Below are 122,101 nucleotides of genomic sequence, written 5' to 3'. Positions count from 1 at the left end.
GCCAGAGATGCTGGGTGTGATTGATTGGAAGAACTGCTGATCTTTTTCCTTTGTCTTCCCCTATTGGTGGTGGTTGTGATCTCGTTTGACTGTATTCCCTTGTTTTGCAGGCCCCAGGACGTGCACTTTATCTACTCTGGGTGAATGTTCTTGGCCCATGGTTCTCAACCGATTCATCCTCAACTGCTCCTCCAGAACAGAATGAAAAGCGTCAAAGACGCCAGGAAAGGCGGCAGATGAAACGCTTCTGAGCACAGCCCAAGGACTCATGAAGAAATAGACAATGTGAGATCCTGTTCCTCATGTCTGAACTGATGGAGGATTTTCTATGCAAGACTTCCAGTGGTTGACAGAGGGTCCTAAAAGGAGATCATACCATCCAATACTGGCCACAATAAAGTTATCGACACGTCCGTAAGGATCTGCTCTATAAAACTGTCACATGACCTAACCCCTCAGATGGATGCTGTAAAAATAAAAACTGTTCCAAAACAGCCAATTTTTTTGGTCATAAAGTGTAATAATGAATGCGCAAAAATCCTATGTACCCAAAAAGGTACCAATAAAAACCTCAACTCTTTCGAGCCCCTGCACAAGATGATCAGCAGAAAAAATATATATATGGCGTTCAGAAAATGGACACACAAAAACAATTTATTTTTCAAAAATGCTTTATTATGAAAAACTAAAACAAAGAAAGTAGACATATGTGATATCACTGCGTCCGTAACAACCTGCTCTTATAAAAATAGCACATGATCTACCCTGTCAGATGAATCTTGTAAAATATTAAAAATAACAAAACTGTGCCAAAATAGAATTTTTTTGGGTTACCTTGCCTCACAAAAAACTTAATATAGAACAATTAAAAATCATATGTACCCAAAAATAGTACCAACAAATCTGGCACCTTATTCCCTAGTTTCCAAAATAGGGTCACTTTTTGGGAGTTTCTACTCAAAATCTGCCTTCAAAAAACCATGCAGCGCTCCTTTTCTTCTGCGCCCGTTTACGACCACATGTGGGGTGTTTCTGTAATTCGCAGAATCAGGGTAATAAATATTGAGTTTTGTTTGGCTGTTAACCCTCAATGTGTTAAAGAAAAAAAAATTATATTATGGAAAATCTGCCAGAAAAGTGAAATTTTGAAATATCATCTCCTTTTTCCTTTAATTCTTGTGGTACACCTAAAGGGTTAACAAAGTTTGTAAAATCAGTTTTGAGTAACTTGAGGGGTTTAGTTTCTACAATAAGATCATTGTGGGGCTTACATAGTGGATACCCCCATAAAAGTGACTTCAGACCTGAACTGGTCCTTAAAAAGTGGGTTTTGGAAATTTTCTTAAAAATTTTAAGAATTGCTTCTAAATTTCTAAGCCTTCCAACGTCCTAAAAAAATAAAATAAAATGACATTTCTAAAATGATTCCAACATAAAGTATACGTATGGGGAATGTTAGGTAATAAATGTTTTATGAGGAATCACTTTCTGTTTTAAAAGCAAAGAAATTTTAAGTTTTTGAATTTTTCTAAAATTTTGGTAATTTTGGGATTTTTTCATAAATAAAGGTGAAATATATTGACACAAATTTATGACTGTCATGAATTACAATGTGTCACGAGAAAACAATCTCCGAATGGCTTGGATAAATAAAAGTGTTCCAAAGCTATTACCACATAAAGTGACGCATGTCAGATTTGTAAAATTTGACCTGGACACTGGGGCATCAATGACCCTTGGTTATGAAAGGGTTAATTAGAATGAGGACTATAAGATCCTCTCTTCAGAGTGAAGACACTAGTCTTTGTCCAGGATTGTGATTTTGACCCATGTGTCTGAGAAGTCAATGAATTGCTCCATTTAGTACCTTTCTTCACTCAGAACCTATTTCCTTCACTGCGACTTTTGTAAGTACGGTGAGTCCAGGGTTAGTAGTTTTAATTAGACTTTTTTTTACGTTGATCCTTAGCCACTTCCTGACTGCCCATAGACTATAAGCTTCCAGCTTTAGAACGTCCATTCAGAGATTGGATCTGCACGCTAATTGTGCAGCTGCTGAGAGGGGGGGGGGCCCCCATAGTCAGCGACAGCAGGGCTCCCCATAGAAAAGGCAGGGACCGTTCCTCCATGTCCCTGCATTCTGGATCGCCACAGTAGAACTCAGTAGTAAATAAAAAAAGTTGATGTTAACTGTCCCTCAGAGGTCTTGTATGAGCTTATGGTGGACATAGTGTAAAACAACAAAAAAAGCTTTTCATAAACATAAAAGTTTTGCACGTAAAAAAAAGCTATTTTTTGTTATCCCCTTGCCTCCCAAAAAACATAATATGAACTGATCAAAGAGTCTTATGTACCCCAAAATAGTACCAATGGAAACATCACCTCGTCCCACAAAAAACAAGTCCACATACAAAACCATGGCTATAAGAAAATGGAAAAAAATAAATAAAGACATATTGGGTATTGCTGCGTCCGACTGGCTCTATAAAAATATCATATGATCTACCCCATCAAGTGTGTCAAAGGGTAAAAGGGGATCAGCCTGGCCAAAAGGAGTAATAAGGGAGCAGGTCACCTCCCTAATCCTCCCCCTGACTCCTCACTGTATGAGCGGACCCCGATGGTAGGACGACTCATACTCAGGATTCCTAGAAACCCGAAGTCGCCCTGATAATCCCTCACATAGGAGCAGGAGAGAGACAACCTGTTCATCCCAGTAATGGAGGAACAGGAGTCTCTATCTGAGGCCAGGCTGCAAGGAGACTTACCGTATTTTTCGCCCTATAAGACGCACTTTATAGCAGGAAAATAGCAGTGCGTCTTATGGGGCGAATGCTGCTGATTTTGCCGTATTTTCAATGATACACCCGCCGCGATGCCGCGCGGCGGGTGTATCAGCTGTGAGGGAGGAGGGGCTGGTGGCCGGCGTCTGCTTTTATAATGACAGCGGGACCCGTGCAGTGACTGTATTCTACTACACGGGCCCCGCTCACTGTATAATCGTATCTGTAATAGTTAATTATGTATATACCGGTAATCGCATAATCAACGCTACTTACAACTACAAGCGCTCGTAGGTAGCAGAGAGGAGGAGGGAGGCAGGACGGGCGGGCGGCACGTCACTCACTACGTCACGCGCCTGCGCCGCCCTTTTTATGAATGAAGCAGGCGGAGTGGGCGCATGACGTAGTGACACACGCTGCCAGCGCCAGTCCTCCCGGCCTGCCTCCTCCCTCCTCTTTGCTACCTACCGAGCGCTTGTAGTTGTAAGTAGCGCTGATTATGCGATTACCGGTATATACATAATTAACTATTACAGATACGATTATACAGTGAGCGGGGCCCGTGTAGTAGAATACAGTCACTGCAAGGGCCCCGCTGTCATTATAAAAGCAGATGCAACCCCCACCCCCTGTATTAAGGGTCATTCACTACAGGGACACTTATGGAGGGGATCTGTGGATGACACATAGCATAAGATGCTATATGTGTCATCCACAGATCCCCCCCCATAACTGTCATACACAGATCCCCATAACAGTGCCATCCAGAGACCCCAATAAGTGTCACCCACAGATCCCCCATAAGTGTCACCCACAGATCCCCCATAACAGTGCGCCATCCACAGACCACAATTAGTTCAAAACCCACCAAAAGCACACCTATTGGTTCAAAATAATTTTTTTCTTATTTTCCTCCTCAAAAACCTAGGTGCGTCTTATAGGGCGAAAAATACGGTATGCATGATATGATATTGGGCTGGGACTTCCCCCTGTTTTGGAAGTTGTGGGAGAAGAGAAACATTCCTGCAGAATCTGTGCCTTCTCCTTTTAAATAATCACTGAATCCTATTGAATCCAATGGTTTAAAGGAAGAGACCATTAAAAACAATGGTGCCGATAAGGTGCAAAATGAAGATGTCATGGTAACTGAAATGTCTGATGAAAATGTGGGGTTATGTGACGTACCGGATAATGACACTTTTCCATTGCAGGTGTTACCTGGTGAAGATGAAGCTTCCCCAACTGGGGAAAATGTGTTGGATTTAGTGGTGTCTCGGGGTAACTTTGGTAGCGAGCAATTGAGACCCCACTCTCATGAGTGCTCACGGAAATGTTACTGTGATAGATGGTGTACCACAGGTACCAGAAGCTGACCAGAAATTTCTGCATTTTGCCATGAATGGAAACCTGCTGCATCGAGTTAATAAATGCAACAATGAAATTGTGGAGCAGCTTCTGGTGCCAAAACCCTATACAGGGAGTGCAGAATTATTAGGCAAGTTGTATTTTTGAGGATTAATTTTATTATTGAACAACAACCATGTTCTCAATGAACCCAAAAAAACTCATTAATATCAAAGCTGAATATTTTTGGAAGTAGTTTTAGCTATTTTAGGGGGATATCTGTGTGTGCAGGTGACTATTACTGTGCATAATTATTAGGCAACCTAACAAAAAACAAATATACCCATTTCAATTATTTATTTTTACCAGTGAAACCAATATAACATCTCAACATTCACAAATATACATTTCTGACATTCAAAAACAAATCAGTGACCAATATAGCCACCTTTCTTTGCAAGGACACTCAAAAGCCTGCCATCCATGGATTCTGTCAGTGTTTTGATCTGTTCACCATCAACATTGCGTGCAGCAGCAACCACAGCCTCCCAGACACTGTTCAGAGAGGTGTACTGTTTTCCCTCCTTGTAAATCTCACATTTGATGATGGACCACAGGTTCTCAATGGGGTTCAGATCAGGTGAACAAGGAGGCCATGTCATTAGATTTTCTTCTTTTATACCCTTTTTTGCCAGCCACGCTGTGGAGTACTTGGACGCGTGTGATGGAGCATTGTCCTGCATGAAAATCATGTTTTTCTAGAAGGATGCAGACTTCTTCCTGTACCACTGCTTGAAGGTGTCTTCCAGAAACTGGCAGTAGGACTGGGAGTTGAGCTTGACTCCATCCTCAACCCGAAAAGGCCCCACAAGCTCATCTTTGATGATACCAGCCCAAACCAGTACTCCACCTTGCTGGCGTCTGAGTCGGACTGGAGCTCTCTGCCCTTTACCAATCCAGCCACGGGCCCATCCATCTGGCCCATCAAGACTCACTCTCATTTCATCAGTCCATAAAACCTTAGAAAAATCAGTCTTGAGATATTTCTCGGCCCAGTCTTGACGTTTCAGCTTGTGTGTCTTGTTCAGTGGTGGTCGTCTTTCAGCCTTTCTTACCTTGGCCATGTCTCTGAGTATTGCACACCTTGTGCTTTTGGGCACTCCAGTGATGTTGCAGCTCTGAAATATGGCCAAACTGGTGGCATCTTGGCAGCTGCACGCTTGACTTTTCTCAGTTCATGGGCAGTTATTTTGCGCCTTGGTTTTTCCACACGCTTCTTGCGACCCTGTTGACTATTTTGAATAAAACGCTTGATTGTTCGATGATCACGCTTCAGAAGCTTTGCAATTTTAAGAGTGCTGCATCCCTCTGCAAGATATCTCACTATTTTTGACTTTTCTGAGCCTGTCAAGTCCTTCTTTTGACCCATTTTGCCAAAGAAAAGGAAGTTGCCTAATAATTATGCACACCTAATATAGGGTGTTGATGTCATTAGACCACACCCCTTCTCATTACAGAGATGCACATCACCTAATATGCTTAATTGGTAGTAGGCTTTTGAGCCTATACAGCTTGGAGTAAGACAACATGCATAAAGAGGATGATGTGGTCAAAATACTCATTTGCCTAATAATTCTGCACGCAGTGTAGATGTATGGTACTAGATCTCGCACATAACCACGTACTTGGGGGTCATTTGGGTGTTAGCAAAACACAGGAGAGGGTACTACAAAAAAAAAATTTTATTTTATTTTTATTTTTTTAAAAGGCAAAAGTGACCAGGTGGTTTCTCTCCCTGCAAAATTTTAATTTCAAGGTTGAACATAGTCTGGGGAAATTACAGGGGAACGCAGATGCTTTGTCCAGGATACACTGCTTGTTGGCTAAAAATATCCAGACCTCCGGTCTGGAGAAGTAGATGGGGGGATATGTGGTAAGGTGAACAGAAAAGTGTATGGTAAAGTCTAGGAAGGGGTGTATATCCCACCAAGCTTCCTCAACTGGGTGAGGTAAATAAAATCCAGAAGGTTAAAATGGTCTCAGCAATGTGTAGGTTGCTGAGACAGTTTTGTTAAGTTTATGGACTGGATTTTATTGGACTGGGAGAAGGTAGGATTGGTAGAGGGACCTCCCCAGTCCACCCCATTCCGGGACAGGTTTTCCCCTAGCCTGAGGGATCCCCAACTGAAGCCAGCTGGGATCGTCAAGGGGAAATAAAGCACTGTCCAGGCTGTCAGTCTGGGGAGAGTAATGCCTGGAGAAAGTCTGGGAAGCTGGCTGCCCCGCTGGCTAGAGAAGCCGAATTCTCTGTGTTACCTGTGTTCAATAGGTGCGTTAGGAACTTCACTGTATTAGCCAGAGCCCAGACGGGCAGGTGTTTATTTTGCTTTGGTTTATGTTTTGTGGTGCTGAACCTTCACCTTCCCTAGTGTATTATAACTGGGGTTGCCTGTATTGCCAGAGTGTGATAAATAAAGCAACAATTGGACTTTACCCTGTGGTCTGCAAGAGAATCTGTCATCGCCGCCCTACCTGAGAGTGTAATCCCTTACACCACATACAGACATTTTCTCCCAGTCCGAGCATTCTCATTTTATATACTAACCTTTTATGCGGTACAGTGTCAAATGCTTTGGAGAAGTCAAGATATATGACATCCATTGATTCGCCACTGTCAAGTCTAGAACTTACCTCCTCATAGAAATGGATTAAATTAGTTTGACATGACCGATCCTTCATTAAGCCATGCTGATATGATGTTATTTGTTTGTTTTCCTTGAGATCCTCCAAGCATCTCTTAGAAAACCTTCAAACAGTTTACCCACGACAGATGTTAAACTTACCAGCCTATAGTTTCCGGGGTCTGTTTTTGCACCCTTTTTGAATATTGGCACCACATTTGCTATGTGCCAATCCTGTGAAACACTCCCTGTCAGTTTAGAGTCTGTAAATATCAGAAATAAGGGTCTGGCTATGACATTACTTAATCCTCTTAGGATACGGGGGTGTATGCCATCTGGCCCTGGCGATTTGTCTATTTTAATCTTTTTAAGTCGCTGTTGTACTTCTTCCTGGGTCAGACAGGACACTTTTTTAATGGGGAATTTACTTTTACATTCTAATTTTTATCTGACAGTTTATTTTCCTCAGTGAATACAGTGGAGAAAAAAATATTGAATAGCTTTGCTTTCTCCTCGTCGCTCTCTGCAACTTCCTCCTCATTGCTCTGTAGAGGGCCGACACCTTCAGATTTATACTTTTTACCATTTATATAATGGAAGAACATTTTAGGATTAGTTTTGCTCTTTGGCAATTAATCTCTCGGTCTCTAGTTTGGCGGCTTTTATTTGTTTTTTACATATTCTAGTTTTTTCCTTATAGTTTTTCAGTGCTTCCTCGCTACCCTCCTGTTTTAGTGATTTAAATGCTTTCGTTTTGTCATTTATTGCTTTCTTTACAGTTCTATTTATTCACATTGGTTTTTTCTTGTTCCTTAACCCTTTATTCCCATACGGTATGTACCTCTCACAATTAGATTTTAGGATGCTTTGAAAAATATCCTATTTTGTGGCTGTATTTTTATTTTTGAGGACTTTGTCCCAGTTAGTTAGGAATATGGCCTCTCTTAGTTGGCTAAAGTTAGCTTTTTTGAAGTTTTGGTATTTTTGTTCCTCCCTGTAGAAACGCTCGTTTGAAGGATAATTGGAAGGTTATTACTTTATGGTCACTATTTCCCAGGTGTCCCCCAACCTGCACATCTGTTGTTCTGTCAGGTCTATTGGTTAATACTAAGTCCAGTATGGTCGTCTCTCTAGTCGGGTCCTGAATCAGTTGGGAAATGTACCGTATTTTTTGCCCTATAAGACGCACAAAGAAAGTGGGGGGAAAATAGCACTGCGTCTTATGGTGGCGAAGGCTGCAATTTACACTGATACAGCGCGGCCGGCGTGTGTATCAGCGGGGAGGGGCTGGCATCTTGTTTTGTAATGGCAGCGGGGCCCGGTGCAGTCACTGTATTCTATTACATCAGGCCCCGCTCACTGTAGTAATCATATAGGCAATGTTAAACTGTAGAATTCCTCTCCAATCCAGCCTGTAGTACTTACTACAAACTTCCGTAGCAGGCAGGAGGCCGGGCGGGCGGGAGGCAGCAGCGTAACTCACTACGTGACGCGCCTGCTCCTCCCACTTTATGAATGGTGCAGGCGCGTGACGTAGTGAGTTACGCTGCCGCCACCTGGCCTCCTGCCTGCTATGGAAGTTAGTAGTAAGTACTACAGCCTGTATTGGAGAGGAATTCTACAGTTTAACATTGCCTATATGATTACTACAGTGAGCGGGGCCCGGTGTAATAGAATACAGTGACTGCATCCGGCCCCGCTGCCATTACAAAACAAGATGCCGACCCCCACCCCCTGTATTGGGGCATTCACTACACAGGGACACTGTTATGGGGGGGGTGAATCTGTGGATGACACATAGCATAGCATCCCCAGATGCCCCCATAACAGTGCCATCCCCAGATGCCCCCATAAGTGTCATCCACAGACCCCCATGACAGTGCGTCAACCACAGATCCCCCATAATAGTGTCATCCACAGACTACCATTATTTCAAAACCCACCAAAAGCACACCTTTTGGTTCAGAATATTTTTTTTCTTATTTTCCTCCTCAAAAACCTAGGTGTGTCTTATGGGCCAGTGCGTCTTATAGGGCGAAAAATACGGGTAATTGTCTTTGGTTATTGCCAAGAACCTGTTTCATTTATAAGATGTACAGCTTTCAGTTTCCCAGTCTATATCTGCGGAGTTCCCCCATAATAACCACCTCATTATGATCTGCCGCCTCGTCTATCTCGTTTAGTAGTAGATTTTCTGGGGACTCTGGTATATTAGGAGTTTATTATAAACCACCTATTAGTAATTTATTATTATTATTTTTGCCTCCATGTATTTCTACCCACAGTGACTCCACATGTTCATGTCCCTCACATTACATAAAGGCAGACCCCTCCCCCTCCCCCTCCCCGGTTTTGACGATCCTTTCCAAACAGACTGTAACCTTGTACATTAACTGCCCAGTCATAGCTATCATCCAGCCGTGTCTCAGTTATTCCCACTGTCATAGCTATCATCCAGCCGGGTCTCAGTTATTCCCACTGTCATAGCTATCATCCAGCCATGTCTCAGTTATTCCCACTGTGTCATAGTCCTTCTCACACATCACTAATTCCAGTTCCCCAGTTTTATTAGTCAGGCTTCTGGCACTAGTATACATACATTTGAGAGGTTTATGTATATTTTTTACCCTACACCTTTCCTTCTGAACTGTTCTAGTCCCTCCTTCCATTCCTCCCCCAGTCCCATTACCTGCCCCCGGTCTCTATCTGCATTATCTTCCCCTCCTATAATGTAATAACCCTAACCCCCCCCCCCCCCCCCCCCCCAGTCCATAGTTTAAACACTCCTCCAACCTTCTAGCCATCTTCTCCCCCAGCACAGCTGCCCCTTCCCCATTGAGGTGCAGCCCGTCCCTACGATAGAGCCTGTAGCCGATAGAGAAGTCGCCCAGTTCTCCAGGAACCCAAACCCCTCCTTCCTACACCAGTTCTGGAGCCTCTTGTTCCCCTCCCTAATCTCCCGCTGCCTTTCTTGTGTGGCTCGTGCTACCGGCAGCATTTTGGAAAATACTACCTTTTGGAGGTCCTTGCCCTAAGCTTTTGACCTAAATCCCTAAAATCATTTTTAAGGACGCTCCACCTTCCTCTAACTTTGTCATTGGTTCCAATATGGACCATGACCGCTGGGTCTTCTCCAGCCCCTCCCAGTAATCTGTCAACCTGATCCGCGATGTGTCGAACTCTAGCGCCAGGAAGACAACACACTGTTCGGCGATCCCGGTCTTTGTGACAGATCGCCCTATCTGTACCCCTAATAATGGCGTCCCCCACTACCAGCACCCGTCTACCCTGCTCTCCTGCTTACTGGAGCTGACATTCTCCTGACTGACATCCCCCTCATCTGATAACCTTGTGTCAGATCAGGGCTAGCCTCCCTGCACTCCTCCCTCTACCCCGCTTTCTAACTTTTACCCAGCTAGCTACCTCACTTTCCTCAGCCTCCTCGCTTTCACCCCCCCCCCCTCCCTCAACTACCCCAAAGAGCGCTTGCTCAGTGAGCAGAAAACTCTTTTCCAAATTGTCAAGGCTTCTCAGTGTTGAAACTCGCCCGATTAGATACTCAATTTGTGATTCCAAACGGGTAATTTGCTTACATTTTGAACAATGATATACACCCTTGAAGGGCTGTTCCAGGACTGCAGACATCAGACAAGATGTGCACTGGACTGCGCTGTCAATAATGGGGATTACACAATGAAAGCAAAAAAATACAATATAATGCAGTAATAATAAACTGATTTACTGTAGTCCCCCACTGAAGTCCCTGAATCTGAAGTCACTTAATCTAAAGTCGCACACTTATACAAACACACACAGAGAGAGAAAGACATAACAAGGAGTTAGCTATGCAACACAAAGAGTCTAGCATCTCCCCTAGTGCACAGACCGAAAGAGGTCTCCATGGAGTCGCGCCCCAGGTCAGACATATGGACAGCCCTTTGTGTAATCACAAATGTGCTTTGTATAGCTCTTAACTTTAGACCTCAGATCAGAGCTCCGCCCACTCCGCGAACACTCGCGTAGCACTATGCCGAAAAACAGCCGCACAGCACTGAGGCTTCCTATGACGTCACCTGCCAGTGCCGAACATATCGGACAGTAGTTAAGGACTCACACGTGACCGGAGGGACTCCGTGAGTGTCTGGTCTCACATAGACACCCCCTCCCGGCGCATACAGAGTGGAGGAGAAAGGAGCAGCTGCATTACACACCGAGGCTCATCTTGTAGCGTTCCTGTCCTCGCATTTGAAAAATAGGCATGTTAAAGAAAAAAGCCGCCTCTGTCTACCTCCACAGCATTGCCATGAGAATAACCTCTCTACACCTGGAAGGGACAGGAAGACACTGAGGGGTAGCCAGAGGAGGGTCAGATTCATTCTTCCTGTCCCTACCTGGTTGGAGGAGGGTCATCTCTCATGGTAAAGTCGTTGTGGAGGATGAAAGAGAAAATATTATGTACCTACATATATCTGTATCCTTATACATCATATGAGCATCCCTGATATATATATATATATATATATATACACTGTAACACTGTGTACACATATTATAGATCGTGATATATATATATATATATATATATACATATACACATACACACACACACAACTTTGTCTGGTTTTGGGGGCCATGTCTCCTATTATACAGAGGAGCACACAGAAGATCTGCTGCTCTTAACATATTTATTATCAGATGTGGACACAGACAGAAGCCAAAGTGTCCCTCTGCCAGGTGCTGGCATGTTCTGTGCTCGGTCACGGGGCCCCAGAGGGACATTCAGGCCTCTGTGGAGGTGAATTGGTAGCAGTAGTCATAATTCTTTGGACGTGGGGGGATGGCTGGAGGCTGCTCTGGGATTGGGATGTTTTCCAGGTCCAATAACCGCAACTTGAGTTCAGTATTCAGCAGGAGATCAAGGTCAGTGCGCGTCCGCTCACTGGGCATTTCTCGACCCAACAATGAATTCAGCCCATCAAGCCACAGGCAAAACTGCAGATGAATGAAAGGAAAGAAGATCAGCAAAGTACAGGAGCCATATCCAAGACCCTCCACCATAATCTGCAGGCTGCCATAGGCACTGGGACTGAAAGGTCTGCACAGTGAATCCTTGTTGAAAAGATGCTTTTTACAGATTGTGCCATTATGTGTGTGTGAGGCTTCTTGGCTGTGGGAGCTTTGTTCTCCATGAACCACTAGTCCAGGCCACAGGACCCACTAGACACAACCACAGTAGGGCCAGATCCGGGGTGTGTAGCCCTCCACTTGTATACTTGCTTAGTTTAGTAAAAGAATGTCGGAAAGGTATGAGAGGTAAACAGTGCACATTTTGTAACCCCCCCCCCCCCCCCCATTCTGCACCTAGTACTCCTATATACATCTCATGTTAACACTTGCTGCATCTCTTTATGATATAAGGGAATATCCATCACTCCACCTATAGGCGGAAAATGGATGGTCTCTGTGCAATGGGAAAAAGTTGTCTTGGCACAGAAGCAGACATTCTCTCACAGATGATTACAAGTATCCCGCAATTGCTGCATTCAGTCTATCACTCCTGATCCAACATTCATGAAAACAATAATCCTTACGTCAGTAGAAGAAGGTGCTATGAAGTTCAGGCAGCTGTCTACATCATAGCATATAGAAAATGCCTGGTCCATGAGGTCCTGCAAGAAGAGGCACAACATTCAGTATAAGCTCTGGTGCCCCTCACACCCTAATCGCAACTCACAACTCACCCTATTCTGCTTCCCAGAATTCTTCTCCTTCATGTGTGGACAATCCTTTCCCGTTAACACATATTTTATATCTGCAACTGAAACTGAAATACAGATGTAAACATCTTCAGAGCATTATAAACCGATATATACAGGCCAGATCCCACCTCCCCACATGTGACATCACCAGACATCTGATCCAACTCCATATTTTCTTTCCGTGTCCGTTCCTTTTTTTTGCGGACCGTATACGGAACCATTCATTTCTATGGGTCCCAAAAAAACGGAAGTTACTCCATGAGCATTCCGTTTCTGTATGTCAGTGTTTCCGTTCCGCAAAAAAATAGAACATGTCCTATTATTGTCCACATTGCGGACATGGATAGGACTGTTCTATTAGGGGCCAGCTGTTCCGTTCCGCAAAATACCGAATGCACACGATGTCATCCGCATTTTTTGAGGATCCGTTTTTTGCGGACCGCAAAATACATACGGTCGTGTGCATGAGGCCTTACCACATTTATATAGTTTTATGGGTTTTGTTTTTACAGTATTGCCTATGAGATAAAACTGAGCTGTTCTCTTTATTCTCCGGGTCAGTACGATTAAAGTGATACCACATTTATACTACACTGGATACAAGATGAGATACATCCTCTAGCCTGGACACAAGGTGAGATACAGTCTATAACCAGGATACAAGATGACATATGGCGTCTAGCCAGGATACAAGATGAGATACGGCCTCTAGCCTGAATACAAGATGGGATACGCCCTCTAGCCTGGATACAAGATGGGATACGGTCTGTAGCCAGGATAGAAGATGAGATATGGCCTCTAGCCTGGATACAAGATGAGATACGGCCTCTAGCCTGGATACAAGATGAGATACGGCCTCTAGCCTGGATACAAGATGGGATACATCCTCTAGCCTGGATACAAGATGGGATACGCCCTCTAGCCTGAATACAAGATAAGATACATCCTCTAGCCTGGATACAAGATGGGATACGCCCTCTAGCCTGGATACAAGATGGGATACGGTCTGTAGCCAGGATAGAAGATGAGATATGGCCTCTAGCCTGGATACAAGATGAGATACATCCTCTAGCCTAGACACAAGATGGGATACGGCCTCTAGCCTGGATACAAGATGGGATACGGTCTGTAGCCAGGATAGAAGATGAGATATGGCCTCTAGCCTGGATACAAGATGAGATACGGCCTCTAGCCTGGATACAAGATGGGATACGGCCTCTAGCCTGGATACAAGATGGGATACGGCCTCTAGCCTGGATACAAGATGGGATACGGCCTCTAGCCTGGATACAAGATGGGATACGGCCTCTAGCCTGGATACAAGATGGGATACGGCCTCTAGCCTGGATACAAGATGGGATACGGTCTGTAGCCAGGATAGAAGATGAGATATGGCCTCTAGCCTGGATACAAGATGAGATACATCCTCTAGCCTAGACACAAGATGGGATACGGCCTCTAGCCTGGATACAAGATGGGATACGGTCTGTAGCCAGGATAGAAGATGAGATATGGCCTCTAGCCTGGATACAAGATGAGATACGGCCTCTAGCCTGGATACAAGATGAGATACGGCCTCTAGCCTGGATACAAGATGGGATACATCCTCTAGCCTGGATACAAGATGGGATACGCCCTCTAGCCTGAATACAAGATAAGATACATCCTCTAGCCTGGATACAAGATGGGATACGCCCTCTAGCCTGGATACAAGATGGGATACGGTCTGTAGCCAGGATAGAAGATGAGATATGGCCTCTAGCCTGGATACAAGATGAGATACATCCTCTAGCCTAGACACAAGATGGGATACGGCCTCTAGCCTGGATACAAGATGGGATACGGTCTGTAGCCAGGATAGAAGATGAGATATGGCCTCTAGCCTGGATACAAGATGAGATACGGCCTCTAGCCTGGATACAAGATGGGATACGGCCTCTAGCCTGGATACAAGATGGGATACGGCCTCTAGCCTGGATACAAGATGGGATACGGCCTCTAGCCTGGATACAAGATGGGATACGGCCTCTAGCCTGGATACAAGATGGGATACGGCCTCTAGCCTGGATACAAGATGGGATACGGTCTGTAGCCAGGATAGAAGATGAGATATGGCCTCTAGCCTGGATACAAGATGAGATACATCCTCTAGCCTAGACACAAGATGGGATACGGCCTCTAGCCTGGATACAAGATGGGATACGGTCTGTAGCCAGGATAGAAGATGAGATATGGCCTCTAGCCTGGATACAAGATGAGATACGGCCTCTAGCCTGGATACAAGATGGGATACGGCCTCTAGCCTGGATACAAGATGGGATACGGCCTCTAGCCTGGATACAAGATGGGATACGCCCTCTAGCCTGGATACAAGATGGGATACGGTCTGTAGCCAGGATAGAAGATGAGATATGGCCTCTAGCCTGGATACAAGATGAGATACATCCTCTAGCCTAGACACAAGATGGGATACGGCCTCTAGCCTGGATACAAGATGGGATACGGTCTGTAGCCAGGATAGAAGATGAGATATGGCCTCTAGCCTGGATACAAGATGAGATACGGCCTCTAGCCTGGATACAAGATGGGATACGGCCTCTAGCCTGGATACAAGATGGGATACGGCCTCTAGCCTGGATACAAGATGGGATACGGCCTCTAGCCTGGATACAAGATGGGATACGGTCTGTAGCCAGGATAGAAGATGAGATATGGCCTCTAGGCTGGATACAAGATGAGATACGGCCTCTAGCCTGGATACAAGATGGGATACGGCCTCTAGCCTGGATACAAGATGGGATACGGCCTCTAGCCTGGATACAAGATGGGATACGGTCTGTAGCCAGGATAGAAGATGAGATATGGCCTCTAGCCTGGATACAAGATGAGAAACGGCCTCTAGCCTGGATACAAGATGGGATACGGCCTCTAGCCTGAATACAAGATAAGATACATCCTCTAGCCTGGATACAAGATGAGATACGGTCTGTAGCCAGGATAGAAGATGAGATATGGCCTCTAGCCTGGATACAAGATGAGTTTGATTGGCAATAAATGTAGCAACTGGACAGCCAAGGAAGTGCTGTAATTTGGCGGAGACATTGCTGGGAAACCCTTGCTGTGTGGAGGTCTCATCAGTTGAAGACCACTGCAGACTCTCATGCTGTTAGTTAAGAATGGGACATTGAGGTTGCAGAGAGGGCAGATCAGCAAACCTCGAAGACCAGACTCATCAGTCCATTCTGTTTGCCCTGATGTTGCAGTGTGCATCTTCTTACAGAAAGTTGCAAATGTCAGAATACATAAAGCGACAACTCGTATGTTCTACTTACTTTTCTGTGGAAGCATTTCAATGGGTGGGTTGTTGATGTTGTCTTCCAGATCTCCATAGTGCAGGACTTTGTGGTTTGGAGAGAGACGACAAAACCACAATTTATCTGAAAGAAGGATATTAATAACCCTAAGCAGCTATGGTTTATGTCAATATGAAATCACAGACACATAGGGGTACAGTAGAGCTTCATCCTCAATAGACAACCTATAATGGAGGCCTGGTACACCTATGTTCATGAGGCCTCATCTAACATAGGAGGTTATTTATTAAGAAATATACTCCACTTTTTTGCATATTTAAAGGGGTTATCCAATTTCTCAAACCATTTGGCTGTAAGGTGCCCAGAGGGGCGTTATAATCTTTCAAAGGTGCCCAGGAACGCCCCCTCTCCAGGCAAATATAATACAGTACAAATACACCCAATCCTAACTAAATAAACAAAACAAAAAAAAATAAAAACATCATGCAATCTGCAACAAAATTGCAGTCCTGAATCAATGTTCACTAATTGCGCTGCGGTCTTTGTTGTGAGGTCGGCACCTTTCACAATTAACTGAAAACCAAACAAAAAGAGAAAACCGCGCTGCTCAGAATAGGTGTAAGTTCACATTTAGGAGTAAAAAAGGAGTGTCTTTGCGATGTTATTCCTCAGTATCCTGCGTGGATTATCACAAAAGTCGATGCTCTAATCTCCTAGAGAACAGAAGAAATGGCCCAACATAGTGAAGTACTGTCAACTGAGTTTAAATACAAGGATTTATTCTACTCACAAGATCCATAAAACAACAATCATATGAAATGTGCACGTCCTCTCATCAAACGCCCGGGTTTCGCCTCCGCTTCGTCAGGTGCCCCAGTACTGCGGACTGCCTGCACCTGCGCAATGCACATCTTCAAAAGCTTCAAATGTGTCACTGGGCATGCGCCGAGCCCAGTGACGTTTGTAGTGAATTGTTAACATCAGGCTGAGGGATAATATGCGGGTCGTTGTAGGCGGAGTTACATAGCCGCAACGACGTAGCGGGGGGGGCGGCGGCCATCAGTGCCATCGGTATTTGAAAGATAATAATGCTTCCCCCCGACACCTCACAGCCTAATTTGCATAATCAAAAAGTGCATTTACTCGAAAATGAAAGCCGCGAACGCAGAATGAAGGGTACATCAAGAAATAAGGTATTTATTTATTATTATTATTTTTGTTTATTTAGTTAGGATTGGGTGTATTTGCACTGTATTATATTTGCCGGGAGAGGGGGCGTTCCTGGGCACCTTTGAAAGATTATAACGCCCCTCTGGGCACCTTACAGCCTAATTTGCATAATACAAAAAAGTGGATTTACTTGAAAATGAAAGCCACAAACGCAGAATGAAGGGTACATCAAGAAATAAGGTATTTTGTTCTAAATGGCAATAGTTGTACTTTCATATTGGTAATCCATGTGACAGATTTCCTTTACACGATGTCGCACGCTTGGCGGCAACAGGCACCAAAGACGTGTAGAGGCCTGTGCCTCTAGTTATCTTTGGCACATTCACTGCCAGGGCATGGGGATTAAGACCAGCGTATAAATTGCCGGTCTTAATAAATGACCCCAATTGTTTATAAGGCTAAAAAAAGGACTTTGTCCCTCCAGTTCAGCCTGTTATCCTGCAAATTGACTCAGAGGAAGGCAAAAAAATTAAAAATACGAGGTAGAAGCCAATGTTCCTCATTTTAGGGGGAAAAATTCCCCCTGACCCCAATAATGGAAATCAGAATAATTCCCTGGATCAACAACCTCTACAAAAAATCTATGACCTGTAATATTATTACACTCCAAAAATACATCCAGACTCCTCTATTAGTGAGTTCCATAGTCTCACTGCTCTTACAGTAAAGACTCCATAGTCTTAATGCTCTTACGGTAAAGACTCCATAGTCTCACTGCTCTTACGGTAAAGACTCCATAGTCTCACCGCTCTTACAGTAAAGAGTCCATAGTCTCACTGCTCTTACAGTAAAGAGTCCATAGTCTCACTGCTCTTACAGTAAAGAATCCTCTTCTATGTTTGTGTAGAAAACTTCTTTCCTCTACTAGACAGAGTGATCTCTGTACTGACCCCTAAAATATATACATAGTTATTAGATCTCCCCTTAATCGTCTTTTTTTCTAAAGTGAAAAACCCTAACTTCGATAATCTTTCTGGGACCTGTAGTCCGCCCATTCCAGTTATTACTTTAGTTGCCCTCCTCTGAATTCTCTCCAGCTGCCTGACAATGGTTTCTACAGCTTAGTTTGCTGTTCACAAAAATTCCTTTTCCATGTTAGTGTTACCCAGTGTTTTAACATTTAGTATATACAGGTGACGTGTAGTATGTATGAGTGACATGTATGGAATGTTGACATATACTGTCCTCTGTAGTATAATATATACAGTACAGACCAAAAGTTTGGACACACCTTCTCATTCAAAGAGTTTTCTTTATTTTCATGACTATGAAAATTGTAGATTCACACTGAAGGCTTCAAAACTATGAATTAACACATGTGGAATTATATACATAACAAACAAGTGTAAAACAACTGAAAATATGTCATATTCTAGGTTCTTCAAAGTAGCCACCTTTTGCTTTGATTACTGCTTTGCACACTCTTGGCATTCTCTTGATGAGCTTCAGGAGGTAGTCCCCTGAAATGGTTTTCACTTCACAGGTGTGCCCTGTCAGGTTTAATAAGTGGGATTTCTTGCCTTATAAATGGGGTTGGGACCATCAGTGGCGTTGAGGAGAAGTCAGGTGGATACACAGCTGATAGTCCTACTGAATAGACTGTTAGAATTTGTATTATGGCAAGAAAAAAGCAGCTAAGTAAAGAAAAACGAGTGGCCATCATTACTTTAAGAAATGAAGGTCAGTCAGTCAGCCGAAAAATTGGGAAAACTTTGAAAGTAAGGGCTATTTGACCATGAAGGAGAGTGATGGGGTGCTGCGCCAGATGACCTGGCCTCCACAGTCACCGGACCTGAACCCAATCAAGATGGTTTGGGGTGAGCTGGACCGCAGAGTGAAGGCAAAAGGGCCAACAAGTGCTAAGCATCTCTGGGAACTCCTTCAAGACTGTTGGAAGACCATTTCAGGTGACTACCTCTTGAAGCTCATCAAGAGAATGCCAAGAGTGTGCAAAGCAGTAATCAAAGCAAAAGGTGGCTACTTTGAAGAACCTAGAATATGACATATTTTCACTTGTTTGTTATGTGTATAATTCCACATGTTTTAATTCATAGTTTTGATGCCTTCATAGTCATGAAAATAAAGAAAACTCTTTGAATGAGAAGGTGTGTCCAAACTTTTGGTCTGTACTGTATATATATTATTATACTGTCCTCTGTAATATATATATATATATATATATATATATATATATATATATATATACATACATATACACACACACACACATACATACATACATATACACACACATACCATATAAAACCTGGTATGTCTGAATTGAACCTAACTGCTAAACCCAACTTTTCCAGAGTCTGATATTGTCCACCCCTCTCATCTTTCCTTCTAAAACCTGGTATGTCTGAATTGAACTTTAAATGTCTCTTTCCCTGCTGGATTTATTGAGTATTTGTTTACATTGACTATTTCACCCCTGTATCTGGTCCTCCCTTGATTAGGCCAAATGTAGCCCCCTCCCCTCGTGTTCACACCTGATTGAACACTGAGTGGTATAAATCTAAGTTCCTAGGTCTTCCAGACCTTGGTCTTTCCAAATGCAACATCTCTCAAGTGCAACTCTTAAGTGCACATACTGAATTATGTCAGAGATAAAAGGAATATAGGAAATAGCTCACCCACTCGCATCCACTATGAGGTGCTCTAGTCTAAAAGTGAAACACCCTTCACGGCTAAAAATACATAGAATATTGGAAGACTGGCACTCTCAACACATGGAGTCATAAGGTTGCAGATCACAAAATTTATTATAGATACATAAAAAGTTAAAATTAATAAAATATGCAATTCAATACACTATTAGTAAATGAACACACTCTGGTATCAGTAGTAACAAATGAATCAAGGTGATAAGTTCATTTTGTCAATGCTACAAGTCCATAAAAAATTGGCAACAAAAAAAGAAAGAGCCTCCCTTTTTGTTCCTGATAAAAAAGATCCAATATTGAAATACTTCAGTTATATTAAACTCTAGGTATGATATTCCTTTTCAAGCAGGCTATATATTTTAGCAGTTCAGAATATATCTGATAAAGCCCACTCTATAGGTATACTTCGGTGGTAATCAGTCCCTTCGGTATCTCAAGGTATATATAGTGCCAGCCCACTATACGGGCATGTCTCTGTAATAATCCGGCACTCTCAGACAATGTACCGATGACAACCCACTGTGTGGGCTTACCTTCTCCTTTCTGTCAGACAGTCGTCCAAGTGTTCTAGGAGCTGCTAGAGGCCGGCGTGCCGGCTGTTCCTTGGTCAGCGTTCCACGTGGAGTCAGAGACAAAATCGTCGCTCCAGAAGTGACGTAGCGGCACTCAAGGTTTTGTTCTTTAGTATTTTCTTCGGCCAGTTGTATAAGGCATAAGCTCCGTTCCGTCCGATCAGGGATACAGTGCACTGTTATCCCGCAGAGTATAAGGAAAATCTTCTTATAGCTGGGTCATGTATAGATCTTTATCCAGATCACTAGAAACCAAACGCGTTTCGAGGACACCTCTCCTCTTCTTCAGTGAAGAGGAGAGGTGTCCTCGAAACGCGTTTGGTTTCTAGTGATCTGGATAAAGATCTATACATGACCCAGCTATAAGAAGATTTTCCTTATACTCTGCGGGATAACAGTGCACTGTATCCCTGATCGGACGGAACGGAGCTCATGCCTTATACAACTGGCCGAAGAAAATACTAAAGAACAAAACCTCGAGTGCCGCTACGTCACTTCCGGAGCGACGATTTTGTCTCTGACTCCACGTGGAACGCTGACCAAGGAACAGCCGGCACGCCGGCCTCTAGCAGCTCCTAGAACACTTGGACGACTGTCCGACAGAAAGGAGAAGGTAAGCCCACACAGTGGGTTGTCATCGGTACATTGTCTGAGAGTGCCGGATTATTACAGAGACATGCCCGTATAGTGGGCTGGCACTATATATACCTTGAGATACCGAAGGGACTGATTACCACCGAAGTATACCTATAGAGTGGGCTTTATCAGATATATTCTGAACTGCTAAAATATATAGCCTGCTTGAAAAGGAATATCATACCTAGAGTTTAATATAACTGAAGTATTTCAATATTGGATCTTTTTTATCAGGAACAAAAAGGGAGGCTCTTTCTTTTTTTGTTGCCAATTTTTTATGGACTTGTAGCATTGACAAAATGAACTTATCACCTTGATTCATTTGTTACTACTGATACCAGAGTGTGTTCATTTACTAATAGTGTATTGAATTGCATATTTTATTAATTTTAACTTTTTATGTATCTATAATAAATTTTGTGATCTGCAACCTTATGACTCCATGTGTTGAGAGTGCCAGTCTTCCAATATTCTACATACTGAATTATACCAGAAGGGGACCACAGACATAGTTACTGCAAACAATGTTTCAATATTTAAATTTTTCATCTTACTCTTCCCACTTTTCCACAACCTCCTGAAGTATACCCACATCCATTCACCCACCGCTTGCACAAACCTGTTTGCCAATGTAAAACACTTCCTTCCCAAACACACATAGATACCTCCTGCCCTCTTATTTTCACCTATTAACACTTTCTCTGCTTCTGCTTATTGCTGGTGATATCTCTCCAAATCCAGGCCCCCCTCAGCAAATCCCCACTGTCACCTCCATGTCCCACTACAAATCTCCTTCTACAAATTTCTACAATCCCTTAAACCTAATAACCATTCCTCTGACCCCTGCTCCTTTGGTTCCTTTTGCAGGAGCATTATGGAATGCACGCTCTGTCTGTAACAAACTATCCTACATTCATGAACTTTTTATCTTTCAAAAACTTTCCTTTCTGGGTCTCGCAGAAACATGGCTGACACCCTCTGACACCTCCTCCCCTGCTGCACTCTCATTTAGTGGATTTCAATTCACTCACACACACACCCCCCCCCCCCCCTCCACACACTAGTACAACCCCGCAGGGTTTCGCTTGCTTTCTGACTCTCTACCATCTGTTTCCTCCAAGACCCAGATACTGCCACCACCCTATATAACACCACAATAAGTACAGCTCTGGACACTGTTGCCCCCCTCACACACAACAAAACCCAAAAAATCAACAGACAACCCTGGCACACCAACTTGACCAAAAAACTCAGACAAGCTTCCAGGGCTGCTGAGCGGCGATGGAAGAAATCCCACCCTAAGGATCATTTCACCGCATACAAGCAATCCCTCCTCATATTCAAATCCTCATTCGCTGATACAAAACAGGCAACTTCATCTCTCATATCTTTCCTGGCTCACAGCCCTAAACAACTTTTTAACACTTTTAACTCCTTTCTCTGTCCCCCAGCGTCCCCACCCTCTCCTCTCATCTCAGCTGAGGACTTTGCCAAATACTTCAAACAAAAGATAGTCAACATCAGAGAAAGCTTCAGTACACAGTTCCCACAGACCCTCTACACAACTGCTCGGTCCTCTTCTCCCAAAACCCTACAGAAGGAAAACTCTCCACTCTACTCTCCAGATCACATCTCGCCACCTGTGCACTTGACCCAATCCCATCCCACCTCTTCCCTAACCTCACCAGAGTGTTTATACCAGCCCTAACTCATCTCTTCAACCTATCACTAACCTCTGGTGTCTTCCCCTCTGCTTTTAAACATGCTACCATTACACCCATCCTCAAAAAGCCTTCACTTGACCCATCTTCTTTGTCCAGTTATCGCCCCATATCACTTCTTCCGTATGCCTCAAAGCTACTTGAACAACATGTCCATTCAGAACTGTCCTCTCACCTCTCCTCCTGCTCCCTCTTTGACCGCCTACAATCTGGCCTCCGACCCCACCACTCGACTGAGACTGCCCTTACCAAAGTCACCAATGACCTACTAACAGCCAAAACCAAGAAACAATACTCTATCCTCCTTCTCCTTGACCTGTCCTCTGCCTTCCCCATTACTCTGTCCTCCTTCTCCTTGACCTGTCCTCTGCCTTCGACACTGTCGACCACTCCCTTCTGTTGCAAACTCTCATCTCTTGGCATCACTGACCTGGCCCTCTCCTGGATCACATCATACCTCACAGAACGGACATTTTGTGTCTCCCACTCTTGCACCACCTCTTCGTCTCATTTCCGCTCTGTTGGTGTCCCGCAAGGCTCTGTCCTAGGACCTCTGCTCTTCTCTATCTACACTTTTGGCCTGGGACAGCTCTTAGAGTCCCATGGCTTTCAGTATCACTCCTATTCTGACGACACAAATAATCCTCTCTGGTCCAGACATCACCACCTTACTATCAAGAATCCCACAATGTCTATCTTCTATATCATCCTTCTTCGTCTTTCTAAAACTTAACATGGATAAAACAGAATTCATCTTTCCCCCATCTTGCTCAACCCCCCCCAACAGACTATCTATCACGATCAATGGCTGCACACTATCCCCGGTCAATCAAGTCTGCTGCCTTGGAGTGACCTTGGATTCTGCCCTTTCCTTCCGACCGCACATCCAAGCCCTTTCCACCACCTGCCGCCTCCAACTCGAAAACATCTCCCACATCCGCGCTTTCCTTAACCACCTCAGCTCCACTAGCTTAAAACACCCTTAATTACCAGACCACTTTTTACAATTCTGCACTACACTACTTTCACGGTTTATTGCTCGGTCATACAACTTACCACCCAAATGAATTTTACCTCCTTTTCTTCTCACTAATAGAGCTTTAATTTCATGGTATTTCATTGCTGCTGACATTTTTACTTTTTTTGATATTAATCGAAATTTACCCAAAATTTGGCAAAAAAATGACATTTTTCACTTTCAGTTGTAAATTTTTTTTTTTTTTAAATACATTTCTATATAAATTTTTCTCAAAATGTATTGTTCTACATGTCTTTGATAAAAAAAAAATGCAATAAGTGTATATTTATTGGTTTGGGTAAAAGTTATAGCGTTTACAAACTATGGTACAAAAATGTGAATTTCCGCATTTTGAAGCAGCTCTGACTTTCTGAGCACCTGACATGTTTCCTGAGGTTCTACAATGCCCAGACAGTAGAAAAACCCCACAAATGACCCCATTTCGGAAAGTAGACACCCTAAGGTATTCGCTGATGGGCATAGTGAGTTCATAGAAGTTTTTATTTTTTGTCACAAGTTAGTGGAAAATGATGATTTTTTTTCTTACAAAGTCTCATATTCCACTAACTTGTGACAAAAAAAAAAAAAAAAACTTCCATGAACTCACTATGCCCATCACAAAATACCTTGGGGTGTCTTCTTCTCAAAATGAATGAAAAATGACAAACAAAGAATTCCCTCAGAGGAGTTGATACGCCGCTATTTACCATAAATTTAAATTTTTAACTGTCACAGGGACCAGGCGTGTTTTTTGCAGCTTCTCTGACTAGTAATATTAAAACTCAATTTTATTGCAATTTTTTTTTTAAAAACAACAACATATTACTTGGGAGCATGTTTAAAACAGATTCAGGGTCGATTGCCAAATCTACTTGTACACTTCTTATGTCTCTTGTGCCTAGATATTCCTAGTGTTTTAAATCATCTGGTTGTGAATCATCTCTTATTCCAGAGAATTGTTCAAGGGCCCCCTGACTAACTCCTGCCTAAAACTCAAAACCTGTGTCCCTACATGTTTCGCCGAGCCTGTCGGCATCTTCATGGGAAACTAAACAGGTAACTGTGGGGGGCGGGGTCCGGGCTTTTAAACCCTCGGATTGCCTGGGTTGAATTCTTTGTCCAATCACCTTTTACTCTGGGTGGGCTCTCGGGATCTCTGCCAATGGGTAGGGGCTACGTGTGTGCACTGTGTCCCCGTACGTGTTGACGTCACCTCACACTCCCCTATTGTAATGTCGGGCCTCACTGGTGATGTCATATCCGGTGCGCCGCGCTTCCTTCCCGAATCGGCAGCCGCTCCTACGTCATGCGCATTGCGCCCTGCAGTCTCGCGGCACAGGTCCTCTGCGCATGCGTCCGAACTTAATGTCACCTTCAGCTGTCCAGTTTGTTTGCGCATGCGTGCGGACTTGATCTCCGACGGGATATCAACAACACTGATAGAACTACATGGATAGCCATATAAGGATGGTCTGTATTGGTACATATTTATAAATTCTATTTTAGTAGAGACCTCCCACCAGCTAATATTTGGCACTAGACTTTGGATTCCATCATATTTGTGTCCTAATACTTTAGAATATTAAGGGGACCATATTTTTAGTACCCGGGTTACTATTCTTGATAATTTTGGGATGTTCCATTAAGGTTACATTCCTTCACTAAATACTTTTTTTTGTTGTTTCTTATTCTTTATTTATTATTATATAATTATACACATATGGAACCAATTATTATTTTATTTCATTTTAATTGTGTGGGACCAATTATTATATCCACTGACTGGTGATCACTAGATCCCAAGCTTTCCCCTACAGTAATATCATATACCAAATTCCCATTTGTGAATACTAAATCTACAATGGCCTCCTTCCGGGTTGGCTCCTCCACTACTTGCTGTAGAGATAATCCCAGTAGGGAATTTAGAATATCTGTACTCCTGGCAGAACTAGCTATTTTGGTTTTCCAGTTTACATCAGGAAGATTGAAGTCTCCCATAATGATAACTTCCCCCTTCAATGTCATTTTAGCTATTTCCTCAACTAGTAGATCATCCAATTCTTTGACTTGGCTAGGTGGTCTATATATCACACCTACACGAGTTACCTTATGATTATCAAGCTGCAAGGTAACCCAAACTGACTCTAAATTGTTCTCAGACTCTGATATATCGGTGTAATCCCTTTGGCACTAGACTTTGGATTCCATCATATTTGTGTCCAAATACTTAAAATATGGTCCCCTTAATATTCTATAGTACCCGGGTTACTATTCTTGATAATTTTGGGATGTTCCATTAAGGTTACATTCCTTCACTAAATACTTTTTTTTGTTGTTTCTTTTTCTTTATTATTATTTTTTATTTATTATTATATTATTATACACATATGGAACCAATTATTATTTTATTTCATTTGAATTGGGTGGGACCAATTATTATATCCAGAGTCCTGACCAAATTAGATTTTTATTTTTAACTTTCTTCATTGACCATCCAAATTATTATAGCTATTTATCCCTAATTCATATCTGTTTTTTCCTTAGGTGCCTAAGAATCTTTCCAAAATGGGGTCACTTGTGGGGAATTTATACTGCCCTGGCATTTTAGGGGCCCTAATGCGTGAGAAGTAGTTTGAAATTCAAATGTGTAAAAAATGTCCTGTGAAATCCTAAAGGTGCTCTTTATAATTTGGGCCCCTTTGCCCACCTAGGCTGCAAAAAAGTGTCACACGTGGTATCGCCGTACTCAGGAGAAGTTGGGCAATGTGTTTTGCGGTGTATTTCTACATATACCCATGCTGGGTGAGAGAAATATCTCTGTAAAAGATAACTTTTCCCATTTTCTTTATACAAAGTTGTCATTTGACAGAGATATTTATCTCACCCAGCATGGATATATGTAAAAAGACACCCCAAAACACATAGCCCTACTTCTCCTGAGTACGGCGATCCCACATGTGTGACACTTTTTTGCAGCCTAGGTGGGCAAAGGGGCCCAAATTCTAAAGAGCACCTTTAGGATTTCACAGGGCATTTTTAACACATTTGGATTTCAAACTACTTCTCACGCATTAGGGCCCCTAAAATGCCAGGGCAGTATAAATACCCCACATGTGACACCATTTTGGAAAGAAGACACCCCAAGGTATTCCGTGAGGGGCATGGCGAGTTCCTATAAAAAAAAATTTTTGCCACAAGTTAGCGTAAATTGATTTTTTTTGTTTTTTCTCACAAAGTCTCCCTTTCCGCTAACTTGTGACAAAAAGTTCAATCTTTCATGGACTCAATATGCCCTCAGCGAATACCTTGGGGTGTCTTCTTTCCGAAATGGGGTCACTTGTGGGGTATTTATACTGCCCTGGCATTCTAGGGGCCCTAAAGCGTGAGAAGAAGTCTGGAATATAAATGTCTAAAAAATTTTACACATTTGGATTCCATGAGGGGTATGGTGAGTTCATGTGAGATTTTATTTTTTGTCACAAGTTAGTGGATTATGAGACTTTGTAAGAAAAAAATAAAATTAAAATAAATAAATCAATTTCCGCTAACTTGTGACAAAAAAAATCTTCTATGAACTCTCCATGCCCCTCAAAAGTGATCTTTTTATAGCGCCGCAGCGATTTTACGGCGTTTTTGCAGTGATCAGAAAAAAAAAAATTCTGCCACTGCGGTGGGGCGAACTGAACGCAAGTGTGCGCACAAGATCAGGCCTGATCGGGCAAACACTGCGTTTTTTGTAGAGCCTATAGAACATGTCCTATTCTTGTCCGCAATTGCGGACAAGAAAAGGCATTTTCTATATAGTTCTGGCAAAATGCGGAAAGCACATTGCCGGTGTCAGTGTTTTGCGGATCCGCGGTGTCCGTGTTTTGCGGATCCGCGGATCCGCAAAACACATACGGACGTCTGAATGGAGCCTTACAGGGGGGTGATCAATGACAGGGGGTGATCATGGAGTCTATATGGGGTCATAACCCCCCTGTAAGGCTCCATTCAGACGTCCGTATGTGTTTTGCGGATCTGTGGATCCGCGGATCCGCAAAACACATACTGATGTCTGAATGGAGCCTTACAGGGGTGTGATCAGGGAGTCTATATGGGGTGATCAACCCCCTGTAAGGCTCCATTCAGACGTTCGTATGTGTTCTGCGGATCCGCGGATCCGCAAAACACATACTGACGTCTGAATGGAGCCTTACAGGGGGGTGATCAATGACAGGGGGGTGATCAGGGAGTCTATATGGGGTGATCAGGGGTTAATAAGTGACAGGGGGGGGTGTAGTGTAGTGGTGATTGGTGCTACTTACAGAGCTGCCTTTGTCCTCTGGTGGTCGATCCAAGCAAAAGGGACCACCAGAGGACCAGGTAGCATGTATATTAGACGCTGTTATCAAAACAGCGTCTAATATACCTTTAAGGGGTTGAAAAAAAATCGCATCTACAGCCTGCCAGCGAACGATCGCAGCTGGCAGGCTACAGATCCACTAGTTTACCTTCGGTTCCTGTGTGCGCGCGTTCACAGGAAATCTCGTCTCTCGCGAGATGACGCGTCGGCGCGTGAAGGTGCCTGAATCGACCGCTTCCGGACTGCAATCCTGCGTTAGGCGGTCCAGAAGCGGTTAACTTTGAATCTCTGAAAATGCTTGTACATGCCCTCATCATCTCCCGCCTAGACTACTGCAACACTCTCCTCTGTGGCCTTCCATATAGCACTCTCGCACCCCTCCAATCTATCCTAAACTCTGCTGCCCGACTAATCCACCTCTCATCCTATTAATCCTCTGCCAATCCCTTCACTGGCTCCCCATTGCCCAGCAAATTCACTTTTAAGTACTAACAAATACATACAAGGCCGTCCATAACCTGTCCCCTCCCTACATCTTTGAGCTACTTTCCCAATACATCCCCACACACATTCTCCGATCCTCACAAGACCTCCTTCTCTCCTCTCCTCTTATCACCTCTTCCCACAATCGCCTCCAAGATTTCTCCCGCGCATCCCCCATACTCTGGAACTCGCTACCCCAACATATCAGACTCTCACCGACAGTGGAATCCTTCAAAAGAAACCTAAAAACCCACCTCTTCAGACAAGCCTTCAACCAGGGACCCTGCTGCCTCTATACCGCCATGACCAACTTCACCCGCACCTACTGTGTCCTTCTCCTATACCATGTAGATTGTAAGCCTCGCGGGCAGGGCCCTCTCTCCTTCTGTACCAGTTTGTAACTCGTTTTGTTTATGATTAGTGAAATTGTCTGTATTATGTACAGTGGGATGCAAAAGTTTAGGGGAACCTTGTTAATCGTCATGATTTTCCTGTATAAATCGCTGGTTGTTACGATAAAAAATGTCAGTTAAATATATCATATAGGAGACACACACAGTGATATCTGAGAAGTGAAATTAAGTTTATTGGATTTACAGAAAGTGTGCTATAATTGTTTAAACAGAATTAGGCAGGTGCATAAATTTGGGCACTGTTGTCATTTTATTGATTCCAAAACCTTTAGAACTAATAATTGGAACTCAAATTGGCTTGGTAAGCTCAGTGACCCCTGACCTACATACACAGGTGAATCCAATTATGAGAAAGAGTATTTAAGTGGGTCAATTGTAAGTTTCCGTCCTCTTAATTTTCTCTGAAGAGTAGCAACATGGGGGTCTCAAAACAACTCTCAAATGACCTGAAGACAAAGACTGTTCACCATCATGGTTTAGGGGGAAGGATACAGAAAGCTGTCTCAGAGATTTCAGCTTCTGTTTCCACAGTTAGGAACATATTGAGGAAATGGAAGACCACAGGCTCAGTTCAAGTTAAGGCTCGAAGTGGCAGACCAAGAAAAATCTCGGATAGACAGAAGCGACGAATGGTGAGAACAGTCAGAGTCAACCCACAGACCAGCACCAAAGACCTACAACATAATCTTGCTGCAGATGGAGTCACTGTGCATCGTTCAACCATTTGGCACACTTTACACAAGGAGATGCTGTATGCAAGAGTGATGCAGAGGAAGCCTTTTCTCCGCTTGAGGTGGGCTAAAGCACATTTGGATAAGCCAGCTTCAGTTTGGAATAAGGTGCTGTGGACTGATGAAACTAAAATTTGGCCATAACAAGGGGCGTTATGCATGGAGGAAAAAGAACACAGCATTCCAAGAAAAACACCTGCTACCTACAGTACAATATGGTGGTGGTTCCATCATGCTGTGGGGCTGTGTGGCCAGTGCAGGGACTGGGAATCTTGTCAAAGTTGAGGGACGCATGGATTCCACTCAGTATCAGCAGATTCTGGAGACCAATGTCCAGGAATCAGTGACAAAGCTGAAGCTGCGCCGGGGCTGGATCTTCCAACAAGACAACGACCCTAAACACTGCTCAAAATCCACTAAGGCATTTATGCAGAGGAACAAGTACAACGTTCTGGAATGGCCATCTCAGTCCCCAGACCTGAATATAATTGAATATCTGTGGTGTGACTTAAAGGGACACTGACAGGCCAAATCAGCATATATAGTTAGATATATGACATTACAGGTCTTATACAGTCTTTTAAAAGCATATAAGTATCCCCCCTGTCCACCTTTTAAAGAGCGAAATATAAAGTTTTATAACGTGCTTGTCCGGTCACCAATCTGCCCAAGGGGCGGCGTTTCATGTGAAAATGCGCCCCGCCAGCCTTCCAAACTGCCGTTCTGAAGCCCCGCCCAGCTCATCAATATTCACTTCGCTGGGCGGCGGCTAGAACTCTCCCCAGTCCCGATCCTGCGCATGGGCAATTCAATTGTCTATAATTAACCCCTTTGACGATGTGAGTGAGCAGCGCTCTGAAGCGCTGCTCTGAACAGTGCATGGCTGAGGCTGAGGCTGCAGCTGCCTCGAAGACGCAGGCAGGCTGTGTGTGTACGCAGGCGCGATCTAACCACGGCGGGGCGCAGAAGATCGGGCATCGTTCATGCCCAATCTTCTGCGCCCCGCCGTGGTTAGATCGCGCCTGCGTACACACACAGCCTGCCTGCGTCTTCGAGGCAGCTGCAGCCTCAGCCATGCACTGTTCAGAGCAGCGCTTCAGAGCGCTGCTCACTCACATCGTCAAAGGGGTTAATTATAGACAATTGAATTGCCCATGCGCAGGATCGGGACTGGGGAGAGTTCTAGCCGCCGCCCAGCGAAGTGAATATTGATGAGCTGGGCGGGGCTTCAGAACGGCAGTTGGGAGCGGCTGGCTGGGCGCATTTTCACATGAAACGCCGCCCCTTGGGCAGATTAGTGACCAGACAAGCAGGTTATAAAACTTTATATTTCGCTCTTTATAAGGTGGACAGGGGGGATACTTATATGCTTTTAAAAGACTGTATAAGACCTGTAATGTCATATATCTAACTATATATGCTGATTTGGCCTGTCAGTGTGCCTTTAAAGAGAGCTGTCCATGCTCGGAAGCCATCAAACCTGAATGAACTAAAGATGTTTTGTAAAGAGGAATGGTACAAAATACCTTCAACCAGAATCCAGACTCTCATTGGAACCTACAGGAAGCATTTAGAGGCTGTAATTTCTGCAAAAGGAGGCTCTACTAAATATTGATTAAATTTATTTTTTGTGGTGCCCAAATTTATGCACCTGCCTAAATTTGTTTAAACAATTATAGCACACTTTCTGTAAATCCAATAAACTTCATTTCACTTCTCAGATATCACTGTGTGTGTCTCCTATATGATATATTTAACTGACATTTTTTATCGTAACAACCAACGATTTATACAGGAAAATCATGACGATTAACAAGGTTGCCCAAACTTTCGCATCCCACTGTATGTATACCTCTTCTCGTATGTACAGTGCTATTGAATGGCGCTTTAATAATAATAATAATAATAAATACACACAGTATACTGTCCTCTGTAGTATATACACGGTATACTGTCCTCTGTAGTATATATATATATATATATATATATATATATATATACATATACATATACACAGTACAGACCAAAAGTTTGGACACACCTTCTCATTCAAAGATTTTTCTTTATTTTCATGACTATGAAAATTGTAGATTCACACTGAAGGCATCAAAACTATGAATTAACACATGTGGAATTATATACATAACAAACAAGTGTGAAACAACTGAAAATATGTCATATTCTAGGTTCTTCAAAGTAGCCACCTTTTGCTTTGATTACTGCTTTGCACACTCTTGGCATTCTCTTGATGAGCTTCAAGAGGTAGTCCCCTGAAATGGTCTTCCAACAGCCTTGAAGGAGTTCCCAGAGATGCTTAGCACTTGTTGGCCCTTTTGCCTTCACTCTGCGGTCCAGCTCACCCCAAACCATCTCGATTGGGTTCAGGTCCGGTGACTGGAGGCCAGGTCATCTGGCGCAGCACCCCATCACTCTCCTTCATGGTCAAATAGCCCTTACTTTCAAATTTTTCGGCTGACTGACTGACCTTCATTTCTTAAAGTAATGATGGCCACTCGTTTTTCTTTACTTAGCTGCTTTTTTCTTGCCATAGTACAAATTCTAACAGTCTATTCAGTAGGACTATCAGCTGTGTATCCACCTGACTTCTCCTCAACGCCACTGATGGTCCCAACCCCATTTATAAGGCAAGAAATCCCACTTATTAAACCTGACAGGGCACACCTGTGAAGGGGAAACCATTTCAGGGGACTACCTCTTGAAGCTTATCAAGAGAATGCCAAGAGTGTGCAAAGCAGTAATCAAAGCAAAAGGTGGCTACTTTGAAGAACCTAGAATATGACATATTTTCACTTGTTTCACACTTGTTTGTTATGTATATAATTCCACGTGTTAATTCATAGTTTTGAAGCCTTCAGTGTGAATCTCCAATTTTCATAGTCATGAAAATAAAGAAAACTCTTTGAAAGAGAAGGTGTGTCCAAACTTTTGGTCTGTACTGTGTGTGTGTGTGTGTGTGTGTGTGTATGTATATATATATATAGTTGCAAGAAAAAGTATGTGAATTATATGGATTTCTGCACAAATTGGTCATGTGATCTGAATCTTCCTCTAAGTCACAATAGACAATCACAGTGGAATTATATACATAACAAACAAGTGTGAAACAACTGAAAATATGTCATATTCTAGGTTCTTCAAAGTAGCCACCTTTTGCTTTGATTACTGCTTTGCACACTCTTGATGAGCTTCAAGAGGTAGTCCCCTGAAATGGTATCCCAGAGATGCTTAGCACTTGTTGGCCCTTTTGCCTTCACTCTGCGGTCCAGCTCACCCCAAACCATCTTGATTGGGTTCAGGTCCGGTGACTGTGGAGGCCAGGTCATCTCGCGCAGCAACCCATCACTCTCCTTCAAGGTCAAATAGCCCTTACTTTCAAAGTTTTCCCAATTTTTCGGCTGACTGACTGACCTTCATTTCTTAAAGTAATGATGGCCACTCGTTTTTCTTTACTTAGCTGCTTTTTTCTTGCCATAATACAAATTCTAACAGTCTATTCAGTAGGACTATCAGCTGTGTATCCACCTGACTTCTCCTCAACGCAACTGATGGTCCCAACCCCATTTATAAGGCAAGAAATCCCACTTATTAAACCTGACAGGGCACACCTGTGAAGTGAAAACCATTTCAGGGGACTACCTCTTGAAGCTCATCGAGAGAATGCCAAGAGTGTGCAAAGCAGTAATCAAAGCAAAAGGTGGCTACTTTGAAGAACCTAGAATATGACATTTTCAGGGGGTAGCGCCATCCTGGTTCTTTGTGTCCACACTAGGTCCATTTTGAGGTAAGCATTTGATCATTGTTTCCCTCCCACGGCTCATGTGCCGCCGATGCTGAGACCTCTCACTTGGCGCTATTATTATCCTGCTGGCTTCATACTATTCTTATACTTTACTCTGGTCAGCACAATATGCACTATTGCCGTGGTTGGCTTCCTCATTGATCTTTACCTTACCTCTTATCATTTATATATTTTCTGTATGTGGTTCATGAGCCGGTCACTGTACCTTACGCACTTTCATGATCCTATTATTATCTATATATTTATGTATTTTGTGACCTGTGTGGTCATCCAGGGTGGCGTTCTCTCCTTCCCTGCTCCCCCTTCCCTGTCTTTGGCATCAATTGTATATGTGTCTTTTTATTATGTTCTTGATTCAATAAAATATCAATTTTGCTACTATTATTTTTGGTACTCTGAGCTTCCTTTCTCTCGTTTTCTATCATATAACATGGTGGCTTTCTCTGACACCTTGGGTGGAGAGACTCTTGAGTTTATGACTGGTGATGAACCTATGAAGTTGGGGGGAGCGACCCCTGGGCCTGCTTGCAAGAGTTTTAGTCATAAGAAGGGAGTATGTTTTTTTTCTGTGGAAAAAGAGGACATTTTGTTAATGTTTTTCCTTACGTTCAGCGACAAAAAGAAAAAGACGTTTAATTCCCATCTCACTCTTGGTGGTATGGGTGAGGAGTCAGAGAACTCACTTTTGTCATTTACTGGTAGTACCCGATTTCTCCTGTCTACCAAGGTGGCGCTAGAGTCCAAAACTGGCCGGGGCAGGGGTTAACCTGGTTGATGGTCAGTTCAGCAGTTTGCATGGGTTACAAGTGCATTAGAGAAAAATATTTCAGTATTTGCTATAGACTCCGCACCACTCACTCAGAAGTGTTTGTCACAGATAGTGCAGGACATCCGGTTAAGAGTGGGTGATTTTCATAGAAATCCATTTCGTGTTTTGTGCTGGAGGATATGCCTGCTCCGTTAGTTTTGGGTTTACCATGGTTGAGCAAACATAACCCTACCATCGACTGGCAAGTGAGACAGATTCTCGATTGGAGTGATTATTGCATGGACAACTCTCTTAATACATCTTTTTCTGTCTTGACCACTAAAGCAGTTCCCTCCTTCATTTTGGATTTTTCTGATGTATTTTCTGAGAGTGGTTGCCAGGGTTTACCCCCACACTGGGAATTTGATTGTCCCATCAATCTTATTCCCGGAGCAAAGTTGCCCAAATCTAGGTTATATAACCTTTCTGAACCCGAAAGAGCGGCCATGCGAGAGTATATTGCCGAGAGTTTGGCTAAGGGACATATTAGACCTTCCAAGTCCCCAGTGGCAGCAGAGTTTTTCTTTGTAAAGAAGAACAACAAAACTCTTAGGCCATGTCTGGACTTCCGAGAGCTCAATCGGATTATGGTCCATGATCCGTACCCTCTTCCTTTGATTCCTGACTTGTTTAACCAGGTTGTTGGTGCCAAGGTGTTCTCCAAGTTGGACCTCAGGGGGGGCATATAATCTGGTCAGAATCAAGGAAGGGAATGAATGGAAGGTGGCGTTTAATACCCCAGAGGATAATTTTAGAGTCTGGTCATGCCGTTTGGGTTAACTAATGCTCCTGCGGTTTTCAGCATTTTGTTAATGATATCTTTCGTCACCTGGTGGGGAGATTTGTTGTTGTATATTTAGATGACATACTAATTTATTCTCCAGATATGGAGACTCATCAGGATCATATGGGACAGGTATTACAGACCCTAAGAGAGAATAAATTGTATGCGAAGATAGAGAAGTGTGTTTTTGCGGTTCAGGAAGTGCAATTCCAGGGTTACCTACTCTCATCTTCAGGTTTTCGTATGGATCCAGAATAGGTCCGTGCTGAAAGCGCTCTTGCGTTTTTTGGGGTTCACCAATTAGTACCGTAAATTAATTTTGAACTACTCAACTGTGGTTAAACCTTTAACGGACATGACTAGGAAAGGTTCGGATGTCTCAGTCTGGTCTGATGCGGCATTACAAGTGTTTTCGGCTGTGAAGGAATGTTTTGCTTCTGCTCCTATACTTGTGTAACCGGATGTGTCACAGACATTCATTGTGGAGGTTGACGCGTCCGTGGTAGGGGTAGGAGCAGTTCTATCGCAGGGTCCTTCACCGAGTAAATGGCGCCCATGTGCATTCTTCTCTAAGAAACTCTCGACTGCAGAAAGGAATTATGACGTGGGTAATAGAGAGTTGCTGACCAATAAGTTGGCTTTTGAGGAGTGGCGCCATTGGTTGGAAGGAGCAATCCATTCCATTAGTGTGCTTACTGACCACAAAAACCTGGCTTACCTGGAGTCAGCTGAACGACTGAACCTTAGGCAGGCCAGATGGTCATTGTTTTTAACAAGATTTAATTTCATCGTCACCTATCGCCCTGGGGTTAAGAACGTCAAAGCTGATGCTTTGTCACGTAGCTTTCCTGGCGGGGGTGATTCGGAAGATCCTGGTCCGATATTGTCTGAAGGGGTAGTTATACCCGCCCTATATCCCGACCTTGAGGCAGAGGCCCAGGGAGATGCACCGGATTCTTGTCCTCCGGGGAAGTTGTTTGTCGCTTCTGAATTACGTCACAAGGTGTTTGAGGAACATCACTGTACGGTTCTCACAGGACACCCTGGGAGCAGATCCACTGTCAATCTCATCTCTCGCAGATTCTGATGGCCTGGGTTGCGTAAGTGTGTTAAGGACTGTGTCTGCTTGTAGTACTTGTGCATAAGCTAAAGTGACACATACCCGGCCTTCTGGATCTTTGCTTCCGTTATCCATCCCGTCCCAACCGTGGACTCATTTGTCCATGGATATTATCACAGAATTACTTAATTCTTCAGGAAAAACTGTGATTTTGGTGGTTGTTGATCGCTTTAGTAGGATGGCGCACTTCATAGCCAAGTCTACCTAATGCTAAAACTCTTGCACAAGTGTTTGTCGATAACATTGTGAAATTACATGGTATTCCTTCTGATGTGGTCTCGGATCATGGGACTCGGTTTGTTTCCAAATTCTGGAGGGTGTTCTGTACTCATCTGGGGGTACAATTGTCTTTCTCTTCGGGCTTTCATCCTCAGTCGAACGGACAGACTGAACGCACTAATCAGAATTTGGAGACTTATTTGAGATATTTTGTCTCTGAGAACCAGCAGGAGTGGTCTTCATTTTTGTCTTTAGCCAAGTTTGCAAAATAAAAAAAAAAAAGGTAGACAGGAGTCCACAGATAAGTCGCCGTTTTTAGGGGCATATGGGTTCTGGTATACCTGAAGAGGAACAATTAAAATAGGCAACAAGTATAAATGTATGGCTGACAAGAGACGTATGAATAGTCCGGACCTGAGAGTGGGTGATTTAGTGTGGCTGTCCACAAGGAACATTAAGTTGAAAATACCTTCTTGGAAGTTGGTTCCAAGGTTTATTAGTCCATATAAGATCACTGCCATTATTTCAATTGCAATAGGCGCATGGTCAGACCAAGTAATGGTGTAGACATTTGAGGAGGCCACGCAGGGCAATAATTGCCTGTCAACCAAAAAGTAATCAATATTAGTGTACACCATATGGGCAGCAGAAAAAAAAAGGTAAAATCATGCTCAGTGGGGTGTTGGATCCGCGTCATACAGATCATGTGATTGTGCAAGCTTAGCTATCGCCGATGGTTCCCTAGCCTCAGTTAAGGAGGTAGAGTCCATGGAAGGCCACATCACCGTATTAAAGTCTCCCAGCACAATGAGACGTCCCTTCTGAATTTTAGACACCTTGCGCAGAAGAGAATTACAGAAAGCAGAAGGGCGCCGATTAGGCGCATATAAAGAGACAATTGTGTATCGGACATTGTTAATAAGGCCGATCACAATGACAAATCTCCCACCGCTATCCACCTCAACCTTATCCATTTGAAATGCAATAGAATCTTTAAACGCAATGGATACCCCTCTTTTTTTCCTCCCAATTGCAGGCGCTGAGAATATATGAGGGAAATTTTTGTGCTTTAATCTAGGTACATCAGCGTACAATAAGTGCGTTTCTTGTACGCAGGGTATGTCAGCTTGAAGATGCTTAGTGAGACAATCTTAAATACCATGGTGAAAAACGATCGAGGGTGTGTTTAGCCGCAGTATCTCATATGAGAGGACCCCACATTGTAGAGGTATAGGATCAACCATAGGAGAGGCAGAATACACCTGAGAAGAGGAAAATGTGGCGCTGTAAACAGATAAATGAATCAAAACAATAACATAACTAACAGAACAGATGGCGGTGGTAACCGCTCGGGTACAGAGAAGTAGGAATAATATACAAAACTTCAGTAAGAAGGGTAATTGCAACATAGGGGCAGTATACAAGAATACTGGTCATATTCACGAGCTAGGATCGGCCTGAATCAGCCGAAGTAGCGCCCTGCAAGGAAAATTAGCAGGAGACAAAGGGAGGGAAAAAATAGGCACAAATTGAATGGCAGTTATGAGCAAGATTTCTCACCCATCCAATGATCACACAGTTTTTCTTTAGCGACGTTCCACGGTAAACCATTCCTCTTCGACGCGTGAGGCCGGCGAATGCGGAAGACGGTCGCCATGGGATTCAGGGTCAGATAGGCCCCATTCTTGACAAAATTTCAATGCAGAAGCGGGAGTGGAGGCCACTTGCAGTGTGCCGTTGTAGGTAATGAGCAACTTAACGGGGAACCCCCATCTGTAAGGGATTCCATGCTTGCGCAGTAAAGCAGTGCTGGAAGCAATTTCCCGGCGCCTCACCAAGGTAGCCGCTGATAAGTCGGCGAAAATGGAGATGTTCTGAAACTGCTCCGGTAGAGCAGGGGCGTTTCTTGCTGCTTTCAGGATCTGTTCTTTAGCATGGAAGAAGTGGATGCGCGCAATAGTGTCGCGCGGTGCAGAGGTAGGTAGAGATTTGGACTTGGGTAGCCTATGCGCCCTATCTATGAGCAAATCTGCGGTTGGAGCCTGAGGTAACAGGCAGGTGAAGAAGTCTTTTAGGAAGGCTGCAAGATCTTCACCCTTCACAGTCTCCGGAATTCCGCGGAAACGTAGATTGTTCCTGTGTGAGCGGTCCTCCATGTCTGCGATTTTGAGTTTCAACGCTGCTATTCCTTCTTCGTGAGAATTAGTAGTGTCCACAATTTCATTATGTGCAGAGGTCAATTCCGCCATTTTAGATTCCACATGTGCGGTTCTAGACCCCAAAGCTGAGATATTATGTTGAATTTGGGTAATAGCGTCCCTGAGGTCCTGTTTTAAGGACTTTTGAAAATCTGCCATGAGACCTTTCATCCCCTTCAACACTGCCTCAGTAATTGGAGCAGGATCTGTTTCCCCTCCTGCCATCTCAAGCAAGGCAGCTGAGGCAAGCTGCTTAACTTTTTCATGTGAGGCACTGTGTGCCTGGTGTGATGGAGGGTCCTGCTGCACAGAAATTTCACGCTGAGGAGAGTATGTGACCTGTGCAGGGGATATCGATGCAGAGGAGGAGGATGGGGATTTTCCTGAAGCCTGAGGAGACACAGGCTGCGCTGAGGACGGGGATGATGCCGATCTAACTGCTGCTGGGGTGCGAGAATCGCCATCTTGGAGCGCGCTCACAGCAGGGAAGAAGCTGGTGAGATTGGCCGGGCTGTGGCGTCTCTTACCCCTCGGCAGGGCTGAGACTGGCGCTGCTTGTAGCAGGGTGCTTAGGCAGTCCTCCGGTGTGTACAGCAGGGAGATGCACGGACTCGCAGGGCTGTTTTTTGCCGGTTTTGGTGCCGATGGCTCAGGAGCTCAGGACTAAGCCGTCTGTCTCTATGCGCTGCTAGCCACGCCCCCCAGAAGAGATATGTTGAACCAGTTGAACCGTCCTCCTTGCCTCCCGCTCCAGGCATGGTTGACGGTAATCTGGAATTTCAGATCGCCGGGATAGTTGACTTCCGAATTCTTCGTAGATCCCTCCAGTATCTCGTTCACTGGAGGGGTTACGTATCAGAACAGAGGATGTGGGTTCCAGCGGCCGACGCTAATGCTAATCGTCTGGTGAAAGCCTTTCACAGGGCTCATCCGGATAAAGTCGGTCCTGGGTGTCCAGAGGCCACCTGTAAAAAGGGGAGGGGGGAGGTACTGTCACGGTCTCTCCTGTGAGAGGTGTCAGAAGATCTAAGAGACTGGCTGCACGTGATGTGATCTGACAGCCTCTTTGGTTTCACTTGTTTCTATGTTGTTGCTGGGGATGACCACACCTCTTGTCTCAGGTGTAGCTTAAGTGGTCATTCCCACTCCTCTATTTAGTCTGGTCTCACCCATCATGCTATGCGGTTGATAGCTCTTTCTGGTTGTGAATGTGCTGGTGTTTGGTTCTCCTCTGAGTTCCTGCTTGTCTGCTTTCTTCGGAGTTAAGTGTCCTTTTCCCTTGTTTGTTGTATTCCCCTGTCTTTTGGTATTGGGCCTGAGGGAGCCTCCTGTTCCTTCAACTGGGAAGGAACAGGTCGTCTTTTGTCCCGACACTATTTCCAGGGCCATTTAGGGTAAGATTAGGCTCTAGGTTCCTGCGTATGAGCTTTCCTACCCTTGAGGTCTGTTCATACTAATAGTAGTCAGGATTCAGGGTAGGGATTCACTAGGTGGTGACCTTTCCCCTTTCCCTAGTTTCCAGGCCTGGTACCTCTTCCCTTCCCGCCTGTGTTCGGTGTGGAGATTACTACCCACACCGCGCCGTGACAACTGTCCTCTGTATTATATATACAGTATACGGTTTTCTGTAGTATATATACAGTATACTGTCCTCTGTAGTATATATATATATACAGTATACTGTCCTCTGTAGTATATATATATATATATATATATATATATATATATATACACACACAGTATACTGTCCTCTGTAGTATATATATATATATAGTATACTGTCCTCTGTAGTGTATATATATATATATATATATATATACACATACACACACACACACACACACACACACAGTATACTGTCCTCTGTAGTGTATATATATATACAGTATACTGTCCTCTGTAGTGTATATACAGTATACTGTTCTCTGTAGTATATATATATATATATATATATATATATATACACACACACACACACACACACATATACATACATACACAGTACAGACCAAAAGTTTGGACACACCTTCTCATTTAAAGAGTTTTCTTTATTTTCATGACTATGAAGGCATCAAAACTATGAATTAACACATGTGGAATTATATACATAACAAACAAGTGTGAAACAACTGAAAATAGGTCATATTCTAGGTTCTTCAAAGTAGCCACCTTTTGCTTTGATTACTGCTTTGCACACTCTTGGCGTTCTCTTGATGAGCTTCAAGAGGTAGTCCCCTGAAATGGTCTTCCAACAGTCTTGAAGGAGTTCCCAGAGATGCTTAGCACTTGTTGGCCCTTTTGCCTTCCCTCTGCGGTCCAGCTCACCCCAAACCATCTCGATTGGGTTCAGGACCGGTGACTGTGGAGGCCAGGTCATCTGGCGCAGCACCCCATCACTCTCCTTCATGGTCAAATAGCCCTTACTTTCAAAGTTTTCCCAATTTTTCGGCTGACTGACTTTCATTTCTTAAAGTAATGATGGCCACTCGTTTTTCTTTACTTAGCTGCTTTTTTCTTGCCATAATACAAATTCTAACAGTCTATTCAGTAGGACTATCAGCTGTGTATCCACCTGACTTCTCCTCAACGCCCCTGATGGTCCCAACCCCATTTATAAGGCAAGAAATCACACTTATTAAACCTGACAGGGCACACCTGTGAAGTGAAAACCATTTCAGGGGACTACCTCTTGAAGCTCATCAAGAGAATGCCAAGAGTGTGCAAAGCAGTAATCAAAGCAAAAGGTGGCTACTTTGAAGAACCTAGAATATGACATATTTTCAGTTGTTTCACACTTGTTTGTTATGTATATAATTCCACATGTGTTAATTCATAGTTTTGATGCCTTCAGTGTGAATCTACAATTTTCATAGTCATGAAAATAAAGAAAACTCTTTGAATGAGAAGGTGTGTCCAAACTTTTGGTCTGTAATGTATGTATATATATATATATATATATATATATATATATATATATATACACACATACATATACATACACACACACACACAGTATACTGTTCTCTGTAGTATATATACAGTATTGAAGAGATTTATTGAAGAGAATGGGGCCCAATACTGACCTCTGTGGTACCCCACTGGTGATGGTGATCCCTCTAATACTGACCCCTGAGGTACTCCACTAGTGACAGTGACCCAATCTGAGTGTATACCATTAATAACCCCCCTCTGTTTTCTATCACTGAGCCAGTTACTTACCCACATCCAGAAATTTGCTCCCAGTCCAAGCATTCTCATTTTATATACTAACCTTTTATGCGGTTCAGTATCAAATGCTTTGAAGAAGTCCAGATATACGACATCCATGGACTCACCCCGGTCAAGTCTAGAACTTACTTCCTCATAGAAACTGATTAGATTAGTTTGACAGGACTGATCCCTCATGTAGCCATGCTGACATGGCGGTATTTGCTTATTTTCATTGAGCTTCTCCAAGATAGCATCTCTTAGAAAATCTTCACACAGTTTACTCATGACAGATGTTAAACTATTAGAATATTGGCACCATATTTACTAAGCACCGATACTGTGGAACACTCCCTGTTAGTATAAAGTCCTTAAATATCAGAAATAAGGGTCTGGTCATGACATTACTTAATTCTCTTAGGATATGGGGGTGTATGCCATCTGGTCCCGGCGATTTGTCTATTTTAATCTTTTTAAGACGTCAATGTACTTCTTCCTGGTCAGACAGGGCACTTTTAATGGGGAATTTACATTCTGCCATTTAATCTGACAGTTTATTTTCCTCAGTGAATACAGTGGACAGAAAAAATATTTAGCTTTGCTTTCTCCTCATCGCTCTCTGCAACTCCTCCCTCATCACGCTCTAAGGGACCCGAACTTTCCAATTTAAACTTTATACCATTTATACATGTATAATTGAAGAACATTTTGGGGTGAGTTTTACTCTCTCTCTGTCTCCAGCTTGCCTGCTTTTATCTGTCTTTTACAGATTCTATTTTTTTCTTATAGCTTTTCAATGCTTCCTCGCTACCTTCCTGCTTTAGTGATTCAAATTCTTTCTTTTTGTCCCCTTTATATTTCTATTTATCTTATAATCTGGAGGTGGCTGCAGAGGTTGATTCAGGCCTGAGTCTATTAGACTTTGTGCAGCTTATGATTCATGAAAGATATTTATCACACTATTGTTAAGTCATAAAGATGGTGCTCTGGGAAGAGAAATACCGTACCCTGTCTTCGGCGGCTGCTAATCTTTCGGAACTTGGTTCCCTCACAAAGATAGTGAAGCCGATGCTGTCTGATCAGGTTCAGGAGCTCTGGCTGTAACTGCTGTCTTAGTTCCCTAGACAAACACAAGAAGGTGAGTAAGAAGCATCCAAGACGCACATCTGTGTCCTGTGCGAGTAGCGTAGAATCACATCTCCCCCTTTGGATGTCACATGCACCAATCAATGCCCTTATAGAATGTTACCTGCACCAACCTCTTCCTGATGTTTATTACCTGAACCAATGTCAGCCCCTATAGATGTAGCCTGCACAACCCTTACCCCTATAGATGATACCTGCACCAATATCTGCCCCAAGAGATGTTACCCAAACAAACCTCTGGCCGATGTTTAGTGCCTGCAACCGCCTCTGCCCTGTGGATGTTTAGTGCCTGCAACCGCCTCTGCCCTGTGGATGTTTAGTGCCTGCAACCGCCTCTGCCCTGTGGATGTTTAGTGCCTGCAACCGCCTCTGCCCTGTGGAGGTTACCTGCAGCAACCTCTGCCCTGTGGAGGTTACCTGCAGCAACCTCTGCCCTGTGGAGGTTACCTGCAGCAACCTCTGCCCTGTGGAGGTTACCTGCAGCAACCTCTGCCCTGTGGAGGTTACCTGCAGCAACCTCTGCCCTGTGGAGGTTACCTGCAGCAACCTCTGCCCTGTGGAGGTTACCTGCAGCAACCTCTGCCCTGTGGAGGTTACCTGCAGCAACCTCTGCCCTGGGGAGGTTACCTGCAGCAACCTCTGCCCTGGGGAGGTTACCTGCAGCAACCTCTGCCCTGTGGAGGTTACCTGCAGCAACCTCTGCCCTGTGGAGGTTACCTGCAGCAACCTCTGCCCTGTGGAGGTTACCTGCAGCGGCCTCTGTCCTATGGAGGTTACCTGCAGCGGCCTCTGTCCTATGGATGTTACCTGCAGCGGCCTCTGTCCTATGGATGTTACCTGCAGCGGCCTCTGTCCTATGGATGTTACCTGCAGCGGCCTCTGTCCTATGGATGTTACCTGCAGCGGCCTCTGTCCTATGGATGTTACCTGCAGCGGCCTCTGTCCTATGGATGTTACCTGCAGCGGCCTCTGTCCTATGGATGTTACCTGCAGCGGCCTCTGTCCTATGGATGTTACCTGCAGCGGCCTCTGTCCTATGGATGTTACCTGCAGCGGCCTCTGTCCTATGGATGTTACCTGCAGCGGCCTCTGTCCTATGGATGTTACCTGCAGCGGCCTCTGTCCTATGGATGTTACCTGCAGCGGCCTCTGTCCTATGGATGTTACCTGCAGCGGCCTCTGTCCTATGGATGTTACCTGCAGCGGCCTCTGTCCTATGGATGTTACCTGCAGCGGCCTCTGTCCTATGGATGTTACCTGCAGCGGCCTCTGTCCTATGGATGTTACCTGCAGCGGCCTCTGTCCTATGGATGTTACCTGCAGCGGCCTCTGTCCTATGGATGTTACCTGCAGCGGCCTCTGTCCTATGGATGTTACCTGCAGCGGCCTCTGTCCTATGGATGTTACCTGCAGCGGCCTCTGTCCTATGGATGTTACCTGCAGCGGCCTCTGTCCTATGGATGTTACCTGCAGCGGCCTCTGTCCTATGGATGTTACCTGCAGCGGCCTCTGTCCTATGGATGTTACCTGTTGAAGCCTCTGTCCTATGGATGTTACCTGCAGCAGCCTCTGTCCTATGGATGTTACCTGCAGCAGCCTCTGTCCTATGGATGTTACCTGCAGCAGCCTCTGTCCTATGGATGTTACCTGCAGCGGCCTCTACCTTATGAATGTTACCTGCAGCGGCCTCTGCTCTATAGATGTTACCTGCAGCAGCCTCTACCTTATGAATGTTACCTGCAGCGGCCTCTGAAGGTTTCTTCATTGTGTAGACACATATCTAATGTCTGAGCTCTGCATGTATCAGATTAACATGGGGATACATGTCTCAGATACATGTCTTTTGTACTACACTTAAAGGGGTTGTCTGGGTTCAGAGCTGAACCTGGGCATAACCCCCTTCACCCCGACAGTCCCTCTAATATGAGCTGCTCTCCTTTGCCCTGTGCTGAATCATGCAGGGCAAAGGCTTTTTTGAGAGATCCAGTGACGTACCAGGTTTTTCATAGGGACTGCTAGGCGGAGGCTTCCGCCCAGCAGTGAACCCAGTGATGTTACTGCCACTAATTCGCGGGCTTTAGTAAAATGGCTAAGGCAGAGCTAAAGACTGCCCATGAGAGCCGGTGACGTCACCGGCAACACTGCTTGGCAGAAGCAGTGTAAATAAAACAAAAAAGCGCAGGGCCATGAAATGCTCCAATGCTCATATTAAGGGGGCTGCGTGGGTGAAAATGTGGGTATGTCCATGTTCAGCTCTGAACCTTGACAACCCCTTTAAAGGCTATGTACACCTTTGGGGACTTTATATTATTGCATTGCATTGTACTAATTTTAGGCAAAAAATATTTTTTTCAATTGGTCTTTATTAAAAAATAGCCATGAGTTTATCTAGTAGTAGGATCAGAGTTTTCACTCTGTTCCATCAGGCTGCTCAGCTGACGGCTCCTTACCTCTGACCTTATAAATACTCATTATAGCTCAGTTCTTATCTTACTGATTAGAATGTGGCTTATATAAGTGTTTGAGCAATTAGTAGTTTAGAGATGAGTTATTAGATGACGGTACAAAGTGAAATAAAAAGTACATTCACACAGCTAAACAGTTACCCGTTTGTGACAGAACGCCTCAATATCTTTAACAATTGAAAAAACTATTCTTAACCCAAAAGGAGTCGAATGTAATCAGAAAAAAATTGCCCCTGAAGATGTACATAGCCTTTAAGCCATAGTTCGAAAAAATTTACGCATTAAAGTAATACACTGAAAATACAGCTACGGCTTGGAGTTGGGGAGTCCACTAATAGGATGTCCACAGCCTACATGTTCAGGACCAGGGTGGTGGTTGTCATCACCCCCATGAACCTGTATAGGTGGATGACGTTGTGCACATTGAACACTGAGTTACCACTTATACAGGTTCTCTAGACTTTATTGGGAATGTACAGCCAGAAAATGGCACATTATCCAGTTCAATCAGTTTTATTCTTATTATATTTGATATTTTGTGTGACACATTAGTGCCGAGCTCTGAAGCAGCAATGCTTCGGGCTTCCTTGTCGACTTTGATGCATCATCTTGGACAGTATGATTTGAGTCATCTCATTAGGAGTTAAGCAAAGGGCTTATCCCACTAAATACATTTATCTCCAAAGGAATAGGACAGATAATAAATATATCACTGCTGAGATGCCTATCGATGACTAGAATGGGGGTCCTGGGTTCTTCAGGTGAGGAGGCAGTGGTGGTCGACATACTGTACACGCTGCTGTTCCCCCTCTTCTATAGTCTATGTGAGTGACAGCCAAATCTGCCCCCTACTGCCGGGGCACATAAGGTGCGGATAGTACCACTAAACCTGGGAGGAAGCGAGAGACTATAATAATCCATTTCTCTATCAACTCCCATTCATTGCAGCTGCTAGATACTGTCCACATAGACATGAAAGGGAAGAAGTGTGTGCTTTCAATATGGCGCAACACCAAAAAGGTAACAAAGCAACTGAAAAAAAACCCAAAAAAAAACATAACAGGATTAGTAAATCTTCCCCCTTGTTTCTATATAGACAGCGTAAACACTAGACAGTGTGCACATGGGCCGAATATGGTGCATCTTTCATTAACTTAGAAACCTTTGTCCAGCTTTGCACAAAATAGTGGTTAGCTTACTCTGAGGGAAAATTTCTGCACAAATTGTCAAATTTAAAGCCACGCCCTTCCCGCTAAACCACACCCCCTTTATATTCAGGCACAGACAAGCCGCGAAGCACAACATGAAGCTTAGCAATCCCTATATTTCTCTTCTACAGAATGAAATTTGAACTTAGTTCCATTAAAGGGGTTGTCCGGGCTCCCTTGCCCTGCGCTAAATCACGCAAGGCAAGGTCTCTTTTGTTTTCAATAACACACTGCCGGGAGAAAACTTCCACCCGGCAGTGTGTTCGGTGACGTCACCGGCTCTGATGGGCAGGCTTTAGCGCTGCCCTAGCCGTTTTACTGGCTAGGGCAGTGCTAAATCCTGCCCATCAGTGCTGGTGATGTCACCGGGCTTCCTGGCAGCCCCATGGAGAGCCCCGGTACGTCACCGGATCTCCAAAAAATGCCTTTTCCCTGCGCGATTTAGCCCAGGGCCATTCTACTCAACACCTATGGCTCTTGGCTCTTCTCCTGACTGATGTTTTTATGTTTCTTACATGACAGGTGGGGAGAGGGCATCATCCTGGCTCAGTCTCTCTTCCTGACGTCTGCGGAGAATCTCACTATAATTAAGAGATGATATCTTTGTTCGAAAGAAGTCCAGAGACGTTGGAGCATGACCGAGGGTACGAGAAATCTGCTCCTTTACCACATGCATCACCTGTATCCAAAAAGAGAACCATAAAGGGAAGAAGATGAAGAGATCATAATCAGAAAGAGATTATTAGAGGGATCCTCAAAAGGAAAAAATGTGTGGAGATGTCAGATCAAGGGAAAATGTGTTCAAAATGGACATTAGAACAAGGGAAGGTCAGCCCAAAGCGGAAACCAGTACGAGAAGATATTGGTGCACAGAGGAAGTGAGTGCACAGAGGAAACCAGGACAATAGGAAGTTAGTGCACAGAGGAAACCGGGACAAGGGGAGGTCAGCACACAGAGGAAACCGGGACAAGGGGAGGTCAGCACACAAAGGAAACCGGGACAAGGGGAGGTCAGCACACAGAGGAAACAAAGACAATGGGGAGGTCAGCACACAGAGGAAACCGGGACAAGGGGAGGTCAGCACACAGAGGAAACCGGGACAAGGGGAGGTCAGCACACAGAGGAAACCGGGACAAGGGGAGGTCAGCACACAGAGGAAACCGGGACAAGGGGAGGTCAGCACACAGAGGAAACCGGGACAAGGGGAGGTCAGCACACAGAGGAAACCGGGACAAGGGGAGGTCAGCACACAGAGGAAACCGGGACAAGGGGAGGTCAGCACACAGAGGAAACCGGGACAAGGGGAGGTCAGCACACAGAGGAAACCGGGACAAGGGGAGGTCAGCACACAAAGGAAACCGGGACAAGGGGAGGTCAGCACACAGAGGAAACAAAGACAATAGGAAGTTAGTATGATAAAATGGTGATGGTGATAATTGAAAGGTAAAAATATAATCGGAACTAAAGATGGCAGCAATCCTATGTGGTAACCTCCAATGGTCAGGAAGAAGGGTCTCTGAAGACCATGCAGTGTATAACTGCGGAATTCAAAAAATCGAATATCCTAAGTTAAATGCATAAAATCGATTGTCCCATAAAATCAATTTGAAATATGTGCAATACAAAGAAATAGTAGCAGTCCAGTAGTAGTCAGGAACGTTGGTCCCTCCAAACCATATGGTGTATGACTAGGTACATAAAATCATATGAGTTATATTCGGATCCTTCCAAAAGTACTTGAGTCTGTCTTCAAAATTCGAAAGTGAACCAATGTTCATATATGGCCATAAATTCGTATAGTTATTAGTGTAGTAACGATTATTCGTGTGGGTTAGCGGCGTCCCGCTACTCTGAAAACACAAGTGGCGTCCCGCTTCACAGGAACTTGGTAAAAGAGACTCTAATTGCTGGTCTTATTCTTGTATAATTTCAAATACATTCTTAAATAGAATGTCACGCGATCTCTATTATTCGTGAAAAGTATTACACTTAGTGCGATTGTTAAATTCACGATTTGGCGTACTCACCGCTTCTCTCTCCCACGCTGGCTAGCACCGCACTCTGACCTCTGTCTGTGTTCCGGTGCCGGTTGATGCATGACCGATGCTTTCTTATGCGCAGGTAAATCTGTGTTGAGAGGTGAGGATGGTTTTTGATATTCACCTCAACACAGATTTACCTGCGTGTAAGAAAGCATTGGTTCATACACTAGGTTCAGAGGCGGCTCTTCCATTAGGCCACCGCCTAAGGCCTAGCGCTGGTGGGGGCCTTGCTCTGGCTCCCACCAGCACCTGACACCGCCGCAATTTAATTGTCTGCTTCCCCGGACCTAGTTCTAGTTAAGTTAACTTAAGACGAGCCGCCGCGGCAAGGCCGCTCAAGCCCCTCTGCTCTCTGCCTCTTTAAGAGAGCAGAGGCTGCTGGGGCTCAGAGCGTGCCGCCGTCTCTAAATGTCGTCAGAGCGTGCTGCCGTCTCTAAATGCAACTGCAGACCCGCCCTGCCCTTAGAGTGCTGCACAGGCAGGGAGAGAAGGAGCGCCAGCCCCCAGGTTCTTGCTCACCTCACCGGCTGTGTCTGTTGTCCGGTGACCCGACCTGACCATTCTGGCTGCCGCCAGCACAGCCCTGAAGACAGTGTCAGTGGTGGTGGACTGTCACTGTGGAGTGTGGACTGGTGCCACTGAACCAAAGAAGAATCCTCCAAGGTGTTCAGGTGTGTGTCCTTGTCCTGCTGGCTGCTGTCCCCCCTCCCTGGCAGTGTGGGGGGCAAATTACTTAATGGGGCAATGTGGGGGGCAAATTACTTAATGGGGGCAGTGTGGGGGGAAAATTACTTAATGGGGGCAGTGTGGGGGGGCAAATTACATGATGGGGGCAGTGTGGCGGGCAAATTACTTGATGGGGGCAGTGTGGCGGACAAATTACTTGATGGGGGCAGTGTGGCGGACAAATTACTTGATGGGGGCAGTGTGGCGGACAAATTACTTGATGGGGGCAGTGTGCCGGGAAAATTACTTGATGGGGGCAGTGTGCCGGGCAAATTACTTGATGGGGCAGTGTGGCGGACAAATTACTTGATGGGGCAGTGTGGCGGACAAATTACTTAATGGGGGCAGTGTGGTGGACAAATTACTTAATGGGGGCAAATTACATAGTGTGGGGCAGATTACATAATGGGGGCATTCTAGAATGGAATTACTATTGGTGGAGCACCATGAGGAGCACTATTGCTTTGGGGGCACTATTATTTCTTCAGGATAGTATTGGGGGGCACAGTGAGCAGCACGATAACACTGTGGGGACTCCAGGTTGGGGGATGATGATAGAAATGTGAGGACACTAAGATGTCTGTGTGTCACACTCTGCAGATACGAGGCGGCTGAGAGAAGTTGTCCGGACCGAATGGAGAAGACGATGACAGAGAAGATCTACATTGGAGGAGACGTCACCTGGAGGCCCTGGATGTGACAGGTACGTGCTGCTGTATAGCAAGTACAGCACAATGCGGTGTGTGGGGGGAGGGTCGATTTAGAGAACTGGGCCAGGGTTAATGCAAAGTGTTAATATGCACTGTGAATATAAGCCCAGTACTGTGTTGTCACTACGCATATTAACCCTTTACTGTGATGTCACTGAATATTAAAGGGATACTTCGGGATAGGAAAATAAATCCACTATCCAAAGGATAGGAGATAAGTGTCTGATCGGAGGGGTCTGGCCGTTGTATGGTACTCCGGATCTCCTGTATGGTACTCCGGATCTCCTTGTGCCCGGAGCGGTGGTCAACACTCCCCCTCCATGTATCTATGGGAGAGCCACAGATACAGCACTTGTGTATCTCCGAGTCTTCCATAGAGATGCATAGAGGGGGAGTGTTGACCACACCACCGCTCCGTGCGGTGGTTGCCACAGCTTATTTCTTGAGGACTGAGACGGGGCGCCGTACGGGAGATCACGGGCATCCCAACGATCTTCGTGGGGGCCTCATGTTTAGGTTTTGCCTAAGGCCTCACAAAGTCTAGAGCCGCCTCTGACTAGGTTCATACACCATATGGTTTGGAGGGACCAACGGTTCTGACTACTACTGGACTGCTACTATTTCTTTGTATTGCACATATTTCGAATTGATTTTATGGGACAATCGATTTTATGCATTTAACTTAGGGTATTCGATTTTTTTAATTCCGCTGTTAGTTATACACTGCATGGTCTTCAGAGACCCTTCTTCCTGACCATTGGAGGTTACCACATAGGATTGCTGCCATCTTTAGTTCCGGTTATATTTTTACCTTTCAACTGTACTATTATCACCATCACCATTTTATCATACTTGTATTAATAAATTGCTTTTCATTTGACCCCATTGTCAGTGAGTGCCCAGTCATTATTTTTATTTTATTGCATTTTATGTAGAATGGGTGATACTATTTAACTGTGAGCACCACAATTTGGTTATCTGACACATTGGTGCAGCTTCACACACTATATAATAGGAAGTTAGTGCACAGAGGAAACCAGGGCAAGAAGAGGTCAGCACACAGAGGAAACCAGGGCAAGAAGAGGTCAGCACACAGAGGAAACCGGGACAAGAGGAGGTCAGCACACAGAGGAAACCGGGACAAGAGGAGGTCAGCACACAGAGGAAACCGGGACAAGAGGAGGTCAGCACACAGAGGAAACCGGGACAAGAGGAGGTCAGCACACAGAGGAAACCGGGACAAGGGGAGGTCAGCACACAGAGGAAACCGGGACAAGGGGAGGTCAGCACACAGAGGAAACCGGGACAAGAGGAGATCAGCACACAGAGGAAACCGGGACAAGAGGAGATCAGCACACAGAGGAAACCGGGACAAGAGGAGATCAGCACACAGAGGAAACCGGGACAAGAGGAGATCAGCACACAGAGGAAACCGGGACAAGAGGAGGTCAGCACACAGAGGAAACCGGGACAAGGGGAGGTCAGCACACAGAGGAAAACGAAGACAATAGGAAGTTAGTGCACAGAGGAAACCGGGACAAGAGGAGGTCAGCACACAGAGGAAACCGGGACAAGGGGAGGTCAGCACACAGAGGAAACGAAGACAATAGGAAGTTAGTGCACAGAGGAAACCGGGACAAGAGGAGGTCAGCACACAGAGGAAACCGGGACAAGAGGAGGTCGGCACACAGAGGAAACCAGGACAAGGGGTGGTCAGCACACAGAGGAAACGAAGACAATAGGAAGTTAGTGCACAGAGGAAACCGGGACAAGAGGAGGTCAGCACACAGAGGAAACGAAGACAATAGGAAGTTAGTGCACAGAGGAAACCGGGACAAGAGGAGGTCAGCACACAGAGGAAACGAAGACAATAGGAAGTTAGTGCACAGAGGAAACCGGGACAAGAGGAGGTCAGCACACAGAGGAAACCAGGACAAGGGGAGGTCAGCACACAGAGGAAACCAGGACAAGGGGAGGTCAGCACACAGAGGAAACCAGGACAAGGGGAGGTCAGCACACAGAGGAAACAAGGACAATAGAAAGTCAGTGCACAGAGGGAACCGCGACATGGGGAAGTCAACGCACAGAGGAAATGGGGAGGTCAGTGCGTAGAGGTCAGCACACAGAGGAAACCAGGAAAAAAGATCATTGCACAGAAGAGATGAGGACAAGAGGAGGTCAGTTCACAGATGTCTGCAGACAGAGTAAACCACGGCAAGAGGATGTTTGTGCACAAAGGAAAGTGGCACAAAAGAGGTCAGTGCACAGAGGAATCCAGGACAAGAGGAGGACACGTAGGACATCATAACTTTAGTAAAGGACTTTTTTAATTTTCATTTTTGTCTCAGTGGTATATCCAGAGACAGCAGTAAATAAACAGGATAGCACCTCCACCACAAATCACCTGTCCAGGTACTCCACCTTGTCAAAGTCCTCCTGGGTGGCTCTCATCTCCTTCCAGGTCTTATTAAGCACCTGAATGCACACACAGAACAGCTCCTGGAAAAAGTGGTCTTGTGCGTAGAAAAGAGTCAGGAAACCCTGCCCTGTCTCTGAGGCTGAAATACCAGGAAAGTGAAGTGTCAGAGTGTACTTGACCCAGGTGGAAGCTGCAGAATTGCATGGCAATCATTTGCTAACCTCTTACAATATTATAAAATACATTACCAATCCCCGTGGGCAGTGGACATGGAGCAGAGCAGCAAAGAGGCAACAGAAGTCAGTAACAACATGCAGACTTGTCAGAGGAGTAGTGCTTTGGACAGGGAAAGTGTGACAGGAGAAGAAATAAGAAATAACGGACACTAATTGGGTTGGCAGTCTAAAGAATCTGCTGTTCTTCACTCTTAGCCACTCCCTCCAAGAAGGTATGGACAGGTAACATTCCCAGATCCCAAGGAAAGCACCTAATGGTGAGGAGCACAGTGCCAGTGAGACAACTGATGGAGGCCTGCACAATCAGCATCAAGCAGTAGTAGGCTGAGGCAGCATCAGCATGAGAGTGACTGCTGCCCCCTAGTGTTCAAAGTGACAGATTTCATCAGAAGATGCTGAAACTCTGCAATACCACTATATAGCTGAAATCAAGCATCGTGCTGGTATGCAGAGCCTCAGCCAGTGAGCACTGCCCGGCCCACGAGTGGAAAGGGGAAGCAGTCCCTAACCTGCTTGGCACCGGGTTGCTGAGCTTTACCCAGTCAGTGCTAGGATTGCTTTCTTGACTATTGCCCAGCCCATGAGTGGAGAGGAGAAGCAGTCCCTGTCTTGCCTGGCACCGGGCGGCTGAGCTTCACCCAGTTAGTGCAAGGCTTGCAGAGCCTGCCACGCATCTAACTTCGCCCAAAACATAACTATGTGTAGTGTCCCACTTGATAAAGGTGGGCACTGCACAAAAGGGGTTAATGTGTCTTTATTACATTTAATGTTATGTGTATGCATTTCCCCGTGTTTAACTGGTGTCAGGCCTAGTTAGGGTGCAGTTTAGCCTCCCAGACATTAGAGGGAGCCAGAGAGCCCTAGATATATATAGGAAGGCCCAGGCAGGGGAGTGGTAGTTCATTCCAGGGGACTAGAGGAGTTACTTCGTCCATCTGAAGCTCCTGAGGCTAGGCTTACCTCAGTAGAGACACCCCAGTTGCAGGACAGCACCTCCTGGGAGAAACCTGCAGCTTCCCAACCAAGCAAGGATAATACAAGTCAGATAAGTACCCTGATGGGCAGAGGTTCTATAAAGTACAGCAAGCGCCAATACTGGAGAGAGGATTTATATACCAAGGATTAAAGCCAGCATTTAGGCATCCGGGCCTTGGGATCCAGCCAGCTAGAATAGCTAAAGGGAATAGAGCAGCATTGCACTGCTAAGCATTAACTGTTGCACCCTCCAAGTATCTTGCATGATTAATTCCTGCCACTATTTAAAGTCTACCTGCTTGTGAAGTATTGTTCAAGGGACTGCATTATCATCACAATCACCTGTAACTGTATGTACAAAGTTGGACTGTGTTCACCAAGTAAAGCAACGTTTGGTTTATCCACTGCGTACTCAGTTATTCCTCCTATAAATCGGTGTGCCACTGTTACAGGCACTGGCGTCACGAAACCAACAGGGACCTTGCCCCAGGCACTCAAAATACCTGTAACATCCAGGGCACCTCATCCACCATCAGGCCTGGTCCCTACATACCGAGTGTGCCCCAGAGGAACTGTGTCTACCTCTCATTCACTGCCGCATGCCTGCCCAGGGTTCTCCAATACAGTGAGCAACCCTCGATTGCCCATAACCGTGACCTCACATCGCAATACCCTGCAGGTCTGGCGTGCTGCATAAATTGGCGTCACGAACAGGATTTACGGAACATTCCTGCACCATTGCGGATACAAAACTGTGTGCTAAAGACTGCCTTAAAGTGACCAAGCCCTATTGTTTTATTCAAAAATTGCTGGGCCAAAGAACTGTCATAATTAGCGGTGTGAAGATAGTGTTTTCTGGACTGATTGCTGCTTATTTGAGCCACCGCTTGCTGTCAGTGAATAGACAGCCATTTTGCCACCTAAACCTGAGGTGGATCACAAGTGCGCCCGGTGAACTGTTTGGCGCGAAAAAGAGGACTTTGGCGCGAAAAGAACCAGGCGGTGTCATCACCCAGCCGGCGAGGAGGAAGAACGCCGCCCTGTCTGGAGAGAAAGGTGCCGCCTACCTGGGTCCTGGAGCTATGAGAGGCCGCGCCCACCTGCTGACGCTGTACGCAGGACGTCCGACGCCCGTAGCCGCGCATCTCGCGAGACTTTGAGCAAGCACCACCGGAGTGAGTACCAACTTAAAACTGTTGCCGGCTCTGCTATTTACCTTACCGGAACGTTCCCGACCCCTGCCAGGGCACCGGAGGGAGCCCCGTTAGCGACAAAAGACTTTTCTAAGAAAAAAAAAAGGGTTTTATCATTGCCGCTCCGGTCCGCTCTGCTACAATTAAAGGGCCATACCCACCTAGCAACACCATGTCCACACCTGAGGAAATCGGACAGGTGGCCCCAGTCGTGCCTTCTGGAGTATCCCCAGCCGACCCTAGGGCCCCTGCCGCCGCGGCACCTCCAAGCATGATGCCGCTAACTATGCCGTACTATTTTGGGGCCCCCTGGTTCCCACGTTATTCAGGGGAAGCCCATAAGTTAAAGGACTTTAGGGAACAGATACTGGCCTTGTTCCGGCTTTACCCCATAAATGCCGAACAGCAAATGGAGATCCTCCTAGCTCAGTTGGAAGGGGCCGCCCGCAGGGAAGTCATGTCGTGGCCCCGCTCTGAGAAAAGTAGCCTGGAACAGATCTTTGATCGCTTGGGCACCACATTTGAGGCCAGAACGGTGTCCGAAGTTAAAATGCGTTTCTTCAGCAGAAAGCAGCAGCCTGGAGAGTCGCTCCGCGATTTTGCCCTGTCCTTACAAGAGACACAGAGCTGTAGTCCAAGTGGATCCCAAAGAAGCTGAGGACCAGGACCGGACTCTTAGGGAGCAATTAATTGCGGGCGTAAGTAATGAGCATTTAAAGGGCCAGCTACGCATGTTGTCAGCTCAACACCCCCACTGTGCATTTCTGGACTTTAAAGAATTGGCCATCAGTATATTGGGCCAGAACCCTGCTCCAGGGCCGGCAGCCTCCTATGAACCCCAGGCTTGCCAACCGAAGACTGTTAATGTGGGACCTGCAGGAGTCAGTCAGGCGACCCAAGCTCCAGTTACAGACGTAGTGGCAGCCCTCATGGAGCAAGTGAACCATCTTACTCTAAGTCTAGAGAAGATGTGCAAAAAGATAGAGGAATGGGAGAGACCATTATTACTAGAAGATGAAAGTCCTCTTCCTCCAAGGCTCCCACCTGCATATGGAGACGTATATCCAAAAGAGCCTGATGGGCGACCAAGGTACCGGCCCAGAAGCAGAAAACAGCCTGTCTGTCACCACTGCAAGAAATATGGACATACTGAATCAATGTGCTGGCAGTTAAACGGTCAACCCCTGAGGCAGAGGACCGCCCCTCGGGAGGTAGAACAGTAGGTCCAAAGGATCCAAGCTAGATGCCTAAGTATGTAGGATCCCGTCCAAAAATTTATATATGCATCAACGGAGTACCCTTTGAAGCCCTCTTGGATACTGGGTCACAGGTCACCACTATTCAACGGCCTGCCTTTGACAAGTTCTGGGATCCAAGTCTTCTCACCCAGCCACCAGAGTCCTGGCTAGATATCATCGCCAGCAACGGTAAGCCAGTGGAAGTGCATGGGTATTGGGAACCTACCCTTCAAGTGGGAGAAGCCACCCTGCCACAGCAAGGCGTGATTGTGGTACAAGCAGGAGATAAAGGAGGACACCCTGTGATCTTAGGGACTAACGTTCTGAAAAATTGTTACTCTGAAGTGCTTGACGCCTTAAATCAAACTATATCTTCAGCCTCACCTGCTTCCAGAAGAGTTATCCAAAATAGTATTAGTGTGCTGAGTGCTCAACAAAAGTTTGCCAACAAGAAAGGAGAAATTTGCACGGTCCGGATCCGGGATAACCGACCGGTAATTCTGCCTCCAAACTCCCAGATCATCCTGTGGTGCCGTGCGGTGTTAGGGATCCAGGGCCAGGACTATCAAGCCCTAGTGGAACCTATTCCCTTTGAAAATCATCCCTTCGTACGGACAGCCAAGAGCATGGTGACTGTCTCAAGGTAAAGTGCCTGTCCGCTTAATTAACTTTGGTGACCATCCCGTTACTCTCCTTAAACACTGCCCAGTTGCTCAGCTTTTCAAGTGTCTTTCCAGGATGTGATCCGTCTGCCTGCCACGGAGGCGTTCCAGACCACACAGAGCAGCAGCACCCCTACGACATCCTGGTGGGAAGAACTACATGTGGGGAACGAATCCACCCCAAAAGAGCAAATAGAGGGAGTCCTGAAGCTGGTGAAGGAGCACCACCAGGCTTTCAGCAAGCATTCCACGGACTATGGAGAGGTCAGTGTAATCAAACACACCATACCCACCGGCTCTCATCCTCCTATTAAGGAGAGGCACAGACCCATACCACCTACTACCTATCAGTCTGTGAAAGAGATGATAAAAGAGATGAAAGACTCTAATATAATCCGGGACAGCCATAGTCCCTGGGCTGCGCCCCTAGTTCTTGCCCGAAAAAAAGATGGCAGCATAAGGTTCTGCGTGGATTACAGAAAAATTAATCAAATCACCCACAAAGATGCATATCCATTGCCACGCATTGAAGAGTCCTTGACTGCTCTGGGGTCATCAGCCTATTTCTCTACCTTGGACTTAACCAGTGGGTACTGGCAAGTACCCATGGCCCCAGAAGATCGAGAAAAGACTGCTTTCACTACACCTATGGGCCTGTTTGAATTCAATTATATGCAGTTTGGACTGTGTAACGCTCCAGGAACGTTCCAGAGGCTGATGGAACGTTGTTTAGGCCATAGGAATTTTGAGACTGTACTCTTGTATCTGGATGACGTCATTGTATACTCCAAAACGTATGAGGACCATCTAAAGCACCTGGGTGAGGTGTTTCAAGTTCTTGCTAAATATGGCCTCAAGATCAAGCCCTCCAAGTGCCACCTACTGAAACCAGCAGTCAAATACCTTGGGCACGTTGTCAGTGCCGACGGAATACAGCCTGATCCTGATAAACTTGCTGCTGTCCGCAACTGGCCTACTCCAACGACCGTGAAAGAGGTGAGAAGCTTTCTCAGTTTTGCAGGGTACTACAGGCGTTTCATCCCGCACTTCGCACAAATTGCGGATCCCATCCAGGAACTGTTGAGGGGGCATCCAAAAAAGAGCCCGAAAACCCCTATTCCTGTTGAATGGAACCAAGAACGAGAAATTGCCTTTCAAATCCTAAAGAAGAAGTTGACTGAACCCCCTGTTCTGGGTTACCCAGATTATTAGAAGCCGTTCCTCCTCTACACGGATGCCAGTAAAAGAGGCCTGGGGGCCGTGTTGGCTCAAGTGCAAGACAACAAAGAAAGGGTAATTGCCTACGCCAGCAGATCCCTGAAGGGAGCCGAAAAGAATGATCAGAATTACAGTTCTTTCAAGCTGGAGTTTCTTGCCTTAGTGTGGGCTGTGACTGAAAAGTTCAAAGACTATCTCGCTGCCACACCGTTTGTTGCCTTCACGGACAATAATCCCCTGGCGCATCTGAACACGGCCAAGTTAGGGGCACTGGAGCAAAGATGGGCCTCCCGCCTTGCCAACTATGACTTTACTGTGAAGTACCGGGCAGGCCGCTCCAATGATAATGCTGATGCCCTGTCGCGGCTTCCCACTACAGAGGCCCCAGATGATCTAAAAGATGCCTGGGAAGAAGCGGAGATGCCTGCGTTCTACAATAAATTCGCCCAGCAGGATAATATCCGTACTGAAAATCTCCCTGCTGCTGATCCTCCCTCATCAGATGATCCTGAGTCTAGAGGCGATCAAGAAAGATGGATTAAGCTCCAGTCCGAAAGTAGAGTCCTCGGTGAACTGCTCGACTTCCTTACCAGTGGGAAAATCCCTGAGAGAATCCGCAGGAAGAGTGCAGACCCAGAACTAGTAAGACTGTGGAGACATCGCCACCAACTATTCCTTCAAAGAGGCCTGTTGCTCAGAAGGAGTCTGGATCCAGTGTCCTGTGATAGAGTCTACCAGATTCTCCTGCCACGTCGGGATGCCAGCCTGGTACTGGACATGTACCACAACCAGTCCAGACACTTCGGGGTGCAAAAGACTGAGGCCACTATACGGAGGAGATTCTATTGGATTGGGATGAGAGAAGATATCGAGAAATGTTGCCGAGAATGCACTGCCTGTGCTGTGGGGCGGACGGAACGCCATGACCAGAGGGCGCCTCTCCATCCTATTCTAAGTACAGCTCCTCTAGAATTGGTCGCGATTGATCATGTGAAGTTGGAGCCGAGTCGCTCTGGATATACATATGCCATGACTATAATTGACCACTTCACCAAGTTTGTCGTAGCAGTGCCTGTGAAAGACCTGACAGCCAAGACTACAGCGGAGGCGTTCTGGAAACATTTCCTTCTGCCCTACGGCTGTCCGGAAAGGATCCTCACCGATCAAGGGTCTGCGTTTGAGTCACAGCTGTTCCATGAGATGTGCCTGCTGCACAACTGCCAGAAAGTCCGGACCACCGCCTATCATCCGCAAGGTAACGGACTCTGTGAAAAGATGAATAAGACTCTCATTGAAATGTTGAGAGCAGTACCCCCTGAGACAAGGGGTGATTGGCCTACTCTGTTGCCGCAGCTCATGTACACTTACAACAACACCATCCATTGTTCCACCGGTTACACCCCGTTCTATTTGATGTTTGGCCGACAAGGGAGATTGCCTGCGGACCACTCCCTGGGTGTTCAGGTACCGGATGTAATCAAACCACTGCCCAGGACCGATTGGGTAGTGGAGCATCAAAGGAGTCTCCTCAATGCTAAGGAGATTGTCCAAGAACGGATGGAGATTGTTCGTGAGAGGCAGCAGAAGGACTATGACCAGACTGCCCATGCGGGACCCCTGGCTCTGGTAGACAAGGTATGGTTGAGAAACAACCACCGGACCAGCAAGTTGGAGAGCAAATGGGAAAGGATTCCCTACCTTATTACTGCCATACCCAATGCTGCAGCCCACATTTACCAGGTCTCCAGAGAAGGAAAAGGTCCCCAAGTCGTTCACAGGAACCGTCTCAAACCCTGTATCGAAGGAGAACCAGCGGCGGAGGAGATGGAGCCTGAGCCTTCTGAGGAGGAATTGCCGGCTCCACCTATGGACCCTATGCAGGCTGTGGAGAACTTGATCCATGATAAAGAGCCGCTCCACTGGGCCCTCACGCCTTGGCTGAATTTGTTGGTTCCTGCTCCTGTTCCTGTTGGTCTCCCGTCTCAGGAGACTTCACCTCCAAGAGCTCCTGAAGAAGTTCCAGAGGCGGTGAGCTCCCTTGACCTTCCTGAGTCCAGGCAGGAAGAATCTCCGCCACTAAGGAGGTCTACACGTTCTACCAGGGGACACCCACCTGTGAGGTTTGAGGACTACATCATGGGCCCAGGTAGCCCCTCACGGGAAACCCCTGTTTAACCCTGTTGCAAACCTGGGTACGGACTCATATTTGTTCCTTGAGCCTCCAAGAACTTTGAATTGTTTTATATTTTTCTACTGTTCTATTATGGACAATTTGCACTTATGGACTATCCTGGTATCACTGATACGCTGCACCAGGTCAGCGCCCCTGTTCCTTCACACTATCCTGAGAGAAGAGAACGACGCCCCTTTTCACCATTCCTTACAGTTACATTGTCTGTTAATTTCTATGATGTTGCTGTGATAATTGTCATGTATGCCGGTTCTCATTTCGTCTTTCAGGCTGCAGTATCCAGCCGGGCAGCCCCTCCATGTTGCGCCGAGGACGGGCAACGTTATAGCGTGGTGGTATGTAGTGTCCCACTTGATAAAGGTGGGCACTGCACAAAAGGGGTTAATGTGTCTTTATTACATTTAATGTTATGTGTATGCATTTCCCTGTGTTTAACTGGTGTCAGGCCTAGTTAGGGTGCAGTTTAGCCTCCCAGACATTAGAGGGAGCCAGAGAGCCCTAGATATATATAGGAAGGCCCAGGCAGGGGAGTGGTAGTTCATTCCAGGGGACTAGAGGAGTTACTTCGTCCATCTGAAGCTCCTGAGGCTAGGCTTACCTCAGTAGAGACACCCCAGTTGCAGGACAGCACCTCCTGGGAGAAACCTGCAGCTTCCCAACCAAGCAAGGATAATACAAGTCAGATAAGTACCCTGATGGGCAGAGGTTCTATAAAGTACAGCAAGCCCCAATACTGGAGAGAGGATTTATATACCAAGGATTAAAGCCAGCATTTAGGCATCCGGGCCTTGGGATTCAGCCAGCTAGAATAGCTGAAGGGAATAGAGCAGCATTGCACTGCAAAGCATTAACTGTTGCACCCTCCAAGTATCTTGCATGATTAATTCCTGCCACTATTTAAAGTCTACCTGCTTGTGAAGTATTGTTCAAGGGACTGCATTATCATCACAATCACCTGTAACTGTATGTACAAAGTTGGACTGTGTTCACCAAGTAAAGCAACGTTTGGTTTATCCACTGCGTACTCAGTTATTCCTCCTATAAATCGGTGTGCCACTGTTACAGGCACTGGCGTCACGAAACCAACAGGGACCTTGCCCCAGGCACTCAAAATACCTGTAACATCCAGGGCACCTCATCCACCATCAGGCCTGGTCCCTACAAACAGAGTGTGCCCCAGAGGAACTGTGTCTACCTCTCATTCACTGCCGCATGCCTGCCCAGGGTTCTCCAATACAGTGAGCAACCCTCGATTGCCCATAACCGTGACCTCACATCGCAATACCCTGCAGGTCTGGCGTGCTGCCTGGCCCATGAGTGGAGAGTAGCAGCAGTCCCTCTCCTGCGTGGCACCAAGCGGCTGAGCTTCACCTGTTCATTGGTAGACATGTTTTCTGGAACACTGCCCTGCCCATGTGTGGAGAGGAGAAGCAGTCCCTGTTCTGCCTGGCACCGGCCGGCTGAGCTTCACCCAGTCAGTGGTTGGCTTACTTTCTGGACTACTGCCTGGCCCATGAATGGAGAGGAGAAGCAGTCCCTGTGTTGCCTGCCACGCCTCTAACTCCGCCCAAAACATAACTATGCACCTAATCCCAACCAGTCCTCTTAATGCCCCCACATAGTAATTATTCCCCCTTCATGCCACCGAACAGTATTTATGCCCATGATGTGCCCCCAGCAGTATGTCCAGCTATGTGCCCCCAGCAGTATGCCCAGCTATGTGCCCCCAGCAGTATGTCCAGCTATGTGCCCCCAGCAGTATGTCCAGTTATGTGCCCCCAGCAGTATGTCCAGTAATATGCCCAGCTGTGCCCCCAGCAATGTGCCCCCAGCAGTATGTCCAGCTATGTGCCCCCAGCAGTATGTCCAGCTATGTGCTCCTCACAGAAAGTAAAAAATAAATAAACACCACATACTTACCTTGTTCCTAGCAGCAGGACATCGGCTGCTCTGGTCTATGGAGGAGGCGGAGACAGCTGCCAGAAAGCAGGACGTAGCTCCCCCGTACCGGGACAGCCACTGCAATCAGTGTGGTTTGTTGCATGTTTGCCCAGTGCGTCAGTAGGATGTGGCACATAACACAGTAGACTTACTGCGCTACACACATATATTCCATGTCCAGCTCCTCCACCAGCCGATCTTCATATAAAACACCCGATAGATTATTACAGAAACTGCCCAGTGTATTATTCTAGACACTTCTAGTTATAGAGGAAAGCCACCAGTGTCCTCTTCTCCCCAGGACCTACCTTCTACCATTCATCTAGTAGCATCTTGCTGCTGTGTGAGCAGGTAATATTTGAATGTATCCGTACGGTGGGCCCCCAAAATAAATTTTACTGGTGAGCCCTAGGCACCCCAGTCCAACACTGGCCCAGTGTGTCAGTGGGGTGTGTTGTACGTGTCCAGTGTGTCAGTGGGGTGTGTTGTACGTGTCCAGTGTGTCAGTGGGGTGTGTTGTACGTGTCCAGTGTGCCATTAGCAGCACTGCATGTAATCCAACTAGGACTACACACCCTCTGTTGGCTATTTGCAGCAGTGCATCTGATTCAACTAGGACTACACGCCCTCTGCTGGTTATTAGCAGCACTGCGTGTGATTCAACTAGGACTATGATATAAAGCCACGGCACTCTAATAGATCTTGTTCTTTTCCTTGATAAAGACCGCAAGGTCGAAACGTTGCTGTGTTAGGTGCAATAAAATAAGAAAAATAACAAGATCTATTGGAGTGCCGTGGCTTTATATCATTATCTGACGTTTACGGGGACCAAGAGACCGGGATCCGACACTACAGGCACCGCCACAGACTGGAATAGCTGGAAACCCAGTGAGTAGTGCTGTCTTATTGCTACATTTCAACTAGGACTACACACCCCCTGCTGACTATTTGCAGCACTGCATCTGATTCAACTAGGACTACACACCCCCTGCTGACCATTAGCAGCAGTGCATCTGATGCAACTAGGACTACACACCCCCTGCTGACCATTAGCAGCAGTGCATCTGATTCAACTAGGACTACATGCCCTCTGCTGACCATTATCAGCACTGGGTGTGATTCAACTAGGACTACACACCCTCTGCTGGCCATTAGTAGCACTGCATCCAATTCAACTAGGACTACGTGTCTTTTGCTGGCTATTAGCACATTGCGGCCAAGACTATAATTGCATGCCCTCTGGCGGTCATTAAGAACATTGCAGCTGAGACGATGCAGGCCTGTAACATGAGCATTGCTATTTTACACCACTATTTTTATAAGCTACTTGTAAATGAGGAGGGTCAATCAGGGTGCTTAGTGGAAACATTCAAAAGGCTTCATTACATCATGGGAAACCATTTACAATTGTGACATCACAGCTCTGGAATCTTGCACAGAACCAGAGATACACTGAGACAGCGTGATGATTATGACATTTCTGCACAATTTATTTAGATTATGGGAAGTGGAGGATGGCTGAGAACACCTGAATCATATGTACCGTTAAGACATTAAAGTCATACCAGTTTCTCCAACTTGAAGGATCTCACAGAGAATCAGGGTCACGTGAATACTGCTTCTGGCAAATGGACAGACGTGTTTGTCTTCCCGACTGCTATTCTCAAGCACAAACTATCAAAAATTAGACAATATGATAATTAGCAGCCCATGTCAAAGTATTAACCTGGAAAGTTCTTGGATCAGTCTTTATGTTATAAGAAAAAATAAAAAATAAATATATCACCAGTCCGCAAAAATCGCTATGCAGCAGGTCCGAAAAGTGATGTGGGTTCAATCACGTTATAAACAGGTACAATATATGGGGTTCGGACCGCGCTTCTAGTCCAGGTCAGTGTGCAAGTTCTTAGTCCTTCTTACTTCTTCGTTCACAAAGAGAGCCTGAGGGCTGCAAATATCCCTTAAGTAGATATCCTGCAACCAATGGAGTTATAATAGTGTAAGTCCGTATGTGACAGTAACCTGCATTGCACTGATTATACTCACAAGATGTGTATCACACAAAGCGTAAATGTAATCCCTCCGTGGTAAGTTGCACTTGTTCTGTCGGAACAGCCACGTTTCCATACAATCTGGTTAGATCCCCACACGGACCCAAATGGTATATACCTCAGACCAATCTATATTTCTTTTCTTCAGATTCCTGGAGGTTTTCTGTGGACAAGAATGGCTTCTGCAATAGTGAAGCTCCGTATTCCTTATTAAAAACTTTTATTTGTCCATACTTACAAGACAACTTCTTAAAACAGCTTTTTAAAACACATAAAATTCCCAGCGTCTGCTGCTTCTGCCCGACCCGGGTTTCACTCCTAGAGCTTCGTCAGGGGCACACTTGTTTTCACCCTCCCCCTCCTTCTTATTCATCCATTGCAACTAATCAGGAGTCAGGTGTGTTCCTCCACAGTGTTTTCCTATCCTGCTATTAACCCTATACTGGACTCTCCTCATCCCCAGGGGAAAGAAGGCAGATGTTATTAAGTCCCTATTCACATGAGCATGCTTTTTTGTATATCGTTTGTTCGCTAATTCAATACAGCTTGCAGGTCGAAATCCACATTTAGACCTCTCGGCTGTAGTGTACCTAATTCGTATATCCACTTGGTTTCTTGCCTATTAATTTTTTCCAAAAGACTGCCTCCCCTCCAATGGTTTTGTACGGATTCTACTCCCATAAACTTTAGACCTTCTGGATTCTTTTGGTGGTATCTTTTATAATGGGCCGATACTCCATGACTTTCAAGACCTTTTTTTATATTTCTTATGTGTTCCTGTATGCGGACTTTTAGGGGTCTAATAGTCCGTCCAACATACTGAAGGCCACAAGGGCACTCCAGTACATATACAACCCCTTTACTATGACATGTCATCTCACCTACTACTTCTAATTGTTTGTCTTTATTGGTACTTTTAATTAGCGTATTCTTTTGTAATTTTTCTGTTCTTTTTCTGTTCTTGCATGGAATGCAAAAACCGCACCAATTAAAGCTATTTTTCGTTTTTTTATTCCTGTATTTATTTTCAAAACGATTTGCGCTATGTACCAATTTATTTTTTAAGTTGGGAGCCTTTTTATAGATGAACAAACGATATACAAAAAAGCATGCTCATGTGAATAGGGACTTAATAACATCTGCCTTCTTTCCCCTGGGGATGAGGAGAGTCCAGTATAGGGTTAATAGCAGGATAGGAAAACACTGTGGAGGAACACACCTGACTCCTGATTAGTTGCAATGGATGAATAAGAAGGAGGGGGAGGGTGAAAACAAGTGTGCCCCTGACGAAGCTCTAGGAGTGAAACCCGGGTCGGGCAGAAGCAGCAGACGCTGGGAATTTTATGTGTTTTAAAAAGCTGTTTTAAGAAGTTGTCTTGTAAGTATGGACAAATAAAAGTTTTTAATAAGGAATACGGAGCTTCACTATTGCAGAAGCCATTCTTGTCCACAGAAAACCTTCAGGAATCTGAAGAAAAGAAATATAGATTGGTCTGAGGTATATACCATTTGGGTCCGTGTGGGGATCTAACCAGATTGTATGGAAACGTGGCTGTTCCGACAGAACAAGTGCAACTTACCACGGAGGGATTACATTTACGCTTTGTGTGATACACATCTTGTGAGTATAATCAGTGCAATGCAGGTTACTGTCACATACGGACTTACACTATTATAACTCCATTGGTTGCAGGATATCTACTTAAGGGATATTTGCAGCCCTCAGGCTCTCTTTGTGAACGAAGAAGTAAGAAGGACTAAGAACTTGCACACTGACCTGGACTAGAAGCGCGGTCCGAACCCCATATATTGTACCTGTTTATGTTATAAGAGTATATAAAGGACCTCTGCGCAATCTGATCATATGTACTCACCCGACTGTAGGCACTAGGCCAACGTATAGAGAAATACACCATATTGTCGAGAGTCAGGAGTCCAGGAGGAGTGAGACACAGGTCCTGCCATGGGCTGCCATTATTCTGAGTAAGAGTTAAGAGATTTTGTGTATTTAGTCTCACTCATACTGATATCACACAGGTCTACAGTGACTGGCCCCTCCTATGTTGATATCATGCAGGTCTATAGTGACTGATCCCACCTATGCTGATATATATGATTATACAGACACCAGTGATATATGTTATCTTATAAGTATAGGAAAGACATGCTGAGGGCAGAGCAGTGTCCTAGCATCTACATATCCTATACACTATGTACTATAGCTTCACCACACTGAGATCTGCTCAGAAAGCTCATCTACATATCACCGCTTTATTCACAGACACAATATATGATTATACAGACACCAGTAATATGTGATAGCTTATAAGTATAGGAAAGACATGCTGAGGGCAGAGCTGTGTCCAACATGTACATATCATATACACTATGTACTGTAGCTTTACCACACTGAGATCTGCTCAGAAAGCTCATCTACATCCAATTATACACATAAATATGACCTGATGATGAGATAACCCCTTTAATGGCATCTCTAAAGGACTTAGTAGGCTAAGCTTAGATTAGACCTGGAGGCTTTCGGGAGAAGTAGTAAGATATTCGGGATGCGCTAAGCAAGATGGTGGAGAGGACTTTATCACACCTGCATAACTACTCCATGAGGGCTACAATGGGAAGGGGGGGGGGGGGTAGTTAGAGTCAGGGTAATACACAGAAATAACTCACTGTAAAGCCAAGTTTGCGGAATTCTTTGGCGCAGATTGAGCGCCGCTGCTCTGATGTCATGTGACCTCCTTCAACAGCTTCATTTGGAAAAGCCATGAGACGTAGATTCTGGAGCTGCTGTCGCTGCTCCTAAAAATAAGAAGGTGAAATTCTGCTCATTATCTATCTGTGTAGGGCCGCTTGTGGCTGCAGGCTGTATACAGATGTAGCTAGCCTTAGAAGAACATTGGGTGCACTATTAGGGCAATGTATTGCGTTCTGCAGGCATTGGAGTTTCCTTGCGCTGAACAGATGTGTGTAATTCCAGGTTTGTGCACAAAATGAAATTACAGCATGTTTGGGGATAGGGCGATCTTCTCCTTTCACCTGGGAAACGGGGTTAGGCAAGTATTACTGTTTTATTATTTTATTAACACTACAGGGGCAGCACTACTGTGAGAGGGTTACCATCTAGAGGTACATAGAAGGCATCACTACTATGTGGGGGCACTAAGGTGGCATAACTACTGTGTGGGTCAGTAAGGGAGCATTGCTGCTGTGTGGGGGTACTAAGGCACTAAACTACTGTGTTAGGGCATAAAAGGAGAGCGCTAAGGGGGCATGACTACTGTGTGGGGCACTAAGGGGGCATGACTACTGTATGGTGGCACAAAGGGGGCATGGCTATGGTGTGGGAGCGCTAAGGGGGAATAACTACTGTGTGGGGGCATAACTACTGTGTGGGGCACAACTACTGTGTGGGGGCACTAAGGGAGCATGACTGTGGGGCACCAAACGGGCATAACTACTGTGTGGGGCACAACTACTGTGTGGGGGCACTAAGGGGGCATAACTACTGTGTGGGGGCACTAAGGGAGCATAACTACTGTGTGTGGGCACTAAGGGAGCATAACTACTGTGTGGGGGCACTAAGGGAGCATAACTACTGTGTGGGGGCACTAAGGGAGCATAACTACTGTGTGGGGGCACTAAGGGAGCATAACTACTGTGTGGGGGCACTAAGGGAGCATAACTACTGTGTGGGGGCACTAAGGGAGCATAACTACTGTGTGGGGGCACTAAGGGAGCATAACTACTGTGTGGGGGCACTAAGGGAGCATAACTACTGTGTGGGGGCACTAAGGGAGCATAACTACTGTGTGGGGGCACTAAGGGAGCATAACTACTGTGTGGGGGCACTAAGGGAGCATAACTACTGTGTGGGGGCACTAAGGGAGCATAACTACTGTGTGGGGGCACTAAGGGAGCATAACTACTGTGTGGGGGCACTAAGGGAGCATAACTACTGTGTGGGGGCACTAAGGGAGCATAACTACTGTGTGGGGGCACTAAGGGAGCATAACTACTGTGTGGGGGCACTAAGGGAGCATAACTACTGTGTGGGGGCACTAAGGGGGCATAACTACTGTGTGGGGGCACTAAGGGAGCATAACTACTGTGTGGGGGCACTAAGGGAGCATAACTACTGTGTGGGGGCACTAAGGGAGCATAACTACTGTGTGGGGGCACTAAGGGAGCATAACTACTGTGTGGGGGCACTAAGGGAGCATAACTACTGTGTGGGGGCACTAAGGGAGCATAACTACTGTGTGGGGGCACTAAGGGAGCATAACTACTGTGTGGGGGCACTAAGGGAGCATAACTACTGTGTGGGGGCACTAAGGGAGCATAACTACTGTGTGGGGGCACTAAGGGAGCATAACTACTGTGTGGGGGCACTAAGGGAGCATAACTACTGTGTGGGGGCACTAAGGGAGCATAACTACTGTGTGGGGGCACTAAGGGAGCATAACTACTGTGTGGGGGCACTAAGGGAGCATAACTACTGTGTGGGGGCACTAAGGGAGCATAACTACTGTGTGGGGGCACTAAGGGAGCATAACTACTGTGTGGGGGCACTAAGGGAGCATAACTACTGTGTGGGGGCACTTAGGGAGCATAACTACTGTGTGGGGGCACTAAGGGAGCATAACTACTGTGTGGGGGCACTAAGGGAGCATAACTACTGTGTGGGGGCACTAAGGGAGCATAACTACTGTGTGGGGGCACTAAGGGAGCATAACTACTGTGTGGGGGCACTAAGGGAGCATAACTACTGTGTGGGGGCACTAAGGGAGCATAACTACTGTGTGGGGGCACTAAGGGAGCATAACTACTGTGTGGGGGCACTAAGGGAGCATAACTACTGCATGGGGCACTAAGGGAGCATAACTACTGTGTGGGGGCACTAAGGGAGCATAACTACTGTGTGGGGGCACTAAGGGAGCATAACTACTGCGTGGGGCACTAAGGGAGCATAACTACTGCGTGGGGGCATGACTACTGTGTAGGGCACTAAGGGAGCATAACTACTGCATGGGGCACTAAGGGAGCATAACTACTGTGTGGGGGCATAACTACTGTGTGGGGGCACTAAGGGAGCATAACTACTGTGTGGGGGCACTAAGGGAGCATAACTACTGTGTGGGGGCACTAAGGGAGCATAACTACTGCATGGGGCACTAAGGGAGCATAACTACTGTGTGGGGGCACTAAGGGAGCATAACTACTGTGTGGGGGCACTAAGGGAGCATAACTACTGCGTGGGGCACTAAGGGAGCATAACTACTGCGTGGGGGCATGACTACTGTGTAGGGCACTAAGGGAGCATAACTACTGCATGGGGCACTAAGGGAGCATAACTACTGTGTGGGGGCATAACTACTGTGTGGGGGCACTAAGGGAGCATAACTACTGTGTGGGGGCACTAAGGGAGCATAACTACTGTGTGGGGGCACTAAGGGAGCATAACTACTGTGTGGGGGCACTAAGGGAGCATAACTACTGTGTGGGGGCATGACTACTGTGTGGGGGCATGACTACTGTGTGGGGGCACTAAGGGGGCATGACTACTGTGTGGGGGGGCACTAAGGCAGCAGGAACCATTAAAGAAGTCTTTTTTTTATTATAATGTTTTTTGTGTCTCTATTTGGACTATGGCGGATTTGTTAGGGTTGAAGAGCCGCTGTGGAATTTGCTTTAATAAAATGGTTAAAGAAGGCTGCAGTCTTAAATAAAGTATTTTTGTGTGTTTTTTTGTTGTAGTCTTAGTAATGGAGGTATCTGACAGACACCTACATTCCTGTCACTGGGTCTTAGTGTCGGCCAGCAGTGTTTTTTCCACCCCAGGGCTGACATTATTGTCCCTCCCCCATTACCCAAAGCTCCAGGGGTGCTGGGAACAGCTGGGTTGACAGGAGAATGTGATGGTGTAGCTTCTGGGGCGGCTGGTGGTTTTCAGGTGGGAAGGGCCAATAACTGTGGACCTTCCCTTCCTGGTAATGTCAGCCCCAGCTGTCGGTATAACCTTGGCTGGTTATAGAAATAAGAGGGGGACCCCATGTCCGTTTTTGTTTATCAAAATGGGGGTAGTGTCAGCCCTGGGGTGGAGGAACACAGCTGACTGACACTAAGACCCACTGATAGTAATGGAGAGGTGTTTGTCAGACACCCCCAGTATTAACACTGCAATAAAGTGTGAAAACAAACCCCACACACGTGAAAAAAAAAACACTTTCTAAATAAGCTCTTTAACCTTTATTAAACAAATTCCACAACGGCGTTTCAAAGTAGTCCCCCGATCCCAAACAGAAAGACACGAAAAACATTACAATAAAAACAATAAGCCTTCCAAACTCATCTGGCTTCCTCCCTTACCTTCTACTGTAGCCTGATATGGCCGGAAATCAACCAGAAAAAAAAAAAAAGACATCTAATGGAGTTTCCCCTTCTATCAAGGTACTCAACACTGAAATTGCAGCACCAAGAAGGAAAAGTCATGGAATTATGGAAATCACAGGATGGACAGACATGTTAATGATATGCAAATGAAAACAAAATAATCAGTACATCTCGTTTCATTCGCACACGCACTTCAATGCCTTGCCTGCTATCAATGAGGCTACTAACGGTTGTCTGAGGAACGTTGTGCTGCACTGAAGGCACCTAGGCTCATAGATCATCATGATCTGCTGGTGGCAGCTCCCTTTGTAACTGCCGAGCAAGCACATCCTTGATGTGCTCAATGGCAGACAAGTCTGGTCATGCTGCAGGCCATGGTTGCTCACAGTAGTACGAGTAACGTGACCTCGCATCGTCCTGTTGAGAAACATCTCCTGGGTCAGTTTGGAGAAATGTCCTTCCCACTGGCTCCACAACAAAATCAATGGAACGCCGAGCTGTTAATAAAATGAAGACTAGAGGGATCCGGCCACCGTAAATTATGTCACCCCACAGCATGATCCCAGGGTTGGACCAGTGTGACGTTTCCTTGTGAAGTCCTCTTCATTGCGTTGCCCAAGTGGTCTTCAGACTAGTCTCAGAAACAAAAGCCAGACTCATTGGTGAAGAGGACAGAACTCCATTACTGTCTTGCTGTGCACCATGATAGCCTTTGAGAGCGGTGGTGTAAGTTCAGTGGACACCTGTAACTGGACGTCCAGTGTTGCGCAGACGTTGTTGTCGCCTTAGGTTTGGGATGTGGCAATTTCACTTGCAGTACAGAATGGATCACTGTGCGCCATTCTTCTAATTAGATCATCTGTCCAGAAAGGAGGTTCTCCTCTCAGCATCTCTTCCAGTCATTACAGTTCATGGTCGTTCTCCCAACTAAAGGGACACAAAACGTTGATCAGTGCTGACATCTCAGCCTAGTGATAAACCTGCCAGAGTGATAAACCAAGGCCTCTCAGGTCAAGGATCCGTCCCTTAGTTAGAGACAAATGGTGATAACTGGGACGTCAACAAACAGGAGGCATCTCACAATCATCACACACGACTTGATCCAATTTCTGAGGTTTCATGTAGCTAAAACTTTGCTGTCTTTCTGGCTTCTATGCCCCTCCCACGTGTCACAGATTGGAGCTAGGTGCCGACAATTTTAGCATCTGCAGATCTTAGCAATACCTGCAACTTCCTCAAGTTGCTTAACCTTACTGCTCGTCCTTCTTGATGCCTCATTTTCACTGTTGAGGAATGGATATTGTAAAGCTGCTTTACATAGATTGTAGATTATAATCAAATATACAATCAAATCTGCACTCCAATTCCCTCCTCCTGTACCATCAAGACATGTCACCTGCAGATTTAGTCCTAGAAGAGTAACTTTTAATTTATTCACACTGAATCTCATTTACCAAGTGTAAACCCAGACCCACTGTGATCATACACTAAGTTAAGAGAACAGACGGACTGGGCATGCTGAAATCCAATGGCCTGATTCTTCTTTTCCCCCAACATCTGCCATTGGAGGAGTGTGAGGAGGACCCCCATACACATAACATGATCATCTCAGCCCTCTTAAGTATGGCCAACTTAAGGGTGTGTATATCATCCTTTTCCATAGACGGTATTACATTTTATGTCATATATTGTGCCATACTTCATCCTTAATGTTCACGGTCGAGGCCCCTGCACTGAACCCCTTATAACCAGGGGCCATTCACTGTACGAGGACTGCAGCGTAACACATTATAGGAGGAACGCTCTGCACTGTATGCACCTCCCATCCATGGACTATGTATGGTACGTGGATAGAAAAGAGGGGGTTAGTCAGCACATATCAGTGCACAGGTGAATGTCGCCATGGCTGAAAGCACAAAAGCAAAAAACAAACAATGCAGCAGCGCTCCGCAAACAAATAACAAAGTAAGCACCATAGTGCCGTACTCACTATAGGAAATGTACTAATGCTAAGTTATAAATGAGATTCTTGGCAAATACGTTTTGTACCAAATTATTTGTGCCTGTCCGCCACGTCAAGGCGATCTCACAAGAATCTCACATGTATACAATAAGCACAGCATTGGTACATTTTCTATAGTGAAAAACCAAAGGAATTCCGGAAAACCCCTTTAAAAATTGGAGAAAGTCGGTTATTCCTCCTTCCCAATGGCCATAGTATCCAAGTGTGTCCTGCAATCTCATTGTGGGGCGCCATTCAGTCAGAGGAAGCCCCCCTCTGAATGACCTCTCAGATGCCATGGTTGCCATTGCCTATGGCATCTGAGGGTTGAATTGTCTCAGATCATGGACAATGCCGGCAGATGTCTAGAACGGCAGGCACACGCTGGCTATGGCATTGGCTTAGAGTGGGCACCATCTTAAAAGACTTGATATCTAGCTGTCGAGTGATCATTAATGAGATCATCTGACGAGAAGAATACGCTCCACAGGTCGGAGGCAGCGTAAAAGTGTAAGTGGATTGAAAAGTGTCTAATGTTACGTACACAAGAAGATTGGAGACGACTTTGGAGCCAAAGCCAAAAATGGATTTGAAAGGAATTGGAAACAGAAAGGACTTTTACTTCTCCTTCCGACTGGATCCACTTCTGGCAAAAAAAAAACTGCAGGAAAATCTGCTTAAAAAAAAACCAACTCTAAAGGCATCTCCAGAACATACAGTGTGTCAGTATACATACAGTATAGAACATACAGTGGGTCAGTATACATATAGAACATAGTGTGTCAGTATACATATAGAACATACAGCGGGTCAGTATACATATAGTATAGAACATACAGCGGGTCAGTATACATATAGAACATACAGCGGGTCAGTATACATATAGAACATACATTGTGTCAGTATACATATAGTATAGAACATACGGTGGGTCGGTATACATATAGAACATACAGTGGGTCGGTATACATATAGTATAGAACACACGGTGGGTCAGTATACATATAGAACATACAGTGGGTCAGTATACATATAGAACATACAGTGGGTCAGTATACATATAGTCTAGAACATACAGTGGGTCAGTATACATATAGTATAGAACATACAGTGTGTCAGTATACATATAGTATAGAACATACAGTGGGTCGGTATACATATAGTATAGAACATACAGTGGGTCAGTATACATATAGAACACACAGCGGGTCAGTATACATATAGTATAGAACATACAGTGGGTCAGTATACATATAGTCTAGAACATACGGTGGGTCGGTATACATATAGTCTAGAACAGGGGTGCACAACCTTTTTTGGTTGGGGGCCACATTGTTAACCTGAACCAATTCCAAGGGCCGAAAATAAACTTTAAAGGGGTATTACCAAGTGAAATACTATATTTAAGGCATATTGAACATACAGTATATATTATAAATGTCTAGTTACACTTCCAGGACTCCCATCTAATGGGACAATATATTAAAGTTTCATGTGAGCAGCCACAAGACATAGACATACATGTCTGCTACCAGGTGGTTGGGGGCCGCATAGAATGGTATTGAGGGCCGCATGTGGCCCCCGGGCAGCAGGTTGTGCACCCCTGGTCTAGAACATACAGTGGGTCGGTATACATATAGAACACACAGCGGGTCAGTATACATATAGTATAGAACATACAGCGGGTCAGTATACATATAGGACATGCAGTGGGTCAGTATACATATAGAACATACAGCGGGTCGGTATACATATAGTATAGAACATGCAGTGGGTCAGTATACATATAGAACATACAGTGGGTCGGTATACATATAGAACATACAGTGGGTCGGTATACATATAGTCTAGAACATACAGCGGGTCGGTATACATATAGAACATACGGTGGGTCAGTATACATATAGTCTAGAACATACAGTGGGTCGGTATACATATAGTATAGAACATACGGCGGGTCGGTATACATATAGAACACGCAGCGGGTCAGTATACATATAGTATAGAACATGCAGCGGGTCGGTATACATATAGTATAGAACATACAGCGGGTCAGTATACATATAGTATAGAACATGCAGCGGGTCAGTATACATATAGAACATACAGTGGGTCAGTATACATATAGTATAGAACATACAGCGGGTCAGTATACATATAGAACATACAGCGGGTCAGTATACATATAGAACATACATTGTGTCAGTATACATATAGTATAGAACATGCAGCGGGTCAGTATACATATAGGACATGCAGTGTGTCAGTATACATATAGAACATACAGTGGGTCGGTATACATATAGAACATACAGTGGGTCAGTATACATATAGTATAGAACATACGGCGGGTCGGTATACATATAGTATAGAACATACGGTGTGTCAGTATACATATAGAACATACAGTGGGTCGGTATACATATAGAACATACAGTGGGTCAGTATACATATAGTATAGAACATACTGCGGGTCAGTATACATATAGTATAGAACATGCAGCGGGTCGGTATACATATAGTATAGAACATACAGCGGGTCAGTATACATATAGTATAGAACATGCAGCGGGTCGGTATACATATAGGACATGCAGTGGGTCAGTATACATATAGAACACGCAGCGGGTCAGTATACATATAGAACATACAACGGGTCGGTATACATATAGAACATACAGCAGGTAAGTATACATATAGAACATACGGTGGGTCAGTATACATATAGTATAGAACATACAGCGGGTCGGTATACATATAGAACATACAACGGGTCGGTATACATATAGAACATACAGCAGGTAAGTATACATATAGAACATACGGTGGGTCAGTATACATATAGTATAGAACATACAGCGGGTCGGTATACATATAGAACATACAGCGGGTCGGTATACATATAGAACATACAGTGGGTCAGTATACATATAGAACACACAGCGGGTCGGTATACATATAGTATAGAACATGCAGCGGGTCAGTATACATATAGAACATACAGCAGGTAAGTATACATATAGTATAGAACACGCAGCGGGTAAGTATAGTTAACATGGTCTTACGGTGTCGTTTGGGTCCATGGCCATCCTCATCCGACTCTCCAATAGGCCCAGACTGAGGGACTGCAGCACGTACAGGTAGTGACGCATTTCATCCCCCAGTTGTGGCCAGCTGTGGATTATGTTCTGAAAGACATGACACGTGGGTCCTGGCGTGTGCCAAGCATACTACACCCAGGCCTCCCACACCTCCATCTCTCACCTTGTGGATAAACTGCCGCATGTTCTTTTTCCATAGATAATCCAGCATTTCCTGAAGAAGGAGACAATCAGCAAGAGAAGAGAAGCATGCGGACCCTACACCGGACTGATGTCTTACCACTCGCTCTTGTCCCCCGACTTTCTGTAGTAAGGCCACAATGAGCGCCATCACTTTAATCTGAGTCTCCTGAGCCGGTCTGCAGGAAAACATGAAACCCTGAGCACATGGACGTATGTCCGTAACAGTCTGCCCCGCCATCCGTCTCAGGGGTCACGGCCATGATCTGTACTAGACTATCACTGGCGATGAGTGAGGGCCGATCCTTTAAGGTGGGCCGTGTCATTCAGCTGCTGGAAGGGGCTGCGGCCTCTGACATCATGTCCATTAGTCACATAACTTATGTGCATCTCAATCCCATTCAAGTGAATGAAATACCAAGAACAACCACTATACAAAGTATGGCGCTGTGCTTGGCATGATGTGAAAAAGCTGCAGCACCCTTCTGAGCACCCCGGCCCATTTAGGCCCCTTTCACACGAACAATACGGATTTGGTCCAGATGCCTTCAGGGTGCGTTCAGTGAAACTCGCACCATTTTGCAAGCAAGTTCAGTCAGTTTAGTCTGCGTTTGCGTTCAGTTTTTTCCACGCGGGTGCAATGCGTTTTGATAAGTTTTTCACGCACGTGATAAAAAAAACTGAAGGTTTAAAACATCTCTTAGCAACCATCAGTGAAAGACGTATTGCATCCGCACTTGCGGATGCGATACGTTTTTCACTGAAGCTCCATTTACTTCTATGGGGCCAGGGCTGCATGCGTGAAAAACGCTGAATATACCGTAGAACATGCTGCGATTTTCACGCAACGAAGAACTGATGTGTGAAAAAAAAAAAAATTCTCATGTACACAGACCCATTGAAAAAAATGGGTCGGGATTCAGTGCGGGTGCTTTGCGTTCGCGTCACACATTGCACCTGCGCAGAAAACTCGCTAGTGTGAAAGGGGCCTTAAAGGGAATGTGTGACTAAAACAGTTTTCTGGCAGATAGCAGCACATATCCTTTTCAGATAATCCAATATTTTTTTTCTGTTTATTCTATTCTATGAACACGATTATGGGGGCGGCCATCTTGTTTATAACAACTTTTAGAAAGCAGTAAGAAAATGTCTTTACTGCAGCTACATGGGCCATAGACCAAGGTGCTATTATTACAGACAGGATTAGGGTGACAGATAAGCAGGTAACCACAGTAAAGGGATCTGTACAGACTAAGAAGAGGCGCTGATTATTAGGCTTAAAGGGAACCCGTCATCAACTTGATGCTGACCTCACTGCTGACCTCACTGAGGGCAGCATAAAATAGTGACCGAGATGCTGATGTCAGCGCTGTGTCTGTCATCAGCTAAAAGTCAGCGGTTGCTGAGAACCAGCATCACAATCATTGCAGCTCAGGCCTTGAGAAGAGTCCCATCTACCTGAGAAGAGTCCTGGATATTATAATCTCCTGCTCTCCTCCACCATCTGCTGATGATTGGCAGTTCTCTCCTAGAGAGAAAGGGAGACAACTAGGTAGAAGCCGGTCAGTCCTCAGCAGGTGGGCAGGAGATCAGGAATGACCAGGACTCTTCTCAGGTGGCCAGGACTCTTCTCAGGTGGCCAGGACTCTTCTCAGGTGGCCAGGACTCTTCTCAGGTGGCCAGGACTCTTATCCAGGCCCAGTCTGCAATGATTGTTAATGACAGACCGCTGAAATCCACTCCCCTGTCTCTACTTTATTCTGCCCTTAGTATGTGCGAGAATACTTTGCTTCTGGCAGCCAGGAGCCCGTCCCATTTTTATGTCCATAAAATAAAGAACTTACAGCTGTAGAAGGGTGAGCAGTCTGTCCAGAGGAACCTCTACTCGCACCATGTCCGCCAGCTTAGTGTTACTCTGAACCACACTCTCCAGGATGATGAGAGCGAGCTGAGTGATCTCCAGCAGCATCAGATTCATGGTCACGAAGGTCACAACCTGGAAAATACAAAGGCCTGGAGATAACGCGGGTACACATCACTGGGATAAGGTAACGTGGGTACACATCACTGGGATAAGGTAACGCGGGTACACATCACTGGGATAAGGTAACGCGGGTACACATCACTGGGATAAGGTAACGCGGGTACACATCACTGGGATAAGGTAACACGGGTACACATCACTGGGATAAGGTAACACGGGTACACATCACTGGGATAAGGTAACACGGGTACACATCACTGGGATAAGGTAACACGGGTACACATCACTGGGATAAGGTAATGCGGGTACACATCACTGGGATAAGGTAACGCGGGTACACATCACTGGGATAAGGTAACGCGGGTACACATCACTGGGATAAGGTAACGTGGGTACACATCACTGGGATAAGGTAACACGGGTACACATCACTGGGATAAGGTAACGCGGGTACACATCACTGGGATAAGGTAACGCGGGTACACATCACTGGGATAAGGTAATGCGGGTACACATCACTGGGATAAGGTAATGCGGGTACACATCACTGGGATAAGGTAACGCGGGTACACATCACTGGGATAAGGTAACGTGGGTACACATCACTGGGATAAGGTAACGCGTGTACACATCACTGGGATAAGGTAACGCGGGTACACATCACTGGGATAAGCTAACGCGGGTACACATCACTGGGATAAGCTAACGCGGGTACACATCACTGGGATAAGGTAACGCGGGTACACATCACTGGGATAAGGCAACGCGGGTACACATCACTGGGATAAGGTAATGCGGGTACACATCAGTGGGATAAGGGAACACATGTACACATCAGTGGGATAAGGTAACGCGGGTACACATCACTGGGATAAGGTAACGCGGGTACACATCACTGGGATAAGGTAACGCGGGTACACATCACTGGGATAAGCTCCAGCAGGCAGCTGTTATAGATCCACTCCTATGGACGTCTCCTGCAGCGTCTTGATACCAACCAAAAACTTCAATATACGGCACCAATTCCTTCACAAGACAAAAAGACACATAACGCAATACCCAAGTGGTAAAAGTAAGTATCCAATTTATTGTACTTACAAAGTCCATGTGATAAAAGACATTTCATAAAATCACACCCGACCCGGGTTTCGCCTTGGGCTTCGTCAGGGGTTGAGGAACTGAATTCCCTCAGACTCAGTGTTAAATATCCTTCCTAAATTGCTCTAGGACAACACCCAACTTCCGATTGGTCCGGAGGGCGGGTGACATGCATTAAATCCAAACAACACTAAAAACATCCATAATACAAAAATCATACACAATATCAGATAAAAAACAAATTGCAAACATTATCCACATGCGCTTCGCATGGGCAATACAAAACAATTCTAATATGACAGAGTTTACACAAACTGTGCAGCCTGCGATTATGACCTGCAAGCTGCCTTAATATCCCCCTCTATGCTGAGGCCGTGTGGTAGGAGGGGCCCCTCTCATATATCCACTCTGTCTAACAGGGTCTCCCCCTCTCCAGTGTCTCCGCACCATGTGAACACATCCCGATGGATGCGGGATCCATTTTCTTTATTAGGGTACAAAAGGGATCCCGCATCCATCGGGATGTGTTCACATGGTGCGGCTTTTGCATAGGATGTAAAAATAGGGCCAAGGAAGACAAGAAAAACATCAATACGAGTATGGTGACGTCAACAACAAAACATAAGGAGTGTAAAATAAAAGGGAATCTGTCATGTGAAACAGCGGGGGTAATCTACTTGTTAGAGCGCCCCTGCAAGACACAATATATAGGTCGTACTCTAAGAAAATTAAAAATCCGCATTGCTGAACACGTCCGAAACATTAAGAAGGGTCTGGAGACCCACAGTGTTTCGGCGCATTATAAAAAAGTGCACCAGAAAAATCCGAGCGGTTTAAGATTCTGTGGCGTTGAACTGGTGCGGAGACACTGGAGAGGGGGAGACCCTGTTAGACAGAGTGGATATATGAGAGGGGCCCCTCCTACCACACGGCCTCAGCATAGAAGGGGATATTAAGGCAGCTTGCAGGTCATAATCGCAGGCGGCACAGTTTGTGTAAACTCTGTCATATTAGAATTGTTTTGTATTGCCCATGCGAAGCGCATGTGGATAATGTTTGCAATTTGTTTTTTATCTGATATTGTGTATGATTTTTGTATTATGGATGTTTTTAGTGTTGTTTGGATTTAATGCATGTCACCCGCCCTCCGGACCAATCGGAAGTTGGGTGTTGTCCTAGAGCAATTTAGGAAGGATATTTAACACTGAGTCTGAGGGAATTCAGTTCCTCAACCCCTGACGAAGCCCAAGGCGAAACCCGGGTCGGGTGTGATTTTATGAAATGTCTTTTATCACATGGACTTTGTAAGTACAATAAATTGGATACTTACTTTTACCACTTGGGTATTGCGTTATGTGTCTTTTTGTCTTGTGAAGGAATTGGTGCCGTATATTGAAGTTTTCGGTTGGTATCAAGACGCTGCAGGAGACGTCCATAGGAGTGGATCTATAACAGCTGCCTGCTGGAGCGTGTGCTGAAGTCTGCATTGTGTCTATTACTGCTGGTATCAGCGCCGTCCCTGCAACTACTTGTGGATTTGACTGTTTTAAGGAGACTGAACCTAATCCTGGATAAGGGTTCCGCTGCTTATTTGTGACTAAGCATCTAGCCCCCCCCCCCCCCCCTTTTTTCTATCACTGGGATAAGGTAACACGTGTACACATCACTGGGATAGGATAAGACGTGTACACATCACTGGGATAGGATAAGACGTGTACACATCACTGGGATAGGATAAGACGTGTACACATCACTGTCAGGTGTACATGTCATGGTGGTTCACACTGTGTCATGTAATTCACATGTACCTTTTGTATAAATGTGGTACTGAACGTCTCCCATGACACAAAGCCATGTTCCATTAGCTCAGAGATGGCCCTCAGGGTGTGCGACATCACCTCTCCACGCCTGCCAAGACAATGACAAGAAAAGAATCAGCCCTGGGCCACAATGCAAGATATTTCTCTGTATTCCTGACTGCCTCCAATTTGATGTGTATTGTCCTAACTGAGGGGTTTCAAACAGAAATGCTGGCAGCACTCATACAACCTCTGGATATGACGCTGAGCACTGACAGGCTGACCCCCATCCCTGTAACCTCTGCAGCAATGCTGGCAGCACTCATACAACCTCTGGATATGACGCTGAGCACTGACAGGCTGACCCCCCATCCCTGTAACCTCTGCAGCAATGCTGTCAGCACTCATACAACCTCTGGATATGACGCTGAGCACTGACAGGCTGACCCCCCACCCCTGTAACCTCTGCAGCAATGCTGGCAGCACTCATACAACCTCTGGATATGTTGCTGAGCACTGACAGGCTGACCCCCCCACCCCTGTAACCTCTGCAGCAATGCTGGCAGCACTCATACAACCTCTGGATATGTTGCTGAGCACTGACAGGCTGACCCCCCCACCCCTGTAACCTCTGCAGCAATGCTGGCAGCACTCATACAACCTCTGGATATGACGCTGAGCACTGACAGGCTGACCCCCCCACCCCTGTAACCTCTGCAGCAATGCTGGCAGCACTCATACAACCTCTGGATATGACGCTGAGCACTGACAGGCTGACCCCCCCACCCCTGTAATCTCTGCAGAAATGCTGGCAGCACTCATACAACCTCTGGATATGACGCTGAGCACTGACAGGCTGACCCCCCACCCCTGTAACCTCTGCAGCAATGCTGGCTGCACTCTTACAACCTCTGGATATGACGCTGAGCACTGACAGGCTGACCCCCCACCCCTGTAACCTCTGCAGCAATGCTGGCAGCACTCATACAACCTCTGGATATGACGCTGAGCACTGACAGGCTGACCCCCCACCCCTGTAACCTCTGCAGCAATGCTGGCTGCACTCATACAACCTCTGGATATGATGCTGAGCACTGACAGGCTGACCCCCCACCCCTGTAACCTCTGCAGCAATGCTGGCTGCACTTATACAACCTCTGGATATGACGCTGAGCACTGACAGGCTGACCCCCCACCCCTGTAACCTCTGCAGCAATGCTGGCAGCACTCATACAACCTCTGGATATGATGCTGAGCACTAACAGGCTGACCCCCCCACCTTTGTAATCTCTGCAGCAATGCTGGCAGCACTCATACAACCTCTGGATATGACGCTGAGCACTGACAGGCGGACCCCCCCATCCCTGTAACCTCTGCAGCAATGCTGGCAGCACTCATACAACCTCTGGATATGACGCTGAGCACTGACAGGCTGACCCCCCACCCCTGTAACCTCTGCAGCAATGCTGGCAGCACTCATACAACCTCTGGATATGACGCTGAGCACTGACAGGCTGACCCCCCACCCCTGTAACCTCTGCAGCAATGCTGGCAGCACTCGTACAACCTCTGGATATGACGCTGAGCACTGACAGGCTGACCCCCACCCCTGTAACCTCTGCAGCAATGCTGGCAGCACTCATACAACCTCTGGATATGACGCTGAGCACTGACAGGCTGACCCCCCACCCCTGTAACCTCTGCAGCAATGCTGGCAGCACTCATACAACCTCTGGATATGACGCTGAGCACTGACAGGCTGACCCCCCACCCCTGTAACCTCTGCAGCAATGCTGGCAGCACTCGTACAACCTCTGGATATGACGCTGAGCACTGACAGGCTGACCCCCCCACCCCTGTAACCTCTGCAGCAATGCTGGCAGCACTCATACAACCTCTGGATATGACGCTGAGCACTGACAGGCTGACCCCCCACCCCTGTAACCTCTGCAGCAATGCTGGCAGCACTCGTACAACCTCTGGATATGACGCTGAGCACTGACAGGCTGACCCCCCACCCCTGTAACCTCTGCAGCAATGCTGGCAGCACTCGTACAACCTCTGGATATGACGCTGAGCACTGACAGGCTGACCCCCCACCCCTGTAACCTCTGCAGCAATGCTGGCAGCACTCGAAAAACCTCTGGATATGAAGCTGGATATGATTAGCTGCGTCAATGTCAGACTGGGTGGTAACATCACAGGTCGGGAGAAGAAGGAGCAGGGAGCTGGCGCCAGAAGCAGGTAAGTCATCCTCCCTTTACAGATCTGGCAGAATGGGGGGTTTTGCCAAAACTCCTCCTTTATGGGTGGAGATCTGCGATGGGAGTAATAGTGGCGCACGGATCCGCACACCATAAGGGATGAAGAAACCCCTGAATGTCTGCTCAAGAACTTAAAATCGGAAGAGCATTCTCTAGAAGACATCTCTGGCTGTCCCGGGGACAAGGAGCCATAGACCACCCCGCACCTCAAAAAAGGAGGGAACCTTCACTTTTTGAGGGAAACATTAAACTGGGGTAAAGGAAAACTGGTTTTGTTGCCCATAACAACCAATCAGATTCCACAGTTCATTTTACAAAGAAACTCTGACACATGAAAGGTGGACTCTGATTGGCTGCTCATTGTCCGCTTTACTTCCTGTGGGGGGGCTCCTCATTCATGATAAAGGACGGCTAAGGAGGGGAGAGGCCGCTTTACCGGATGCCACCCAAACCATATATGAAAGTTTCAGCTCTTTCTAGGTGATGCTGTGTCGCTCCAAGATCGACCAGGAGGCATTAAATGGGGTGTTGGGGTGAAAGTGCCTCATAACAAATGTGTGTGCCAAGACTTGACAGCTGGGATACGTTCGCTTCTGGGGGCCACAATTCAAACAATTGGAGGTGTTGTCCATTCTGCATCTGCAGATGGGGGCGACCTACGCAATGTGCAAACCCTTAACTATCGTTTCTAAAAATGTCTGACAATAAGCAGCACCAGAGGAGTCCGGCGGCCGCTTATCTCTTGAGATCAGGGGATCGGGATCCCCGCAGGGACTTCCCTGATATCTTCTCCATCAGGGACATGACCGCCATCACTCATCCTTACTCCTCTTCTTCTTCCACCGTGCGGGACAGAAGGCAGAGGCCGTCCCGACTGATGAACTCCTGAGCGAATGTGACGTCACTGGAGAGCGCGGCCAGCTTCTTCAGAGACTCGGAGCGGACGTCCACATTCTGGCTCTGAACCCCCTGACACAGGCTGCCGGCCTCCTTATCCTGGAGAAGAAGACGACCCATAGTCAGAGCAGCAGGTTGTGGAATCAGCTCTGCTGTGCGGTGTAGTATTGAGGATCTGTCAGCTCTGCTGTGTAGTACAGAGCATCTGTCAGCTCTGCTGTGTGGTGTAGTATAGAGGATATGTCAGCTCTGCTGTGCGGTGTAGTATAGAGGATATGTCGGCTCTGCTGTGCGGTGTAGTATTGAGGATCTGTCAGCTCTGCTGTGTGGTGTAGTATAGAGGATCTGTCAGCTCTGCTGTGTGGTGTAGTATAGAGGATATGTCAGCTCTGCTGTGCGGTGTAGTATAGAGGATCTGTCAGCTCTGCTGTGTAGTATAGAGGATCTGTCAGCTCTGCTGTGTGGTGTAGTATAGAGGATCTGTCAGCTCTGCTGTGTAGTATTGAGGATCTGTCAGCTCTGCTGAGTGGTGTAGTATTGAGGATCTGTCAGCTCTGCTGTGTGGTGTAGTATAGAGGATATGTCAGCTCTGCTGTGCGGTGTAGTATAGAGGATCTGTCAGCTCTGCTGTGTAGTATAGAGGATCTGTCAGCTCTGCTGTGTGGTGTAGTATAGAGGATCTGTCAGCTCTGCTGTGTAGTATAGAGGATCTGTCAGCTCTGCTGTGTAGTATAGAGGATCTGTCAGCTCTGCTGTGTAGTATAGAGGATCTGTCAGCTCTGCTGTGTAGTATAGAGGATCTGTCAGCTCTGCTGTGTAGTATAGAGGATCTGTCAGCTCTGCTGTGTAGTATAGAGGATCTGTCAGCTCTCCTGTGTGGTGTAGTATAGAGGATCTGTCGGCTCTCCTGTGTGGTGTAGTATAGAGGATATGTCGGCACTGCTGTGTGGTGTAGTATAGAGGATCTGTCAGCTCTGCTGTGTGGTGTAGTATAGAGGATCTGTCGGCTCTCCTGTGTGGTGTAGTATAGAGGATATGTCGGCTCTCCTGTGTGGTGTAGTATAGAGGATCTGTCGGCTCTCCTGTGTGGTGTAGTATAGAGGATCTGTCGGCTCTCCTGTGTGGTGTAGTGTATTGTTGCAGACAGATCCTGCCATCTTACCGGAGCAGTGGTCAGCTTCAGGATGCTGCCGTTCTTTATTTCCATCCTGTTCTGTGGATAGAGAAAGATGAGGGTCAGGTTTTAGAGCTTGGTCAGAGAACCCAGTGGTTGGCAGCAGTCTGCCCAGTACGCACCAGTTCGGTGATGTAGGTCTGAAGGCCGTCCACGTATTGCAGGGCGTACTGCTCAGCATTACTGATGTTCCACCTACAGAAGACAAGAAGATGGTCAGGCTCATGTATGTGATGGAGTCGGCACCCCCTTGTGTCCTCTGGGGATTTTACATGGCGCGCCCCCTTGTGTTCTCAGGAGATTTTACATGGCGGCGCCCCCTTGTGTCCTCTGGGGATTTTACATGGCGCGCCCCCTTGTGTTCTCAGGAGATTTTACATGGCGGTGCCCCCTTGTGTTCTCTGGGGATTTTACATTGCGGCGCTCCCTTGTGTACATCGGGGATTTTACATGGCGGCGCCCCCTTGTGTTCTCTGGGGATTTTACATGGTGGCGCCCCCTTGTGTTCTCTGGGGATTTTACATGGCGGCGCCCCCTTGTTTTCTCTGGGGATTTTAAATGGCGGCGCCCCCTTGTGTTCTCTGGGGATTTTACATGGCGGCGCCCCCCTGTGTACACCGGGGATTTTACATGGCAGCGCCCCCTTGTGTTCTCAGGAGATTTTACATGGCGGCGCCCCCTTGTGTACAGCGGGGATTTTACATGGCGGTGCCCCCTTGTGTTCTCCGGGGACTTTACATGGCGGCGCCCCCCTGTGTACAACGGGGATTTTACATGGCGGCGCCCCCTTGTGTTCTCTGGGGATTTTACATGGTGGCGCCCCCTTGTGTTCTCTGGGGATTTTACATGGCGGCGCCCCCTTGTGTTCTCTGGGGATTTTACATGGCGGCGCCCCCCTGTGTACACCGGGGATTTTACATGGCAGCGCCCCCTTGTGTTCTCAGGAGATTTTACATGGCGGCGCCCCCTTGTGTACAGCGGGGATTTTACATGGCGGTGCCCCCTTGTGTTCTCCGGGGACTTTACATGGCGGCGCCCCCCTGTGTACAACAGGGATTTTACATGGCGGCGCCCCCTTGTGTTCTCAGGAGATTTTACATGGCGGCGCCCCCTTGTGTTCTCAGGAGATTTTACATGGTGGCGCCCCCTTGTGTACTCCGGGGATTTTGACATAGCGGCGCCCCCTTGTGTTCTCAGGAGATTTTACATGGCAGCGCCCCCTTGTGTTCTCTGGTGATTTTACATGGCGGTGCCCCCTTGTGTTCTCAGGGAATTTTATATGGCGGCACCCCCTTGTGTTCTCAGGGGAATTTACATGGCGGCGCCCCCTTGTGTTCTCAGGAGATTTTACATGGCGGCGCCCCCTTGTGTTCTCAGGTGATTTTACATGGCGCGCCCCCTTGTGTTCTCAGGAGATTTTACATGGCGGCGCCCCCTTGTGTTCTCAGGAGATTTTACATGGCGGCGCCCCCTTGTGTACACCGGGGATTTTACATGGCGGCGCCCCCTTGTGTTCTCTGGTGATTTTACATGACGGCGCCCCCTTGTGTTCTCTGGTGATTTTACATGGCGGCGTCCCCTTGTGTTCTCCCGGGATTTTGACATGGCGGCGCCCCGTTGTGTTCTCCGGGGATTTTACATGGCGGCGCCCCCTTGTGTTCTCAGGAGATTTTACATGGCGGCGCCCCCTTGTGTTCTCAGGAGATTTTACATGGCGGCACCCCCTTGTGTTCTCAGGAGATTTTACATGGCGGCGCCCCCTTGTGTTCTCCGGGGACTTTACATGGCGGCGCCCCCCTGTGTACAACAGGGATTTTACATGGCGGCGCCCCCTTGTGTTCTCAGGAGATTTTACATGGTGGCGCCCCCTTGTGTTCTCCGGGGATTTTACATGGCGGCGCCCCCTTTTGTTCTCAGGAGATTTTACATGGCGGCGCCCCCTTGTGTTCTCAGGAGATTTTACATGGCGGCACCCCCTTGTGTTCTCAGGAGATTTTACATGGCGGCGCCCCCTTGTGTTCTCAGGAGATTTTACATGGCGGCGCCCCCTTGTGTTCTCAGGAGATTTTACATGGCGGCGTTCCCTTGTGTTCTCAGGAGATTTTACATGGCGGCACCCCATTGTGTTCTCAGGAGATTTTACATGGCGGCGCCCCCTTGTGTTCTCAGGAGATTTTACATGGCGGCACCCCCTTGTGTTCTCAGGAGATTTTACATGGCGGCGCCCCCTTGTGTTCTCCCGGGATTTTGACATGGTACTCTTCAGCACGTTTGTATATCATGTCACTGCCACGCGTTTGTTCTACAGCTGGACTGCGTTTCAGTGAGATCTGCCATCTGGAGCGGTATGCAGTGACCTCTGACCTCGCGGCTACGCCAAACAAACCTGGGGTTAGGTAACAAAATGGAGTTCTATGAAGTTGCTGAGAGAGATTTATCCAAAGTTACCATAAGCTCTGAAACCCAAAGGTGGAATCTGATTGGTTGCCGTTGGAAACTAAGGCAGTTTTCCCACCAGCTTTCATCTCCCCGGCAGCATAACCGCAGGTAGGTCATTGTAAAAACCGTGCACGGGTGCGCGATGTGCAGTAGCGTTCATGGCATCGCCTCGCTGTGAAAACTTCACCCCTTCACCATTTCTCCCACATTTGCAGAATTTTTCAGATTAAACTACTAGTGTGGCGAAACCAACCTCGCCACTGGGTTTTGGAGAGGACTGGCTGCTGGCCTCTTGCCCCTGGATTATGGGCCATATACTAACTTTTAAACCCCTGAACCTATTCAAGTGAATTTTGGATAGGTTTGTCCCCAAGTTATACTGTTTAAATTGTTGTTAGTTATATGTATGGCCAATGTAAACTCACAAAGTTGTAACAATTTATAATAAGTGTAACTTGTCAGCTTGGGAGGAAAATGCTGGGTGTGTTTCTATTGTGCCATTGTCCCATTGTGTGTTTAAATGGTGATGTCTGTCCTGTTGTCCTCACATGTGTATTGGCGATCTCCCTTTGTCCTCAGAGATAATTGGATTGCTCCTCAGGTTGTCTCCGGGACAGAGAAGAGGAGACCATGATGCATCACCCGAGTTCTCACAAAGGGGGTCATCTTCTTAAGGGGCTTCAGACCATGATGTTTAGTCACACGGTTGGTTTCAGGTCACGTTAAGCAGTTGGGCGGGGCGGGGGGGGGGGGGGCTGCAATTTCAATAACACTTATGTTGTAAATGTTGGGGAAAAAGCGCTAGCCGGGACGAGGACTGTCTTAGAGGCGCCTGATTTATGACAAGGGGCAAACTAAGAGTGGAGTAAAAAGCCAGAGCACAGAGGGCATGGATCCCTACAGGGGCCCCGACTATCCCTCAACACAGGGAAGAATCCTGATGGTGAATGCACTGGGATGCTCAGGCTAGAGTGCACTAGGGTGGATTAGGGGTGCAGGGTGCTTCCCTGTGTAGTGATTTTATTTTTACCTGTTTATCCACCGGCCCCCCACCACCACCACTGTATTCCGCAAGGTGTTATATCTAATTACTGTGTTGTTGGGGTGTTATGTCTACCTACAGTGTTGTTGGGGTGTTAGGTCTACTTACTGTGTTGTTGGGGTGTTAGGTCTACTTACTGTGTTGTTGGGGTGTTAGGTCTAATTACTGTGTTGTTGGGGTGTTAGGTCTAATTACTGTGTTGTTGGGGTGTTATGTCTAACTACTGTGTTGTTGGGGTGTTAGGTCTAATTACTGTGTTGTTGTTGGGGTGTTATGTCTACCTACAGTGTTGTTGGGGTGTTAGGTCTACTTACTGTGTTGTTGGGGTGTTAGGGAAGAATCCTGATGGTGAATGCACTGGGATGCTCAGGCTAGAGTGCACTAGGGTGGATTAGGGGTGCAGGGTGCTTCCCTGTGTAGTGATTTTATTTTTACCTGTTTATCCACCGGCCCCCCACCACCACCACTGTATTCCGCAAGGTGTTATATCTAATTACTGTGTTGTTGGGGTGTTATGTCTACCTACAGTGTTGTTGGGGGTGTTAGTTCTACTTACTGTGTTGTTGGGGTGTTAGTTCTACTTACTGTGTTGTTGGGGTGTTAGGTCTACTTACTGTGTTGTTGGGGTGTTAGGTCTACTTACTGTGTTGTTGGGGTGTTAGGTCTAATTACTGTGTTGTTGGGGTGTTAGGTCTAATTACTGTGTTTTGGACTGCTAGGTCTAATTACTGTGTTGTTGGGGTGTTATGTCTAATTACTGTGTTGTTGGGGTGTTAGGTCTAATTACTGTGTTGTTGGGGTGTTAGGTCTACTTACTGTGTCGTTGGGGTGTTAGGTCTACTTACTGTGTCGTTGGGGTGTTAGGTCTAATTACTGTGTTGTTGGGGTGTTAGGTCTAATTACTGTGTTGGGGTGTTAGGTCTAATTACTGTGTCGTTGGGGTGTTAGGTCTAATTACTGTGTCGTTGGGGTGTTAGGTCTAATTACTGTGTTGTTGGGGTGTTAGGTCTAATTACTGTGTCGTTGGGGTGTTAGGTCTAATTACTGTGTCGTTGGGGTGTTAGGTCTAATTACTGTGTCGTTGGGGTGTTAGGTCTAATTACTGTGTCGTTGGGGTGTTAGGTCTAATTACTGTGTCGTTGGGGTGTTAGGTCTAATTACTGTGTCGTTGGGGTGTTAGGTCTAATTACTGTGTCGTTGGGGTGTTAGGTCTAATTACTGTGTCGTTGGGGTGTTAGGTCTAATTACTGTGTCGTCGGGGTGTTAGGTCTAATTACTGTGTCGTCGGGGTGTTAGGTCTAATTACTGTGTCGTCGGGGTGTTAGGTCTAATTACTGTGTCGTTGGGGTGTTAGGTCTAATTACTGTGTTGTTGGGGTGTTAGGTCTAATTACTGTGTTGGGGTGTTAGGTCTAATTACTGTGTCGTTGGGGTGTTAGGTCTACTTACTGTGTCGTTGGGGTGTTAGGTCTACTTACTGTGTCGTTGGGGTGTTAGGTCTAATTACTGTGTTGTTGGGGTGTTAGGTCTAATTACTGTGTCGTTGGGGTGTTAGGTCTAATTACTGTGTCGTTGGGGTGTTAGGTCTAATTACTGTGTCGTTGGGGTGTTAGGTCTAATTACTGTGTCGTTGGGGTGTTAGGTCTAATTACTGTGTCGTTGGGGTGTTAGGTCTAATTACTGTGTCGTTGGGGTGTTAGGTCTAATTACTGTGTCGTTGGGGTGTTAGGTCTAATTACTGTGTCGTTGGGGTGTTAGGTCTAATTACTGTGTCGTTGGGGTGTTAGGTCTAATTACTGTGTCGTCGGGGTGTTAGGTCTAATTACTGTGTCGTCGGGGTGTTAGGTCTAATTACTGTGTCGTTGGGGTGTTAGGTCTAATTACTGTGTTGTTGGGGTGTTAGGTCTAATTACTGTGTTGGGGTGTTAGGTCTAATTACTGTGTCGTTGGGGTGTTAGGTCTACTTACTGTGTCGTTGGGGTGTTAGGTCTACTTACTGTGTCGTTGGGGTGTTAGGTCTAATTACTGTGTCGTTGGGGTGTTAGGTCTAATTACTGTGTCGTTGGGGTGTTAGGTCTAATTACTGTGTCGTTGGGGTGTTAGGTCTAATTACTGTGTCGTTGGGGTGTTAGGTCTAATTACTGTGTCGTTGGGGTGTTAGGTCTAATTACTGTGTCGTTGGGGTGTTAGGTCTAATTACTGTGTCGTTGGGGTGTTAGGTCTAATTACTGTGTCGTTGGGGTGTTAGGTCTAATTACTGTGTCGTTGGGGTGTTAGGTCTAATTACTGTGTCGTTGGGGTGTTAGGTCTAATTACTGTGTCGTCGGGGTGTTAGGTCTAATTACTGTGTCGTCGGGGTGTTAGGTCTAATTACTGTGTCGTCGGGGTGTTAGGTCTAATTACTGTGTCGTCGGGGTGTTAGATCTAATTACTGTGTCGTCGGGGTGTTAGGTCTACTTACTGTGTCGTCGGGGTGTTAGGTCTACTTACTGTGTCGTTGGGGTGTTAGGTCTAATTACTGTGTCGTTGGGGTGTTAGGTCTAATTACTGTGTCGTTGGGGTGTTAGGTCTAATTACTGTGTCGTTGGGGTGTTAGGTCTACTTACTGTGTCGTTGGGGTGTTAGGTCTAATTACTGTGTCGTCGGGGTGTTAGGTCTAATTACTGTGTCGTCGGGGTGTTAGGTCTAATTACTGTGTCGTTGGGGTGTTAGGTCTAATTACTGTGTTGTTGGGGTGTTAGGTCTAATTACTGTGTTGGGGTGTTAGGTCTAATTACTGTGTCGTTGGGGTGTTAGGTCTACTTACTGTGTCGTTGGGGTGTTAGGTCTACTTACTGTGTCGTTGGGGTGTTAGGTCTAATTACTGTGTCGTTGGGGTGTTAGGTCTAATTACTGTGTCGTTGGGGTGTTAGGTCTAATTACTGTGTCGTTGGGGTGTTAGGTCTAATTACTGTGTCGTTGGGGTGTTAGGTCTAATTACTGTGTCGTTGGGGTGTTAGGTCTAATTACTGTGTCGTTGGGGTGTTAGGTCTAATTACTGTGTCGTTGGGGTGTTAGGTCTAATTACTGTGTCGTTGGGGTGTTAGGTCTACTTACTGTGTCGTTGGGGTGTTAGGTCTAATTACTGTGTCGTTGGGGTGTTAGGTCTAATTACTGTGTCGTTGGGGTGTTATGTGCTTCCCTTATTGCTGGGGTTTTATTGCACATTTATTAAAGCTTACGTTTTAGAGATTCTCACCCTCTGTGCTCTGCTTTACTGTGTAGTATGATTCCAGTCACCTGATTACAACCTTACGCATGTTTTTTTCGGAGTAGAAAGACAGCCTTAGGGCCCATTCACATGACCGTATTAATGTGTCCGCAGCCGTTCCACTATTTTGTATGTGAAATGGATGAGGACCCATTCATTTCAATAGGGCCACCAAAGATGCGGTCAACACTGTGTGTTTTCCGCATCCACACGTACGTTCCACAGGCCCTCAAAAAAGATAAAAGCGTGCCCTATTCTCCTCCGTATCACGGACAAGGACAGGTCTGCTCTAACGAGGTCCAGACGTTCCTTTCCGCAAAATGAGCAACATACGTGGACAGCATCCTTGTTTTTCAGATCCCCATGCACATGACCGGCATGGTCACGTGCATGACGCCTAACAATAAAGAAAATCAAGGATTTGGAAAGGCAGAGTCAAAATCCAGACCTGAATCCTATTAGATGCTATGAAAGGACCTGCCCGACAACCCTACAGGAAATCTGTCCCCCGACCTCCCTGACAACTGCTACCTTACACACATTGCTGGCCTGCACCGCATTAAAATGCTGATTTTTCCTTTCTTGAGCCAAAGCTCCAGTCCCAATTTATGATACAATGTCTTAATATGCAAATTATGACTTTGGTGCAATGAGGGTGTGACCATTGCACTTGTTGCACCCAAACTCCCTTCATTTCTGTGCCCAAACCCTCCATCGCTGTTTCGACTGACAGGTCCATGCAGTGGCAAAGCAGCCAGAGAGGGACTGGCCATAGAGTGGAGCTTGGGTGCAGGAAGAGCAATGGTGATGCCTTTATTGCAACAAAAGCATATTAAGATATTAACCACCTCCCGACTGCCTAACCCAGGATTGCGTCCTGCGGGCGGCCGAGTTATTCCTCCTGGACGCATCGGTGCGTCCTCTCGCGAGACGCGAGATTTCCTGTGAACGCGCGCACACAGGAGCGCGCGTTCACAGGATCGGGAGGTAAACGAATGGATCTACAGCCTGACAACGGCGATCATTCGCTGGCAGGCTGTAGATGCGATTTTTATAACCCTTAACAGGTATATTAGACGCTGTTTTGTTAACAGAATCTAATATACCTGCTACCTGGTCCTCTGGTGGTCCCCTTTGCTTGGATCGACCACCAGAGGACACAGGCAGCTCTGTAAGTAGCACCAAACACCACACTACACTACACTCCCCCCTGTCACTTATTAACCTCTTATCACCCCATATTAGACTCCCTGATCAGCCCCCTGTAAGGCTCCATTCAGATGTCCGTATGTGTTTTGCGGATCCGCGGATCCGCAAAACACATACGGACGTTTGAATGGAGCCTTACAGGGGGGTGATCAATGACAGGGGGGTGATCACCCCATATAGACTCCTTGATCACCCCCCTGTAAGGCTCCATTCAGACGTCCGTATGTGTTTTGCGGATCCGCAAAACACATACGGACGTCTGAATGGAGCCTAACAGGGGGGTAATCACCCCATATAGACCCCCTGATCACCCCCCTGTCATTGATCACCCCTCTGTAAGGCTCCATTCAGACGTCCGTATGTGTTTTGCGGATCCGCGGATCCACAAAACACATACGAACGTCTGAATGGAGCCTTACAGGGGGGTGATCAATGACAGGGGGGTGATCACCCCATATAGACTCCCTGATCACCCCCCTGTCATTGATCACCCCCCCTGTAAGGCTCCATTCAGACGTCCGTATGTGTTTTGCGGATCCGCAAAACACATACGGACGTCTGAATAGAGCCTTACAGCGAGTGATCACCTTATATACACTCCCTGATCACACCCTTGTCATTGATCACCCCCCTGTAAGGCTCCATTCAGACGTTCGTATGTGTTTTGCGGATCCGCAAAACACGGACACCGCGGATCCACAAAACACGGACACCGGCAATGTGCTTTCCGCATTTTGCGGATCCGCACATTGCCAGAACTATATAGAAAATGCCTTTTCTTGTCCGCAATTGCGGACAAGAATAGGACATGTTCTATAGGCTCTACAAAAAACGCAGTGTTCGTCCGATCAGGCCTGATCTTGTACGCACACTTGCGTTCAGTCCGCCCCACCGCAGTGACAGAATTTTTTTTTTTCTGATCACTGCAAAAACACTGTAAAATCTCTGCGGCGCAATAAAGATCACTTTTGAGGGGCATGGCGAGTTCATAGAAGATTTTTTTTTTTTTGGCACAAGTTAGCGGAAATTGATTGATTTTTTTTTCTTACAAAGTCTCATATTCCACTAACTTGTGACAAAAAATAAAATCTCACATGAACTCACCATACCCCTCACGGAATCATAATGCGTAAAATTTTTTAGACATTTATATTCCAGACTTCTTCTCACGCTTTAGGGCCCCTAAAATGCCAGGGCAGTATAAATACCTCACATGTGACCCCATTTTGGATATAAGACACCCCAAGGTATTTCGTGAGGGGCATGGTGAGTTCATGTAAAAAAAAAATTTTTGTCACAAGTTAGTGGAAAATGAGACTTTGTAAGAGAAATAAAAAATAAAAATCCTTTTCCGCTAACTTGTGTAAAAAAAAAATATTCTAGGAACTCGCCATGCCCCTCACGGAATACCTTGGGGTGTCTTCTTTCCAAAATTGGGTCACTTGTGGGGTATTTACACTGCCCTGGTACTTTAGGGGACCTAAAGCGTGAGAAGTAGTTTGGAATCCAAATGCGTAAAAAATGCCCTGTGAAATCGTAAAGATTCTCATTGGAATTTGGGCCCCTTTGCGCATCTAGGCTGCAAAAAACTGTCACACATGTGGTATCGCCGTACTCAGGAGAAGTAGTTGTCAATTTACAGAGATATTTATCTCACCCAGCATGGGTATATGTATAAATACACCCCAAAACACATTGCCCTACTTCTCCTGAGTACGGCGATACAACATGTGTGACACTTTTTTGCAGCCTAGGTGCGTAAAGGGGGCGAAAGTCCAACAAGTACCTTTAGGCTTTACAGGGTTGCTCACAATTTAGCCCCGCCCAAAATGCCAGAACAGTAAACACACCCCACAAATGACCCCATTTCGGAAAGTAGACACCCCAAGATATTCGCTGAGGGGCATATTGAGTCCATGAAAGATTGAATTTTTTGTCACAAGTTAGCGGAAAGGGAGACTTTGTGAGAAAAAACAAAAAAAAATCAATTTCCGCTAACTTGTGCCAAAAAAAAAACTTCTATGAACTCGCCATGCCCCTCACGGAATACCTTGGGATGTCTTCTTTCCAAAATGGGGTCACTTGTGGGGTATTTATACTGCCCTGGCATTTTAGGGGCCCTAAGACGTGAGAAGAAGTCTGGAATCCAAATGCCTAAAAATGCCCTCCTAAAAGGTACTCATTGGAATTTGGGCCCCTTTGCGCACCTAGGCTGCAAAAAAGTGTCACACATGTGGTATCGCTGTACTCAGGAGAAGTTGGGCAATGTGTTTTGGGGTGTATTTTTACATATACTCATGCTGGGTGAGAGAAATATCTCTGTAAAATGACAACTTTGTATAAAAAAATGGGAAAAGTTGTCTTTTACAGAGATATTTATCTCACCCAGCATGGGTATATGTAAAAAGACACCCCAAAACACATTGCCCTACTTCTCCTGAGTACGGCGATACCACATGTGTGACACTTTTTTTGCAGCCTAGGTGCGCAAAGGGGCCCAAATTCCAAAGAGTATCTTTACGATTTCACAGGGCATTTTTTACGCATTTGGATTCCAAACTACTTCTCACGCTTTAGGTCCCCTAAAATGCCAGGGCAGTATAAATACCCCACAAGTGACCCTATCTTGGAAAGAAGACACCCCAAGGTATTCCGTGAGGGGTATGGTGAGTTCATGTAAAATTAGATTTTTTTGTCACAAGTTAGTGGAATATGAGACTTTGTAAGAAAAATAATATATAAATAAAAAAAAATCATTTTCCGCTAACTTGTGACAAAAAATAAAAACTTCCATGAACTCACTATGCCCATCAGCGAATACCTTAGGGTGTGTACTTTCCGAAATGGGGTCATTTGTGGGGTGTTTCTACTGTCTGGCCATTGTAGAACCTCAGGAAACATGACAGGTGATCAGAAAGTCAGAGCTGCTTCAAAATGCAGAAATTCACATTGTTGTACCATAGTTTGTAAACGCTATAACTTTTGCGCAAACCAATAAATATACACTTATTGCATTTTTTTTTTATCAAAGACATGTAGAACAATACATTTAGAGAAAAGTTTATATAGAAATTTAGTTTTATTTGAAAAATTTTACAGCAGAAAGTGAAAAATGTCATTTTTTTGCAAAAATTTCGGTAAATTTTGATTAATATCAAAAAAAGAAAAAATGTCAGCAGCAATGAAATACCACCAAAGGAAAGCTCTATTAGTGAGAAGAAAAGGAGGTAAAATTCATTTGGGTGGTAAGTTGTATGACCGAGCAATAAACCGTGAAAGTAGTGTAGGTCAGAAGTGTAAAAAGTGGTCTGGTCATTAAAGGGGTTTAAGCTAGCGGGGCTGAGGTGGTTAAGAAAAGGTATCCCTCAATCAGATGAAGCCCCGCAACATGTCTAAGAAAGCAACAGTCAGGAAGGTCGGGGGCAGAAGAAATCTGCAAAGAAAAGTGGGACAAAATAGATTATATATACAGAGAACCTGTCACCATGTATTCTGCAGGCAGTGTGTTATAGAGCAGGAGGAGCTGAGCAGATTATATATAAAGAGAACCTGTCACCATGTAATCTGCAGGCAGTGTGTTATAGAGCAGGAGGAGCTGAGCAGATTATATATAAAGAGAACCTGTCACCATGTAATCTGCAGGCAGCGTGTTATAGAGCAGGAGGAGCTGAGCAGATTATATATAAAGAGAACCTGTCACCATGTAATCTGCAGGCAGTGTGTTATAGAGCAGGAGGAGCTGAGCAGATTATATATAAAGAGAACCTGTCACCATGTAATCTGCAGGCAGCGTGTTATAGAGCAGGAGGAGCTGAGCAGATTATATATACAAAGAACCTGTCACCATGTATTCTGCAGGCAGTGTGTTAAAGAGCAGGAGGAGCTGAGCAGATTATATATGAAGAGAACCTGTCACCGTGTAATCTGCAGGCAGCGTTTTATAGAGCTGGAGGAGCTGAGCAGATTATATATACAGAGAACCTGTCACCGTGTAATCTGCAGGCAGCGTGTTATAGAGCAGGAGGAGCTGAGCAGATTATATATAAAGAACCTGTCACCGTGTAATCTGCAGGCAGCGTTTTATAGAGCAGGAGGAGCTGAGCAGATTATATATACAGAGAACCTGTCACCATGTAATCTGCAAGCAGTGTGTTATAGAGCAGGAGGAGCTGAGCAGATTATATATAAAGAGAACCTGTTACCTGTAACTTTTTTTTTTAAAATATGAATTTAATAAAGTATGAACAGTATTTTCTCATATTTTTGGACATATGCATATTTTTTATTTAGAGAGTTTTATATTTGATGTGTGTTGTCCTGCCATACACTGTATTATCTGGATTCATGAGAATAGCTGGGCACTTGGTGCGGGTTGTGGAGCGATGTTTGTGTGGATTAGGTATATGAACATGTAGGAATCAAAGACTTACGCGTCGCACACGTCCTTCAGGACTGCAGACAGGGGTTTACTCTAGGAAAAGCACAGACAGATTAGGGTCCACTCATTGCCTTCCATGGCCCTGGGGCATCAAACACGTTTCCCATGATACCTCAAGGGGGGCATGCTATTGGCCACCGTGGGCTTTATAACAGATATATTCATTTATACAATTTAAGAAAGGTAATAGTAAAATCTCCACTACTTAGAAATGCAGTAATTATCAAATAGACATAAAGACGGAACTATTTTAGAGAGAAGCAGAGAAAAAAAATTGTAGAAAACATGTAGCATAGAATTGAGAAGAAACAGAGACCTTCAACATGATCTGCTAAATAAAGTCCTACAATGATAGAAATATCATGGGGTTCAGGACATACAGTACCTTCATTTACTCCTTCTACACACTGATTAAGGTGAGGAATACCTTCAGCGATATGGAAGGAGCCGCCATGACAGCTTTATGTTGGAATATATGTTTACGTAACATCAGATTCAAGAAAAGAATAACTAGGTGTATGGCAGAAAAAAAATCTTAAGTCCCTGTGCATGTGCAGTATGCAGTCTGTAGGCACCTTCCTGGACTATAGCCATGCACAGTATGCGGTCTGCAGTCACCTTCCTGGACTATAGCCATGCGCAGTATGCGGTCTGTAGGCACCTTCCAGGACTATAGCCATGTGCAGTATGCAGTCTGTAGGCACCTTCCTGGACTATAGCCATGCACAGTATGCGGTCTGCAGTCACCTTCCTGGACTATAGCCATGCGCAGTATGCGGTCTGTAGGCACCTTCCAGGACTATAGCCATGTGCAGTATGCAGTCTGTAGGCACCTTCCAGGACTATAGCCATGCACAGTATGCGTTCTGTAGGCACCTTCCAGGACTATAGCCATGCACAGTATGCAGTCTGTAGGCACCTTCCAGGACTATAGCCATGCACAGTATGCGTTCTGTAGGCACCTTCCAGGACTATAGCCATGCACAGTATGCAGGCACCTTCCAGGACTATAGCCATGCACAGTATGCGGTCTGTAGGCACCTTCCAGGACTATAGCCATGCACAGTATGCAGTCTGTAGGCACCTTCCAGGACTATAGCCATGCACAGTATGCGTTCTGTAGGCACCTTCCAGGACTATAGCCATGCACAGTATGCAGGCACCTTCCAGGACTATAGCCATGCGCAGTATGAGGTCTGTAGGCACCTTCCAGGACTATAGCCATGTGCAGTATGCGGTCTGTAGGCACCTTCCAGGACTATAGCCATGTGCAGTATGCAGTTTGTAGGCACCTTCCAGGACTATAGCCATGCACAGTATGCAGTCTGTAGGCACCTTCCAGGACTATAGCCATGTGCAGTATGCGGTCTGCAGTCACCTTCCAGGACTATAGCCATGTGCAGTATGCGGTCTGTAGGCACCTTCCAGGACTATAGCCATGCGCAGTATGCGGTCTGTAGGCACCTTCCAGGACTATAGCCATGTGCAGTATGCAGTTTGTAGGCACCTTCCAGGACTATAGCCATGCACAGTATGCAGTCTGTAGGCACCTTCCAGGACTATAGCCATGCACAGTATGCGATCTGTAGGCACCTTCCAGGACTATAGCCATGCACAGTATGCAGGCACCTTCCAGGACTATAGCCATGCACAGTATGCGGTCTGTAGGCACCTTCCAGGACTATAGCCATGCACAGTATGCAGTCTGTAGGCACCTTCCAGGACTATAGCCATGCACAGTATGCAGGCACCTTCCAGGACTATAGCCATGCACAGTATGCGGTCTGTAGGCACCTTCCAGGACTATAGCCATGCGCAGTATGCAGGCACCTTCCAGGACTATAGCCATGTGCAGTATGCGGTCTGTAGGCACCTTCCAGGACTATAGCCATGCACAGTATGCGGTCTGCAGTCACCTTCCAGGACTATAGCCATGCGCAGTATGCAGGCACCTTCCAGGACTATAGCAATGCACAGTATGCGGTCTGTAGGCACCTTCCAGGACTATAGCCATGTGCAGTATGCGGTCTGTAGGCACCTTCCAGGACTATAGCCATGCACAGTATGCGGTCTGCAGTCACCTTCCAGGACTATAGCCATGCGCAGTATGCAGTTTGTAGGCACCTTCCAGGACTATAGCCATGTGCAGTATGCGGTCTGTAGGCACCTTCCAGGACTATAGCCATGTGCAGTATGCGGTCTGTAGGCATCTTCCAGGACTATAGCCATGCACAGTATGCGGTCTGTAGGAACCTTCCAGGACTATAGCCATGCGCAGTATGCGGTCTGCAGTTACCTTCCAGGACTATAGCCATGCGCAGTATGCGTTCTGTAGGCACCTTCCAGGACTATAGCCATGCGCAGTATGAGGTCTGCAGGCACCTTCCAGGACTATAGCCATGTGCAGTATGCAGTTTGTAGGCACCTTCCAGGACTATAGCCATGTGCAGTATGCGGTCTGCAGGCACCTTCCAGGACTATAGCCATGCGCAGTATGCGGTCTGCAGTTACCTTCCAGGACTATAGCCATGCACAGTATGCAGTCTGTAGGCACCTTCCAGGACTATAGCCATGTGCAGTATGCGGTCTGCAGTTACCTTCCAGGACTATAGCCATGCGCAGTATGCGTTCTGTAGGCACCTTCCAGGACTATAGCCATGCGCAGTATGAGGTCTGTAGGCACCTTCCAGGACTATAGCCATGCGCAGTATGCGGTCTGTAGGCACCTTCCAGGACTATAGCCATGTGCAGTATGCGGTCTGTAGGCACCTTCCAGGACTATAGCCATGCGCAGTATGCGGTCTGTAGGCACCTTCCAGGACTATAGCCATGTGCAGTATGCAGTTTGTAGGCACCTTCCAGGACTATAGCCATGTGCAGTATGCGGTCTGTAGGCACCTTCCAGGACTATAGCCATGTGCAGTATGCGGTCTGTAGGCACCTTCCAGGACTATAGCCATGTGCAGTATGCAGTTTGTAGGCACCTTCCAGGACTATAGCCATGCGCAGTATGCGGTCTGCAGGCACCTTCCAGGACTATAGCCATGCACAGTATGCGGTCTGTAGGCACCTTCCAGGACTATAGCCATGCGCAGTATGCGGTCTGTAGGCACCTTCCAGGACTATAGCCATGCGCAGTATGCGGTCTGTAGGCACCTTCCAGGACTATAGCCATGTGCAGTATGCAGTCTGTAGGCACCTTCCAGGACTATAGCCATGTGCAGTATGCGGTCTGTAGGCACCTTCCAGGACTATAGCCATGTGCAGTATGCAGTTTGTAGGCACCTTCCTGGACTATAGCCATGTGCAGTATGCGGTCTGTAGGCACCTTCCAGGACTATAGCTATGCGCAGTATGCAGTCTGTAGGCACCTTCCAGGACTATAGCCATGTGCAGTATGCGGTCTGTAGGCACCTTCCAGGACTATAGCCATGTGCAGTATGCAGTCTGTAGGCACCTTCCAGGACTATAGCTATGCGCAGTATGCAGGCACCTTCCAGGACTATAGCCATGCACAGTATGCGGTCTGTAGGCACCTTCCAGGACTATAGCCATGCACAGTATGAGGTCTGTAGGCACCTTCCAGGACTATAGCCATGTGCAGTATGCGGTCTGTAGGCACCTTCCAGGACTATAGCCATGCGCAGTATGCGGTCTGTAGGCACCTTCCAGGACTATAGCCATGTGCAGTATGCAGGCACCTTCCAGGACTATAGCCATGCACAGTATGCGGTCTGTAGGCACCTTCCAGGACTATAGCCATGTGCAGTATGCAGTCTGTAGGCACCTTCCAGGACTATAGCCATGTGCAGTATGCGTTCTGTAGGCACCTTCCAGGACTATAGCCATGCACAGTATGCAGGCACCTTCCAGGACTATAGCCATGTGCAGTATGCAGTCACCTTCCAGGACTATAGCCATGTGCAGTATGCAGTTTGTAGGCACCTTCCTGGACTATAGCCATGCACAGTATGAGGTCTGTAGGCACCTTCCAGGACTATAGCCATGCACAGTATGCAGGCACCTTCCAGGACTATAGCCATGTGCAGTATGCAGTCACCTTCCAGGACTATAGCCATGTGCAGTATGCGGTCTGTAGGCACCTTCCTGGACTATAGCCATGCACAGTATGAGGTCTGTAGGCACCTTCCAGGACTATAGCCATGCGCAGTATGAGGTCTGCAGTCACCTTCCAGGACTATAGCCATGTGCAGTATGCGGTCTATAGGCACCTTCCAGGACTATAGCCATGTGCAGTATGCGGTCTGTAGGCACCTTCCAGGACTATAGAAATGCACAGTATGAGGTCTGTAGGCACCTTCCAGGACTATAGCCATGTGCAGTATGCAGTCTGTAGGCACCTTCCAGGATTATAGCCATGCACAGTATGCGGTCTGTAGGCACCTTCCAGGACTATAGCCATGCACAGTATGCGTTCTGTAGGCACCTTCCAGGACTATAGCCATGTGCAGTATGCAGTCACCTTCCAGGACTATAGCCATGTGCAGTATGCAGTCTGTAGGCACCTTCCAGGACTATAGCCATGCACAGTATGCGTTCTGTAGGCACCTTCCAGGACTATAGCCATGCACAGTATGCAGTCACCTTCCAGGACTATAGCCATGTGCAGTATGCAGTCTGTAGGCACCTTCCAGGACTATAGCCATGCGCAGTATGCGGTCTGTAGGCACCTTCCAGGACTATAGCCATGCGCAGTATGCGGTCTGTAGGCACCTTCCAGGACTATAGCCATGCGCAGTATGCGGTCTGTAGGCACCTTCCAGGACTATAGCCATGCACAGTATGCAGGCACCTTCCAGGACTATAGCCATGTGCAGTATGCAGTCTGTAGGCACCTTCCAGGACTATAGCCATGCGCAGTATGCGGTCTGTAGGCACCTTCCAGGACTATAGCCATGCGCAGTATGCAGTCTGTAGGCACCTTCCAGGACTATAGCCATGTGCAGTATGCAGGCACCTTCCAGGACTATAGCCATGCACAGTATGCAGTCTGTAGGCACCTTCCAGGACTATAGCCATGCGCAGTATGCGGTCTGTAGGCACCTTCCAGGACTATAGCCATGCACAGTATGCAGTCACCTTCCAGGACTATAGCCATGTGCAGTATGCAGTCTGTAGGCACCTTCCAGGACTATAGCCATGCGCAGTATGCGGTCTGTAGGCACCTTCCAGGACTATAGCCATGCGCAGTATGCAGTCTGTAGGCACCTTCCAGGACTATAGCCATGTGCAGTATGCAGGCACCTTCCAGGACTATAGCCATGCACAGTATGCAGTCTGTAGGCACCTTCCAGGACTATAGCCATGCGCAGTATGCGGTCTGTAGGCACCTTCCAGGACTATAGCCATGCACAGTATGCAGGCACCTTCCAGGACTATAGCCATGCGCAGTATGCGGTCTATAGGCACCTTCCTGGACTATAGCTATGTGCAGTATGCAGGCACCTTCCAGGACTATAGCCATGCGCAGTATGCGGTCTGTAGGCACCTTCCAGGACTACAGACATGCTCATGAGAGTCGCGGTCCTGCTCTAACAGCCCGGACCGGCAGGAGTGCCGACCCAGGCTGTTTAACGCTTTACATGCCACTGACTTGAATAGAGCTGAGCTGCAACTAGGCCGTATGACCGATGTACAGTGATGTGACTGGCCTAGGAAGAGGCCTCTTCTAACAGCTGATTGGCGGGGTCCTGATGACCTGCCCTGAGGATAAGATATTAATATATTTTCCTGGATAACCCCTTAGGGGTTTTTCACACGAGCGCATGCTGTGTGTGGAATCCGCTACGTAAAAAAAGCCAAACTGCGCTTTGGACAGCAGAGACACGGAGCAGTAACATGACTGGTAATGCTCCGTGCCTCTCTGTGATCTTTTTACTACAAAATCACGGTGACCACTTTATCTGACTGTGATTTCGTAGTAAAAAGAGGGGCACGGAGCGTTATCAGTCATGTTACTGCTCCGTGTCTCTGCTGTCCAGAGCGCAGTTTGGCATTCTTTCACGCAGCAGATTCCACGCACGGCATGCGCTTGTGTGAAAGAGCCATTAAAGAACAAATACATTGCAGCCATAGGGGGAGGATGTGGCAGCAGAGCAGGCAGCGCCGCAGTGATGGGCAGCTCCACCAATGTGCTCCGCTACACGGCCGTAAGGTAAATGCCTCATTAGTGATGTGACTGGAGTTCACTGTCCATATAGGACGCTGGGGTTCCGGAGAAACATGTCAGGGGGTGGCATGTGAACAAATAGAGGAAGCAATTTAATAAGAAGTGGTAGGTGGGAGCACGCTCCACCTTAAAATCCGCTGGCCGGGTTTTCAAAGACAGGTAATAAAAGTGGAGTTTTAAGGTAGCAATGACAAATGTCACGGGAGGCGATTCATAGCCAATGGGTCAGTTGGAAGTACGTTCATGTCCGAGACGCGTGCGGCCTGTCCATGTGTGGCCCATATCAGACCCCTGTCTTAGATCAACCATTTCTCCTGATGGGTTTGGACATTTCCTGTGGCCCTCGGAGTAAAAGACTTCTACTAAGGATTTCTCTCCTCTCGCATCCAATAGAATTATGTGAACTGCCATGATGGAATAGATTAGGTCACCGCATTTCGGAGATACGTGCAGTGAAGCTGATTGCACCGTGGGGGTCTCATTCAGACAGAAGTTACCTGGTTGAGCTCAATGAGCTGGGGGTAGGCGCCCATCATCTGGATGGCAATCTTCACTATATTCTTTGCTGGCTCCATGACCCCCAGTTTATAACTGCAGAAATAAAGCGTTAAACTAATATTAAACTCTTTAAAGGATCACTCTAGGCAGAAATTTAAAAAGAAACTCTTTGCCAGAGGGGCTGAGTTGTGTGCCCCGTCCACTGACGTCTCGGTGCGGAGAGGTGACTGCTGTACAGCCTTGGAGTCCTGGAGGGAGCAGAAGGCCCCAACAATGTAGGGGAAGTACAAATACCAACCATGGCTGCTTTATCCTTTATGACTAGTGTGGTCCTTCAAGATATCAAGGACATTCTGCATCAATTGCCTGCGGAGATGTTCTTCCTAACTACAGCATTGTCCCCGTGTCTAATCGGTGGCCTCTGTTATAAACTGCAGGTATTACGGTTCGTGCAGGCAGCATAGTTTACCTCGTAGTCATCAAGGCTTCTCCTCAAAGAATTACGGCTGCCAGAAAAACAGCAGCTCCTCTTTCAGTATCACGAGGGCCCCTGCCGACCACCTCATGGGGGGCTGACCTGCCTCTGGACTAACACAGTACAGTACACAGAGACATGCAGCAGGAATATACTCTGTGATGGCTGCACAGAGACATGCAGCAGGAATATACTCAGTGATGATGACTGGACAGAGACATGCAGCAGGGATATACTCAGTGATGATGACTGGACAGAGACATGCAGCAGGGATATACTCAGTGATGGCTGCACAGAGACATGCAGCAGGGATATACTCAGTGATGGCTGCACAGAGACATGCAGCAGGGATATACTCAGTGATGATGACTGGACAGAGACATGCAGCAGGAATATACTCAGTGATGGCTGCACAGAGACATGCAGCAGGGATATACTCAGTGATGGCTGCACAGAGACATGCAGCAGGAATATACTCAGTGATGATGACTGGACAGAGACATGCAGCAGGGATATACTCAGTGATGGCTGCACAGAGACATGCAGCAGGAATATACTCTGTGATGATGACTGGACACAGAGACATGCAGCAGGAATATACTCTGTGATCACTGGACAGAGACATGCAGCAGGAATATACTCAGTGATGATGACTGGACACAGAGACATGCAGCAGGAATATACTCAGTGATGGCTGCACAGAGACATGCAGCAGGAATATACTCAGTGATGATGACTGGACACAGAGACATGCAGCAGGAATATACTCAGTGATGGCTGCACAGAGACATGCAGCAGGAATATACTCAGTGATGATGACTGGACAGAGACATGCAGCAGGAATATACTCAGTGATGATGACTGGACACAGAGACATGCAGCAGGAATATACTCTGTGATGGCTGCACAGAGACATGCAGCAGGAATATACTCAGTGATGATGACTGGACAGAGACATGCAGCAGGAATATACTCAGTAATGATGACTGGACACAGAGACATGCAGCAGGAATATACTCTGTGATGATGACAGTACACAGAGACATGCAGCAGGGATATACTCAGTGATGGCTGCACAGAGACATGCAGCAGGAATATACTCAGTGATGATGACTGGACAGAGACATGCAGCAGGAATATACTCAGTGATGATGACTGGACAGAGACATGCAGCAGGGATATACTCAGTGATGACTGGACAGAGACATGCAGCAGGAATATACTCAGTAATGATGACTGGACACAGAGACATGCAGCAGGAATATACTCTGTGATGATGACTGGACACAGAGACATGCAGCAGGGATATACTCAGTGATGGCTGCACAGAGACATGCAGCAGGAATATACTCAGTGATGATGACTGGACAGAGAGACATGCAGCAGGAATATACTCTGTGATGATGACTGGACACAGAGACATGCAGCAGGAATATACTCAGTGATGATGACTGGACAGAGACATGCAGCAGGAATATACTCAGTGATGATGACTGGACAGAGACATGCAGCAGGAATATACTCTGTGATGATGACTGGACAGAGACATGCAGCAGGAATATACTCAGTGATGACGGCTGGATAGAGACATGCAGCAGGAATATACTCAGTAATGATGACTGGACACAGAGACATGCAGCAGGAATATACTCAGTGATGATGACTGGACAGAGACATGCAGCAGGAATATACTCAGTGATGATGACTGGACACAGAGACATGCAGCAGGAATATACTCAGTGATAATGACTGGACAGAGACATGCAGCAGGAATATACTCAGTAATGATGACTGGACACAGAGACATGCAGCAGGAATATACTCAGTGATGATGACTGGACAGAGACATGCAGCAGGAATATACTCAGTGATGATGACTGGACAGAGACATGCAGCAGGAATATACTCAGTGATGATGACTGGACAGAGACATGCAGCAGGGATATACTCTGTGATAATGACTGGACAGAGACATGCAGCAGGAATATACTCAGTGATGATGACTGGACAGAGACATGCAGCAGGAATATACTCAGTGATGACTGGACAGAGACATGCAGCAGGAATATACTCAGTGATGATGACTGGACAGAGACATGCAGCAGGAATATACTCAGTGATGATGACTGGACAGAGACATGCAGCAGGAATATACTCAGTGATGGCTGCACAGAGACATGCAGCAGGAATATACTCAGTGATGACTGGACAGAGACATGCAGCAGGAATATACTCAGTGATGATGACTGGACAGAGACATGCAGCAGGAATATACTCAGTGATGATGGCTGGACACAGAGACATGCAGCAGGAATATACTCAGTGATGATGACTGGACAGAGACATGCAGCAGGGATATACTCTGTGATGATGACTGGACAGAGACATGCAGCAGGAATATACTCAGTGATGATGACTGGACAGAGACATGCAGCAGGGATATACTCAGTGATGATGACTGGACAGAGACATGCAGCAGGAATATACTCAGTGATAATGACTGGACAGAGACATGCAGCAGGAATATACTCTGTGATAATGACTGGACAGAGACATGCAGCAGGGATATACTCAGTGATGATGACTGGACAGAGACATGCAGCAGGGATATACTCAGTGATGATGACTGGACAGAGACATGCAGCAGGAATATACTCAGTGATGATGACTGGACAGAGACATGCAGCAGGAATATACTCAGTGATGACTGGACAGAGACATGCAGCAGGAATATACTCAGTGATGATGACTGGACAGAGACATGCAGCAGGAATATACTCAGTAATGATGACTGGACAGAGACATGCAGCAGGGATATACTCAGTGATGATGACTGGACAGAGACATGCAGCAGGAATATACTCTGTGATAATGACTGGACAAAGACATGCAGCAGGAATATACTCTGATGACGGTTGGACAGAGACATGCAGCAGGAATATACTCGGATGACGGTTGGACAGAGACATGCAGCAGGAATATACTCTGTAATGACAGTTGGACAGAGACATGCAGCAGGAATATACTCTGATGACGGTTGGACAGAGACATGCAGCAGGGATATACTCTGATGACGGTTGGACAGAGACATGCAGCAGGAATATACTCGGATGACGGTTGGACAGAGACATGCAGCAGGAATATACTCTGATGACGGTTGGACAGAGACATGCAGCAGGAATATACTCGGATGACGGTTGGACAGAGACATGCAGCAGGAATATACTCAGTGATGATGACTGGACAGAGACATGCAGCAGGGATATACTCAGTGATGATGACTGGACAGAGATATGCAGCAGGAATATACTCTGATGACGGTTGGACAGAGACATGCAGCAGGAATATACTCTGATGACGGTTGGACAGAGACATGCAGCAGGAATATACTCGGATGACGGTTGGACAGAGACATGCAGCAGGAATATACTCTGATGACGGTTGGACAGAGACATGCAGCAGGAATATACTCGGATGACGGTTGGACAGAGACATGCAGCAGGAATATACTCAGTGATGACGGCTGGACAGAGACATGCAGCAGGAATATACTCTGATGACGGTTGGACAGAGATATGCAGCAGGAATATACTCTGATGACGGTTGGACAGAGATATGCAGCAGGAATATACTCTGTAATGACGGTTGGACAGAGACATGCAGCAGGAATATACTCTGATGACGGTTGGACAGAGACATGCAGCAGGAATATACTCGGATGACGGTTGGACAGAGATATGCAGCAGGAATATACTCGGATGACGGTTGGACAGAGATATGCAGCAGGAATATACTCTGATGACGGTTGGACAGAGATATGCAGCAGGAATATACTCTGATGACGGTTGGACAGACAAAGACTCTTGGCAGGAACATACCAAAAAGCACAGATCACATGCAAAAAAAAATAAAACCGCACAGGCCATAGTCGCCCACAGGGCTGGAGACCTGACACATTGGCATGGCGTGCAGGAGGGCACTGTATCTTACTGTAAATAGTTCCTCTTTACCTGAGACCTGCTTCCTGTCCCTCTGGAGCCGCAGAGAAAGGTGGAGACCTGGGGAGGAGGCTGTGAGGTGGAGGCAGGGAGGAGACCGGTCACGACAAGCCTGCATTCCTTTACTCTAGATAAGAATTCCTGCTGGGAGTGTCCATGTCTTGTAAGTCCACGTCCCATGGAGAAGACAATTCTGAACATGTCACCCTGGCGGCAGACCCCCCAGATATCATAGCCCTCAGCATGCATTTCTCCAGGAACCAAAGGGTGTATTAAACATATGAACGCTCGTTAGTGATCATCTTGCAGTCTAATGCCGCCACCGATTGGCCGATGAACAAGTAAACGCATGCTGAAAAAACAATCTGCTGCCGTTAAACCACTAGACAGCATGGGGACTAGCGATGGCATAGTGATCGCTCCTCGCCATGCTGTGGAGGAGATCGCTGCATGTAATAGCTGCGGTCTCCTCCGCCAGTGAGCAGGCAATTGCCGGGAAGGAATGACTCTGCCACATCGGGCTGTCTAATGCACCCTCAACTCTGAGATAGCGGCATCGGCCTCGTTAGTATAGACTGACCTAATGGGGCAAATTTACTAATCCTGTCTAAAATGGGTACGCCATAAACTTATACCTACCTTCATAGTACGGCATTAGTTCATCAAGATCAAACAAGGGATGGGTAGAAGTGTGAATTTTATCACAGGGGAGTGAGACCCAGATATTTGCACATTCTTATAAGCATTAACGTTACTTCATTTAAAAAATTAATCTAAGCCTTGTATAAACCCGTCCACTGTTCCTGCTGTGACCACGTCCTGAGGTGACTGCTCCACAGATTCACAGCTCTTACAGAGAAGAAGCCTTGTATAAACCCGTCCCCTGTTCCTGCTGTGACCACGTCCTGAGATGACTGCTCCACAGATTCACAGCTCTTACAGTAAAGAATCCTTGTATAAACCTGTCCCCTCCCTGCTGTGACCACGTCCTGAGGTGACTACTCCACAGATTCACAGCTCTTACAGAGAAGAAGCCTTGCATAAACCCGTCCACTGTTCCTGCTGTGACCACGTCCTGAGGTGACTGCTCCACAGATTCACAGCTCTTACAGAGAAGAAGCCTTGTATAAACCCGTCCCCTGTTCCTGCTGTGACCACGTCCTGAGGTGACTGCTCCACAGATTCACAGCTCTTACAGAGAAGAAGCCTTGTATAAACCCGTCCCCTGTTCCTGCTGTGACTACGTCCTGAGGTGACTGCTCCACAGATTCACAGCTCTTACAGAGAAGAAGCCTTGTATAAACCCGTCCCTTATTCCTGCTGTGACCACGTCCTGAGGTGACTGCTCAACAGATTCACAGCTCTTACAGAGAAGAAGCCTTGTATAAACCCGTCCTCTGTTCCTGCTGTGACCACGTCCTGAGGTGACTGCTCCACAGATTCACAGCTCTTACAGTAAAGAATCCTTGTATGAACCCGTCCTGTTCCTGCTGTGACCATACCCTGAGGTGACTGCTCCACAGATTCACAGCTCTTACAGTAAAGAATCCTTGTATAAACCCGTCCCCTGTTCCTGCTGTGACCACACCCTGAGGTGACTACTCCACAGATTCACAGCTCTTACAGTAAAGAATCCTTGTATAAACCTGTCCGCTGTTCCTGTTGTGACCACGTCCTGAGGTGACTGCTCCACAAATTCACAGCTCTTACAGTAAAGAATCCTTGTATAAACCCGTCCCCTGTTCCTGCTGTGACCATACCCTGAGGTGACTGCTCCACAGATTCACAGCTCTTACAGAGAAGAAGCCTTGTATAAACCTGTCCGCTGTTCCTGTTGTGACCACGTCCTGAGGTGACTGCTCCACAGATTCACAGCTCTTACAGTGAAGAAGCCTTGTATAAACCCGTCCCCTGTTCCTGCTGTGACTACGTCCTGAGGTGACTGCTCCACAGATTCACAGCTCTTACAGAGAAGAAGCCTTGTATAAACCCGTCCCCTGTTCCTGCTGTGACCACGTCCTGAGGTGACTGCTCCACAGATTCACAGCTCTTACAGAGAAGAAGCCTTGTATAAACCCGTCCTCTGTTCCTGCTGTGACCACGTCCTGAGGTGTCTATTCCACAGATTCACAGCTCTTACAGTAAAGAATCCTTGTATAAACCCGTCCTCTGTTCCTGCTGTGACCACGTCCTGAGGTGTCTATTCCACAGATTCACAGCTCTTACAGTAAAGAATCCTTGTATAAACCTGTCCGCTGTTCCTGCTGTGACCACGTCCTGAGGTGACTGCTCCACAGATTCACAGCTCTTACAGAGAAGAAGCCTTGTATAAACCCGTCCTCTGTTCCTGCTGTGACCACGTCCTGAGGTGACTGCTCCACAGATTCACAGCTCTTACAGTAAAGAATCCTTGTATAAACCCGTCCTCTGTTCCTGCTGTGACCACGTCCTGAGGTGACTACTCCACAGATTCACAGCTCTTACAGTAAAGAATCCTTGTATAAACCTGTCCGCTGTTCCTGTTGTGACCACGTCCTGAGGTGACTGCTCCACAGATTCACAGCTCTTACAGTAAAGAATCCTTGTATGAACCTGTCCCCTGTTCCTGCTGTGACCATACCCTGAGGTGACTGCTCCACAGATTCACAGCTCTTACAGTAAAGAATCCTTGTATAAACCTGTCCCCTGTTCCTGCTGTGACCACGTCCTGAGGTGACTGCTCCACAGATTCACAGCTCTTACAGAGAAGAAGCCTTGTATAAACCTGTCCGCTGTTCCTGCTGTGACCACGTCCTGAGGTGACTACTCCACAGATTCACAGCTCTTACAGTGAAGAAGCCTTGTATAAACCTGTCCATTGACCATGTCTGGAGGTGACTGCTCCACAGATTCACAGCTCTTACAGTAAAGAATCCTTGTATGAACCCGTCCCCTGTTCCTGCTGTGACCACGTCCTGAGGTGACTGCTCCACAGCTCTTACAGAGAAGAAGCCTTGTATAAACCCGTCCCCTGTTCCTGCTGTGACCACGTCCTGAGGTGAATGCTCCACAGATTTACAGCTCTTACAGTAAAGAAGCCTTGTATAAACCTGTCCGCTGTTCCTGTTGTGACCACGTCCTGAGGCGACTACTCACTCCACAGATTCAGAGCTCTTACAGAGAAGAAGCCTTGTATAAACCTGTCCCGTCCCTGCTGTGACCACGTCCTGAGGTGACTGCTCCACAGATTCACAGCTCTTACAGTAAAGAATCCTTGTATAAACCTGTCCGCTGTTCCTGTTGTGACCACGTCCTGAGGTGACTACTCCCCAGATTTACAGCTCTTACAGTGAAGAAGCCTTGTATAAACCTGTCCATTGACCATGTCCGGAGGTGACTGCTCCACAGATTCACAGCTCTTACAGTAAAGAATCCTTGTATAAACCTGTCCGCTGTTCCTGCTGTGACCACGTCCTGAGGTGACTGCTCCACAGATTCACAACTCTTACAGTAAAGAAGCCTTGAATAAACCCGTCCCCTGTTCCTGCTGTGACCACGTCCTGAGGTGACTACTCCACAGATTTACAGCTCTTACAGAGAAGAAGCCTTGTATAAACCCGTCCGCTGTTCCTGCTGTGACCACGTCCTGAGGTGACTACTCCACAGATTCACAGCTCTTACAGTAAAGAAGCCTTGTATAAACCGTCCCCTGTTCCTGCTGTGACCACGTCCTGAGGTGACTGCTCCACAGCTCTTACAGAGAAGAAGCCTTGTATAAACCCGTCCCCTGTTCCTGCTGTGACCACGTCCTGAGGTGACTGCTCCACAGATTTACAGCTCTTACAGTAAAGAAGCCTTTTATAAACCCGTCCCCTGTTCCTGCTGTGACCACGTCCTGAGGTGAATGCTCCACAGATTCACAGCTCTTACAGTAAAGAAGCCTTGTATAAACCTGTCCGCTGTTCCTGTTGTGACCACGTCCTGAGGCGACTACTCACTCCACAGATTCAGAGCTCTTACAGAGAAGAAGCCTTGTATAAACCTGCCCATTGACCATGTCCGGAGGTGACTGCTCCACAGATTCACAGCTCTTACAGAGAAGAAGCCTTGTATAAACCTGTCCATTGACCATGTTCGGAGGTGACTGCTCCACAGATTCACAGCTCTTACAGAGAAGAAGCCTTGTATAAACCCGTCCCCTGTTCCTGCTGTGACCACATTCTGAGGTGACTGCTCTTATAGTAAAGAAGCCTTGTATAAACCCGTCCCCTGTTCCTGCTGTGACCACGTCCTGAGGTGACTACTCCACAGATTCACAGCTCTTACAGTAAAGAAGCCTTGTATAAACCCGTCCCCTGTTCCTGCTGTGACCACGTCCTGAGGTGACTGCTCCACAGATTCACAGCTCTTACAGTAAAGAAGCCTTGTATAAACCGTCCCCTGTTCCTGCTGTGACCACGTCCTGAGGTGACTGCTCCACAGATTCACAGCTCTTACAGAGAAGAAGCCTTGTATAAACCCGTCCCCTGTTCCTGCTGTGACCATGTCCTGAGGTGACTGCTCCACAGATTTACAGCTCTTACAGAGAAGAAGCCTTGTATAAACCCGTCCCCTGTTTCTGCTGTGACCACGTCCTGAGGTGAATGCTCCACAGATTCACAGCTCTTACAGTAAAGAAGCCTTGTATAAACCTGTCCGCTGTTCCTGCTGTGACCACGTCCTGGGGTGACTGCTCCACAGATTTACAGCTCTTACAGTAAAGAAGCCTTTTATAAACCCGTCCACTGTTCCTGCTGTGACCACGTCCTGAGGTGACTGCTCCACAGATTTACAGCTCTTACAGTAAAGAAGCCTTTTATAAACCCGTCCCCTGTTCCTGCTGTGACCACGTCCTGAGGTGAATGCTCCAGATTCACAGCTCTTACAGAGAAGAAGCCTTGTATAAACCCGTCCCCTGTTCCTGCTGTGACCACGTCCTGAGGTGAATGCTCCACAGATTCACAGCTCTTACAGTAAAGAAGCCTTGTATAAACCTGTCCGCTGTTCCTGCTGTGACCACGTCCTGGGGTGACTGCTCCACAGATTTACAGCTCTTACAGTAAAGAAGCCTTTTATAAACCCGTCCACTGTTCCTGCTGTGACCACGTCCTGAGGTGACTACTCCACAGATTCACAGCTCTTACAGAGAAGAAGCCTTTTATAAACCCGTCCCCTGTTCCTGGTGTGACCACGTCCTGAGGTGACTACTCCACAGATTCACAGCTCTTACAGAGAAGAAGCCTTGTATAAACCCGTCCCCTGTTCCTGCTGTGACCACGTCCTGAGGTGACTGCTCCACAGATTTACAGCTCTTACAGTCAAGAAGCCATTTTTTAAACCCGTCCCCTGTTCCTGCTGTGACCACGTCCTGAGGCGACTACTCACTCCACAGATTCACAGCTCTTACAGAGAAGAAGCCTTGTATAAACCTGTCCATTGACCACGTCCTGAGTTGACTGCTCCACAGATTTACAGCTGTTACAGTAAAGAAGCCTTTTATAAACCCGTCCACTGTTCCTGCTGTGACTGCTCCACAGATTTACAGCTCTTACAGTAAAGAAGCCTTTTATAAACCCGTCCCCTGTTCCTGCTGTGACCACGTCCTGAGGTGAATGCTCCACAGATTCACAGCTCTTACAGTAAAGAAGCCTTGTATAAACCTGTCCGCTGTTCCTGCTGTGACCACGTCCTGGGGTGACTGCTCCACAGATTTACAGCTCTTACAGTAAAGAAGCCTTTTATAAACCCGTCCACTGTTCCTGCTGTGACCACGTCCTGAGGCGACTACTCACTCCACAGATTCACAGCTCTTACAGTGAAGAAGCCTTGTATAAACCTGTCCATTGACCATGTCTGGAGGTGACTGCTCCACAGATTCACAGCTCTTACAGTAAAGAATCCTTGTATGAACCCGTCCCCTGTTCCTGCTGTGACCACGTCCTGAGGTGACTGCTCCACAGCTCTTACAGAGAAGAAGCCTTGTATAAACCCGTCCCCTGTTCCTGCTGTGACCACGTCCTGAGGTGAATGCTCCACAGATTTACAGCTCTTACAGTAAAGAAGCCTTGTATAAACCTGTCCGCTGTTCCTGTTGTGACCACGTCCTGAGGCGACTACTCACTCCACAGATTCAGAGCTCTTACAGAGAAGAAGCCTTGTATAAACCTGTCCCGTCCCTGCTGTGACCACGTCCTGAGGTGACTGCTCCACAGATTCACAGCTCTTACAGTAAAGAATCCTTGTATAAACCTGTCCCGTCCCTGCTGTGACCACGTCCTGAGGTGACTGCTCCACAGATTCACAGCTCTTACAGTAAAGAATCCTTGTATAAACCCGTCCCCTGTTCCTGCTGTGACCACACCCTGAGGTGACTACTCCACAGATTCACAGCTCTTGCAGTAAAGAATCCTTGTATAAACCTGTCCGCTGTTCCTGCTGTGACCACGTCCTGAGGTGTCTATTCCACAGATTCACAGCTCTTACAGTAAAGAATCCTTGTATAAACCCGTCCCCTGTTCCTGCTGTGACCACACCCTGAGGTGACTACTCCTCAGATTCACAGCTCTTGCAGTAAAGAATCCTTGTATAAACCTGTCCGCTGTTCCTGCTGTGACCACGTCCTGAGGTGTCTATTCCACAGCTCTTACAGTAAAGAATCCTTGTATAAACCCGTCCCCTGTTCCTGCTGTGACCACACCCTGAGGTGACTGCTCCACAGATTCACAGCTCTTACAGTAAAGAATCCTTGTATAAACCTGTCCGCTGTTCCTGTTGTGACCACGTCCTGAGGTGACTACTCCACAGATTCACAGCTCTTACAGAGAAGAAGCCTTGTATAAACCTGTCCGCTGTTCCTGCTGTGACCACGTCCTGAGGTGACTACTCCACAGATTTACAGCTCTTACAGTGAAGAAGCCTTGTATAAACCTGTCCATTGACCATGTCCGGAGGTGACTGCTCCACAGATTTACAGCTCTTACAGAGAAGAAGCCTTGTATAAACCCGTCCGCTGTTCCTGCTGTGACCACGTCCTGAGGTGACTACTCCACAGATTCACAGCTCTTACAGTAAAGAAGCCTTGTATAAACCGTCCCCTGTTCCTGCTGTGACCACGTCCTGAGGTGACTGCTCCACAGCTCCTACAGAGAAGAAGCCTTGTATAAACCCGTCCCCTGTTCCTGCTGTGACCACGTCCTGAGGTGACTGCTCCACAGATTTACAGCTCTTACAGTAAAGAAGCCTTTTATAAACCCGTCCCCTGTTCCTGCTGTGACCACGTCCTGAGGTGAATGCTCCACAGATCACAGCTCTTACAGTAAAGAAGCCTTGTATAAACCTGTCCGCTGTTCCTGTTGTGACCACGTCCTGAGGCGACTACTCACTCCACAGATTCAGAGCTCTTACAGAGAAGAAGCCTTGTATAAACCTGCCCATTGACCATGTCCGGAGGTGACTGCTCCACAGATTCACAGCTCTTACAGAGAAGAAGCCTTGTATAAACCTGTCCATTGACCATGTTCGGAGGTGACTGCTCCACAGATTCACAGCTCTTACAGAGAAGAAGCCTTGTATAAACCCGTCCCCTGTTCCTGCTGTGACCACATTCTGAGGTGACTGCTCTTATCGTAAAGAAGCCTTGTATAAACCCGTCCCCTGTTCCTGCTGTGACCACGTCCTGAGGTGACTACTCCACAGATTCACAGCTCTTACAGTAAAGAAGCCTTGTATAAACCCGTCCCCTGTTCCTGCTGTGACCACGTCCTGAGGTGACTGCTCCACAGATTCACAGCTCTTACAGTAAAGAAGCCTTGTATAAACCGTCCCCTGTTCCTGCTGTGACCACGTCCTGAGGTGACTGCTCCACAGATTCACAGCTCTTACAGAGAAGAAGCCTTGTATAAACCCGTCCCCTGTTCCTGCTGTGACCATGTCCTGAGGTGACTGCTCCACAGATTTACAGCTCTTACAGAGAAGAAGCCTTGTATAAACCCGTCCCCTGTTTCTGCTGTGACCACGTCCTGAGGTGAATGCTCCACAGATTCACAGCTCTTACAGTAAAGAAGCCTTGTATAAACCTGTCCGCTGTTCCTGCTGTGACCACGTCCTGGGGTGACTGCTCCACAGATTTACAGCTCTTACAGTAAAGAAGCCTTTTATAAACCCGTCCACTGTTCCTGCTGTGACCACGTCCTGAGGTGACTGCTCCACAGATTTACAGCTCTTACAGTAAAGAAGCCTTTTATAAACCCGTCCCCTGTTCCTGCTGTGACCACGTCCTGAGGTGAATGCTCCACAGCTCTTACAGAGAAGAAGCCTTGTATAAACCCGTCCCCTGTTCCTGCTGTGACCACGTCCTGAGGTGAATGCTCCACAGATTCACAGCTCTTACAGTAAAGAAGCCTTGTATAAACCTGTCCGCTGTTCCTGCTGTGACCACGTCCTGGGGTGACTGCTCCACAGATTTACAGCTCTTACAGTAAAGAAGCCTTTTATAAACCCGTCCACTGTTCCTGCTGTGACCACGTCCTGAGGTGACTACTCCACAGATTCACAGCTCTTACAGAGAAGAAGCCTTTTATAAACCCGTCCCCTGTTCCTGGTGTGACCACGTCCTGAGGTGACTACTCCACAGATTCACAGCTCTTACAGAGAAGAAGCCTTGTATAAACCCGTCCCCTGTTCCTGCTGTGACCACGTCCTGAGGTGACTGCTCCACAGATTTACAGCTCTTACAGTCAAGAAGCCATTTTTTAAACCCGTCCCCTGTTCCTGCTGTGACCACGTCCTGAGGCGACTACTCACTCCACAGATTCACAGCTCTTACAGAGAAGAAGCCTTGTATAAACCTGTCCATTGACCACGTCCTGAGTTGACTGCTCCACAGATTTACAGCTGTTACAGTAAAGAAGCCTTTTATAAACCCGTCCACTGTTCCTGCTGTGACTGCTCCACAGATTTACAGCTCTTACAGTAAAGAAGCCTTTTATAAACCCGTCCCCTGTTCCTGCTGTGACCACGTCCTGAGGTGAATGCTCCACAGATTCACAGCTCTTACAGTAAAGAAGCCTTGTATAAACCTGTCCGCTGTTCCTGCTGTGACCACGTCCTGGGGTGACTGCTCCACAGATTTACAGCTCTTACAGTAAAGAAGCCTTTTATAAACCCGTCCACTGTTCCTGCTGTGACCACGTCCTGAGGCGACTACTCACTCCACAGATTCACAGCTCTTACAGAGAAGAAGCCTTGTATAAACCTGTCCATTGACCATGTCCGAAGGTGACTGCTCCACAGATTCACAGCTCTTACAGAGAAGAAGCCTTGTATAAACCCGTCCCCTGTTCCTGCTGTGACCACGTCCTGAGGGGACTGCTCCACAGATTCACAGCTCTTACAGAGAAGAAGCCTTGTATAAACCCGTCCCCTGTTCCTGCTGTGACCACGTCCTGCGGTGATTGCTCCACAGATTCACAGCTCTTACAGTGAAGAAGCCTTGTATAAACCTGTACATTGACCATGTCCGGAGGTGACTGCTCCACAGATTTACAGCTCTTACAGAGAAGAAGCCTTGTATAAACCCGTCCCCTGTTCCTGCTGTGACTACGTCCTGAGGTGAATGCTCCACAGATTCACAGCTCTTACAGTAAAGAATCCTTGTATAAACCTGTCCGCTGTTCCTGTTGTGACCACGTCCTGAGGTGACTACTCCACAGATTCACAGCTCTTACAGAGAAGAAGCCTTGTATAAACCTGTCCGCTGTTCCTGTTGTGACCACGTCCTGAGGTGACTGCTCCACAGATTCACAGCTCTTACAGTGAAGAAGCCTTGTATAAACCCGTCCCCTGTTCCTGCTGTGACCACGTCCTGAAGTGACTGCTCCACAGATTCACAGCTCATTTACAGTATGTAAGGGGGTATTTTTGTACTGGCACACATTTTAAGGGTGTATTTTTGTACTAAAACATATAAAGGGGTATTTTTAATTAGCGTACATAAGGGGGTAGTTTCGTACTGGCACAGAGTATAAGGGGGTATTTTGTACTGGCACATAATATAAGGGGGTATTTTTTGTACTGGCACAAAGTATAAGGGGGTATTTTTGTACTGGCATAAAGTATAATGGGGCATTTTGTACTGGCACAAAGTATAATAGGATATTTTTGTACTAGCAGACAGTATAAGGGGGTATTTTTGTAGTAGCACACAATATAAGGTCGGATTTTTGTACTGGCACACAGTATAAGGGTTTATTTTGTATTGGCACATAGTACAAAGGGGTATTTTTGTATTGGAACAAATTATAGGGGGGTATTTTTGTACTGGTATACATCAGAGGGAATTTTTGGAAGAATAAGTGGTCTCTGACAGATCATTATTTCTATTGGTGGGACTTTGGGGAGCACTATTACTGTAGGGGCACCCTGGCACACTATCAGCACAATTATTTTTGGGAGACATTATGGTTAGTCTATTAGTGTTGGACACTATTTGCTTGGCACAGTTATTTTTTAGGGCACTGTGTGCTAATAATTACTGAAGGGGGCACTACCTGCATGGTACTAGTATTATCAGGGGGATTATCTGTTTCTGCAGCATAGTATTGGGGAGCACAGCGGGCACAGTATTGGGGATGCCAGGATGTTGGGAAGGTGGGAGGATGATGGAAAAGTAGGAAACTAAGAAGTATTTTTGTCAAACTGCAGAGATGGCTGAAAGAAATAATCATGGTGGTCTGGTCTGAATGGAGAAGATGAGGAAAGAGAACATCTACATCAGAGGAGACCTCACTGGATGTAAGAGGTAGGTGGTGCTGTATTATCCTGTATGTTTGGTAGCGCTGTATGCAATGTTAGGAGGGAAGATGCTAGGTCAAGAATTTGGCATGGGGAGAGAGTGCACCAGGGCCCATAAGCCTTTAGCGGCGCCCCGGTAGGAAAGGGGCAGTCAGTTCTAGGTATGCCACTGGCAGTGCCCCTTGTCTTTTCAGGGGATTTTACATGGAACAGCTTTTCTCCATATTGTTTGTACAGTCCATTTACATATTTGTAGAAGTTAGGCTGGGTTCACATCACACTCAGAGGTCTGTCATTTTTTGGATGGAAGTAAAATTCCTCCTTGCAGGACCCTTTCTCCCTTTTAAAATAATGGATCTTAGATGGAACGGACAGATCAGAGGAACGGAAACCTAAACGATGAAGTGAACCTAACATGAATCATATCCCCCCCCTTAGATGACTATTCTCAAGACCAAAGAAATTCTTTTAGTCTGTCCTCAGAACTAAGCCCCTACCAGTTTAGTAGCTCTTATTTGCACTTTTTTCCAGCTCTAGGGCATCATATTCTATAAGCTGGTGCCCAGAAGTGAACTGCATATTCCTGATGAGGCCTGATTGGGTTAAAATGGCAGACTTGACATGTTAAAAGGAGGGTGATGCTTGAAATCATTGTTCTTCCATTGTTAACCATGGTGACCTGCAAAGAAACGCGTGCAGCCATCATTGCGTTGCATAAAAATGGCTTCACAGGCAAGGATATTGTGGCTACTAAGATTGCACCTCAATCAACAATTTATAGGATCATCAAGAACTTCAAGGAAAGAGGTTCAATTCTTGTTAAGAAGGCTTCAGGGCGTCCAAGAAAGTCCAGCAAGCGCCAGGATCGTCTCCTAAAGAGGATTCAGCTGCGGGATCGGAGTGCCACCAGTGCAGATCTTGCTCAGGAATGGCAGCAGGCAGGTGTGAGCGCATCTGCACGCACAGTGAGGCAAAGACTTCTGGAAGATGGCCTGGTGTCAAGAAGGGCAGCAAAGAAGCCACTTCTCTCCAAAAAAAACATCAGGGACAGATTGATCTTCTGCAGAAAGTCTGGAGAATGGACTGCTGAGGACTGGGGCAAAGTCATATTCTCCGATGAAGCCTCTTTCCGATTGCTTGGGGCATCTGGAAAAAGGCTTGTCCGGAGAAGAAAAGGTGAGCGCTGCCATCAGTCCTGTGTCATGCCAACAGTAAAGCATCCTGAGACCATTCATGTGTGGGGTTGCTTCTCATCCAAGGGAGTGGGCTCACTCACAATTTTGCCCAAAAACACAGCCATGAATAAAGAATGGCACCAAAACACCCTCCAACAGCAACTTCTTCCAACAATCCAACAACAGTTTGGTGAAGAACAATGCATTTTCCAGCACGATGGAGCACCGTGCCATAAGGCAAAAGTGATAACTAAGTGGCTCGGGGACCAAAACGTTGACATTCTGGGTCCATGGCCTGGAAACTCCCCAGATCTTAATCCCATTGAGAACTTGTGGTCAATCCTCAAGAGGCGGGTGGACAAACAAAAACCCATTAATTCTGACAAACTCCAAGAAGTGATTATGAAAGAATGGGTTGCTATCAGTCAGGAATTGGCCCAGAAGGTGATTGAGAGCATGCCCAGTGGGATTGCAGAGGTCCTGAAAAAGAAGGGCCAACACTGCAAATACTGACTCTGCATAAATGTCATGTAATTGTCGATAAAAGCCTTTGAAACGTATGAAGTGCGTGTAATTATATTTCACTACATCACAGAAACAACTGAAACAAAGATCTAAAAGCAGTTTAGCAGCAAACTTTGTGAAAACTAATATTTGTGTCATTCTCAAAACTTTTGGCCACGACTGTACAGTATAGTTATTTTAATGTGGACTACCATGGGGTTAGTATGTATCTCTATCTAGCCAGCAACACTACTATTTTTTAACTCTTGATTACCATATAACAAAAAAATCCCTGGAACTTCTAGCTTCTCTATATGCCAATTAGGTTATCCTTTATGTCATGTTATTCCTTATGTGCAAATTTTTTGATGTGCCAATCATGTAATATGACGGTCAGGTCATTACAACTCTTTGTGACCTAATTCTTTGATGTGCTAATCATGCAATTTAACAGTCAGTTTTTTTTTTTTTTGTGACCCCGCGCTTTATGATATACTGTATATATATATTTATACGAGACATTCTTATTTTTTCAGTTTTTGTTTTTTACCAATTATACTTAGTTTTCACATGTATTATTTTGTTACCTTGTCCAAATGGACTTATATCTGCATTACATATGTCTTTGTAGGCGGTGAACAAGGTCCCGAATGCACCGAAACGTTGGCCATTCGCAGTGAAAACAATTTGCGGATGAAATACATATTTATTTATCTTGCATTCTATACAATTTTGGGACATTACCCCATCACAGAGCACCGGAACTCACAATTGAGTAGAGTTCCAACCATCCAATATTATTCTGATCTCTCTATCCCATCTGACCAATGATTGCTCAGAAAATCTGTCCGAGAATCTGTTGGTGTAACACAGGCTTTAGATAACGTCTCACCAGGT

The 122,101-nt window shown here is 46.4% G+C and overlaps 2 protein-coding genes across 5 annotated transcripts in view; one reads left to right on the top strand and one right to left on the bottom strand.

The window, feature by feature from the left end:
• TMEM208 (transmembrane protein 208) overlaps positions 1 to 543 on the top strand; it is a 59,102-nt gene extending 58,559 nt beyond the window's left edge. Inside the window, exon 6 of one of the 2 annotated variants that reach the window (XM_040410061.1) lies at positions 111 to 543. In XM_040410061.1, the coding sequence (XP_040265995.1) occupies positions 111 to 251 (141 nt within the window). In that variant the 3' untranslated portion in view covers positions 252 to 543. The remainder of the gene's footprint in view (positions 1 to 110) is intronic. The other variant, XM_040410060.1, reaches the window with a different exon arrangement.
• A 10,936-nt stretch (positions 544 to 11,479) lies between these two features.
• On the bottom strand, positions 11,480 to 108,840 carry LOC120980357 (engulfment and cell motility protein 3-like). 3 transcript variants are annotated; one of them, XM_040409408.1, is made up of 21 exons: positions 108,729 to 108,840; positions 104,243 to 104,336; positions 97,548 to 97,588; positions 85,301 to 85,373; positions 85,167 to 85,217; positions 83,934 to 84,103; positions 80,853 to 80,952; positions 77,807 to 77,958; positions 76,063 to 76,141; positions 75,946 to 75,996; positions 75,747 to 75,869; positions 66,960 to 67,088; positions 66,149 to 66,253; positions 63,789 to 63,897; positions 52,572 to 52,708; positions 47,187 to 47,350; positions 42,860 to 42,972; positions 15,900 to 16,004; positions 12,550 to 12,632; positions 12,400 to 12,477; positions 11,480 to 11,800 (listed from the first exon to the last, which is right to left on the bottom strand). In XM_040409408.1, the coding sequence occupies exons 2-21, from the start codon at positions 104,318 to 104,320 to the stop codon at positions 11,588 to 11,590; spliced, it is 2,154 nt and encodes a 717-aa protein (XP_040265342.1). In that variant the 5' UTR covers positions 104,321 to 104,336; positions 108,729 to 108,840; the 3' UTR covers positions 11,480 to 11,587. The 3 variants fall into 3 exon arrangements, with proteins under 3 accessions (XP_040265342.1, XP_040265344.1, XP_040265343.1); XM_040409410.1 differs by lacking the exons at positions 52,572 to 52,708; positions 66,149 to 66,253; positions 66,960 to 67,088; ... (9 more) ...; positions 104,243 to 104,336; positions 108,729 to 108,840; XM_040409409.1 differs by lacking the exons at positions 63,789 to 63,897; positions 66,149 to 66,253; positions 66,960 to 67,088; ... (9 more) ...; positions 104,243 to 104,336; positions 108,729 to 108,840 and having other exon boundaries at positions 52,555 to 52,687.
• Between the last annotated feature and the right edge of the window lie 13,261 nt (positions 108,841 to 122,101).

Source organism: Bufo bufo, chromosome 10 (assembly GCF_905171765.1).
Source record: "Bufo bufo chromosome 10, aBufBuf1.1, whole genome shotgun sequence".
NCBI lineage: Eukaryota > Metazoa > Chordata > Amphibia > Anura > Bufonidae > Bufo > Bufo bufo.
This window is presented reverse-complemented; position numbering and strand designations above follow the sequence as displayed.

Coding starts and splice junctions, on each gene's coding strand:
- LOC120980357 (XM_040409408.1), bottom strand. CDS start 104,320: ATGGAGCCAGCAAAGAATATAGTGAAGATTGCCATCCAGATGATGGGC. Junction 66,254..66,959: donor TCCGCAAACTTGGCTTTACA/GTGAGTTATTTC, acceptor ACTCTTACTCAG/AATAATGGCAGCCCATGGCA. Junction 11,801..12,399: donor TAGCACCTTCTTCTACTGAC/GTAAGGATTATT, acceptor ATTCATCTGCAG/TTTTGCCTGTGGCTTGATGG.